This window comes from Vigna unguiculata, chromosome 11 (genome assembly GCF_037176805.1).
Source record: "Vigna unguiculata cultivar grain cowpea cultivar isolate G323 ecotype 2 chromosome 11, ASM3717680v1, whole genome shotgun sequence".
NCBI classification, from domain to species: Eukaryota; Viridiplantae; Streptophyta; class Magnoliopsida; order Fabales; family Fabaceae; genus Vigna; species Vigna unguiculata.
This window is the reverse complement of record NC_140802.1, coordinates 6,729,974-6,874,152: the sequence shown is the minus strand read 5'-3', so window position 1 is coordinate 6,874,152 and position 144,179 is coordinate 6,729,974. Positions and strand designations below refer to the sequence as shown.

At 32.6% G+C, this 144,179-nt stretch overlaps 8 protein-coding genes and 1 pseudogene across 10 annotated transcripts; 3 read left to right on the top strand and 6 right to left on the bottom strand.

Annotated features, from left to right (window-relative positions):
* Positions 1–1,173: 1,173 nt before the first annotated feature.
* On the bottom strand, positions 1,174–2,618 carry LOC146880928 (uncharacterized). The gene is made up of 4 exons (XM_085669178.1): positions 2,073–2,618; positions 1,863–2,025; positions 1,765–1,768; positions 1,174–1,504 (listed from the first exon to the last, which is right to left on the bottom strand). Exons 1-4 carry the CDS (start codon positions 2,616–2,618, stop codon positions 1,174–1,176), a joined length of 1,044 nt encoding a protein of 347 aa, XP_085525304.1.
* A 22,854-nt stretch (positions 2,619–25,472) lies between these two features.
* Positions 25,473–27,284, bottom strand: LOC114168414 (putative BOI-related E3 ubiquitin-protein ligase 3). The gene is made up of 3 exons (XM_028053209.2): positions 26,998–27,284; positions 26,528–26,900; positions 25,473–26,144 (listed from the first exon to the last, which is right to left on the bottom strand). The coding sequence occupies exons 1-3, from the start codon at positions 27,054–27,056 to the stop codon at positions 25,527–25,529; spliced, it is 1,050 nt and encodes a 349-aa protein (XP_027909010.1). The 5' UTR covers positions 27,057–27,284; the 3' UTR covers positions 25,473–25,526.
* An 8,049-nt stretch (positions 27,285–35,333) lies between these two features.
* LOC114168904 (SAUR-like auxin-responsive protein family) lies at positions 35,334–36,312 on the bottom strand. Its single transcript, XM_028053877.2, has one exon. The coding sequence runs from the start codon at positions 35,828–35,830 to the stop codon at positions 35,438–35,440; it is 393 nt and encodes a 130-aa protein (XP_027909678.1). The 5' UTR covers positions 35,831–36,312; the 3' UTR covers positions 35,334–35,437.
* A 24,632-nt stretch (positions 36,313–60,944) lies between these two features.
* LOC114168564 (GTP-binding protein-like protein) lies at positions 60,945–70,491 on the bottom strand. The gene is made up of 11 exons (XM_028053439.2): positions 70,156–70,491; positions 66,749–66,937; positions 66,569–66,622; positions 66,218–66,328; positions 65,909–65,971; positions 65,562–65,816; positions 63,184–63,330; positions 62,967–62,994; positions 62,494–62,564; positions 62,055–62,114; positions 60,945–61,320 (listed from the first exon to the last, which is right to left on the bottom strand). Exons 1-11 carry the CDS (start codon positions 70,366–70,368, stop codon positions 61,252–61,254), a joined length of 1,260 nt encoding a protein of 419 aa, XP_027909240.2. The 5' UTR covers positions 70,369–70,491; the 3' UTR covers positions 60,945–61,251.
* A 12,990-nt stretch (positions 70,492–83,481) lies between these two features.
* LOC114168702 (protein PAT1 homolog) lies at positions 83,482–96,596 on the top strand. Its single transcript, XM_028053610.2, has 5 exons — positions 83,482–83,747; positions 84,375–84,526; positions 85,054–85,110; positions 90,134–90,197; positions 93,784–96,596. Exons 1-5 carry the CDS (start codon positions 83,681–83,683, stop codon positions 96,084–96,086), a joined length of 2,643 nt encoding a protein of 880 aa, XP_027909411.1. The 5' UTR covers positions 83,482–83,680; the 3' UTR covers positions 96,087–96,596.
* A 7,601-nt stretch (positions 96,597–104,197) lies between these two features.
* Positions 104,198–107,742, top strand: LOC146880927 (uncharacterized; annotated as a pseudogene).
* Positions 107,743–107,847: 105 nt separating this feature from the next.
* On the top strand, positions 107,848–109,378 carry LOC146880926 (uncharacterized). The gene is made up of 3 exons (XM_085669176.1): positions 107,848–108,609; positions 108,859–109,227; positions 109,310–109,378. The coding sequence occupies exons 1-3, from the start codon at positions 107,848–107,850 to the stop codon at positions 109,376–109,378; spliced, it is 1,200 nt and encodes a 399-aa protein (XP_085525302.1).
* A 4,131-nt stretch (positions 109,379–113,509) lies between these two features.
* Positions 113,510–121,978, bottom strand: CTC1 (conserved telomere maintenance component 1). Its single transcript, XM_028053645.2, has 16 exons — positions 120,826–121,978; positions 120,343–120,461; positions 119,917–119,991; positions 119,745–119,823; positions 119,584–119,646; positions 119,422–119,499; positions 119,050–119,247; positions 118,772–118,876; positions 118,096–118,374; positions 116,536–117,021; positions 115,792–116,430; positions 115,611–115,702; positions 115,129–115,330; positions 114,929–115,043; positions 114,265–114,530; positions 113,510–113,934 (listed from the first exon to the last, which is right to left on the bottom strand). The coding sequence occupies exons 1-16, from the start codon at positions 121,849–121,851 to the stop codon at positions 113,764–113,766; spliced, it is 3,993 nt and encodes a 1,330-aa protein (XP_027909446.2). The 5' UTR covers positions 121,852–121,978; the 3' UTR covers positions 113,510–113,763.
* Positions 121,979–134,364: 12,386 nt separating this feature from the next.
* LOC114169177 (cysteine-rich receptor-like protein kinase 7) lies at positions 134,365–138,438 on the bottom strand. Of its 3 annotated transcripts, XM_085668650.1 has the most exons (7): positions 138,304–138,438; positions 136,982–138,165; positions 136,673–136,780; positions 136,374–136,573; positions 136,079–136,289; positions 135,614–135,848; positions 135,388–135,528 (listed from the first exon to the last, which is right to left on the bottom strand). In XM_085668650.1, exons 1-6 carry the CDS (start codon positions 138,321–138,323, stop codon positions 135,730–135,732), a joined length of 1,842 nt encoding a protein of 613 aa, XP_085524776.1. In that variant the 5' UTR covers positions 138,324–138,438; the 3' UTR covers positions 135,388–135,528; positions 135,614–135,729. The 3 variants fall into 3 exon arrangements, with proteins under 3 accessions (XP_085524777.1, XP_085524775.1, XP_085524776.1); XM_085668651.1 differs by lacking the exons at positions 136,079–136,289; positions 136,374–136,573; positions 136,673–136,780; positions 136,982–138,165; positions 138,304–138,438 and adding exons at positions 134,365–134,550; positions 135,005–135,302 and having other exon boundaries at positions 135,378–135,528; positions 135,614–135,984; XM_085668649.1 differs by lacking the exons at positions 136,079–136,289; positions 136,374–136,573; positions 136,673–136,780; positions 136,982–138,165; positions 138,304–138,438 and adding an exon at positions 134,988–135,302 and having other exon boundaries at positions 135,378–135,528; positions 135,614–135,717.
* Between the last annotated feature and the right edge of the window lie 5,741 nt (positions 138,439–144,179).

The following is a 144,179-nucleotide window of genomic DNA, read 5'->3' as shown; positions in this document are numbered from 1 at the left end:
ATTACCACGTAGAGGGCCTCGATCCAAAAACATAAACTTTTTGAAAATATGATTTCTTTTTGAAAAAGATTAGACCAATCCCTAGGAGAGGGTCTACATCCAAAGGATTCGACGACCATTACCATGTAGAGGGCCTCAATCCCAAAAACATAAACTTTTTTCAAATATGATTTCTTTTTGAAAAAGATTAGACCAATCCCATGGAGAGGACCTACATTTAAAGGATTCGGTGACCATTACCACGTATAGGGTCTCGATCCAAAAACATAAACTTTTTGCAAATATGATTTCTTTTTGAAAAAAATTATACCATTTCCGAGGAGAGGGTCTACATCCAAAGGATTCAGCGACCATTACCATGTAGAGGGCCCCGATACCAAAACATATACTTTTTGCAAATATGATTTCTTTTTTGAAGAAGATTAGACCATTTCCGAGGAGAGGGTCTATATCCAAAGGAGAACCTGAATATTGATTTGAGCATAAACAAACACAACATGAATGCCATGTGAAAAACTACCCCTATAGGCTCTTAAAGTCTTGATGGTATGATGTGATGAGGGTGCATGAATGCATGCATAAAACTCATATTTTTCCTTCCTTTCCTTTCCTTTTTTTTTTTGGCATTTAGTGAATTCATCATAAATATACCCATTTTACCAATATTTTTATTATTTTTAATTATCAGCTCAATGTGACACTTTTACAACACATTTATTAAATGATATATATTTTTTTATCAAATAAAACGAAATACAAAAACTTGAAAATAATGTCGATATCTTTAGTTGCATCCCCTATTATGGAATCATCATGCATAGAATTTTTTAACCGCATCAAAATTGACTTGCAATGGTAACTCCTCCCCATCCATCCTTATGAGAATTAATGCCCCACCAGAGAATGCTTTCTTCACCACATACGGGCCTTCATAATTTGGAGTCCATTTGCCTCTATGGTCCCTTTGTATAGGTAAGAATTTTTTTTTTCAAAACTAGATCGCCTTCATGCAACTCTCTGGTACGCACCTTTTTGTCAAACGCTTTTTTCATTCTTCTTTGGTATAATTGTCCGTGACACACCGCAATTAACCTTTTTTTCCTCAATGAGGTTAAGCTGGTCAAGTCTGGCTTGAACCCATTATGCTTCTTCTAATTGGGTTTCCATCAATACTCACAAGGATGGGATCTCTACTTCAAAAGGGAATACTACTGCCATTCCATATACCAGAGAGAAGGGTGTTGCCCCAGTTGAAGTACGCACTGACGTACGATATCCATGCAAAGCAAAAGGAAGCATCTCATGCCAATCCTTGTACGTAACCACCATCTTTTGTATAATCTTCTTTATATTTTTATTAGCAGCCTCAACTGCCCCATTCATCTTCGGATGGTAAGGAGAAGAATTATGGTGTTGAATCTTAAATTTTGTACACAATTCCGCCATCATTTGATTATTTAGGTTGGTAGCATTATCAGTGATGATCTTGTTAGGCAAACCATATCTGCAAATTAACTCTCTTTTTATGAAATTCGTCACTACTTTTCTGGTCACGTTGGCATAAGAAGCCGCCTCTACCCATTTGGTGTAGTAATCGATTGCAACTAAAATGAAGCGATGTCCATTTGATGCTTTTGGTTATATGGCTCCAATAACATCTATTCCCCACATTGAAAAAGGCCATGGTGATGTCAAAACATTTAGGGTTGTGGGTGCCATGTTAATATTGTCAGCATATACTTGGCATTTCTCACACTTCCTCACATGCCTGCAACAATCATTTTCCATGGTTAACCAAAAATAACCAGCACTTAAAATCTTTCTGGCCATTGAATGCCCATTCATATGTGTGCCAAAAGTACCTTCATGAACATTTTTCAATATCACTTCGGCTTCTTTTGCATCCACACATCTGAGGAGAACCATATCATGATTTCTTTTGTACAAGACATCCCCATTTAAAATGAAACTAGCAGCCAGTCTTCTTAATGCTCTCTTATCATTCTCGGTTGCCCATTCAGGATACTCTCGAGTTTCAAGATAATGTTTGATATCAAAATACCAAGGTTTACCATCCGACTCCCCTCGATGAAATGATAATACACTGCATCCTCATAACTCTCCATTTTGATCATTGCTAGTTCTTTGTCTGGAACAATCTCAAACATTGATGATAGGGTGGCTAAAGCATCGGCTAATTGGTTATCTTCACGAGGAATGTGCTGGAATGTTATAAAATCAAAATACTCTATCAACCCCTTGATGTAAGCTTGATAAGAGATTAATTTCTGATCTCGGGTCTCCCATTCTCCTTTCAACTGATGGATAACCAAAGCTGAATCACCATACACCTTCAAAACTTTTGCTTTTGATTCAATTGCGGCTCGAATTCCCATGGCACATGCCTCATATTCTGCGATATTATTTGTGCAATTAAAACATAGTCTTGTTGTCATTGGTATGTATTGACTTTCCGGAGAAATAAGCATTACCCTTTTTTCATACCCTAATGCATTAGATGCACCATCAAACAACAATATCCATGCCTTTTCATCCTGGCCTCCCTCATTCTCTTCAAACAAATCCATGATATCTTCATCCAGAAAATCAGGCTGCATTGGTTGATAATCATCAATGGGCTATTGAGCTAGATACTCAGCCAAAACGCTACCCTTGATGGATTTCTGAGTGACATATACAATATCATATTCTGACAAAAGCATCTGCCACCTTGCTATCCTCCCAGAGAGAGCAGGCTTTTCAAAAATGTATTTTATAGGTCCATCTTGGATATCAACCATCTAGTATGACTCAACATGTATGGTCTCAAACGATGGGTTGTCCATGCTAGTGCGCAACAAGTTCGTTCTAGCATAGAATATCTTTTCTCGTAATCTATGAACTTCTTACTCAAATAGTATATTGCATGCTCAATCTTCCCAGTTTTCTCGTGTTGGCCCAACACACAACCCTTGGATTCCTCTAATACAGTTAAGTACAAAATAAGGGGTCTTCCGGATTCCGGTGGTTGCAGTACTAGCGGGTCTTGTAAGTACTGCTTGATCTTACCAAAAGCGGTCTGACAATCCTCGTTCCATTCTAGAGCTTGATTTTTACGCAACAATTTGAAAATCAGTTCACAGGTAGCGGTTAACTGGGAGATAAATCTAGCAATGTAATTCAGCCTGCCCAGGAAACCTCGCACCTCCTTTTTCGTGTTGGGAATTGGCATTTCTATTATTGTGCTCACCTTGTCAGGATCGACCTCTATCCCCTTTTGGCTAACAATGAAATCCAATAACTTTCTCGATTTCACACCGAATGTGCATTTAGCCAAATTTAATCGAAGTTTAAACTTTTGTAACCTTTCAAACAATCTTCTTAAGTTGACGAGGTGTTCTTCTTCAGATTCAGATTTAGCGATCATATCATCCACGTAAACTTCAATCTCTTTGTGCATCATGTCGTGAAAAAGAGCTACCATCGCCCTTTGATAAGTTGCCCCAACATTCTTGAGACCGAAAGGCATCACCTTATAGCAAAAAGTTCCCCACAATGTAATAAAAGTAGTTTTTTCCATATCCTCAGCCGCCATCTTGATCTGATTATAACCCGAGAAACCATCCATAAATGAAAACAATGAGAATATGGCCGTATTGTCCACCAACGTATCGATATGCGGTAATGGAAGATTATCCTTTGGACTAGCCCGGTTCAAGTCTCGGTAGTCAACGCACATTCAAACCTTCCCATCTTTCTTAGGCACAAGTACAATGTTTGCTACTCATTGGGGATATCTCACCACAGCCAAAAAAACCAGCATCAAATTGCGTTTTTACTTCTTTAATTTTCAAGGACATTTTTGGTTTCATTTTCCTCAACTTTTGCAAGATAAACTCCCTCTCAAGCCAGAGTCGTCATCTATCGCAACCGAAAACGTGACGGGACGACGAACCAAAAAATAAATTTGAAAAAAAAACAAAGTTTGGAGTCGCCACCATAGTTATTATAGGAAACTATGGAAAACCATAAAAAAGAGCAAGGTTTGCGAAAAACCAGATTTTGGGTCCAGGAGTCGGTTACGCGTGGGGAAGGTATTAGCACCCCAGAACGTCCGTCCTAAGACGGTACCTTTAATTAAATGTGCAAAAGTATGTGGTTTTTTCAAAATATTTAATTTTCCCCAAAAATATTAATAAAAGAATGTACAAAAAACAACAGAACTATTTTTTTGATTTTTTAGGCCCGACGAGGATTAATCATCGCTCCTACGTATCTCCATGTGAATGGAGAATCAGGGTTACGTAGTTCTTTTTGAAAAATCTATTTGGAAAATTCTTTGAAAATGATTTAATTTGTTTTATAATTTTGAAAATATTTTTATTTAAATTTTAGTATTATTTTAAAATTGGTGTCATGAGACGCGAGCGGCCGAATAGACACTTCAAATAAATTCTTTTTTTTTCTAATCTTTTATTTTTTATTTTTTTAATCATTTATAAATTTTTAATATTTTTTTTAAAGTTATTGTAGAGTAGTTGTGGATGTCATTGTGACATGAGCAACCAAATAGATATAAAAGAGTAAACAAAGTTATATTTTATTTTTAGATCATCTGTATATATCTTTAGAAAAAGCAAAAGTCTAAATTGAATATCATGCAACGCGAGCGATCGGGTAGACAATAAAGAAAGGGGAAAAAATATTTTTTATAATTAAAAAAAAAGAATGAAAATTGAAAAAACTAAATCAAGAGCCGAAAGAATTAAGAGTGACATACCTTAAAAAAATTTCAATATCTCCTCACCTTTTCTCTTTTCTTTTTTGTTTTTGCTTCCTTTTCTTTTCTAATTTGTGTTTGTTTTTCCAATAGAGATAAAGATGAGAGGTGTCTATGTGGGTGGTAATGAGAGGAAGAGAGAGTGTAGAGAATGTTTTCTTCTTTTTCTTCTACCTCCTTCAATATGTTTTTTTTAAGAGAGATAAAAAAGGAGGTGTGTATGTGGGAGTGGTGATGGGAAAGAATTAGAGAAGTGTAGAGAATCTTTTTTTCTTTGGTCATGACACAGTGCATACTTATATTCACACCTTGCAATATCAATGCAATCTCAACCTTAATTGTTATGAACAATATAAGGAATTGGTCACGATAGCAATACATTATAGAAATCAAATCATAGCAAATCAGAGCACAAAATCAATCAAGATCAGTAATATTGATTTAAATCGTTAACAAATCAGAGTACAAAAATAAATCCCAATTAGTAATATTGATTCTAATTATACGAAGAGATATTGCTTTTAATTATTAGAATCAAATCATTAATTTCTCTATCAGACCAAAGACCAAAAGTAGAATATATGTTGAGTTATTGGGCTCATGAAGAGGAGTGTGATAACAAATTAGGTTCTTCCTTCTTCTTTTTTTCTTCTTTTTTTCATCTCTCTTTTTTTCCTTTTTTTTTTCTAAAATTAAAGTTTGAAAATCTTTGAAGAAAATTTATTTCACATTTTTTTTATTTTCCATTAACTAAAAAAATTTATTACTTTTTATTATTTTTTTAAAATAAATTTATTCGTCCGGACGAAATTGGATGTTGACAAACACATTTAAGATTTCCTTAAAAAGGGGACTAATGAAATTATTTAACTCAAAAGTTTATTTGCACAAGATTTTGCTTCGTGAAAGATGTGGATTATTTTAAACTCTTTAGCATCGTAAGTCTTCATGCATTTTTGCCATCTCCCTTGTAGTGTGACCATCGAACAACTTGAGGAGTTGAAAAAATGTTATTTATATAATTTTGTGATAAAATAATTTTAAAAAGTTTCCATATTTGTATGTCTTTCACAAAGTTTTAGTTTTAAAAACTGTTTGTTTATTTTTTTTTAAAATAGCTGAAAATTATATATTGTGATATCCACTTTTATACAATGTCTATTTCTTACCCTCCACGTCATATCTATACTATTATATAAGGTGATTATTTTTTGGTATACACATTTTTTTTTTCACTTTTATCCTTTGAATAACAATTTTTTAAAATTAAAATATCACTTTGCTGATTATACCTTTAGGTGACATTTTTAAAAATTTATTATTTTTATTTCATATTTTTTTTAAATTTAACCGATTTCTAAACTAAAATAATTATCGTGAAAATTATTTATATTTATTTTTATAATTATATTAATAATAATTTTATTATTTTTTATTATCATTAAAAGAAAATATTACTTTAATTTTTAAATATAATTATTATTTTATAAAACATGTCCAACCATAAATCTATGGATCAATCCAACGTAAACCCATTTAGGTCACGAATCAAATAGGTATAGTTAGACATTGTTCAATTTACTTTTTTTTACATGTTAAATAGTAATATGTTATTTTTTTTCTCTCTAAATACCACGTACAAATAATATAAAATGCAACCAATGAGTTCACACCAACTATAATACCAATATCTCTAAACACAAAGATCAAACTTTTAAAGAATGTCTATATATCATCACTTTAATTATACTGTGTTTTTTATGATTAGATTTTAAACGTGATTTGATTATTATCAAATTTTCTTTTAGTAATTTTTTAGATATGTGTCATTTTTTTTTACTTATTATTATATTAAATTATGTATTTATTTTTATTGTATTAGTAACAATAATTAAATGTATAAATTTTTAGATATATTATTTTGATTCTTTCAACGATATTGGTGAAGATCCGTGATATCTATATATCATCACTTTAATGCTATTCCCATAAATGTTTATGATATTTGGCATTCACTTTTTCCTTTTGAGCAAGTTGGCGAAATCCATCTCCATTCAGTGAATTAATTTAAGAATTGAATTTTTGAAAGAAGGGTGGAATAATGATGAGCACCCTAACATTGCACCCAAAAAGGACACCATGATGGATTCATAAAGAAGCAAAGTTGAAAATGGCCAAACCATTCCGCGAGTGAAAGACTTGTGGCAGTAATAATTGTTGTTGACACATTTATCATCGTTTAAAAGTCAAGCATTAAAGTCCATCTTCTCAGTATTTTTCAGGTCCAAAACAAAATTGCATTCATGTATGAAACCTTCAACGACACCATCTCTGACTACCAAAGCCACTCATTTAAAGCACACCTCAAAAGTACTTCCTAGTGCCTCTTCCCATCAAAACCAACACTTCAATAATAAGCACCCTTCATATCTACACTAATGTGCTCCTTAGTGTTTAAGAATCGATCAAGTGAGAAAAAAAAAACCATTTTGACTTGAAAGTTAAATCATAAGAGAGTGGAGAGTGGTGTTTAAAGAAGAAATATCAAGCGGAAAGGGTGTGAGAATATGAGTGTATAACAAGGTTCTTCCACTTTGGAATAACATTTGTAGAACATTGATTGAAAAGCTTGGCGAATCTGATTATTGTCATGAACTTGGGACTCTCTCGCATGTTCTTGTTGGGTGGATTTGTGGTCATTCAAATTCTTCCACTTTGGATTCTGATATATGATACTTCACAGAATAAAGGAATTTCTATATTCCTTCACTCTCTCTCTTTTTTCTTTTTCTTTTTTAATTATAACCTGGTATATATCCATAGATTTTGCATTATTCTCCACCGTTAAAATTGAGTGGAAACAACCCCATTCCACTCATGAATTGACCTTTTAGTTCTGTGGGACACCAAAAGAATTTTTTGAAACTTACTTTGTATAATTTTCAATATTAAAAAAATTAAAAACACCTTTTTGTTGTAACCTTATGAAAAAAGTCATCAAACTGTTTTCAGAAAAACACATCAATTGTTTCATACTGGTAGTATATATATACCATAATCTATTTGAATTCTTGAACTGAGTTTAGATAAATATACATAGTTTGGTTCTGATATGATATGTCTAATTTTGCAGAATTTAGTGTAAATTCATAAAGGCTTTTTTCTCCAGCATCAACAAAAAAGTGGACCTCACCAATTCATCATATATCTAAATCAACTACAGCCTAGACAGCAAATGTACTGGAGAATTATGGTTTGTCTTGGGATCATTTTATTTGATAGTGACATGCAATGAGTATGAAAATGTATATTCTAATCTTCATAATTACTAACTTCCTAAATCAGTTTTGCATAATCAAATACGATACATATATAAATATAAATACGATATATGTATTAAATACGTGTATTAAATACGATACATGATTCGATTATAAGTGTAATAACTAAAAGCTAGCTTCCACTTCACTCTTTGATTCGCCACCAGTAAAGTGTACAAAACCAAAGTTGTTTTCTTCTTTCTACTATGACTTTTTTGATGTGCATATCATCAGTGGCCCCAAATATTAATGTTGTTCAAACAATATGATAAATGTAGTTGGTTTGAACACACTTTTGCCCTTTTGATTATTCCTTCCTCAATCAACAAACTTCATGTAATCAAAGTTTTTGCTTTTACTGGTATACTTATACAGTTTTTCATGACCTAAATTATCTTTATGATTAAATGTTATTGCAAGAAAGTTTATGCATAATAGACCACTTAGACTGTAACAGAAAGTTATGAGATATAGGTTTGATTATTTTCATATATAAACCAGAAATCCCTGTATAAATAATGAAAATGATGTAATAAAAACTCATTTATGTCATCAATGATATAAAGATATTGATGCTAAGTGTTTCTGTTGCCATTGTAGAGACAAAAACAAGCCTCCACTTCAATCTTTTATTACCAGAAAAATAAACAAAGTGGTTCTTTATTTTTCTACCATGCCTTCTATGGTACATATCAGTAACTCCAAAATTAATGTTCAATCAAACTGTTAACTGTAGTTGTTCAGAGCAAACTTGGTTTTGAATAAAACTTATGCATTAAAGTTCACTCACTACGAGTTTCATGTTTGAAAGCAATATATATCCCAAGGACATATACATGTAACTGAAAGAGGGTCATTTAGACGTTACCTCACACTGGTTGTATTGACGTGTGTGTTATGTATTCTTGTATGTTTTTGTGGCACACTTTGTCTGCTTCACATGCACAATGTTTTCAGATCTTTCGTCAAAACTACTATATATCAAACAACGGTGTCTTTTTCAACATCCAATGATTCAATGTTTGCTTCACTCAATTCAACCCCTACCTTAGTATTTTTCTTATACCAGTCCATGTGTTTTCACACATGTAACTGTATTTTAACTCCAACAGTAGCAGGTGATACATGCATCACTTGTGTAACATAACATCATTTTATCAGAAAGAAAAATACACATTATTCATTTCTCTCTCTGACAGATGTTTTAGTTCTTATTTTCTGTTGGTATAGGTGGTGAATCACAATTGAATTTTGAGTTTATGTATGAATGTGAAGGAATTAACTAATTTGGATAGAAAAGAGCAACAATGAATGTGTATACGTAGGTGGCAGCATTAATTGCTGGGATATCACCCACATAACATCAATGAATGATAAGCACATGGAGGAGAGTGTAGAGGTCATTACACTTTCTGCTATGACCAGGTAAGGTGGGGACAAGTCTCAGCTGTGTAGTCACAGTCTAATATTCCGTTACAACCCTTACATCTTTGTTAAATAGAGGCATTGCTTGATCAAAGGGGTCAAGTTGTTGTTGCCATATTCAAGTGGACCTCAGTGTTGTTTAGGCCCAACATTTAATCACACATGCCCTCCTTTTTCAAGGTGGCCCTATATATTTTGTCAGATTTAGGGTCTCTCGTATGGAAGTACATCAACTCACCTTTTAGCTTCCTGCAATATCATTACATGTGTCAAGTGCCATGTGGGTAGTTGCTGCACCAGACCTTAATTATGGCTCCATAAAAGTGCTGGAAATTCAAAACACACACACCTTCACCAAAATGGTAATTCCAATAAAATACATTGGAAGTCCGCATCGACTAAAAATTATTTATAGTATTTATTGTTAGGTTGAGTTAGATTTAAAGTTTATTTTTAATACTGTATATTTCATTGTTGATATACTTGGCCTCATTCAAGAGAGAAAAAAGAAAAGTAAAACAAACCAAACACATATTACCAAGACCAAAATTATGGGTCTAGTTCCATAAAGTTGTTGAGGTAGAATATCGGAACATCAAACATGTTACATGTTACCATTTTAGTCCACATGCACCAAGAACACTGTACCTGGGATTCAAATCTGTCATATGAATATGAATAATGTCTATGATATTTCATATGATGAACATCTTTTGATGTTTCTGCTAAATTATTGATTGGATTCGCCAATAGTGGAATGAAAATTCAGCAGACAAGTGTGAGGTGTGTAAACACTGCAACTAACCATCTTTCAGAATCACTGGGAAGAAAAAAGTAAATATGATACTGCACATGCTCCCGGTTATAGAATAATGTCATGGCCTGTGGCTTTAACTTCTTCCTTATATTTCAAGAAAGAAAAGTGAATAAACAGAAACTTGAAAGTGATTACAGAAAAAACTAGAGAGAAAGCAACAGAGTCATATCATACTCATCCAATTCAAGTTTCTGCCTCAGCAACATAAAACTAGGGTCCACTTCAAGGGTGGGCCAAATGTTCCTCATTTACAACAAGAATTGTGGACACCACACTATCATGCACTCTCACATTGATGATAACACCAAATACATTTTCTTTTTTTCTCTCATACATCTTGTCTTGGAGTGTTAGCTGGAAGATTTCTGTAATGTCAATCTCCTTTCTCTTCAACATGAAACACTACTAGCCATCAGAAAGCGTTGGGAGAAAAAAAAAAATCTGATGGGTCTATTTCATATTCATTAGAAGACATTATTAAACCTAAAAATTTCAAGACAATGAATTTATAGATTTTTTAACTTTATCATTTTTATCCGATATTGAATTATTTCCAACAAAATCTTCATATATCAAACTGATTAAATTTACTAGTGTTCATACTCAAAGTTCTTCATGCACAGAATATTTTCATCTTGAAATCTATGAGGCACAATACAACAAGATTCTTGACAGTATAACAAAACAAGGACTTGAAATCACAGATACAACAAGCCTTTGAGTTGACACACCAATCAAGAAAATTAGCACTCATTTCAATTTAAAATAAGCACTCTTGAGTAAAAATGATAACTTAAAAATGGCTCTTTTTATGACATTGAAGATTGAACTAAGTGATGCTGATAATAATTGTAGTGATTAAGAGAGTAACCATCCACATATAAATTAAAAAAGCATATCTATTAAGAACAAGTGGGTTAAGAGGATAGTTTGTGTAGGAGTGGCTAATGTAGACAACAAGTTACTATTAAAAGACTTTTAGGCAATGTCCCCACTCACAATTAAAAGGGGAGAGAGGCATAATGATTTAAGGCAAGATGTGGAAGTTGGGTTTGCAATCACAATCCCAAAGAATCAATTAATGGGATGGGCAAGACTCTAAGTCATTGACACATGGATATTATGTTAGTGGGAGGGTGATGTTTACACTTGAACACTTCAATCTTGTCAAAAGGGAAGAGAAAAAAGAATAGTTGCAAATGTTCCTACTTTTCATATGTATATAGTATTTTTTTTTTTTTTCTTATTTTCTTGAGTTCCTCTCTCTCCCATGTTTCATCCATAGTGGGGGGTGTTTGTTTGTGCCTTCAAAATTGCAATAAATATTGTCCCTTTCTTTAGCCTTATACCACCACACCCATCAAACCAAATCCCTTCTTATAAAGTAGATTCATGGCAGGTCATTGAAATTCCCCCATAAAGTAAATTTAATTGCGTGAGATATGATTTCAAGGTGAATGGTTTGTGCCCTCTTTCTTTTGGGGGTTTGTGGGTTTCTTGACCCACCATGCCTTTTCCTAAAAAACAAAACATGTCACTCTCCTTATCCTTACACATTCAATCCGGAATCAAACCTTGTGAAAATTGTAAAAGATATATAAACGTTAGCATCTTGCCAATGGGGGTTGCATCATTCCAAAGCAATGCATAATTGTCATAAAGAGGAAAAGAAAAAAATAAAAAAACTTTTAAGAGGAAAATTCACAATATCACGGCAGCTTCAAGCTTTATCACCTTCTTTTTCCCAACATTTCTATGACAAAAAGTCTCCTTCACCACTTCAATTTATGAAAATGAAGAGCGTGAACATGGGTTTGAAACCAGATTAATTAAAGATAACGTAAATTTATAGTATATAAATAAATACAAATTTTACCTTATAAAACAGTTTTATACTGTTAAATTAGATTTAAAATTTAATTTTTATAAGTAAACTTAACTCAAGTTTAAAGTCCTTAATATTAGAAAAACTTAATTTAACTTTATGTTTTTAATATTAATGTAAAATTAAATTAGGTTTAAAGTTGGGATAATTCGAGTTGACATTTGAAGACATTGAAAGGAAGAATTACATGGATGAATTTTTTAACTTATTTTTAGTGTAGCACCTTTGGACTTTGTGATTCACATTTATTTTGGAGAAAAGAGTTAGATATGGCACTTTGGGTGGCAGCATGATGATTATGATGATGTTGTTCATTTGATTTGATTTGAACTTGTATCTAACCCAATGTCTCATCATTTAAATTTTCTCCTCCTCCTCCTCAAGGGACTTGTGATGTGTGGGGTCATGTGAAGGAAGCATGTATTAGGATAGAACAAAAGGAAGCAACAAAATCAATTGTAAGATGATGGAGTAACATGAGTGCCCCTTTCACAAGGTAAGAAAAGTTAGGGTCCCCATCATGGACCCTAATGCCTTCTTTAATTAGACCCATGTTATTTGCTTTGCTTTGTTTGTTCTATATCCCCCCAATACTAGGGGTAGGTCCACCCCAACCTTCAACTGAAATTTTGGAATATGTAAACACCGATATAGACAACTTACGTGACACACATCCCTAACCCCTTTTGCACCAAGTTTAACGCATTTACACATTTTTAGAACCATAAAGATTCAGAAAGCAACAACAAGCATGGGCCAAGGTACATACCCTTAGAACACGAACAAGCCTTTCATTTTCCTATGTCATTAGGTTAAGTGTCATTCTCGTAATAGGTGAGAGGCTATGGCTAGGTGCGTAGTGCGTACGTGACTATGGATTTTTTTAATTTTGAGTTTTAATTTGATGTTCGATTTTCAATGCTATAATTAACCATGTACATAGATAATGATGTTTAATGAACAATTCATTATCCAAATGAATATCATTGGAGAAGGTGGTGGGAGAGAAAAGGTGGGTTACCCCACATGAAAAGGATGTGTGATTCTATGCGAAAAAGAGACCAAATAGGAGTGAAAGTGGGTTAGTTTATTCACACGTCTCTTTCTTAGAAAGGGGACATGGAGCATAGTGGGTTAGTGTTGCTTTGTCTTTCACTTTGTTAATAATGTTTTATATTACATGGGTTTTTGTTCTTGTTCCTCATTTGTTTAATTAAGGTCATTTCCAATGTTTCAACCAAACACACCTTCACGAGATGTGCCATTTGACAAAACTCAAAGTACTTCAAATCACTCTTTCACAATCCCAATTATCTTTTTAATAAATAAATAAAATAAAATAAACCTTTTTTATTTTATTTTATTTTTCAAACTTGTCGCCTTTTCTTTAATCAGAAAAATGATGTCTCTATTGTTACTTTCTTAAATTAATCGTTGCATCATCACAATCTCTTTTTCTTCTATCCGATGAGGATACCCAAAGGGTCCCATTCATCAATTTGGATGCACTATATAAGGGATTGTACTCATTTGGTGTTAACTCAACCATTCTTCTCACTTGAAAGTTACACTTCCATATCATTATATATATAATAGATTCCTATTACTTATTCAACTATTCTCAACCATAGTTGGAGTTAGTATAAGAATTAATAAAGTATATCATTAGGAATGGTGATTTCAATAAAAAATATGTGTTTTAGGTATAGGAGACAAAAATAAATGTTTATATGATCCATTTGGCATAGTCTTGAGATGTCTTGATTTTTTTTTTTTTGACAAATGTTGATCACTCTAAATTTGGTTTCATATAAACCAAATTTAAAAGAGTATCTTAGTAATAAGGAATCATTTCTTATTTAACTAAATTGCACAAATTTTGCACAGATGACAAAATTTGTTTATGAAAAAACAATTTTACTAAAATTATAGATAAAGAATGATTAAAATTATAAATCAAATAAAATGAATTTGGTTAAAAATCATTATAACCAAATTGGGTGATCAATAACATGAGAAGCAACTTATCACCACCTCAAGAAAAAAGAAACAAAAGAGAAAAGAGAAATTGTGACAATCATTTATTACACATGTACCAAACAAGTCCCCCAAATAAAAAGCAATTTTTGAATAATCATCCATAAACACTCAAGTGCTAAGTGACACTTTCTTTTACCTAGAGAGAGACATGAATGATGGGTGGAAGGAAAGAAAAAAAAAAGGTCTATGTGTATTTTTACTCACCTACTATTTCAATGCACTCTTTATAGGTCATTAGAAAACAAACAAAGATTTGACCTAATATTGAGACATCTCTCTCAATTACAAAGTACATGCAACAAGTTAAAATATGCAAAAAAACACAAGTGATTGATTAATTGTTTGAACATTCTTGAACTTTGATTTGTGTGTAAAATTAGGGCATTCAAATTCCACACGGCATGTTGATGGTACTAGAAATAGATTAAAGTGATGGAAGATCATGCATTTGGGTGCATGATGATAATTGAATGAGTCAATATTTTCACCCTTAAGCAATGGTGGAGTTGCGTCCAATCAAATGCTTCCACCATTGCCTATAATTGAAAATGGAAAAGGAATAATTAGTCAATTTCATGGGCAGAGCGTGACCCCTATAGGAAGTAGTGGGTGGTGTGGCACACACAATTTCAAAGAAGAAACAAAATCTGCTTCTTCTTCATCAAACCCTAATAAAACCTAGAAAAATCAATATTACAGATTAATGGCCCTACTCACATTAATTGTGAAGGAAAAATCAATCTATTACCCTACCCATTTTCTATTGTGATAGGATACTCTTCCTATTAATATTAATATAAGTTATTATGACATAAATTACATGTCCTCTTATCTTCTTTATTAAATTGAGAGAGACACGTGTTTTCTAATTTATATGAAGAAAATTCTAATATTCTAATAGTAGTGTAGTTATAGTTTTGAAAATATGTATATAATTTTAATTATAAAAAATGCATTAAATACCTTTATGTACCAAATGTTACAATTTATTTGAAGGAAAAAACTAAAATATATTTTATAGGATAAAAGAAAATCGACTATATTAAGGATGTCAAAATAATTTGTTCAACCAGTAATTGTATTTTTTTTATATCATGTAGGTGTTTACTTGTGTAAATTAAAATTAAGAAAAGAAAAATTTCTAAAAAAGTATGTTGCATTATCTTCTTGAAAGCATAATAAATAAGTTGTTTTCTTACTTTTCCCCACACTCAGATAGAAATAGATTGATTGTGCAAAAATATTCATTCTGACTATATAAAAATGATTTTGATATTCAATATTGGTTAATAAATATGCTAATACAATATTTATACTTATATGTATTATCATGATCAAATTAATGCATATTTATAAAAAAATTGTACAAAAATAATTTAGAAACTGAAAATAAAAAATATTCGTGTTTAAAGTTTAATCAATCTTATAACCAACCAAATTAATTATAGTGTATTTTGAAGCATTGATATGGTGAAGGGTGGAATCAGATTCACGTGATGTGGAGGGCATGCCGGTGATAAAGGGACAGATGGTCCTGATCCTGTGGGCTCCACAGGAGTGTCCAAGATCCTTTCCCACACAAACAAAATCCCTATTATTTTGTGTTGTCCTTTTTTCTAAACTCTGTGTGGGACCCTCTCAAGTGAATCAAATCAATAAACACATGCCTTTCCTTCTTTTTTTTATCTGTCTATAAATTTCTTTTGCCCCATCACACTCTTTTTGCTACATCATTAATTACAAAATCTCATGCTAAATAAATAAATTATTTCTCATATATTCACTTCTCAATTTCACCTAATTTAATTAATAATAAATATATATATATATATATATATATATAATAACTAAATGATTCTATTATTATATACTAATAATGTAAAAGAAAAAATTATTGGTTGTAAAACAAAATATTTTTAGAGATAGAGTTAAATGTATAACCAAATTATAATATATAGATGAATGTAAATTTTATTTGACTAATGTGATTTTGATGTGAGGTTAAATTAGGTTTAAATTTTCTCAACTTAATATGGTAACAGAATCATTAAGAGTTTATCCTAATGGATATTAGTTGGTTTTCAAATTATATTTTTATAGTGGATGTCATCAATATGAGGGAGTGTATTAGTATACTATACCAGTAAGGGATAATCACTTTATTGAGTCAGTTGTATAAAATTGAGTCAGGTTTAATTGAATTAAAGTCATGGTCTATTTAAATCAAGACTAGGTGGACTTGTTGTGTTACTTACTATTAGGTGAAAACTTCACTATGAAGTCAATTTGGTGAGATTGAATTAGACTTAAATTTTACTATCTTAATTAGTATGAATTAAATTATAACTTAGAAGGAGGATGCATTGGTTAAAAAAAAATAGTCTTTTGTGATTTAAAAACTTCTTGAAAACTTTGACACAAAGAATAAAAATAGACAATGATAAAAGCTTCAATGAATCAAAGAAGAATGAAATATTATGATTAAGATGAAAATATAAGAACATACAAACTTTTATATTGGTTGTATTATTAAAACATCTACATCAAAATTAATCAAGATAATCTTAACAATTTTTTTTCCTAAATTCTTGAATTATCTCATTACTATACAAGATGTGTAACTAAAATAAGAATTACATGACACTTCTTAAAACACCCTTCAAGAAAAAATTAATAGGTAGTGAAAACATTCAATTATTTACAAACACACCACACTACCACACTGGTGTATAACAATTTGCTAAAATAAAAAATAAAAATAAAAAACATCAGCCAGAGGGGCAAATAATTTCTAAAAGATTTACAACACACAACTTATAGCGTAATCAAACTCTTTGATTGATCTTGAGCAAATCTTTCTCAACACTTATGTAGTGTTCCTTTGACCAGATTTTACAAATCCACTAATTTACACTGATGAATTGTTGTTGCTTTTCGTGTTCCTTTACAGTAATTTAAAAATATATGCAGAGACGGATTTGCAAGATTGTATAAAATCTTCATCCATGCTAACATTACTATAAATTCTCATATTACATGATATTTTTTTTACAAATTTGTTAAAAATTTTTTGCAAGAAATAACTCTTTTTTGTCATTTTTTTCAAGAATTTTAATTGACAGATAATTCTTTCATGAGTAATTATTTTCTACAAAATTATAAAATTTGCAAATATTTCCTACAAAATTTGTTACGAAAAGTGTTTTATAAAAAATATTTTGCAAAAAAATTGACAGCAATTTATTGCAATTTTTTTTTCACAACAAAAATTTGTAAGTATTTCCTACGAAAAACATTTCAAAACAAAATTGGCAGGAAATATAATCTTTTTAGTAGTGTAAAATGCGAAGATTTACAAAAATAACATATGATTTTACTATTTTAACCATACTAAAATAATTTCTTTTTTTCATAATGTTTCAAATATTAATAATTACAAAATATATTATTCTTAAATTATAATTAAAATATATATTATTAATAATTATATACAATTATTATTATTATTTTGATTATTATTATTAATTTTTTTATCTATTATTATTATTATTTTATTTTATATATATATATATATATATATATATATATATATAATAAAATAATAATAATAATAAATAATATATTATATGTATAATAATTATTAAAATTAATAACATATATTTATAATAATATATATATATAATATAATAATTAATAATATATGTCTAATAAATTATTAATATTATATATATATATATATATATAATAATAATAATAATATTACTTATTAACTAATCTAAAAATTATTTAATATGTTTATATATTAAGGCTATTTTAGTAATTATCAAATTTTATCTATTATAACTTTTTATTTTATCTATCACATCACTCAAATCACTCACTAATTTTTATAAAAATTATCTTCAAACTCACTTACTTTACCTTCTAAATCCACATAAAAAAATTCACATATTCATGCACATAAATTTACACAAATCGATTTTCACACTCTCCCCAAGTCCATCTATCCATAAGAACACAATCTTATGGTGTGTTATTATGTGAGTGATGATTTGAGGGAGAGTGAGAGGATTCATTTGAGTTGATTAAAATGTGAGGTTTATGTTGTTCTTTTTTAAGGATTTGAGGATGATAGTGGAGTGGATTTGAGAATAGTTTTTATAAAAGTTTGTGAAGAAATTGACCGATGTGACTAATAAAAAATTAAATTTAATAGATGAATATGTAAAATAACCTAATTATCCTTGATGTTAAAAAAGTATAATAAAATGATATTTAGATAAGTTGTAATTAGTTTTTGATATATTATTATCATAAATAAAAATGTTAACAATATTTATTAATTTGAAAAGAAATAATATTAAAATATATTTTATTTAAAAAATTTAATATTAATTTACAAAAACACCACAAATGGGAATGGAATAGGTTACTTGAAAATGGAACCGATTAAAACGAAACCATGCATGTGCTTGATAAAGTTGGAATCCAATCCAACAAAAAGGGAACAGATTCCATTAAATACCCACAAAAACATATTCGGTTCCAAAGAAAAGATATGCACAGATCCACTCCGTCAACCCTCCATCGTGCTACTATCGTCGCCACCATCCCTCTTCTCAACAACCAACAGTGGTGGAAAGGTAGCAAGTCCCAATGAATATTCAAAGGAAGAGAAAGAAATAAAAAAGGGATGAGAGTGGTATGGAAGAAACTCACCTGCTAGAGCTGAAATAACGAGGGCATAAGCATAAAATTATCTCAATCACTCTCCAATCTCACCATGCTAGCGGGATGTGATGCAGGGAGGGGTGCCTTAAATTAGTGTCATCCTTCGCTTTCAAATCTACAAAAAAGAACACAAAAACTCTTTAGAATCATCGTTTCCCATCATCTCTAAATAGTAAATACTTTCATAAGAATACGGTCTTGGTGAATAATATTTCAAGAAACTTTCTTTAGAAGACTATTTTTTTTTAAAAAAACCATTTAAAATAAGTTACTTTTAAACGTAATCAATTATTTGTAATATATATATATATATATATATATATATATATATATATATATATATGAAAACTTTTTTTATCAAAATAATTAATTAAATGTGAAACAAAAGAGAAAACATTTTGAACAATATAATTTAATACTGCTTCAAACAATTGAATATTTGTGAGACCAATAAAAAACTAGTTTTGGTTGAAGATAAATTGATTATGAATTTAACATGATTGATTATGTGCTTATGAAAGATAAAAGATAGACAAAACCGATTTAAAGCAATTTTTGTCAAATACTTCCTTATAGATTGAATTTTGATCATATTAACCAATAGACGAGACGAGATAAATGATGTGTAAGAAATACATATATTATCAAAGTACTAGGAAATTTATATATTAATTTATTTAAAAACAAATATTTAAAGGTTAAATTTAAAAAATAAATATGAACATAAAAAAAAGGTTTAAATACCTTTTTGGTCTTCATTTTCGTAGTGTTTGTTGCGGATGGTCCTCATTTTTTACCGAATGTTTAAAATGGTCCTCATTTTTGCAATTTATGTTTTATTTGGTCCTTTTCTGTAACGCTGTTTAAATCATTGACAGAGCATTGTACATGTGGTACAGTTTGTATTAGGGTTTGTTATGTGTACTGTACATATTGCTAATTAACGTTAATTTTTTTAATTTAGGGGAAATTTTGCAATTAGCGAAATCTCTTCATCTTCGTCTTTCTTGAACTCGGATTTGCAGAGGAAGCAACTAATACTTGTCATTCCATCATTGGATTGTCGTTGTAGCTAATATTTTGCATGAGGCATCTGTATGCAAATAAAAGATTCTCTGGCAAAAAATTAAACATACTGTGGAAGGCTGCTAGGAGCACACACCCAGCAGTTTGGGAAAGAGTGATGTTAAGGATTAAAGAGTTAAATATTGATGCTTACAGATACCTTATTGTTATACCTCTGTAATCCAATGATGAAATGACAAGTATTAGCTGCTTCTCTTGCAAATCCGAGCTCAAGAAAGACGAAGACGAAGAAATTTTCCTAATTGCAAAATTTCCCCTAAATTGAAGAATTAACGTTAATTAGTCATATGTACAGTACACATAACACACCCTAATACAAACTGTGCCACCTGTACAATGTTCCGTTAATGATTTAAACGGCATTACAGAAAATGACCAAATAAAACACGAATTGCGAAAATGAGGACCATTTTAAACATTCGATACAAATGAGGACCATTTTAAACATTCTGTCAAAATGAGGAAATATTACAAAATTGAATTCTTAGTAAAATGAAGTTCAACTCATTTCTTTTAGAATTCATTAAATGAATTCAATAATTCATAATAATAATAAAATTCTTATTTAATGAAGAATTCAATCAATTCAATATTTTATTGATTTGTCAAAATAGACTCTCATGATAAAGAAGAACCTCTATACAAAAGCCTTGTCTTTTGGTCAAATAAAAAAAAAGGTTCATGTCTATTTTATTTACAACACACAGTACAACTAGTAATTGATGTGATTTGTACATAAATAAAACATTATGATACTTGAATTTCTATTTGAATTTTCTATTTGCTTTAGTTGAATATCTTCTTTTATTCGATTTTTTGAATTGTTTATTTTACAATAGTCGATGATAGTCACAATAAAATTTTCAACCCATAACAAACACTACGAAAATAAGGACAAAAAAATATTTAAGCCTAAAAAAAAATTTTCATACAGAAGTGTAGATAAAATACGTTATTAAATTATAAACAATCTTTACTTTGAAAGACAAGTCAAGAAAACATCATTTATATTTTGTTCCAAGTAAAAGTGTAACTATTTCTTCCTTATATCAGTTCACGTTATATTACTAAAAATATCAAAATAAATAATTTAAAAGTGATTAAAATAATAAATTAATAATAAATAAAAAAAGTTGATAAAAAAATAGGTCAAAATATTATTATTCTTTTATTATTTAAACATAAATTGATAGCATTAATTACTTTTTGTCAATTTATTAATGTTTTATTAATTTACATTTACATATTATTTCGAAGTAAAAGTAAAAAAAAAAAACAAACTAATTTTCATTTATACAATATTAATTTTTTATTAATTTATAACTTTTTTTAAAATTTTATAATTTTTTTTATCTATTTAAAATTATTTTATACGAGTTACATAAATATAAGTTTATCATTTAAAATATTATAATGATGTTAACATGTTTAAAATAAAATTAATTAACTTAAATGGTGGTATTTTCATTAGGAACTTATTTTACAATAGATAATATTTTAATTGTTTTCTATTTTATCACATTGTTGAATTATTTATAATTCCGTGTATATATTCTCTTTAATTTAAAAAAAAAAATCAAAGGCATATTTTTTCACACTATTTTTTCTAAAAGTAATCCAAACAAAGGTTTAAAAAATAACATTAATTTTCAAAAGGGGGAGAATCTAGACGATAGAAACTCCTATTTAAAAGACTTTAAAAAAAATAAATTGACGAATCCGTCATAATTTTAATTTTATTTATTTATTCAATTTTATAATGGTAATTATCCTCTTCCAACATTATCCTTATCTTTTCTTTACGTGATTATATTCTTTTCATCATTTGGTTTCGAATTATTTACTTGCACCTCTAAAATATTTTTAGAAATAAAAAAAAAATCAAAATACACATATAGTACATATCATTTTAAAATTTTAGAATCAAGAAGAAAATCTTAAAAAAATAGAAAAACATTATAAGTATTAATATAATAATTAAATTGTTATATAAAACTTAAAAGAAAATATATTAAAATTGTTGAATGAGTGTACGTTATTTGTTACATAATTTTGATGAAAATCAACTTTTTGTTTTATAAAGTTAAATTTTATTTTTTAATATGATATCAAAATTTATTTTAAATTAATTTTAAAGATATTTTGTATTTATTAGATGTATCGTGTTACTCTGTTGTATTGTATGTATTTGAGATGGATATCAAACTATATAATATATGGATCTGGACTCATAATGATCTAGATGACTGTGTTACATATATGGCTAAGAATACCTCAGTCCATACTTGTCTTGGATCATCTTGGACAATCATTAATACCTGTAGATATTATTTCGCCCTGTGATAATTAATATCACATTGGCCTTATTGCATTAAGGAGAGATTAAGAGTTAAAGCATATTATTAGCATTATTAACTAGATTAATTATGATAATTATCTATGATTTTTATATCAATCAGGTAAGAGCTCATAAACTTAAAGCATTATTCATAGGTTAGTTAATTATGTATTCATTATTATAATATTGATATTGTTCTCAGATGCACACCCTGGCTTGTGCTCCAAAGTGTTTTTTTTTTTAGGTATACCTCCTATCTAAGGATGGCTCAAGAGGTTGAGACCTAAAACAAATTTAAAAAAAAAAATAGTCTTTTATTTAAAATTTATTTTTTGAATTTGTATTATGTAAAATTATTTATTAAATTGTCATAATTAATTTCATTTAACATTTTTCATTTAATATATAATAAGGTTAATCCATTTAATTTTCTGAAGAGACATTGTTAATCGATCTATATTTTTTAATTCATTTTTTTATCTATTTTTATAAATTTAGTCATAGTTCCTTTTTGTAATGCAATTAAAACCTCAATTCTTCTCTTCTTCTGAATTTTAAATTTTCTAGTTGACATATTTTTATATTTAATGTGAAATAAAAAATTATAATATATATAAAAAAACACTACTAAAATAAGTATATAAAACGAATGAGTTAAAACAATAAAGTCGATTTCTAGTTGTCAAGAGAGTAAGTTAGTAGACTTGTAGTATCTTGGAGTTTTATATCTCTTTCTCCTTTTTCACAAACCTGCAGAGTTTATTTTAAGATTAATCATTAATAAAAATAATTTAAAAAATATTGTTCTTTTTAAACTCGTAAGCCTTCTTTTCCTAAATTTGAATTGTTTTTCTACGAAAAACTCAAATTTGAATTATGCTCCAATTATTCGATTATCTACCAAAAGACTAAATCCTAATCTAATTAATAGCTTTGTAGAAAAATTACAATTCATCGTCAAGTTATACACATAAAAACACTCAAAACTCGTTAATCGAAACATACCAAAAAACAAAACTGGACAAAGAAAAACTCATTTTTAATTCTAATACAAATTCAAAATAGAATAAAAACAATAGCAACACAAATAGAAAGAAAAAATATACTAATCAAAGATGAGGATGGAAAAATTGGTATACACGGACAATACGAGATTCAATAATATGTCAAAATCCTAAAAGAGTTATTCTTAGAAGAGAAGAAAGTAAAAAAGATAAAAGAAGTCACAAAGATATAAAAAGATAAAGGAAGAAAATATAATCCTGATCTATTATAAGAGAATAAAGATAACTAATATTCTCTTTATAGTAAACAAAATTATAATTTACTAAATAAAAGTTTTAACTAATTACTTATCATTTTTAACATCAATAAAAATTAATAGACACTAATAATAATTAAATTAAATTTTATTCTCAAACATAAACTTATAATTAATTTAATAGAATTATATTAATTATACATTTTTTTTCTTAAACATAATTTTATAATTAATTTTAAAAAAACATTAATTATAAAAAAAATGAGATTTTTCTTTAAAGACTTAAAATAAATGTACTACTCGTTTTACTCTTGAATCAGTTTTATCCTACCTAAATTTAGAAACATCATTGAAGAGTGAAAGCAAAAAGAACTTCTTATTGAGTCTTTACAATAAAGTTTAAACTTTAAATCATGTAAAAACATTCGATATTTGAAAATTTTATTATTTATTAAATTTATTATGATGTCTCTGTCGATATATTAATATCAAATATTTGTTGAGAAGTTAAAGAAAATTTATGTCCCACAATTTTTTTACATATATAAAAATAATGAATAATTTATAATTTTCTTTACTTTTAATATATTTTATATATTTAACATCTGTAAACAGTTTATATATTTGTATAAAAGTTTTAACATCCAAAATATTTATTAAAAATATATCATCACGTCAATAGATAATAAAACAAACTTACAACGTAGAAATATAAATTAACGTATAAATATGAAACAAACCTTATGTTATATATTATTGTATAGAATTAAGTTAAACTTAAATTACATCACTTGAAAAAATACATAAAAATAAAAGTGATAAAAGTAGTTCTGAAACACTTAAATGTAAGGCAGTGGTTAGTAGCACACAGTACAATGAAACGTTGCAGTATTTTTTAGTGTTTATTTGATGTTTTGTTGGAGGTGAGGTGGAAACTTAGAAATTCGGAATGAGTCAGAGCAGAGAGACACAGAGAGATGAAAAAAAAAGAAAAGTAATAATAACAACACAGACCACTCAATCTGCCATCACAGCCCTTACCTTATTTTAACTGGGTGCCGTGAAATCCCAACCACCCTATCCTATTTCTACCCACACACAGTAATAATAATAAATTAATTATTTATATAAAAACGATGCACCAGGAAAACGCCGTCGTTTTCTGCACCTATTCCGAATCATGCATTGCTTTCACAATAATTACCCTTCGCAGATTCCCAGACACTCCTGCGTCCTTTTACTTATTTTTTTCTAAAATAAATATTATTTATTTATCTTATTATTTTTTTGCCCAACAACCAGTTCCGGTGTCGTTTTGCGCTTAGGCTTTTGGCCCCAGGTGCGTGGGTCCCCAACACTCTGGTCGCGCATAAGAGAAGAGAGAGAAATTGCTGTTGCAGCCACTCTTCATCCAACAGCGACATTTGCGCGCGTCCTACGTGTCAGATTTTGCCGCACACCTTTCGCTTTCACATACTCGTTGACTCCACGCGCCACTTTCACGCTCACTACCTAGTTTCTCTATTGGGGTACTATCAGTAGCTGTCGGGTAGGTGCGCCCTGGGTCCCGCACTCTTCCTTCGCGTTTTTACTCTTTTACCCTTCTCTCTCATAATCTAAGATATTTCAACTCATAATCTAAATCCTCATTTTTAATCATGACTTTTAAGATTCCATGTCTCTCCACTCCGTGTCGTGTCTTCTCATCCAAATCTCGTGACTCACCACACCCGTTCATTCTCACTCGAAACAAAGCCAAAAAATTTCATAAAATAAAAAATAGATGAAATTCAAAATTAATCTTTTTCTTTTCTGATTCCATTTTGAGAAATTAATGATATAATTATAATGTCATGTTTACATGAACACTGGCATTTTTGAAGGATTTACAAACAGGACAAGAGTCTAAACTAGACCCGCAACCTGTGCAGACACATAGGTGCCTGCACGGTAAGATTAGCACGCACGATTCCTCTTTCTCACACTTTCTGCACAATCTCTTCCCACCGCTTTTTTCATTATCGTTATAATTGTTTTTTTCATTATTATTATTATTATTAACAATAATAATATTTTCTTTTACTTCGCTGCACCCTTCTTTCTCCTTGTCTTGCGCCCCGGTGGCTAACGTACGCCACCCCTCGTCGCTGCTCCCGCAGCAAGACTCCGCATCTTCATCCGCCGTGTGCGGTGGCGCTGCTACCTGCGCTAGGACCTGCTCGAGATTGGTGCGGAGGGCATTGGCGGTGGCCTCGTTGGTCTGAGCCAGGTCGCGCCATAACTGATTCTCGATGCTCAGTGACCTCACTTTCTCTTCCAAAACCCAATTCAATTTTTCTATCTTCAAAATCTCTTCTTCTTTCGCTCTCAGTCTCTTCGCCATTTCCACCTCAATGCTCTCCATCAATCTTCTAGCTTGCCGCTTTCTCTTTTCTTCTAACTCCATCCTAACCTTCTCCATCTGCAGACATTGGAAATCACATCAGTTAATGCAACTCATTCACTAAATCAAATACTCTCACAGTAAAAAAAAAAAACTTCAAAATTACAAGACCCAGAAAAAAAAGTAACCAATATCGAAGATATGCATTATTACAATTAAGAACCATGCTAAGATCATTACTGATGGATTAAAAAAGTAGTGTTTTGCACTGTTAATTTTTGTGAAAAGCATTGAGAGCCTTGTGTTTGGCAAATTCGGAGAAGAAGTTGAGGGGATGAAAATGGCGACTGATTAAACAAAACCCAGATGAAAAAACTCGGGAAAGTAATGACAAAAGGATGATTTGTGTAGGAAAAAAAAAACGAAATTTCGATGAAATCAGAGAAGGGTAAGAGAATTACGTGTTGGGAGACGAGGGCATCGAGGTCGAGTTGTTGACGGTGGATGTGAGAGGAAATGTCTTCGCCAAGGAAGGAGAAAGAATCGGTTTTCTTCTGAGGGTACGAATGGAAAGGGAAATTGTTGTCGTGGATGGAATCTCTGGAGCGTTTTCTGGAAACGGGAACAACGTTGTTGTGGGAGAGAGTGCTGTTGTCGGATTCCAAGACAGCGGGTTTGTGGAGGAGAGAGCTGAAGTGAGGAGGCGGGAAAAAGGTCTCCGACGCGGTGGTGGTGCCGGAGAGAGGCAGCATGGAGTGATTACCCAAACCCAAACCCGTTTGCGTGGCGTACATGTTCATGATGGTGGCATCCATTGGGTTGGTTAGGGTTTCTCTGCAAGTTCATCAGAAGAGAGAAAAAGAAAAACATTAAAACCCAGAATGATAAAACAGAAAAGAAGAAGAAAAAGAGTGAGAAGAGACGTATTCACCTATTGGGTATGAGCTGTTGAGGATGGGAGATGTTAAAGTGAGGAGCTTCAACTGCCATTGATGTGTTTGAGTGGGTGAGAGTTTAGGTTTGAGAATATGCAGATGAGGTGTTTGTTATATGGTTTTGGTGGAGAAAATGGAGGAGAGAAGAATGGGAGATGAACAGATAGATAGAGGTGAGTGAATGGGAAGAATGAATGAATGAAAGGGTGTCAGAGAGAAATGAACAAAAGCATGCAAATAGGGTGGCAGCAAGGCTGGATGGTGGGGTTCATTCAGGATTTGGTCCTGTCCACACTTTATTATATTTTAATTATGCCATTAAATGTTTAACTATTTTAAATTACTACACAAAAAAGGAGAGAAAAAAAAGGTGACAATGGTGGTGGTGTGTTAGTTTGTTTTATTGTAAGATTTTGTCTATTTATGGAGTGCCAAGTTCCTAACCCACCCAGATTTGATCCTCATAATAATGCTATAGTTATAGCATCTTTGAGTGTTTGAATAATATGCTTCTTCTTTTTTCTTTTTTTTAATTTGGCAAGCATTAAATTAGTGTTTGGAGATTCATGCAATTAAAAAAGTGTTAAAATGTTGAAATCACACTTCATGGCTAATTTGAGTAATCCATAACTTTTAACCTTTTTTGTGTGTTGGTTGAGTTTGTGGTATATGTGTTGGAATTGGTTTTAATTGGAATTACTTTGAAACACTCAACGATTGATTTTGTGCCATCTTTTCACATCCAAAATCTTTAAGCCACATAAAAGTGCATTGCTAGAAAACTTGATTTGGCATGAAGAAAAAAAAATAAAGAAGCCAAAATGTTATCAACATTTAAGCTTTAAAATTGTTCAAAAAGGATTATATACTTACTCGTGACGAAACATTAATTTGAGAAACAAATAACTTCTATCTATTTTGATGCGAAATCAAATTAAATTAATCTTGTAATTGAAATTTACCCGCTGAGATATATGTATTGGAATTGAAACAATTTATTTTTTTATTAATGTGACGTTAGTCTTGGTATTAATTAGGTTTAGAGTTTTGGACGAACGCAGTTAAAGCAAAATAATTTATTAAACGCGGTCTAACTTTTAATAAAATTAAATGGTAAGAAAACGATGAATAATATAATTAACAAATACGTTTTCAAACAATAATCCTTTTAGTAAGAATCATTAATGAATAAAACACACGGTTACGGAAAGGAAAATATCGTGGCATGCGAATATAATTAAAAGTGTCTCTTACTGAGACATTTATGGGTGGTATTAATGAATTAATAATTAATAAATTAAAAGTATCTTTTATTAATATATTAAATATTTTGAGTGGATTGAGACGAAAATTTACTAAGTCAATGAAGAATTAATGATTTTAGAAAGTTGTATTTAATTGTTATTTTTGAAAATTGAATAGAATTAATTATTATTTTTTTATGGTTGTACATCGAAATGCTAAATTGGTGACAGAAGAGGAAGTGCCACGTAAGACCTGCCGACTGAGGGTAAAGTTGGCACAATAGAGTCCAAAATTGGATCCAGTTTCCAATTTTTCCACTGACACACTGCAACTCTTCTCTTTCTCACACTGTCACACAATAAATACATACAAACACTTAATTCATAAGGGAAACTTTCCCAATACCTTTATCTTCAAAACAAAATAAAAAAAATGTAATATATATATATATATATATATATATATATATATATATATATATACACACACACACGATTATCTCCTCTTCCTGCACTCTTGATTTTAAAAAATAAAATGTTATTTATCTCTATACTTAAGTAATTTGAATATTTCTTTTAATATTAAATTGGAAAATTATTTTTTAACATGATAATTTTTTTATATTCTGACTTTATTTTTTTATTTTTTTAATATTTTAAATTCACTTAAAAAATATTATCTATGTTATAAAAAAAGTTGTAAAAATATTATTGACATATTAAATTGGACAGAGCAAAAAATAATTACAAAAAAAAAGAATGAAAGTGAAATGGAAAGATTCTCAATGTTTTCACAGGATTATAAGAAGATCGAGTAAATTTGAATGGGAATTTAGTTTTATTTTAATAATATTATATTTATTATTTGTTTTTAATGTAATAAATAAAAAAATATTAATATAAAATAAAGACATATTTAATTATGTCTTTATATATTTTTCCTCAAATTCTGTAAACATTATTTTTGTTTTTTTTATTTTTTTTCTTTCTTTTTGAATATTTTGTTTGCGTTTTTGTGTTTGGCTGAGTATTCTACTTTTTTTTTAATTGAAGTTTGTTAGTATATGCTATTTTTTATTGTTATCTTCTTATAATGAGTTACAAGTTAAGTAAATATATATTTTTATATTTTGTATTTGATAAGTTATTTTTATTTTGAATTCAAATAGAATTGGAGAAATAATATAAAATATAAATGTATTTAAAAAGGGGGAAATATAAGTCTAATATGAAATAATAGTGTGTAATTATTATTTTTATTGTTCTATATATATTTGAATAATAATTTTGAAATCCAAAATGTTGTAATTTTAATACACAAGTAAAATGAGAATATCTTATATTTTTTATCGATAAATATTTTGGATATCTAACTTTTTACTCTATCTCGAATGTAATTTTAATACACAAGTAAAATGTTATTTGAAATCATTAATTATATTTTCGCTCTATTTCGAATATGCGCAAACACAATCTTTAATTTTCCACTGAAATATTTTAATGAAAGAAAATCTCACTTTTCTTTGTATTATATATAGTAAAAAATTTGTATATGTACGTGGTATAATTAGTTTCTTTTATAATTTTTTCCTCATTAAGAACGTACGAATATTTATATTATATGTGTACTATATAAAAAAATTGGAAATACAATATTTTTAATTAATATTTCTTGGTAATAAACTTGAATTAATTAATTTTAAATATTTGCCCTGGTTTTATGAATAACTCTTTTGATTTTTTAACATTGAGCGTTTCTTTATGGTGATTAATTAATGTTTATTTATTGTGTCCTTTAATTATAACATGTTAATTACTTTATTCAGGGTAGATACATTTTTATTAGAACTGAATTATGTATTAATTGTTAATCAAAATTATTTAGTTTCGCAGCAAAATTTCTATTAAACGCAGATATTTATATATCTATTAATTAATATACCTAGACCCATGTATTTTTTTATATGTATATTTATCTTTAAAGGAAGAGAAAGAAGAATAGAAAAGGTTGGTGGGGGCACGTAGGGAACACGTGCGTGACAGAGTTGTGGGAGAAGAGTACAAAGGGTGATGCTGGGTAGGCACGTGCGAGGTGAGGACCTTTGTTTTTTGTGTTTCTTTCTCTCGCTTTTTTATAAAGTGGTTCAGTCATGTTGGTGGCGTGGGAAACGTTGCTTCGCGCCTTGGACTTTTCTTAGACCCACGTTGACTTTAAGTGTTTCGATTTCTCTCCATTCTTTTTCAATAATTACTATTAATTTTAAATTCATTACTAAAAACTTTCAAATGAAAATTTTCTTATAAGTTTATAAAATTTACAAGAAAGGAATTTTTTTTATTTTTTTAAGAATCTAAATTAATAAGTAATTATTCGTGGATAATTATTTTCTATAAAATTATAAAAATAAGTATTTCATACAAAATTTGATGTAAAATGTGTTATATATGAAATATTTTGCAAAAATATTGACAGTAATTTTCTGCAAATTTTTTTATCATAACAAAATTTATAAATATTTTCTAAAAAAAATTTTAAAATATAATTTATTTTAGTAGTAATTATTGGTAGAAATAAAATGTTTGAATGAAAAATAAGATTACCCATAATAGGTGAAAAAATAATAAATGATTATAATTAGTTTTAGAGAAGAAAAAGTACATGATAATTAGTTTCTTTACGTAATCACTGTATATTAAAATAAATAGATAGTGTTAAACATTAATTTGTAAACCACTTAAATGGAATTCTAAGTTTAGTTGGAGTTGAGTTCACAGTACATTAATTATAATATATTTGTCAAATTCGTGTCTTCTTGTTTTTATGAAATTTTTTGAATTGAAATATAATATAAATGAGGGAAATCTTCTTGTTTAACTATGGGAATATTCATGATAAAAAATTTCTTGTCAAAGCAGGTTCCAAATCAGAGTGGTTTCTCCAAATACCTACTTTCCATAGGGTGTTGACCAACGTCAAAATGGTATATTTGTGAAGAAAAATAAAAATAATCCAAAGGAAGGTGCGTATAGTAGTTGGGAGAATGTATTTAGCAATAGAATTCTTGAAATACTACAAAAGGCCCAGTATAGTCTCTTGCTCCCTACATCAAGCAGGCTTTATGAAAATTCCAGCCTTTAGTGTTAAGAGGCCCATATGTCCAAGGCTCACATGGGCAAAAAGTTTAGATTCTCTACCATTTCATTCTATTTTCTTTTTCTGCCAAATTTCTTCTTTCTTTCTTTAGTTTTCAAATATTAAGAAAATTTTTTCAGATTAACATTGAACAAATAATTAACCAAAAATCACTCAGTTTGGAAACCCCTTGTGAGTGGTCGGGTGATAACCCCTTGTGTCCAAACTCTGCACAGTTTGGAAACCTTCACAGGTGCAAGCCACCAAGAGATCTAATGTCACTCACACAATCCGAATATCGAGTCTAGAATTATATAATTGAGCTATGTTTTATGAATGATATTCATGATGTGAACTGCATGATTTCTCTTATTTTAGTTAGCTTATCCTTTCTTGTTTATGTTGTTTCCCTTGCTGTGTGTTTCTTTTGCAATGATCACCTCCTTTTGGGTGTGAGCAGAGAAAAATCTAGATGATGACACTCCTCTCCTGGACAGGAGTTGATCCTTTGCTTGGATGTTAAGTGGTAGTTTTTGGTTAGGCACTATGGAGTTTTGAGATGTATAAATTAACCTTTTCGTGTATAAATTATACTTCCCAAGGAGGGATTTATATGGTTATTTTGGGATGACTGTATTAGCACTCTATAACCGTTTATCCATACTATCTGCTTTGTTTGATCATGATGTTAATGTTTTATTTAGTAGCGTGAAAACTATTAAATGGGATGTTACAAATATAGCAGTCCCTGTCTCAAAAATTGTCTTTAATATAAGATCATAAAATTTATATCTCCTGTATCTCTCAGGATCGAAACCTTGTATACGCAAAATATGATCCTAATATTGATTATAAAAATCAATCATAAACAATATCCCATACTCATAAACATGCTGTAAATAGTAAATGGAAGCGTACGTGAATTAGCCATAATGATGATGTTCCCTTCTTTAGAGCACTACTGATCCAGTGATCTTCCTCCTTAGAGCACCTTTATTTTCCTTTGGTTTTCTCCCTTGATGGGGATAGAGAGAAATGAACAAGAACTTGAAAAGTACGTTATGACTCTGTGTGCTCTCAGAAGGGGACCACAACCATTTATAAACTGTTAATTACTTAAGTTTTAGTATTTCTAATTTGGCCCCTCATCAAATTAGAAATTACTTTATGGTCTCTACACAATATTTATTTTCATGACATATGCCTTTAGCCAAATCTTTAATTTAGTCAGATCATTTTATTATTTGACTTAATAAATAATGGTTCTAACACATTTAATTATGTGTTATATATATGGATGATCCAAAATTACTAATTGCTCCTATGTTGCTTCACTATTTTGAATCCTAAATGACACACCTTGTGATGGCTTCTTAATTTCATTGATAGGTATTACTTGTTTTCTTCCACTTCTTCTGAATGATTAAATTTGATTAGAAAATAGCATGTTCAAAAAAATATATATATAATTAAAAAAAAATTCTTTAAAATTACCTTTTCTATCAATTTAAAAATTAAATCTTAAGAGATTCAATCTTATATTAAAAAAATAATGTGTTTTGAATTGATTTTCTGTTATAATATCTTTGTCATGTTATAATTGGAAATCTTTTTGATAAATTTTGATACATCCCATATTAGATTGGTTAATATTTACAGAGAAACAATCTAAGTGAATTACTTAATTTGTAGATATGTTATTTATCAGTGTGAAGTTTAATTTTTCCTCTATCCAATTTAATATAAATCGATTTTATGTTAGCAGAAATTTATTTTATTTAAAAAAATATTAATAGATAATACATCATATATAGCACAACTGATAAAAAGTATAAAAATAATTAAAAAGATATCAACTAGATATCTTATTTACAAATTGTTATTTAATTAGTATTAATATGTATTTTTAACGTAGGTTATTGAAATAAATTCCTATAATTTATTTATTTATAATAAAGTAATTACTAAAGTTATTTTCAATCAAATATAATTCTATAAATAAGTATGAATGTCATAATTTCAACATATGGAAATAAGAATCTAATGTATGTATGTAATTTTGAATTAGATTGATTTTCAAAATCTAATTTAAAGTTTCATCCAAGCAAAGAAAATATTTTGATTTTGGATTGAATTAAATTAAATTAAATCTACAATACCATATGTTATTAATATGATGATTTTTTTTTACGATTATTTTAATAATTTGAAATTTGATTCCGAAATTCATTATAAAAATGATAGATCGATAAAGAAAAAAAAACTAAACAAACTATAATTTTTTTTATATTGAATAAATTTTCTTTGTTTAAATTCGTCGTAGGAAGGTTAAACTAACTCTCTACATAATTAGATTAGACCGGAGAGAATAACTCATTCTAACGTCTTAAATATGAATGCAAAATAATGATTTATTAGTTCTAAAACTTGTCCCGAACACTAGTAATTAGGTGAGAAATACATTTTAACCGTCTCATCATATGCTTTTTACCACTTTTAAACTAAATATACAATCTCAACATCAAACATCAATGTATCTAAGGTTTAAATATTAATTTGATTTTTATTTTTGTCAAACTTATTCAATATATTTTTTTTAATTTTCATTAATTTTGGTCAATTTAAATTTTTTTAACTACATTTAAATTTCTAACAAATTGTGATAGTGTATATCATATGTCATGTCAGTTCGTACTTTTTAAATTTTTATATAAAGACTATACTTAAATTTTTATTAAAATTTACATATTTATTAAATATTTTTTTTCATTATTTTAAAATTAACTCTAACTATATTATTATGATATAATTATTATTATATTTTATTTTTGTGCATCTAAAAAATTTAATAGGCTTTTTCTAGAGTCGGAGCTCTACACTGGATTCTTAAATGCGGCAACTACACCCCTAAAAAAATTAACCACATTTCTTGTTATCCAGTTTGTTACTACGAAGACGGTAAAATGGGAAAAAGGAAAATTTTGGAGGTGCAGAAAGAAAAACGTGGGTGCAGGAAGAAGCGTCCCATCCTTTTTTTAATGGATTACTAGCATACCGGACCAAGAATCAATCAAGTTAACCACCCCCAATGAAAAAACAGACAAGAAAATAGACTAATTTCTTTAACTAATATTGAATATAATATATTATAATATATTAAAATATTAATAAATATAGATCTTACTATTGATTGATAGTTATAAAGAATAGTCATTTACATTTGCAAAGGATAAGAACATCATGCCACAGGCTCTTATTAATATCAAAACCTCATTCTCCTTTTATCTTCAAAAGGACAATCAAAATTGTTCCTTTTATTTTATTTTATTTTTTTAATCAAAATTTGAGTTGATTACCGTTCCAGTTTTTGACTCTCATTTTTTCCTGATGTAGTTCGGTGAGAGTCATTGATTTTTTTTTAAAAAAAAAATTGATACATTAATCAATGAAGTGACTTACACTAAGTTAGATAAGGAAATTAAGGATAAGAGTAAAAAATTGGGAGTCATAATATTATTATTCTTCTAAAATTTCATTAAACAGAGATAACATTACATAGTTCAACAATTACATTTCATTTTTTTTTTCAGTTTATATAAAGTTATTAAGGAGAATAAGTATTAAACACTTAAAAAAAATTACTGTTTATTACCTCTATCAACTTTTTATAAAACTCAATTCACAAATCTAACCTTTGATTTATATAACATCACCATGATCACCAAACACCTCATGTATGTGTGTATCTATGAAAAAAAGAAATCCTCATTGTGCTCATGACTTCTACCTATCTCTTTGAACCCTCAGAACTTTCAACACAGAAACAAAACACACAAACATATATATACATATGGAAGATATATGTGTATGTATATATGCATATATATGTATGATATATGACTCTTGACAAATCTGAAGAGTTAGAACATAAACGAAGTATGCAATTGCAGAAGCATTAAAGAAAAAGAAGACTGAACCATTACTTTTTGCAAAATGCAGGTATAACCCAATATACTTAATTACATTAGGCCTTTGCAATCTGCCACATTGAAAAAGCTATCAAAACACATAGAGTTCAGCCAATTCCTCCAAAGACTCAGAACTAAACTTAGGATCTGCATTTTCTAGCATCCACAAAAGATGATCAAAGAGAACCACCTCACAGTTCACCACCAAAACACTACTCTCATCATCATCACTACTACCCTTTGGCTTTGACTTGTTGATGAGTTCATTCAGAAGAGGATGGTTCAGATACTTTTTGCTGATCACATACCGTTTTCTTGTGCTACCAACAAACACTGTCTCACAATGTTCATCTTCTTGCATGCCATGGCCACCCCATATGTCTTCTTTTGTGGATTTGGACCTCAGGCTACTGTATGATGAAGATCTCCCTAGCTGCCTTGACAAACTCTTGCATTTTCTGAGTAAAAGATTGATCTTTTTCATGCTTTTCTTTCTTCTTCTTCTGGTGTGTGTGTGTGTGTTTATTTCATATTTAAATGAGGGAGAGGGTTGATGAAGAGAAAGAGGGACAAAGAGACTTAAAATACACTCACAAAAAGTGTGTGAGGTACTTTTACTGAGAGAAGTGGGTGCAAAGTCATTGTTTTCCGGTGCTCAATTGTGGGGTCAATTTGCAACCAAACATTTTTTTTAGTGACACAAACAAGTCATCTTTTGATGAAATTTTAGGTTAATAGTTTTAACCTGCAATGCAACCACATCAGACAAACAGACACAACTCAAGCTCTGGTCACTCATCACTGATCATGCCACCCATTGTTTTTCTAAACCCATCTGCTTCTGATCAAGGACTTCAACCCCACTGCTAGTGCCCATGTCACCCCAAAGGGAACAGTTTCAATTAAACAAACAAAAAAGACTCATAGAATGGAACATTTTGTTAACTTGTTCATATTTTTCTCATAAAAAAAATGTGATTTTGGCAGATACAGGCTTTGACACATTTTAATAGTACTCATAGACATAACTGTTGATTTCTGCTTTAAATGAAAATAACTTTGGATACTTCACACTCTCTTGAAAAAACTCAGTGTACTGATGTGTCAAGGTGCAAATTTTGTAAAAGATTCACAAATGAGTATCAGGTTTTCACTTTTCCTAACAAAATTGAGTACCAAACTTATTACTGCACCATATATAAGCAGAATTGGAAAGCCTTGAAAGAATCTGAGTTATAATTTTCAGGTGAAATTTTAAGAAACGAGAAATTCATCGAGATAATATCATAAAACCGACTTAGAGGTTTGAATTGATCTCTGATTAACATGAGATTTCCGACATAAAACCAAAGTCTTTAGTAAGAATTTTTACAGAACTGGTTCGGTTGGACTGTTCAAAGAACCTAGTCTCTTGTGTGGTACAAGGAACATGGTCATTCCATGAGCTCTTTATCATCTTTGCTACTCTACAAACCAATAAGATTCGTGCATGACAAGGATACTCCAAGATAACATTTAAGATAAGAAGAGTCAGTATTCTGACATGTATTTAAAATGTGGTATTTCACAAAGATGTTTTTGTTTCTTTGTTCTAAATATCTGTACGGTTTCATCAAATATAGAAAAATGGGAGCCATGAGGTTAATGTCCCACAGGAATGGACCCTTGACTAGGCTCTCTGTCTTGTGTGGCAGATGCTTAAGGTTGTCCATGCAACTATTTCTCCCAAAGCATCTCACTTTCTTCTTTTCTGACTTTAGGGTCTTCTTTGTTTCTGGTTTCAATTAGAACACTGTAATTGTTCCAACCAAAGATGGTAGGAGTAAAACAATGGGTTGCAGTAGTTGAATAATTATTGCAGTTTGTATCAATCACTGTTCAAGTTGCAGGCACAACTCATCCAAAGCTTACACTAACACTAAATTTTGTCCAGTTCTAAAACCCATATCCAAATGCTTGTTTGTCTTTTAACTTTATTTATACTTTTCAATATTTGAAGCTTAAAGATAGGGTTAATTACTTAATTCTAGTGATCCATGTATGAGATCTCAAATGTTTGTTCTATGCTGTGAAGTATCATTTTAATCGATGAAAGCTCAACTTCTTGAAAAGTATTTCTCTTCATTTAACTATTTGAGATAACATACATCCATCTTTACCTTAGGCTAAATTCAGTGAAAGTCTTCAAGATTTAAATTCTAATAAGTAATTAGTTGACTATTTAAGTTGTGTTGAAAATCTTATTTCAACTAAATATTAAATGAATTTATTGTAGTTATATGGATCCAAATTTTGTCTTATAAATCGATTTTATAAAATTGAGTTGAATTTAAAGTCAACTTCTTCAAATGTTATATCAGAACCATTTAGGTTTATAAAACTCCTTCGACTCCGATGCTGGATATCTTCAAGAAAATAGATAGGCTAAAAATCCTACGTCTACTATATATAAAACTAAGTTTAATATATAAGTAAAGACAAACTTCACTTTATTGAAACTGTTTTGTATGGTTGAATTATATTTAAAGTTATCATTTGGACAAATTGTCTATATAATTATTCATTTCCTTTTTTATTTTTAAAAAGTTGTAAGAATTCCTAAGTGATATCTTCTTACATAATGCACACAAAGCTTAAAAATTTAGATATTGATTAAGGAGATGTAAAGAATGGGTTGTTTAATTTAGAATTGGCAGAATAGGTGGAAATTGCATAATGAATTAGGTGGATAAAGGTATTGTTGCCAGGTAAGTGTCACATAACAGAACAAGTTTATGAATAGAATTTATGATAGGAAGCATTTTGGAAAAGAGTCAAAGAAGAAATGAGATAAGTGGGACAGCTTTGGTGCAATCCATGGCTTTCCACATTTGGTATCTTGTTGATATTGAGCCAGCTAAGCTAAGGATTGACACAACACAAATACACCAAAAAATTTATCATTATCAAATATCTTCAACAATAGAAAATCAATCTCTCAAGGAACTTCAAATCAAACACCAATAATTTGTGTTTTAATTCATGTTTTCATTTCTTTTTTTAGATTTCCAAGTCATTATTGATTAAAACTTCCAAGGTACTAATAATCCTTATGCAAGTTGCACACAATTTTTTCAATTATTGATGTTGCTTGCTTTGTCCCAATTTTTAGTATACTTTTTCTTTGTTTTTAATTATTTTTTTTTATGTAAAGTTGTGTTAGACCCATCTAATCTATGTCCAGTCAAGTGGAATTCTTTAAAATGTGTATTTCTTTTTTTTTTCTTTTTAGATTCTCAACTTCATATTAAGGATCACAAAAACTCAAGTAGGTACAAGCAGCAATCATCTCATATTTATCTTGTCAAGAAAAATATGTCTTATTATTATTATATCCTATGAATTATTTTATACTTTGGATATTTTAAATTATTCTTTAAAATACAAATGTAAATGATTTTTGTTCATCTTAAAATATAATCCCAATAAAATTACATCATAAAATATTAGTGTAAATAAATTTGTCCTTTTGTAGAAAATGAATTCAAATAAGTTGTACAACAAAGTATGAAGTTAATATTTTGATTCAATAAATCCAAATAAAAATATAAATCTATAAAGTAAATTCTAAACAATTTTTCAGTTATAATATTGTTTCTTTTTCTCATAAATAACTTTATTATGCTAGTTTGATTTAAAAAATCCAAATATTCCATTGTTAAAATTAAAATTAATAAAAAATAAGATTTTAGTAGTTGATATAAAATATAAATTATAAATAAATTTATATAGATATTTAATTTTAATGGGTGAGTCTTTGTGAGTATGGATAAACACAATACTCTTGTATCTACCTTACTAAAAACAAAAACTCATATTATCATATAGAAATTTGCTATTAATGGATATCCATTAAAAATCCCTACTTTAATATTTCATATTTATTGTGAAGTTTATGTGTAAATATCAACAAGAATGATTTTTTTTTTCTGGTGATCTCTACTTAATATCTTGTATAAAGAAAATCAAACTAATGTTTTTAAGAATAATTTATTTCCTTGAGATTTTATATGGTCCAAAGAACTATGCTTTTTGATAGTTAGATGTGGCATTTTGACTATAATGTTTGGTCAAAAAAGAGAGAAAGAAAGCTGTAAATTTGTAGCAATCTTTTTGTAGCAAGAAAATGCACTGAAATGTTCTCTATGATTGCACCATGAAAATGATATCTCATCTTAAGTTTGATGCACAAAAACTATCACATAACCTTCCAAAATGACAACAAGATGATACATTAATTTCCTTTCAAACAAGTTATTTTTCACCCTTTTAGTCCAACCACTTAATTTGTTAGTAATCTAACACAAACTTGTTCTATTCAAGTCAATGAATAATACAAAATTTTTAGCTTAAAACCTTCCTTCAAACTAGTGCCTTATGTTGCACACCAATCACTATAATTGATGAAGTTTATGCTTTAAAGTTTCAACAAAAAATGAACATGTGTGCCACACTCAACTCCATTTCAGAAAATAAAAGCTTAATTAGAAATGTTTTGGTACACTCATTATTATGACCCTCATTTGTGCCAAACAATTTCAAATTTTTTGTTAGCATAAGAAACAACATGGAGAAGTAGGGTCAATTAGTATTAATACTTTACCTAATCATGATCTTTAGATAATGATTAAGAAGTTAATAATTAAAAATTTTAAAAGTTACTTGCTGGTAATTATATATTTTTTAATAATTTTTTCCTTGTAACTCCTTACTCATGGTTTTTGTGTTAATATTTTATTATGTTATAAATTTGAGTTTGGAGTTTTGAAATTTTGATAAACAAAATTTTTAATTATTTTTTGGAAAATCATTTTTCGTTCTCAAGTGTAATGTATGTATTTTATCAAATTAAATCAAGATTTTTCTCTCTTGATTGATTATTCGTAAAAGGATCCTTTTGTTTAATACTTAAATTTTTTTAAGATAACATATAATAAGATATTAATAATTGTTGTTACTAAAATTATTATTTCACTAACTGCATAATTTGAAAAAAAAATTAAATCCTTACACACATGACTTCATTTAGTTTAAATTTTAAAAACTCATTTAGTTTTAAATCCTTTAAATTGTTTTAGAAGATTTTTTTTAAATCGTCATCTTTAATTATACATTACAAGAAAATCTTTTATTAATAATTAATTTTAATTACAAAAAATAATTAGTAACAATTAAGTATCAATTTATATACTAAAGATTTGGTAACTAAAATAGTTTCAAAAGATTATAATTAGTTTTTAAATTGATAACTAAAATAGTTTCTACTATGAATTAGTCTTTAAATTGGTCACTGACATTAGCTACTTAGATTTAAATTATGAATTAGTCTTTAAATTAGTCTCTAAATATGAAATTGCTTTCTAAATAGGTCTCTAAAAATATTTTTTTTATCAAAAAATTTGTTACTATTTGATAGTTTTTTTGTAGTGACAGTGAATTTTAACAATTATATTTTATATTTATATTAACAATTAATTATCAAAAACTATCATATTATATATATATATATAAAATATAATATAATATAATGGATCTTTGATTTTAATTGGAAATTAAATTAAAAAAAATTAATAAAATATGTTATATTAAAGTTAGTGCAGTCCTATATTTAACATTTATATTTTTTTAGGTTATGTTTTAACTTATTATTGATTTAATCAACACCAATATAACTTATTTATAATATTTATTAAAGTTAATATTGATTTAGAATACTTAATTTTATTTAATTCTAGGTATAATTACTAATTTGGTTTCCTAATTTTTTGGTTTAGTTCAATTTGGTTTCCATATTTTTGGTTGATTCAATTTAGTACTCCAATTATTTAAAAGGGTTGAATTTGGTCATCTCCGTTAAGTTGAAGTTAACACATTGTCCGTACAGGACACGTGTCAAGCCGTCAAATTTTATAAATTTTTTTTATTTTTAATTTTTTCTAAAAATTTATAATACATGCCACAACAGTAACCTGACACGTGGTAGATTATACATTTTTAGAAAAAAAATATATAAAAAATTATAAAAGTTCATGGCTTGACGCGTGTTCTGTATGGACACGGTGTTAACTCCAACTTAACGGAGAGGACCAAATTGAATCCTTTTAAATAATTCGGGTACTAAATTGAACCAACAAAAATTATGGACACCAAATTGAACTAAACCAGAAAATTAGGGACCAAATCAATAATTATACCTTAATTCTAATATTTATATTTAATTAAGTTAGAAGTGATTAGTATCTTAATTTATTTTTAACATTTTGTTATGTTAGGATTGATTTAGTAAACACAGTAAAGCCCACTTTTGTTTTAAAATTTTTTCAGGGCCTAGTTTAGTTGGAGGGTCCAAAGTCAGCTCACATGTTTTCTTAGGACCCCTTCCAGACTATTCACTAACTCCCATTCTGTCTCCTCACCTAACAACAACTCACTCACCTTTTCTCACCTTTTCTGAAACAGAAGTTATGTTAGGCTTAAGCTACATCCTCCTCCGAGCTTACTAAACGTTCCTCATCCGCGTAAGTAGAACTCAAACCCAAGTCTTTTTCTATTTCTTTTTCTGTTCTGAAGCTTTGGTTCCACGTTAATCTCAATTATGGTCTCAGTTTCGTCTCCCTTGTTTTATTTGCCAGCTTTGTAAGCTGGAATCGTGCTGTGGTGCTCTTCTTTTTAGGCATGTCCTTGTTGGGTTAGCATCTGTAGAGGTAAGGGAAGCTAGGATTTTACCGTTTTTGAAATATCTTGCCCTTTTTTGGTTCTATTTGCTATTTAAAATGCTTGGATGATGCTTGTATGTTATGAGAATGAACTGTCTGTGGTTTGATTTTAGATTCTGGCTGTGCATGCGTGAGCAGGTGAGAAACTTGCTATTCTCGCTCAAGCAAGCATCTCTCGCGTAAGTGAGAGTAGTAGAAACTCACATTTGCCTCTACTCGAGTTGCCGTTCAAGCGAGGCGAGGAGCTTCAATTTTGAGTGAAGAGCAATCTCGCTTAGGCGAGAAGGTCCCGCTTAAGCGAGAACTCGTAGAAAACTCATAGTGCCACAGGCGAGAATGCCTAGCTTAAGCGAGAGAACCTTTGTCACTTAAGCGAAGGCTTCTAGCTTGAGCAAGACTGGTGTAGGGATGATTTTTATTACTTGCTCTCTGCTATGATTAGTTGTTTTACTCCTTAAAGGTATGATAAATGATATTTTGCACGTATGGTGTGATATTTGGAATTGTATTTCATATGTTGGGCATGAGATGATTATGTTTTGAGATAATATGTGTACTATATGAGCTTAACGTAATTTTATGAGTCTCATAGAGAGACTTTGTGGTGGTGTTATTGTAGTGTATGTAATTAGATAAGGGTTCAAGTAAGATTACATCCTGACATCTAAAGAATCAGTCAAACTCACATAAAGTAGACTGATTCAAGTAGTGAGAGTAGTAGGAGGTCTTAGTCTTTGGCAGGATAATGGTCTTAGATGATCATGGACTAACCTTGTGCGTGGTAGGGTGAAACTCATTGGCAATGGCTCTACAGAGGAGTAGAGGCCACCACAAGTGCAAGCAACCAGTGAATCCGATTTCGTTACATGTATCTGAATAATTGAGTTAGAGGGTCTTTTATTGTTTGCTATCACATGCTTGGTGTGTTTACGAATTTGCCTGTATAGAATTTGTTTATAATTTGTGTGCTTATTTATATGTTAAAATCACTTTTCTCTAGCTTACTCTTTCTCTTTGTGTCTATTTTCTTATTGGTTTTTGTAACATTTCTAAGGAATATTACTAATATTTGATAAATAATTTCTGAAATAAAATAAATACCATATTTACAAATAAACCACTTCCCAAAAACGCGGGAAATTCAAATCTTTTATACAAGGCAATAAATACCGGAGTCCATAATTATAAAACTGATATAAAATTAAAATGGCTCCCGAAAGGTTACATAATTATCTCAAAACTAAAATAGTAAACATATATGCAAAAACCCCATGCTATCCCTCGCTCCGATTCTAAGCATCTCCTGGCCCACCTGTCAAATCATCTGCTCCTGGATAACAAGTTATCTGATATCGCCACACACACACAGAAAGGGTGAGCTATACACAGTATATAAACAAATACATGAAATAAATATGCCACCCATCCCCAAAATACCGTAAATAATAATATTTCATGCTTTTCAAATAATCCAACCATGACCTCATAGTCCTTCATGAGTCATATCCATGAACTAGGTCTTGGGACTTCACTATGCTCCCACGAAACTAACTCATTCGTGGTCCAACCCTATGAGCCTATCCTGCTCATAGTCCTACCCTACAGACTCCTCATCTGTAGTAAACATCCAAGTTTTCTCAACTTGGACCCTGACACGCACGCAATCACCATACTATGGACTCCTCGCCCAATAGTAGCCGACAGGAACATAACAGTTCCTTGCCCATCGTGCGCCCGACACATGTAATCACCATACTAAGGACTCCTCGCCTATTAGTAGCCGACGGGAACTCAACCAGTTCCATGCCCATCATGTGTCCAACCACCAAGCACATCCCATACCCCTATTGGACTTAGTCCTTCAAGCCCAAACACCATGCCACATGCATATACATCCTATACTTAGGATAAAATAGCCAAATCACACTCACAAGCACACACAAACATGGAATTTCGCATAAACTCGCTTAAGCTAGGGACTCTCGCCCAAGCTAAGCACTCAGCCTCGCTTAGGCTAATTTACCTCGCCTGAGCGAGCTTAAAACAACAACCTCATCATGTTATCTCGCTTAGGCGAGATTCTCTCGCCTAGGCGAGACCATCTCTCGCCCAAACACCCAATTCAGTCTCGCCTGAGTAACAATGCAAGCAACACATCCAACTTGATCGTGACATCTCGCCTGAGCGAGACCCTGGTTCGCTCAAACCCACCAAACTCCTTGCCTGGACGAGGTTTCGTGCTCAAAACAATCCAGGTTTCCTCGCGACCTCGCTTAGGCGAGTGTCTCTCGCTTGAGTGAGAGACTAAGTCACTCAACCCCACCCAAGGTCGCCTGAGCGAGCAGCGCGAACCAAATCAGACGTGAGGTTCTGCAACTCTCGCTTAGACGAGATAGACTCGCTTGGGCGAGACTTGCAGAGTTCCCTCACTGTCACACACGCAATTTACCCAAAACAGTGTCAAACCAAACCCAAAATATACCAAATAACATTCAATCATTGCCCAACATAAAACAATGGCTAACAAACATCAAACATATTATTCCATCCATTCCTATTACCCAACTCGAGAGTGAATCCCTTTCTACCCTATTCCATACCAAAACCCTCATTCAGTCATATTCCATTACCACAAAAACTTATTGCACATTATCAATTTCCACCATTCCCAATCACAGGTCTATAATATGCAATTCATACCATATAAAATCATTATGAGAACAAACAAACCTAAAACTACAGTCATAATTCGTATACCAAATAGACAGCTCCCCTAACATGAATGTTTGATTGAAATTGGGAAGAAAAGTGGGATTCCTTGGTTTGCCACAGACTCTCTCTCAATTCAGCCCCTTACACACCCAAAACCTCACCTCACAACCTCAATTTCGTGCTCCTCTCTATAGGTGAACTAACCAAACTGCAGAAACCCTATTCCCCCCTAAATTCTTCCTTTTATAAGTGCCTTAAGGTGGTTTAATGCAAAAAAAAAAAAAAACGAGATTGACGTTAGCGTGGGCTTAATGGCTATTCAAGTCCCTTAGTTGGATGATTTTTCAGCACCTAATGGTTACCCTTCTGCTAGGTTTTCTTCGCCTCTTCACATTCAAACCACAACTAATAGTTAGCAAAAATAAAGCTTACTCTATGCCTATCAAGGTTTGAACCCGAGACCTTCCACTTATAAGGTCAAAGCACAACCACTATGCCAATTCACATTTAGTGATAACAATTATAATATTATGATTATACTATCACTCACCATTCACAATTACATTACCAAAACAAAATAATAATAAACCATACAACACATAATTGGCATACATAGGACTCAAATCCAAGTCCTCTCACATAATCAAAGTACTCTCAACCACTTGAGCTAGTACTTTTCCACATCACATCAAACAATAATTAATGCCATAAAGGCTCTTTCTCCTCGCATTTATTAATTTATTAATTATTTAATTAATTAATATCACGAGCCTTACAGTTTTTCCCTATGCAATGATCAACAAATTTTGGTGTAAGTAGATATGAAAGCTCTTAGTGATACCTGGAGATGTTGTTGTCTAGTTAGGCACGTTGGATCATGCTCTTTGAACATCAGTTGATGAACTGTTGCTTTGAAAGTCATTGCTTTGTGAGCAACCCCTTTGGACAATTGTTTCATGTTTAAGTTCTGATTATGACATCGTTTTTTGTGCCTTAATTTTTCTTTTCCAGTATTGGTGTACCCTTTTATACTTTATGTTGTGTGCTCTATTTTATTATAACATGTTATGTTTTATTGACTAGAATTTATCTATTAAATGGGATGTAACAAACACTGGTATATTTTTTTAATATTTTTTTTAGTTGAAGTTGGTTAAGTCAACATCAATCTTCCAATGATGTATCTTTGCAATTTATAATAAGAATTATAGATAAATCTTCAAAGATTCAAACTTAATCATGATAAAATATGTTGATTCATGTGAGGATAATTTGTACACAACTTAAATTTTTCCTTTTCCACTTTTTTTACATAAATGTCCTCACATTTAACTTTTCTATTCACCTCTATATCTCATAAGACACAATTTTCTCTCCCAAGAGAAATAAGTCCTTCTCCCATCAAGAGTTGTTCTTGATGATACGATCCTATCCAGGAAAGAGTATGATCGTTTCTGAATTTGATTCCTCAAGAGGCACGACACGAATAAATCAGAGAAGAACGCGGAATAAGACAAAGATGGAGGACGCCACAATCTAGCAGATTGATAAGTCAAGTGAAGATTTGCCACAAAGATGTTAATCTTTGATAAGAACCTGAGGCCTAAGCCAAGAACAAAGAGAACCCTCTCTTTAATGAAAATCAAATTCAATATATGACTAAACGAAAATCAAGAAATGTGAAACATTTTGAAATTAAAATAGTGTAGTGATGTGTATTTTTATATTACCTTTGCTTTAAAGAAAGCACCAAACAATATGTTACTGGTCTTGATATCACGGTGTACATAATGAGTTTTTGTGTGCTCGTGTGTGTATTTAAGGCCCCTAGGAGCATCAAGGGCAATCTGCACCCTCATGATCCAAGAAAGTGGGGAATGACCTGTAAGCAACACAAAAGAGTGAAAATAAACCATAAAAACTATCACATTTTAATAGTAGTATTCAGTAAACCATAGTTTCCTCCTATCAAAATTTGTTTATAGTATGTTCTAGTATCATAAAAAACTAACATGCCAAGCTGGTCCAAATACTTGTCCTTAATACGATAGCTTTAGAAAATAAACCTGTAGGAATCTCTTTGTGTATTGACAAAGCAAGGGGAGTTACACTAACCAGAAACTGTAGACAAATGCATCAGAAACTAGATGATGGCCATTATTCTAGCAAGCTCATTTAATCCAAAGATAACCTTAGCCCTGAAATATAACTATCACTGATGTTAAACTTGTCAAAAACACAATTGCCAAATCAAAAAGATAAGTCTTCTTAGCCCCGACAACACTCATGGTTGATGACTAAATAAAATAATGAACTTCCACAACTACAACAGTTAAGGTAGGAATCCAACCAAATTTAACAATGCCAATTCTATCAAACAAAGAATATTCAATTCCAGTATGAACACAGGGAAAAGCTGGAAAGGTAAGAGCAAACTAAATATGCATTCATAGACTATAACATTCAAATTGCATGCATTTGAGTTCAATAATTATTTGCAAACACAATTAAGCAACAAAGAAAAATGAACAAACAGAAAAGGAATTGGGGAGGTGTTGGATAAGAACAAGAATATGGTACCATAAAGGAGAGTAGACAAGCTCAGAGGCACCACATTATCGTGCTTAATCTTCCCCAAAACTTCTTTTAGCCTTTTCACCACCACCATTGTCCCTTCCTTAGCACTGCATTATATGAAGTTCCCACGTTGCCCTTCCCCAACACCTCTGCCAAAGCCCTCAACAAATCCTCCAAATTGAAACTATATATCCCCCATCAAAGAACACCGGCTTGTTCATCTTCGCCTCTACTGAACCCCCGGTGGTGTCCTCTTCCGAGACAAAGTCCCCACCTCCACCGACATGGCACGTGCCGCCGTAACAAGCTTCAGCGATTTGGTTGGTTGTCGTCATCGGCGCTAAAGGCACAACAATAACGTCGCGATGATAACTGACTTGACAACGATTGCGACAGTGGCGCCAATGAAGAGATTCTTAGACTTCGTATGCGTCATGGTCGAGGTTGAATTGGAGGAGGGAGACGGGGCTGGAGTTGGGAAGAAAGGGTTATAGGCCTTCAACGGTAGGCCATAAAGATATATGTTTCCTCTGAATGAGGAGTCAGGGGAAGTGAAAACCGTCTCCAGAATGGAACCGTTGAGGCGATTGAAGGAAACATTGAAGCTAACGAGTTTGGCAGTGATGTTAGGTTTGACGAATTGGCAGGAACCTCGCCGTGAGAGCGTTGAAGCATAGACTTAGGATTCAAAGCTTAGGGAAGCTTGTGAATTGCTTTGTGCGGAGTTGAAAGGTTTGTTGAGGTTTTGGGTTTAGCCATTAGGTGTTTGAGAGAAGAGAAATGTATGTTCGGGAGAGGCGAAAACCTATACCTAAAATCTTTTTGCGTACGAGTATATTATTTTTACATACGAATGTTTCTTTCATAGGTAATTTTTTTAAAATAATTTTTATATAATTTTTTATTGTATTTATTTTCTACGGCCATTTTTGTAGAAAATTATTTGTATAAAATAATTTTGTCAAAGTTTATCATATTTATCTACGAAAATTTTATAGATAATGTTTTTTTCCTTCTACTTACGAATATTTATGTTACCTACGAAAAAATTTTGTAGATAAAAAAAAATATCTACGAAAAAAAATTCATAGAGTAATTTATCGTAGATAATAGACAATTTTCTTATAGTGTGTCTACATCAGTTTTTAGTACCTTTATTTATAGGCACATAAGTTTAAGCAAACCTGTAAACCCTACAAAAAGGCCCAAACCCAAAACATAAAAGCATAAACTAATTATAAAAGAAAGCTCAAAGCCCAAAAATATTAAACATCACTAATTTCTAAAAGAAAACCCAAAAGTTCATCTTCAAGTTCTTCTTTTATGGAATCTTGGGATAGTCCTCTATCACTTGACCTACAATTCAACATAGTAAGTCATTCACACATGTGAAAGTTTGCATCTATGAATAGAACAAAAACAAAGGAACTTTAACAACACAAAAATGAACATGGAAATAACAAAGCAAAGAGAAAAAATGAGAAGACTCAGAAGAAGGAGAATGACGAGAAACTTATAGAAGAGAATGAAGATTATATATTTCTAAACAATGTTCCAAGTGAAGAATCATCATTTGACTCTTAAGAATCAAAATAAGATTAAAAAAACTTCCTTCACACTCATAATGTCCAAAATTCTCTCTCAAAATTCAATATATCAAAAGTTCTTTTACAAATAGGAGATTAAGTTATTTATAACCTTTGTGTTATGAAATTATAAAAGTTGTGAGAGGGGATTAAGGGTTTGTATAACTATTTTGTGTTGGTATCGTGCAACGAAATGTTTAGGCGTTTGGACAAAAACCAAGAGGGAGGGTGGATTGGGTTCTTAATAAAAATTGTGCTTTTAAAATTTTTCCTTTTAATATCAAAGATCAATTAAAATTCTTTTCTTTATTTTAATAAACACAATAAAATAAAGAGAGTAGAGAAGAGAAAATTGCACAAAGAATTTATACTGGTTCAGATCAAAAGACCCTACATCCAATTGTTAATCTCTAAAAAGCGAGATTAACTCAATCACTAAAATAAACCAAACTTACAATCAATGATAAGAAATATTAGGTTTAGAAAACACCTCTCTTGAAGCCACAAGAGATGAAGACACCTCCCTTGAAATCCACAAGGGATGAAAACACCTTCCTTGAATCACACAAGGAATGAACACCTCCTTTGAATCACACAAAGGATGACTGGCTTCTCCTAGCAACAACAGCAACACTCAATCACTCAAGATCCCACTTGATGAAAGTTATCGCTCTACCCACACTAGGTTTTTCAAAGCCTTCCCATAGAGAGTGCTCAAGTACTTCAGACTTCTCTAACTTCTGTATTTGATAATGAAAGTCCGTCACTCTATTTATAGAAGCCTATTTAGAAATTAGGTTAAGAATATGAAAAGTTAAGTCACAACTGCTGTAGATAATCGATTATCATAAGTGATAATCGATTATCACAGAAACTTTTACAAAAATATTTTTCTCGCTGTGATAATCTATTATCAGCCAGGATAATCTATTATCAGTAGGTGATAATCGATTATCAGTAATCGATTATCAATAGGGATAATCGATTATCATAGAGACTTTTCCCAAAAATCAGTTTTAATTAAGATAATCGATTATCACTAAGAATAATCGATTATTCCAGTCAGTTTTGTAAATAAATAAAATTCTCTTGGTGCTCTACTACTTAGGTTTTGCCTTTTGACTCTTAACATGCTAATTTAACTATTTTAAATAACATACACAGATTACAAGACCTAAACAACTAAACCCTTAAGTCTTCAATGCATCTCTTTAATCAAAGCATTCTTTTAAGTCTTCAACATTTTTCCATGCATCATCATCAAGTCTTCCATACTTCTTCATAAGTCATCATCATCATCAAAACTCCTTATTGGAGGAAGATGTCCATCTTCTTCTTTTTGTCAACGTTTTGCACTTGTCATGTATAAACTTCTTGACTTTTCTATTTTGGCCAAAATTCACATTAGGCTTGTGAAGAATGATTAGGTAAAATCACGATCAAAGGTTTCTAGATCATTTAATCAATGCTAATATGTACATGATGGTCTTGGTAATCATGTTTGTATCGTTGTTGATTTTAACGATATATACTTGCATTAACCTTTTATTTGTACTTGTATGAGTTAGTCACCAAAACTAACCATTGGTTCTAATACCATTCATGAGTCTATATCGAGGGGAGATCTAAGCCTAACCCACAAAGATTGACACCACTTCTAATTTAAAACCTTAATGTAATGGGTTTATGGGTCTTCTATTTTATATTTTGCTCAATTTTTTTCATTTTTATTCAATATGAGACTTAAACTCACTAGGATTCCTAACAATTTGTCCCTTAAAGGTGAATCTCTTCCTTATTGGTACACTCCCCTCAAGCGTAACTATTCCAAACCACTGGTCACCAAGACTAATCCGACTCTGATACCATTGATGAGTCTATCGAAAAAGAAGATTCATCGGAGAGACAAACAACACTAATGATACATGAGCTCAACCAGATATGGATTGACACACCACTTCCAATCCAAAACCTTAAAGACAATAAATTTATTAGTTTTCCTTCTTATAAGGTGTTCAACTTTCTTATATTTATTTAATGTGAAACTTAGAATCTCTAACCCTTAAAAACTAAAAGGTAGAAATTACTTATGTAGAAATTACTTATGAATTTTTTTATGGGCACTTTATGACCTCTTTTGTTTTCTTCAAATCTTTCGTTCAAATCAGCAACCTTTTTTTAAAAAGGAAAAAAAAAGTGTTCAGATATCAATATTTTTAATATTTTCCAGAGATAAACAAATTGAGAAAAAACGGAACTTTTTGTAATCAGTAAAAAGGAGTTAATAATAGGTTTGAACGGCTTTAAATTGATTATTTATTCTATCATTTTCGTGGTTTATTTGATTTAGAAATATTTGTACAGCTATATATAAAGTTATATATTATTTAATAACTTTTTTGTGTTCTATTTTATCGCAATAATTTTACTTTTTAATAACAAATAATTTCTTTATTTAATAAAATAAGTGATTGAATATATATATATATATATATATATATATATATATATATATTAAATTGTGTCATTTTAATATCATTGTCAAAATTATATAATTAATAAACATGTGAATCGCTCGTGTATCTTTTCTAATATTAAATGAAAAGAAGAAAGAGGACAAAAGCTAAATTATAAAATAATAATTTAACATAGGTAAAGACGTATTTTTAATTTATAAGTGTAGAAATTGTTTTGTAAAATTATTAGATTTGAAAAATCCTTTCAATGAATACTTTTAATTTATATAGGACTATATCATATTTAGGATAAGCTACACATTTTTAGAAACAACAAATGGTCTTAAAGAAAGCCTATTTAGTTAAAAGGGTTATCCTTAAATATTTATAAGATTAACAAGTCAAAATTTTAGGGTAAATATAAATAATATTTTTTATATTATTATCATTATATTTATTTTTAAAATATATTTAAATTATATGTTTACTTATCTTTCTTTAATTATTAAACATATTCGCTTATAAATGAAAGCTCGAAGTTTCGAAGTTATAAAATTATTGAAAGATTAATTTATATTTGTTTAAAAACTTACTATAAAATAAGTTTTATAAATAGATATTATGACATCATCTTAAACTTAAAGACTTTAAAATTATGAGTTTATAAGTTTTTTTTTATATATTATTCTACTTTCTCATATTTTAAAAAAAATATAAAATAATCAATACATATATTAACATGAACTTTTTTTATTCTGATAATATCATAATTAGTTAAGTAATCTTTTAAATGTATGATAAAACCAATTGATCAAACCTTCTAAACTTTGCCTACTTCCACTCCTCTTCTTAATAACTATAGAAAAAGAAGAAAAAGGAACACTTTTAGCCACCATTAATAGCAGATACCTAAATTATGTCACCACTTTTCTTAATCTTAGAAAAAGCCGTAAGTGTTCATGTAAAGTTGTTATAATGATAAACAATTATCCTTATTAATGTTGACATAAAACATGGAAACATAATCTGATGTTTAAGCATGAGAACACACAGAAATAGCTTTGATTTTACGTACGCATGGCTTTCTCTTTGATGGCATACAATGATACTAAGAATAGATTATAAGCTACTACACATATAATACACAATTTGTTTATGTTTACACGAAGGGAACAAAATCAACGTTGTTATACCAAGTTGGATTGGATTTCTCTTTTACTTTATCATCACTTTCAACTTTATGATATATGTTGAGAATATTTGTTTAATTTAAATCACTTTTTAAAAATGTTTTTATTTTTCAAAAATATTTTTATTTAAAGATAAAAATATATTTATTTATTATTTAAATTTAGGAAATTAAAATGGAGATATTGAAAATATTTTATATTCCATCACATTTTGCTTTATACGTAGAGTGTACATCAATGAAATATAATGACAACTTCATCGTTACAACATTTATAATCTCTTATATTTCTCATATTTTCAAAAATCTTGAAAATTCCAATAATAGTATTAAGAATCATTGTTCTTATTAGACCTATGAAATGGAAGGAGAATGAAATTTCCCATAAATCATTGTGCTATTCTTTAATGGTTGTACATGTCATACCGATCGGATTCACTAGATCTATATCGCCCAATGTTATGCCTTATGGTCGTCCAATTGTGAAGAATAATAATATGGTGATCAATTATGGGATTATTGTGATAACCAAGATTAAAAGGTAATTGGAATGTAATTAGGTCACCATTAAGGTAAAAGGCCAATTAAGAGGTCTATAAATATAGTGTGTAGGTAAGACATTTACTACTTTTGAAAATCTACCGTATTTATTGAGTTTTGTCTTAACAGAACACTAACTTGAGTGTTGGAGTGCCTTTAACAGGTGACTAACCGGACAAGGTAAACTGAGTGGTGAAGGAGGTAAGTGAAGAAACATAAGCAAAGAGAAGACATGAATTAGTAAACATAGAAAGGATAGTTTGTGCTTATTTGGCCCGCATACAAGAACAGTGGTGGTGAAAGTTATTATATAAGGGTGATACTATAACAAACTTATCTAGTGGGCTACATTTATGGGAAGTTATGGAGAATGATGACATTATTGATCTGTTGCTTGAAAATTCCCCATGGCCAAAATCAAAATGAAAAAAAAAGAAAGAAAGAAAAATAGATAGAGAAGGAAAAGGCAAATCATGTTTGTTTGTATGTGTTTTACAAATGATCCTCACCAAGATCATGACACTAAAGTCACCCAGAGAAATTTGATATTATTTGAAAGATGAATATGAAGGAAATTCAAGCCATGAAAATACTAAATTTGGTAAGGGAGTTTGAGCCGCAAAGAATGAAACATTCTAAAACAATTAAATAATACTCAAACAAATTGTCAGGTATTGTTAACAAGAAAAAAATATTGAGTAAGTGATACGATCCTATCCAGGAAAGAATACGATCGTTTCTGAATTTGAATCCTCAAGAGACGCAACAAAAATAAATCAAAGAAGAACACACAATAAGACATGGATGAATAACGCCACAATCTAGCAAATTGATAAGTCAAGTAAAGATTCGTCACAAAGATGTAAATCTTTGATAAGAATCAAAGTTATAATCCAAGAACCAAGAGAATCCTCTGTTAAATAATGCAAATGCATATAATATGACTCAAAAGTGTTTACATTACTTTTTTTTACCTCTATTTATAGGCACATAAGTTTAAGAAAACCTAGAAACTCTAAAAGAAAGCCTAAGTCCAAAAACATAAAAACATAAACTAATTTCTAGAAGAAAGCTCAAAACCCAAAAACATAGAAATATAATTAATTTTTCTAATAACTATTATTCAAATATGCTAATGATCTTCATGTTCTTTAAGTTTCCTCCTTCATGGAATATTATAAGCTTCTTTAAGTTTTGATCTTTGACCTTGTCATAGATACTTGAATTGCAAATGTTCTTCCTCAAGTTTTTCTTATATATGTTTAGGAGATCGTCCTCTATCAGTAAGGAGTTTCCAAATTCTAAATTCATTGAGAAAATTCTAGTATAAGTCTTTGAGAGTACAAAGCGTCTATTATTTTGTTGGAAAACATAAAAGATTTGCTTACACTTACTCTAAAAAGAGTGATATATGTCTTGCAACCACAAGAGCATGAAAATTAATGAGAGAAGATCATGCTGACACTTTACTTCATACATCGTGCTTTCAAAGTCAATAACTACAAAAGGCGCAAATGCAACCAAACCAACAATGCACAAATGTTTCCATCTTATCCCTATTATAAGAAAAATAACCACTAACACATCAAGTATTTGTGGGGTCAGACGTAAAGTGCCACAAATGTGGTCAATTGAGACATGTAGAAAAGAATCTTAGATCTCAACATTCCCAATAAGATGTCATTATTGTAGAGGATGAATTAGATGATGAACTATTTCTTGTAACATAATGTGTTACAGCCAATAAATCTACAAAAGGTTTGTTTATATATAGTGGTTGTACAAATAACATAACTCATGATCGATTATTTTTCAAATACTTCAATGAATTCAATATTTCTTAAGTAAAAACTAAGAATGGAAAACAACTTGTTGTGAAAGGTATAAAAACAGTTGTAATTACAATTCATTCAAGTGTCAAATTAATTTTTTATGTCTTATATGTTCCTGAAATTAATTAAAATTTGTTAAGTGTTTCTTCAATTTTTAGAGAAAAGTTATAAGGTGTCCTTTGAAAACAAACTTTGTGTGATTAAAGATTCAAATAACCTATAAATATTCAAAGTTCACATGAATGACAAAAGCTTCGCTTTGGATTTTGATGATAGAGGAATTGGTTACAAATGAAGAAAATATAAAAGAAAGATCAAGATCAAAAGAAGATGGATGGATATCTCTTAAAGAAGTTTGATGTTCAAGAGGAAAAAATAGATAAAGAATCATATTCTAACATTCATCAAAAGTCAAATATTACTTTTATGAATCATGCAATTGACAAAGAAGATGATGTTAATAGATAAAGAAGGTCAAAGGAATAAGGATATGATTTCATGGAAAAAAGAGAAAGACAATAATAACAACAACTAAGAAGAGAGAAGAAAATCAAGCATCAAAAAGAACAAAATAAAATTTGAAATTTGAAATTCAAATAAACAAATATTAAGACGATGAATAATGTTGAAAATGTTTGCTTAATATTTTTTTATTTAAACTAATTTTTAAAAAATCTTTCAATTTTTAAGAAATATGATAAAAGTATATTGTATCTATTATTTATATTTATAAAATTAAGTATTTAATAATTTTGTCTCATTTTCTCTCCATATAGAATACATCAATGAAATAACGTGGCAAACTCATCCATATAAAGAACAATAATGATAAAATTATATATAGTTTGGACAATAAAAAAAACATTAGAATAAAATTTTATTTTATGCATAATGAAAAATAATGATAAAATTAGAACATTTTATTTGAACAATAATACTAAAGCTAAAGTAGAGACAAAACTAGAAAACTTAAATTATGCACATAAAATTAATACTAAAAATATATTTTACGTGTATATATAAAAGTAACTTAAAATTGTAAAATAATTAATTCCTAATCTTATATATAAGATTGATTATTGAATCAAATATTTATTGCTAAATTAAAAATTGTAACTTGGATTTAAGATAAAACCTCTTTTTTTCTTAAAGGATAAAAGTACAAACATCACAATTATCACAATTATGTAACTTAGATTTAAGATAAGTCTCTTTTTACTGATAAAAGTACAAACATCGCAATTTCATTATAATTTAATCTTTTACTTTTTTCTTTCCTAAGTCCACAACATTTCAGAACTATTCATGAGATTTTAGTTCAAGAAAAGTCAAAAGAAAATAAAATGAGAAATGAAAAGACAAAAGAAATAAGTAAATAATAATAAATAAACCTTACAAGCTTTTTAACATTTTCCCAAAAGAACAAATCATTTCTATCTTCTTTTCCATCTCATTTCTTCTTTACCAAACAAAGATTTAGGAGAAAAAGGAAAGTTATTTGAATTGAAGGTGTTAGTGTCATATCATGTTAAATTGTTGAGTGCATATATTCTCAAACTTCTTTCACAAATTAATGTCTCTATAACTTCTAACAATATATGTGATGTGAAAGTTATTTTACTCTTTTTATTTGCTTGTTATGTATGTTTATCTTTGGATTGACAGTATGATGACCACCAGTGGATCGCAATATGTCGAGGTGTCAAAATTTTGGTTGAATTACTCTTTGATCCATTTTTTCGTTTAAAAATATCATGTTGGTCCTCTAATGTTTTTTAGTTTCAATTTAGTCTCGATTTTATAAAAATTAATGCAATTTTATCTTTTTTCGTTAAATTTTTTAAAGCAGAACAAGAATTTTTTATCAAAATTGATACTACGATTATGTCAATTACACCAACAAAGCAAACCATTCACAACTTCAATTTTGATGAAAAATTCTTGATTTGATTCAATAAATTTAATGAAAAAAAGGACAAAATTACATTTTTTTTAAATTCGGACCAAATTGAGATGAAAAAAACTTAATATTTTTGAACGAAAATAAGAACCAAAAGAGTAATCCTAAAATTTTTATATAAACTAGTCAAAACATTGTATTTACTTTTTTTATGATAATAAAAAATAATAAAATTACTATTATTGTTATTATTATAATTATAAAATTAGATATAAATAATTTTTATAATTTTAGGATAATTAATTTTCATTTATAATGGTTCAATTTTAAAAAATAAAAAATATTAAATTAAGCAAAAAACCATTTAAAAAATAATATTAATAAAATAATCCTTTTTATTTAAAAATTGTTTAAAAGATTAAATTGAAAAATAAATGTGAAAAAAAAATCTTATATATAAATATAAATATGTAAAAATTTATTAAAATATTAAATTTAAAAAAAATTATTTAAAATCATATATTAAATATATAAATGTAAAAAAAAAATGGAGGGCCATGGGCCCTTGGTCCAAACGATGTTCCACCACCGATGATGATACCGGATGATAATTTAAATTTCAACATGACAAAATAAATGTACAATAATAATAATACAAGCACGTTTATAGTGTTTTATTATGTTATATTTTTTAATGAATTAAATTTAATACTTATATTAATTTTATTTTATATATTTTTAAATTAAAAAATATGTACTATTATCATTTATAATTATCAGTAATGATAAAAAAATTATTTTAGTTTATAAAAATAATAATTTCAAGGACAAAATTAAAATAAAAACTGTATACAAAAGAAGAAGAATTTTCTTTATCTAATAATATAAATAATGATATAGATATATAATAGCAACATTACATGTCCTTACGTATTTTTTTACGATAATAAAAAATGAAAAATTCAATTAAAAAAGAAATTACAATAATTACTATAATAAATTAAATAGTACTAAAATTTATGTTCAAATTTTTAAAAAGTAACAAAAACAATATTTTTTTTAATATCATAATTACATAATACGTGAAATTAATATTTATTTATCATTGTTTTGAAAATAATAATATAAATTGTGTTTATAAAAGTAAAATAGATGACATAATATGTACACTCTAAAATGATTAAAAAAAAACTTCTATATATAAAACACATGGCCTATTTTACTATGTGAAATTTTTAAGGTTAAAAGGTTGTCTCCATTTTAGTTTTATTTATATCTATATATAGAGATATCTTCATATTTTTATTCCTATATTTTTTTAATAAATAACATTCTTTTAAAATTAAAATAAATTTTTTATTATTTTGACCTCTTAAATAATCACTTTGTTAAATATAACTGTTTCATTTATTTAATTTTTTAAAATTAATTAATTTTAAACTAAAACAAGTATCTTTAATAAAAATAAGTTATCTACAAAATAAGTAAAATATAATAAAATTTAAAAAATTATTCATGATTATTATTAAAAATAAAAAATTGAAACATACATACGTGTATAGCACATTTTTTTCACTCTTTAAAAATAAAATAATGTCAATTATCACTATGGGGAATGATATGTAACAACAATCACTTCTTCAAAATGTTTTAAAGAAATAACTTTTGGTACTCATCTTTTGTAATCATTTATATTGTGTTCTTTTGAGATCAATTATTGTTGAAAGGTGATGAAAAATAATGATTGTAGGAATTTTATTATGTTTGTTTTCGAGAAATGCAAAGAAATAAAAAGCGCTGATTTGCAAGATATTTGACCATTTTGCATCCCGCTACTTAGTAGAGATTTGAGGGTGACCTTTGACATTTTACCAATATGTCCCTCGTTATTATATTACAAAACACAATACTTCCACTCCTCTCATGGCTCAAGGTATGTATGTTCGTAGTGAGACCATGTTGTTCTTATTCTTTGATGTGCCCCACCACTCTACTTTCCTTTGATGTTTGATGTTCCATAACACTTCTTTAGTTTTCCATCATTTCCCTAGCTTTCCACCATTGTTAATGGTCATTCACAAAGATAACAGTAGTGACAAAGTGGAATTGCAAGTGTGCTATTGAAAAAGTAATGGAATCGGATATATTGTAGTTGGATCTGATTCCAACTTCAAAAGCTTTATCTCATTTACCCGGTTTCAATATTCTTGTATCCAATTCCAAAATCTTGACATTAATATTGAAAATTAAAATATTTAATTTTTCAAATCAAATATATTATAATATTTATTTTTAAAATTAGTAAATATTATTAATAATTTTATTCGTCATAAAAAAATTTAAAAATAAATTACAATTTATCTAATTATTATTTTTAATTATTTTTAATACCAAGGACAATTTGAAATTTTAACTTTTTCATCAATTACAATTTATTTTTTATCAATCACATAAGCCAAATCTTTCACAAACTTTCACAAAATTTACTTTCAAATTCATTCCACTGTCACCTCCAAATTCCTAAAAGAAAAACAGCATAAACTTCATTCTTAAATTCACTCAAATCAATCATCTTCCTTTTCCTCTCCCTCTCCCTCTCCCTCGGAATATTCTTCTAAAAAAACACACCCTTAATGATTGATAATGTATTTCTCTTTACTTCATTATACCATGTAGAGAGAATATTTCTTTTCTACTACACATCATAATTTTGATTTATCTGCTTCTTAGTGTTACCTCTCTACTGAATATTCTGATTTTGATGTTTTAAAATATATTAAAAAAATCTTAATATACCAGTATCATTGTATTTTGAAAACTTATTAAAGGAACAATACAAAAAATTCAACTGAGAATCTGACTCTATTGATATTATGACTGTTCTTTGCAAGATGAATACTGGTTTGTCATGAACATCGATTTTGCTTCAAAGCAAATGAAAATCTTCTCCACTTGTACATCATGCTTCATTTACCTTCATTTTTTTCTTTCTTTGCTTAACTAAAAAATACTTATGACTTAGAAGCTAAGCTGAAATAGATTTTAAATTATATATTACATGCCTAAGCAAGATTAGCTGGTGGATGGGTCATGTCCACTCATTAGTAACAATCACTGATTATGATCCTGCTCATATATAATTGTTTCCTTACCTCACAACAATATACTTATCAATGTTTAAACTTTGATGTCCATGGTTACATTTGATTATTCTAGGGTTTTTTTCAAGCATACCAGGGATTGTTTATTAAGAAAAAATTGAAACACATTTGGTGATGCTAACCATTATTACTAACCGCACCCCCATACTAAGAAAAACAATGTGCCTTCACTGTCACACCTTTGTTTTCCACTATAGAGGAAGAAGAAGAAGAGAGCTCATTCTATGAAAAGTTTGTTCTGGAATACATTTCATATATTTCAAAAAGCTTATTCTGAAAAGCTCGTTTCAGAAAGCTCCTTCCAAAAACCTTATTCTGGATGATATTATATATGTTCCACAAATTATGTTCCAAAATGCTTATGCTAAAATACATTTACATTTTAATATGGTCCATAAATCCTATTTTAATAATCTTATTTTGAAAATTTTATTCCAGAAATTTTGAAAAACTTATTCTGAATTCCAGAACAAGTAATCCAGAAATCACTTTTACAAATAATAAAATAATTATTTTGAAAATTATGGAGGTAAAATTGGAAATTATGGAGTGCATGGAAAAAAAAAAGTTCAATGAACCCTTAAAAAAAGTCACTTGACCCAATTTGATTCCTAAAGAAAAAAATCTTATAAACACGATAAATCTTTTATAAACTCTAAACTCTAAACCTTAAATCATATTTCTTTTAGCATTAGACTCTAACATTTGTGTTCCTCTTTCTTTTATCTTGCCTCCAGGGGACATTTTTCTTTATCATATTCCAGCACTTTCTTTTAGTAACTTTCTTCAACCTGTGAAATCTGCATAATTCACTAATACCCACTCTAGTATAACTTATGCTTTACTTAATAAAGCCGAATGCTATAATTTAAAACAAAACAAAAAAATGCTTGTAAAGGGAGAGAGACTTTTAACCCTTATTATTATATTATAAATATTCAAGAACATTTATTGTATCACGCTATGAAAAAATTAAATTTTTTTCAGTACAAGAAAACAATATCTCTTAAAATTATAACCAGAAATTGGCTGCCAAAAAACCTGACTTCTAGCCATCAATTTTGCCAAAATTTATCAATTGACACTATAAACAAACAATGGTTATCTATGATCACCAATTGGCTGAAAATCAAAATTCTGACCTTGGTCAAAAATACATCTCAACTTTTCCACTGTCTGGTACAGTAGTAAATTCTGCTAAACATTGAACCGAAACAACATGACATCTCCTTCTTGTACAACATAGTCTTTTCCTTCAGATCTCAACTGCAAACAACATAATAGAGGGAACTAATTTCATGAACTACTTGAGAAGCAATAGACAACCTCTCATTTCAGCTTATACAGATTATTTAAGAATACATGCTCTTCCTTCCTTAGCCTAATATCATTCCACCATTGACAAGTAAACTTAGATGTATTCACAATGTATAAAATAAATCTTAGAACAGTAGTTCCAACCTCATAGGTACAAAGATGTATTCATAATGTATGAAATTAATCTGCTACGTTTTACAGTTTCCCTATAATAATAATGGCCCTCACAATAGAATTCTAAGAAACATGTCTCTTAATAATTGAAATAACTAGTTAAGTCTTAAGGATACAAACTTTACAAAAAATTGTTGAGTCTTATAATATTTATAACATCAGTTGTTTTCTTTTAATTTCTTTTTACTCTATCATGACAATGGCGTATAGAAAGTGTTTAATTAAGAATAGGTGTTGGTTCAATCTTTTTGTCCATACTCAAACCACGACCAGGAAGTGTCCAAGATGTGTCTCAATTGAAAAATAAGTAAATTAGTTGTGACATGTTGAGCAGTGTCAGACTCAGACATGTGTTGAAGGTGCTTCCAACGAGTGCCATGTCAAAAACATGTTGCACTTCTTGACACTATTCAACAGAGGTGCTTATTGGTTTACAAATGATAAAATCATATATAGGAATATAAAATAAAACATGGTTTACAGGGAGTAAAATGATATAAGCAACTTACGACTCCTTTCTCTCGTGCTGCAGCAAGTGAACCAGCAGCAACAAAATCACCATAAGACACCTAATTTAAAACATCATCTTAAATCAAGATCAATGAATACATTAAGCAGACTTCAGCATGTTTGAAATAAACATAATAGTATAACTAATAAAACTATATAAAATTTTAGGGTCTCACTTGATTCAGTTGCCCAAATTGAGTCAGAACTAGCTTTCATTTTTGTCTATACTGGAGTGTTATGACATATTTTTCACATATTATAACATAAACTTTGGAGAAAAAAACCATCAATTCTTGTATCAAAGTTTCTCAGATATGGCCCCCACATTATCCGGAAAATAGAATAACAATCATCACCTGTTTCTTTCTGCATTTAATTTTTACAATATTTTCATATGCTAAAATATATTACAAAGAGTTCAAAGTTATAGATGCTTACTGTCTCTGCTCGAATGAAACCTTTCTCAAAGTCAGAGTGAATAACTCCAGCAGCTTGGGGTGCAGTCATTCCTGGTACAACAAGAGCCTTAATATTAGTGGAGTAATCCAACCTAAATACAATTCTTATAATATTATTATTTCAATTGGTTAATCGGTCAGTTACTTATTCCAAAGAAAAATGGACAATCAATCTTAAAAACAAATATTATTGGTTCAACTTGGTTAATCGATCAGTTAGTCATTCCATAGAAAAAATGGGCAATCAATCTTTTAAAAGAAAGGTGTAAGTATTCATTTATCACAGGCATTTATCAGCAGTTAAAGAGAAAAAAAAAACACTATTTAAAAGCCTGTTTAAATTATATATGACCAAATTACTTGAGCAGGGAGTTCAGAAAAAGGATAAAATAAAGTCAAATCAATGTTATAGTATTGTGCAATGTAAAAGTCTCATCCAGGGAAAAATCCAACCTGCAAGTATTGTCCACGCTTTTGTCTCCTGTGAACCCGGTAGAAAACAAAAATCAGTTTTGAACATGAAATAATTAATAATTATTATAGTAATTATTAATTACTAGAAGAATAAAGCACTTCAAATATTTGAATGATGTTACCTTGCCACGACATACATGTTTAACAGGATATTTTAAAAAGTATTCTCTCTAAAACATTTCCGGTTTTTCCTTACCTTTTCACCAGAAGTAAAGTAAGTTCTCAGACCCAAAAGGTCATAAGTTGCCCTGATTAAGTTTCCAAGACCACTTTCACTAACACCAAGAGATTGCAAATATTCTTGTCGTTCTTCAATTGGTAGCTCAGTAAGCTCTGCCTCAACCTGCAAGGATTCCCCATCCTTAATAGCTGTGGTGACTTGAACAAAAATATGAAAAATTGTTCTCTTAATATTCAGACATTATGATATACAGACAAGTAACAGTTTTAGAACAAGTTCATACCACACAACTTCCTGTGAACACTTTATGACTTCATAAAGCTTCATTCATGACAGGGTACAGTTGTGAACATTACATGGTATAAGAATCAAATGAAGAAATGAATCACCAGGGACCAAAATTGAAATTTTCTACTTTTCTAAGGACCAAATACATATTTAACCCTTTGTTTTTGCTACATCTAATGGTTGGCATATCACTTTCTTAACCATTTCAATGTCACATCATCCCTCAACAGTTAGTAATTAATTGAGAGTTGATTTGAACAGACAGGGACAAACAGTGGCCAGTTGAATGGAGCATGGGCTGCCCACACCAACAAAATTTTGGCAAAAGAGGCACGTGGAAGGGCAATTGGCAGCAATTTTCCAGAAACTGGTCAAAGAGAGGGTGGTGGTCCCAATGGTCAGAGATTGAGTGGTTGCATGAAGCAGATGGTAGTTTAAAGCAAGCATATTGATGAGGACAGCAAGGGGCCACAACAAAGGCGACCAAGGTTTACCAATTGGGTGCACTATGAAGGTGCTTTACTACACTTAGGGATGTCAACGGGGCGGGTAGGGTACGGGTAGTAGTTCTCCCGTACCCTACCCGCTGAATAAATATTCGCCCCATACCCGTACCCATATCCGTCGGATATCCGTTATCGGGTAGCCGTCTATTTTTTTCATATCCGCGGGTATCCACGGGTACCCGCGGATATTTACAAAAATATTTTAAAAAATAATTATTTAACCATAATTATTGTTTGGATCAACAAGTTCCCTTTCTCCGATTGATTCTTAAAAAACAAACAAATAAAAAATCACTACCAATTTATATTGTAGTTTATTTTTGAATAAAATATTAAAGAAATTACTAACTTCATCAATGTCCACCTCTTGCAACATTGTATAAAGTTTCATGTTGTCCAATTTTAATCTAGAAGAGTCTTAAAACATAAGGAGTTCATAAAAAATTTCTAACAATCACTTAATTAAGATATCTAAGTAAAAATGTTAATTTCATTACCTTCCATATTGGTCCATAACCAGTCTTAGAAACACATCAATGCCTCCACAGTATATGGAAGTAATTTACTCATTTGTGGGGTAAGAATTTGACCACCATTATTGAATGAAGACTCATAATGTTTTTACTAATATACATATATGTATATATATAATTTTTCTGAATTAAAGTTTTTACTAATATAATGAAGACTCATAATGTTTTGACTCATTTGTGGGGTAATAATTTTTCTGAATTAAAGTTTAGCGGGTACGGGTATCCACGGGTACGGACCCGCCCCGTTAACATGCGGGTATCAAAAATACCCATACCCACGGGTAGCGGGTATCCATTTTTAATATCCATTTCCTATCCGTTGCGGGTTTTATCCGCGTATACCCGCGGGTACGGATTTTTTTGACATCCCTAACTACACTGAAGGCAAGCTAATGTCACCAACATGAAGGCTGCTTAGGATCCGTGGAACAGGATCAAAAAACCAATACCAACTTGAAAGAAGTGAACTTGAATATTATTTCTCTGGTAATTTCTCTATAGGAAGATTACAAATAAATATATGGGCTGGCTAATTAATTCTAAGCTAGTAATTAAAAGAAAGAATGTGTTGTCCTAATTATAGAAAGGATTTATTCTTTAATTTTGAGTTGTTTCCTCATACTTAGGATCTTTATTATTATAGGAAAATCTAATTAGAATCAAATTTAGTAGAATATGATTTATAGGCATATCATATCATGTATTTATTGTCATTAGCTCGTATAAAATTGACTCTGTTTGTAGTCCATACACATTTTTCAGTATCTCCATCTTTTTTTTCTCTTTCAACATTAACAATGGCAAGTATGAGTTTAATGGTCACCACTTACAGTGGGTGTAGATGCCACTCCCCCCCTCCACCTCCACAGATACCATGTGAAACTAAAAGGGAAAGGAGAAACCATTGAAGAGGGGAAGTGTGACCTGCCAATACTTCTGACACTTTTATCAAAGCAAGAAAACTTGTTCAAGAAGCTTAAATAAATTGTACAAACATTTAAAAAAAAAAGAATAACATCACTATTGATCTAACAGTGTAATGAACTCAAAAAGCCTTCTAAAATACCTGTGCAGAAATTGTTACAATTCTGGACTGCAACTCAGATGCAACATTTGTAACATCCTTGACAAAATTATTGTCCGCAGGATCTGCAAGATCAGTTTCCGCAACATTTGCCACATATATAATAGGTTTCATGGTGAGTAAGCAGAGATGTTTTACAGCATCCCTTTCAAAATCTGTTAAGGTCACAGATCGTGCAGGCTTTCCATCCATAAGCGCCTGTTGAATCTCTTCCAATGCAGACTTTTCTGCCTCTTCCTAGAATCAAAATTTTCAAAACCAAGTTGAAGGATGTATTTGAACTAATAAACACAAGTTTATGACATGTGGTACCAGTTAAAGACTATAACCTTGAGTTTAGATTGTGAATCCTTTGCCTTGCCCTTCTTTAGCTTATCAATTCTTTTCTCAATCTGCATTGCTTAAAAAAGGAATATCTTAGCTTATCAGTGAAGTTTGTCATATAATTCCATAGCAAGTGTTTGTGCGTGCACAGATAGAGTTCAAAAACCCAGAAGCACGAGGAAGAAAAATAATATAATATCCCAAACAAATTAATAGATCATGACAAATATTATAATAAGCCAAATGTGCTACCAACACATTTAGAATGATAAATAAGCAGTAAAATGGTGTATAGTGATAGTTAGTAAGCTGACCTGGTCCAAATCTGAGAAAACGAGCTCCAAATTGATAACATCAATATCAGACTTGGGGTCAACCTTCCCATTCACATGAACAATATCGTTGTCTTCAAAACATCGTACAACCTGATTTGATTATTGAAAACCAATAGATCCACAGAAATTTGAAATCAGTAAAGGGAATAAAAACAACCCTGTATTTTGTACCACATACAAACGATTCCAAACTCCAATTTAAGATTCACACTATGAACATAGCTACTAAATTGGTTCATAAAAGAAGAGAACAACGGCAGAGAACAAAAAGATTAGATAGATGTAATCATCTAAGATCATGATAACAAAGAAATGACGATAGATACACACCTGAAGTATAGAATCCACCTCACGAATATGTGACAAAAACTTGTTACCCAACCCCTGCAACAGTTGAAAAGAGAATAGAGATCAATGCAATGCAAATGCAAACTTACTACCGCCTAAAAATAAGATAAAAAACAAGTGTTTGTTGAGACCAAAAACAGAGAGAAGAGAAATTAAAAAAACCTCGCCTTGACTTGCACCCTTGACAAGCCCAGCAATATCCACAAATTCTATTGATGCTGGAACAGATCGCTGAGATTTGCTGAGATCAGAGAGTACATGGAGACGAGAATCGGGAACAGCAACAATCCCTACATTTGGCTCAATTGTACAAAATGGAAAATTAGCAGCTTGGGCCTTTCCATTTTCCACCTAGACATACAAAACCGTTATATAATTAATATCTGATACATTATGATAAATTTGGGAACTAGGACTACGAACGAAACAACAATAAAACAATCAGCACAAACATTGAACAGAAATTAAACAAACTAGATAAAATAATCTTCACAATATTTTGCTAGTTAGTTGATTACAAAGAGGCATAAGTAGTTAATGCAAACTTAATTATAATATAAATTATATAATAGTGACATTTGCATTTTTGAAAAGTAGCCCTTCACAAGTTTATATTTGTCCATAGCTATTTCATAGATAAAACTTAAGACTGATTCAAGGGTTGACTATCCACTTACCAGGAATAACAAATCCAAGCCATTATTTCAAAACATGTAAATTTCAAAATCTCATAACATGTATTCTACTGTTTGGTATGATTAAATTATTTTTTGGAATACAAGTGACCCAACCACAAGAAAGCCTAATCTGAAGTATATAAGTAAGACTCATGAAACAGCACACTTAGATTTAACCTCAGTGTCGACTTTTCAAATTTCTATGGGATCTATTAATCAATTCCACAAAAACCCCTGATAGTGAACTGTACATTTTGTGTGCTCTTCTAAAGGATTCTTTGACATTTATAGATTACTTTGGTACTCTACAAATAAGTGGACAATTAGAAAGAAGTTTAAACAAATATACACATCTATTTCCCTTCGTAATAGCTACATTTAAGCACATCCTCACTATTTAATATTCATGAGCAGAGAATTCATGTCAAAATGTATACCAAGTATATAGAGTCTATTTTTCCATAGAAAGTATGAATCTCTAGCCATAAATCAAGCCAAGTGGCCATTTGTGATCCTTGTAGCCAACCTCATCGGGATAAGGCTTTTGTTTTTGTTGTTGTAAAGTACAAATTTCAAAATATCAAGGGAAGCTTGGAATTCTTACACATTGAGAACTTCTTATCCACTTTAGTCAAACATTCTTGCATTCTTACACAAAATAGTTCTTCTACTTTCACGGCTAAAACAGCAATGCAATATCAGATGCTTACTTTGTTCATTACTAAGAATAATAATCTTCATGTCCTCCCCCCTCCCCTGCTACCAAAAACTGATAATTGAAAACTTATTGAACTCAGTTCTATATATGTTTCTTAGAAAAGTTTGTAAGTTATGAACTATGTTTTAACAAATGATAAAATCAAAACTTGACCATTGAATGATCCCTGATAACCAAATTTAATGCTTCCCATCTTGTCTTTACCAGTGTAGTAAGTATCGTACGATTCACGATACGAAACGATTCAGGTCCCTAGCAATACGAATCGTGAGTTGTATCGTTTTTACTCCTGTATCGTACGATACAAGTCCGAATCGTGCGAATCATGATTCGATTCACGATATGAATTTACCCTAATTTTTCCTTTTACAGATTTACCCCAAATTGAAACCCTAATTGTTTCCCCTTTATTTTTTCACACATTGAATCTTATTAATGTTACTTATTAACGTTAATGTGCTCGAAAACACGTGCTTGAAATCATGTGCTGCTTCTCGCCTCTCATCATCACATCATCTCTTTTCACTACGGTAGTCACGCAGTGGTGCGGTGGTCGTCGCGCAATGGTGTAGTGTTGGTTCATGTCATCTCGTGCATGCCTCCTTTCATTTGTTCAGTGGGTTTTGAGCTCTGCATTTGTAGTACAGTGGTCACGTGATTGGAGAAGATGAGGATTAACTATGAATGATTAGAATAGAATGTTTTTTTGAGGTTGTTTAGGATACAAGGAGCAACAACACTTATTTTTTTGGATGACTATAATGCATAATTTGTTTAGTAGCATATAACTATAGTTAAAGAAATCTTAAGCAGCAACCACATCGTTTCTGAAGGCCGTGTTGCTGAAATATTGAAACTACGTGCTAGATACACATAGATACAACCACTCTATTTGACTATGAGATTGTTTTGTTATTAATTGTCTCTTTGCACGTTTATATATATTATATATTTAAGTATAAACTGCATTTTCTTAATGTTTATAAAATGTTTATGAATTGTACGATTCACGATACGATTCGATTCACGATTCAAAATTTAAACTCTCCAATACACGATACGATTCACGATTCAACTACCATGAGTCTTTACTAATATGGCAAAATCCCACTTCCAAAACATCAATATTTTATTTGAATAATGTTCTCTTTTTAACTATATCTCTTTTGGTTTTCATCTAGACAATGGAGGAGATATTTGTATAGATGTACAGACCAACAAGAAAGAAGCTGCCTTCAATTTATTTTGGGACTTAAGCAACTACAAGAATAATGTTTTCACTGAAGAAGAAGAATATATTACATAGGAACGAGAACTAGAATATATGAACAGAAATTTAACACACGCCAGATACATAATTGCATTTGGAATATACAACGGGTATCACTCTCTCTCCCTAAACACATTCATTCAAACCCAAGAAACAAATAAGCCCAAAATTGATAGTAAATTTGAATCAGGGCACATGTACGAGGTTCAAAAACGACGAATCAACAACAAGCTTTCCCTCTATAAATCACATCAAACAAGGACAGCTCACATCATTAGAGAAAACCATCCATCAAAAGAAAAAAAAAAAAAAAAACCTGCTACTCAAATAGAGCCATTCAAATTTCCAAAGATGTTCGCTGAAACAACTCAACTGGCATACCCAAAATACATACCCATCAAAGAGTCTATGACCAATGCCTAAACCGCCAAAATACCCACAAACTGCGGGAATGAAAAACAATGATAAGAAAGACCCTTCATTTTCCAACAGCAATTGAGTCTAGTGGAAGGAACTAGCCCCTTAGAATGTGATTAAAAAATGTTCAAATTTCCAAAACATGTGTCCTGCAGTACATAGGAATACCCCCATAAACTCAACTAAGCATACTCAAATAAATACCCATCAACGTTAAAAATTGTACTTAAGCCTAATCAAAGAACATTTACACCCCCCAAAAAAAAATACAAGGATGAAAAAACAAAGAGCATAAAGACCCTTCATTTGTCAACTACAATTTGGTCCAGCAGAAGGGGCTAGTCAGTGTGGCAAACCAAGGTTCAAAATCCAGCTTAAAAAAGTATCCACATTTAGTGCTCCACAATGCTTCAGGATCACAGGATACATATGAGGGGGGGAAATCATTTCAAGGAATACCCAGAGAGAGATAGAGAGAGTGGCTTACAACGGCATTGAAGAGAGTGGATTTGCCAACGTTGGGAAGGCCAACGATACCAGCCTTGAGGCTCATGCTTATCTTGGATGAAGAGAACCTTCGCTGAATGTCATAGAAGCGAGTGCGTGTGGTGGAAAGAGTGTGATTTGTGAAGAGGGTCGACTTCAATGGATGAACTAAACTGGGAACCAAGTGAAGATGGTTGCAAGCTGCTCTAGCCATTTACTTGCACGACGAACACACACACACACGCAGAGAAGATAGAACACAGTGAGTTTCTGTTATCTGTTCTTTTGCGGCATTTGTATTATAAAACTCCTTTGAACGTTTTTTTCCAATTGGGTGGTTCTATGCCCCCCGTTTCTGATTAGGTTTTTTCTGCCGAGTTCTAAAGCCTTGTTTAGGCTAAAGTTTTTTACTATTATTTATGTTGTATTCTTGAAATTTTGAAGAAATCTTGTTTTGATGTATATAATAAATTTTAAAGAAAAAACAATTTTGTACAAAATGTTTTTTCTTTAAATTTACTTTGTATACACTGAAATGATTTTCTAAAGATCATTTACCTCCTAAATTTAGAATTTAAGAACTATTCACTTGCACTAAAAAAAAGTAGAAAATTTTAAATTTAAAGTATTAAATTTGTTTTCTAATGTTGAAATATCAATATCATGTTGATATTAGTTTTGAAATTTATCTCCTATTACAAGACTAGGATGGCAACGGGCGAGGCAGAGACGGGTTTCGCTATCTTATACCTATCTTGGTAGAAAAAATTCATCATCATCCCCATACCCAAATCCAATGGGTATTAAACGTTTGTCTCATCCACATCCCCATCGGTACCAGGTATAATCTCGTACCCATACATGTATCCGTTTTCTTATACTTCAATATTCATTTTAATTAATTTTTTATAAAATAATAAAAAATTACGTAAAAGAAACATAATATTATCAAATATTCAATATTAAGAAGATGATTGTTTCTTCAATATCAAGTACTTTAAAATAAATTATAATTGTTTACATTTTAGATTAGAATACCAAATAATATTCTATGAGAACTAAAACATTTATTAAATTTGCAAACATTAATGAAACTTAGTTGATAAAATTTAAAAATTTAAAAAAAAATATAAAAGGAAAACAAATATTCAAATTAAAATATATTTTAAATGTTTGTTTACTTCAATTTTTTAAATTCTAATAAATCTTTTTTTATACACTAATAAAAGTTGTAATACACCACTTGATCAAAATGACGCAAAGAATAAGTAATAAACATAATAATAAAATTTTGACATATATCTTGTATCTTTTGAACTTCAATACATGTTGGATGGTGATAAAAAATATGTATGGCAATTACATTAAATTTTTATTGTAGTAAATAAAAGTTATTTATACAATTATAGTGAAAAAATTACAGTATGATTGATAATGAGTTAGAAATAGTATTCTACATGATGAAAATAAACAACAAATAAAAATATAAAAAAATTTAAAAAGTGTGTCTTAAAAACAATTTGAGAGACTATTGAAATAAATCGCACAAAGAAAAATAAATGTATAATTAAGGGTATGATAAGATGAAAAATACCTAGAGATTTAAGAAAATTTTTCAAATATGAACATATATACTCAATGGTTGAGAAATAACGAAAATTGTTTAGCGAAACAAAATAGTTCTTCAAATAAAACAAAAATAAATAATAACAAGTAAATAATATTTTTTTTATATTTCTAGTAAATAAAAGATTTATGCTATTAAACAATTAAATTGAGAGTATTAAACATTCTCATGTTAAATGAAAATATACAATAAATAAAAATATTAAAAAATAATAGAAATATTCAATGTGAGACATAATTTTTTTTTCAATTGACATACATCATTTTAACATAATTGCATAAAAGTTATGATAAGATGAAAAATATATTGGAGATGTGAATGAATTTCATGACAAACCAAATAATTGGAAGAAATAAAAAATAAAAAGTATATATATATGGTTACTTAATTAATTAATATTTTAATAATTTAAATAGGGAAGGAGATGTGGCGGGGACGAGTATTATGGCGGGGATATAAGCATCCTCATACCCATCCCCATACCCAATTGAAAAAGTCGGGATTCCCCACACCCAGTCAATACGGGGATTCCCCGTCAAAATGGGGACGGGTTCAGACAATACCCACGGAAACAGGTTTATTTGTCATCTATATACAAGATATAATAACAAATTTGAGTCTAGTAATATGATTAACTTAAAAAAAGAGTTAATATCTCAAATCTAAATTATTGCATTCAAACTCTTATTGATTTTGATGGAAATTAAGTTATTAGTGTTTATACAATATAAATTATTATCAAATCTTAAAATCTAAGGATGATAGTAGAAGATTGATTATGTTAAATCTTCATTAATTTTGAGATGGTTATCTTAAGAATATGATGTCCTTAGTTGTAACATCCACTAATCTACACTATTATATAAACTAGTAAATAAAAATTATATATATATATATATATGAAGAAAAAAAAAACAATTATTTACAAAATCATAATCTATAATACTTTATTTTGCAATACTTTTATTATATAACTCTTCCAATAAAGCCCTTGGTACCTCTCTGATAAGTGCCAAAATTCAGTAATGATTCATAACAAAATCTGGCACTTATGCTTTTAATTTGTGTTCATTTCATATTGATTCTCCCTAAATCTAAGTTTCAATCACATGCTTCTAAGTTTTGATTTAAAGAAATCATTTGATCCTATTTTGTGTGTTTTTCAGGAAAGATTAAAGAGAACTCAAGAAGAGTGAAGGAGAAAGCAAGAAATAGAGAAGAAAAGGAGGAAAATCTGCAACAGGTCGCTCAGAGCTAAGGTGCTTCGCTCAAGCTAGGACAGGCTCGTCCAAAGTTAAATTTTTCTCGCCTAAGCGAGACACTTGCTGCCTTTCTCACTCAAGCGAGATTGATCTCACTTAAGCGAGATTTCGTGAAGAAGCCATGAGCAGTTTTTCAATTCTCGCCCAAGCAAGAACATGGTCGCCCAAGCGAGACCTTTCTTCAACCTGAAGAATTCTATCTCGCCTAAGCGAGAATGAGTGGCCCAAGCGAGACCCTTCCTTCATGCTGAAGTACTCTATCTCGCCCAAGCGAGATTCAGTAGCCCAAGCGAGAGTTTGGGCTGTATATATACTTTGGAGGTTCAAAACTGCAGGGCAGCTAAAGATTTTGGAAGAGGAGTGCATCCGTGCTGCAGAGCTGCTACCAGGAGCATAACACAGATCATATTTCTTCTTCTTCTTCTTTAGTTCTTAGGATTTGATAGCTACCATGAGTGGCTAATATTCTCCCTTGGGATTGAATTTAATCTACTCAAACTTGGATGTAATCTAGTGATATTTATATATAGCACTTCTGTTTTTATTCAATATTGGTATTATTGTTCTGCTCTTAATGCTTACTTCTATCTGATCAATAGATGTTTTGATTTTAATTTTTAGATCTGCCTGGAAAGTATTTCTGAAAATCTGATTTGAACAATGATACTTGATATACTGTGATGCTAGGAATAGATCTCAATATATCAATTGCTTTTAACACTCGATCCTAATGCTGGATAGTTTGTTGAATATGTGAGGAATCAATATTCAGGGAACTAATCTTATGAATTTTATACGCGAGGAATCAGTATAAATGATTTTTGAGTGTGCATCAATATTGGTATTTTCAGATGTTATGTATTATATTCATCCAAATTACAGACAAGGGAGATAAATGAAATTCAATCCCAGTTTCTTTTATTGATCTTTTAACTAATTTTCTGTTTTACTGTATTTTATTTATGCAATTTAGTTTAATTGCCGATGATCCATCGAATTAAAATTTCTGTATATATATGCTGATTGAGATAATTATTAATTTTCACTGAATCTGTTCCTCGTGGGTTCAACACTCCTACTTTAAATCATTATACTACAGTTGACTTTTGGTACGCTTGCCAAGAGACCAACACTCTCCTCACAATTGTGCATCCAGGATGCATATATGTTAACATCTACTCCTATATAAAATGATGATCATAGTGGACACACAAGTAAACACACGGGTGAGCTAACATAAAACATCAAACATTATACTCACAATTTTAAATTAGTAATAATATATAACAACTAATCCAAACATACACATAGTGTCTTACAACACCATTCAAACCATCAGTTGTAGCACACAACCATACCTAGTACATATTGTCTCATACAACAACTAAAAACATGTTATCACGAAAAACAAATGCAACCACCAGTCATCATACAAAATACATTGTTAAGTGGTGTTTGACATCCTCAACCTAGTGCTCAATTGTACCAAGATAGCAGCACAGAAAATACAAGTAGAAAGGTCATTGGTCAAGAGCCGCCTAACCCACCTAATCTGGCACCCAACGATGCCCATATAGGGGTATGGTGCCCAACAACCAATAATCCCTGCCCCACTATTCTAAAACAGTGAACACATTATTTCAGTAGCATCCAATGAGACCAAATTTGCACCCAACAAAATCAAACTTGATAGCCCATTGTAATTGTGGCACTCAACAACTCACAAGTTGTGCCTAGTAGAAACGTGCAAAACAAAAACGAATGTATAGAATACAATTTATACAAAAAAGAAAACAAGTTAAACCACTCCTCTTTAAACATGTTCTATAAATGAGGTAATATGATCCTTAAACATTCATCAATAGTGCCAAAACCAATTTTATGCATCGTCATGAGATTAACACTCTAAATTGTACCATTTAATCCAAAACACTTCAAAATATTCATCATTTTCATCAATTCATATTGATACCAATTATCCAAATTATGATCAGATTAGAAAAACCTATAACACTACAACTAATTTCACATACAATAAAACACACTAATTCCAAGTTTGATTGTACCATAAAACTCCAAATAATTGAGACCAAAAAACAAAAATCAACTAACATTATTATAATAATTTTGGTTGGAGCACCTATGTACTCAAACCATATTTTCACAATTAATTAACTTCCTCGCAAACTATTAAATTCGCACATACTCCCCTTACCTCCAATCCAATCAAAATCACAAAAACTCTATATTCTCAACCAAACATGTTTTTGACATCCAACAATGATAGTACAGATAATAATAAAAAAAATAGACTCAATTAGTTGCCCTTACTCTTTTCCCATGATCACGAATTTTCTTTTTCCTTTCCTTGATTCAAGAAATCGCATCCTTATCACCCTTTGAATGTTTGTATTGCAACAAAGTAGCTTAGACTCTAAACCATATTTTCAAACAAACTCCAAAAAATTGATAAGAATTAAGGAAAACTCTCACCGATTTCACCAAAGTTTCTACTCCCCTTAAGAATACTACATTGCTCTTTAATCAATGGCCTTCGGGAATACTACCCACATAATCTCAACACATCTCTATATGCAATTATTTTCCCTTCGCCATTCTATATTGTTCTCCACAATATAGAATATATGAATAACTTTATCCTAAAAAAATGTACTCACTCAATAGTGCCTATTGTTGAGGTTCATCCTCTTAATGTCCCGTAATAGCCATTAATTCCCAATTGAATTCCAAAAAAACAAAATTAAATTAATTATTTATAACCTCTTACTAACAAACTTTAACTAATTGAACTAGAACATTTGATCATAAAAACCAACTTTACTTATATTAATAAGAACTTTATTGTATTTATTTAGTCTACTAATTAATAAATATATTTTTCTTGAGTCTTACATGTGATCTTCTTTCTACATTAGAAGTGTGAGCCATGCGAGTCAGTGTGTATATTACCAACTTCACATGAAACAAGAAAAGGAGGGATGTCATCTATGATAATGATGAAATAAAAAATCAGTGATAAAAATTAAAAAGGTAACATCCCATATTTCCTTTGAATTTTATTTATTAATGTTTTGGTCAACTTTGTTTACTTTTTTCAATTTTAAGCAAAATTGAAAGTCTCGTGTTATTTATCATTTTCTATTGTTAATTATGCTAAATATTGAAAATTGGGAAATCAAGAAAAGAAATTATGTATACTAGCGTAAACATAGACGTTGTCATACTTGTGTGTATACAATTTTTAAATATGCTTAATATTATATTAGTAGGTGTTGATGTTGTAATGTTATTAAATTAATTTACAAAATAAATTTATATTTATTAAAGATAAAGTAAAAGGAATGAAAAATTTAATAGGTAAAAAATTAGAGAATATAAATTGTTTTATAGAAAACATGTAAAAGTAATCATTAATTTTTAAAAATTTAACAAATAATTATAAAATGTGGATAAAATTGAAATTATGAAATGTGGATAAAAAAAAAGGGAATCCTCTTTATATATAGTTATAAATACATGCTCTACAATTTGAAGATAGAAAATAAATCACTTTGAATGAAGAAGGACAACCTATTTAGCCAAATGAAAAAAGTTGTTTCTAATTTAGTAGCTTTTGGGGAACAATGGGAAGAAGCTCATGTTTTTTTTTTAATTTTAAATTACACTAACAAGAAGTATTTGAACAAAAACCCATCATGAGTTATGTTAATGTACTAACTTATTCAAAGGTTTTCTTTTTGCACCCAACATTTTTCTTCTGCACCCCAAAATTTCACCATGATACCCATTATAACCCTAGATAATATATATATATATATATATATATATATATAAAAAATTAAATTAATTAGGTAATTAGTAATTATTGCTTACATTTTTTTTGTTGTCGTTGTTATATTTACTTCTACCAGCACCGCCAAGTCATTTTCATGAAATAGACTTCAACGGCATTTTTGTCTTATTGAGTGTTCTTCTTCTTCTTTCAATGATGTTTTTCTCCTTCAACGAATTTCATATTTAATCTTCATTTTTGTTAAAGAATAAAGGTATGTATTTACTTCGTTTTTCTTCATTTACATTGTTGTTTTCGGGTTTTTCAACAAGAATCGGCCAAATTATGTAACTATTTTTCATTTTTCATCCATGTACCAAATTTCAAAATCCAATTTGAAGAAATGGAAATCTGATTTAAAATACTAGAATTTGAAATTTAGTTTAAGAGTGTCCATAATTTTGAAATCTGGTTTAGAAGTGTCCCGAATTTCGAAATTTTGTTTTCTACTCTCCTAGATCTTGAAATTCGGTTATGTAATCTCCCAGTTTTCGAAATTCGGTTTGTAATCCCCCAAAATTTGAAATATGGTTAAAGACTCTCCCGAATTTCGATGTAGAAATGAAATTTTGGTTTAGGAGTGTCTTGGATTTCAATATTCGATTTAGGAGTGTTATGGATTTCAAAATCACGTTTTCTATTCTTCTAAATTTTAAAATTCGGTTATGTAAGCTCTTGGATTTCAAAATCTAGTTTTGTAATCTCCTGAATTCTGAAATACAGTTTAGGAGTCTCTTAGATTTTGTAATCCGTTTGTAGAAATGGAAATTTGGTTTACAGTAAATACCAGATTTCAAAATCTAGTTTAGGATTATCTTGAATTTCGAAATGTGGTTTTGTAATCTCCCAAATTTCGAAATTTAGTTAAAGAGTCTCCCAGATTTCAAAATCCATTTGTTTTTAATTTGATATGTTCTGATTTTGCTATTTTTTTAATTTTACTTATTTCTTGTGTTTTGTTTTATGGATTTGTTGTTAATCTTCATTTTAGTTATTATTATTCAACAAGTTAGGTATTGTATGCTCATGTCAATAGGTGGTTAGAGTGCTGATATATAAGATGAAATATTGTCCTTTATGTTTTATGAAATCACAACTAAATGAGAATTTCATCTCAAATTTCTCTTCTTTTGTAAATGAAATGTACGAGGGAGATTATATTGATAACTTCATAATTGATGAGATCTTTCCTACATGTGATGAGTTAATTCAATGTGTTATAGGGATTTCTTTTTATCATGGTTTTGTTGTTGTGATTATAAAATATGATAAAGCTAATGGTCATCCTAGGGAAAAGACATATGTATTGTTAGAATGTGGAAAAGGTGGAAAGTACATAAAATACAAATCTAATGCTCAACCTAATATATCTGACATAAGAAAATGTGATTGTTCTTTTAAATTGAGAGGCAAACTAATTGGTAATGGAGAGTGGTGAATCTCGAAAGTAATGTGTGGATATCATAATCATGATTTGTAAAGACTTTAGTTGGTCACCTTATGCTGATATGTTAAAACCTAATGAACATTCATTGCTTGTTGATATGACTAAGAGTTAAGTGAAGCCTATAAACGTTCTCCTTACTCTCAAATAAAATAATGAGTATAATGTGACAACAATCAAACAATTATATAATGGAAGATACACTTGATCATTAAGAGGTTTCAAAACTGAATTACAACAACTAATGATATTGTTAGAACGTGATAAATACTTCCATTAGAGTAGATGTGTAGACGAATTTGCGGTGCTAAGTGACCTCTTTTGTACACATCATGATGCAACAAAATTATTTAATGCATTTAACATTGTTTTCTTAATAGATAACACATACAAAACCAACAAATATAGGTTGTCATTAGTTGAGATTATTGATGTGACTTTCTCGATTGCCTTTGCATTATAATCAAGTGAACGACAAAATAATTTCACTTAGGCTCTTGAAAGGTTAAGAGGATTATTTCTGACATTTGAGAGTGGTTCTAAATTCATTGTTAATGATAAATACATAGCTTTGATGAATGTCATTAGCATTGTGTTTCCTTAATGTTATCATCTCCTATGTCATTTCCACGTTCGAGAAAATGTGCAAGCCAAGTGCAAAATGTTAGTCAATTTTGTTGAGGCATGGGATGTTATCATGGAAGCATGGGAAAATGTCATGGATTGTGAACATGAGTCAACCTTTAGTCATTGTGTGATCACCTTCATCATGTTTGTAATTCATGGCCTTTATAGATAATTTCTTATAAGAAATACTTTATGAAGGCGTGGACAAACAAAGTAACACATTTAGGAAACACAACATCAAATAAGTATGTTTGCATTTGTTCTTATTTAGTTGTTTTTGTTAGATGTTTTACATTACTCTTGATTTTATTTGTATTAGGGTTGAGTATACTCATTAGATTATAAAAAAAGGTATTGGGAAGTAGTAAGGAGACATGTTAGGATGCAATTCATAACGACATGATCCTACAACATAATGAAATGAAGACATCATTTTGAAAAAAAAGTCTAAATTTGAGAAGTGGAACTTTTAAGCATACTAGGTGTAAAAGATTGGTGTGATTTATATCAAAACATGCTTTGACACTCATTGTTGAGGAGTTCGATCGTATTAGGCATATTGTAATTGATATTGAAAATTGTGATTGCATTTTGAGACGAACATATGGTCTATCATGTGCTTGTGAATTACAAAGATATGACCTTGGGTTATTCCTCTACCTAAAATTCATATCATGTGGAGTATATTGAGCTTTTCGAATATTTCATCAATTGAATCGTAGGCAGATTTATGCATTCAAAAGGAATTTGATCTAATGTTGAATCGTTTCAAAGAAGTGAACCTTGCAGGAAAGGTGACGATCAAACATGTTACTTGAAATTGCTTGTCCTGTTATGACATCAATGGTTATTCTATTGTATAAATTTAAAAGGAAGGGTGCATAAAAGAATAAAGTTTATCGGTCTCAAAGGTCTAAAAAGCGTGAACCTTCATATTTCGAGCATGTAAACGCCTTACATTCTAAATATGATACTTCTTCAGCAAAGAAAGACAAGCAATCTAAAGAAAAGGTGAATGCTAGATTTGGATGTATGCAACAAAGGCGAATATCTATGTTAGATCAATCTCATATGACTTGTCACCCTTAAATTGTCGATGTTGTTGATGTTGTTGTCGATGATCATTATGGGTATATAGACATTGTTACTTTGTTGGGGATGGGTGAAGATTTTTGTCCTCTAATCCGACATGATTTGTTTAAATAGAAGAATTAAAGAAGTCTTTACTAGTCGATTCACAGTCAAGGGTACTTTTTGCTATGTTTTATACTTCACTTATTATGTCTTACTTTTTTCTTCCATAAATATTTGTTTCGTTAATTACATACTAATATGGAGAAGTGAATGATTATACGAGATATGGGCTATGGTATTGCTAATTGATATAATGTCATCATAGTCTATTTGTCATCGGTTCAAAATATTACGATTTTCCCATTACGTACTACACTCTGATATAAGAGAATATCGATTAATCAGTATAGAACATGTTCATGGTTCTCATTTTATGCAGGTAAAGTGATTATTATTTTCTATCAGTAATCAATATAGTATTTTCATTTATTAATTTTATTTTTACAAGTTCGCCTACAAGAAAGTTGTCTTATACCAATGGTGGACATCATATCGTCTACCCATTGTTACCCCGAGGCTCGGCATGGTCATATGTTAGTAAGATGCAAACATTTGCAGAATTGATGGGCGTAAGGGTTCGTTTAGACAAAATTGTCCCACTATAAGCAAATGTAGTAGTGCTAACACATCATCTTGTGTAACAGTCATCTCACCAACATAAAAATGAAAAATCTTTGTCTCTTAATGCCAACATCCTTGTGTTATTCATGAACGTCAAGACCAACTAATGTTGTAGCTTCTTCAGCTTCACCATGAAGACCTCTTATACAAACAGATGTCGTAAGTCTCATTCTAGATTCACGTTGTGCAGAACTCTTATACAAACAGATTCCAACAAAAATTAAAAATAACACACCAAATAACTAAAAAAACAAAACCATAACACACCAAATAACTAAACTTAAAAAGAAAATAAAAGAAAAACAAACAAACAAAATAACTACAATTAAAAATAACAAAAGTAGAACACATCAAATTAAAAAAAAAAACCAAACCAAATTTTGATATCTAGGAGACTTCTTAACCGGATTTTGAAATCCAGTAGTTTCCTAAATCGTATTTCGAAATCTAGAACTTTCCTAAATCATATTTCAAAATCTGATACTTTCCTAAACCGGATTTTGAAATCTGACACTTTCCTAAACTGAATTTTGAAATCCAATACTTTTACAAATCAAATTTCAAATTTTGGTACTTTCTCAAAATCGAATCTCAAACTTCGGTGCTTTTCTAAACCCGAATTCAAAGTCCGGTATTTTCTAAACCTTATTTCGAAATCTAGTATTTAAGATAATACAAATTTCAAAATTTGATGCTTTCCCTCAATAAATCTCACCCTGCTACAAATTTGTAACCTATCAACCAAAATTAACTATCTAAATGTCATATTTGAAATTCTATTCACCCCCTGATTATTCCCAAATTAATAAGCAATAAAAAAGTAAAACAAAAAAGTGAAACTTACTTTAGGTGAGTGTTGCACGAAGAAAAATGTGCGTCATAGAGGAGATATAAGAAGGGATGATTGTGCTTGCGGGGTGCAAGGTCAAAGGAAGGAGGAAAAACAATCATGGGGTGGGGAGACACTGAATGCAAGGGTTGAGTGTGCGATGCTTGGGTAAATGTGAGGGGTTAGGGTTGTTAAGGGAATAAATAAGGAGAGAAATGGTAATTATGTTTTTACTAGTCAAAGTTAAAGGAGGTCATTTATGGTATTTATAAAATTTTAGGAGTGTAGGAAGAAAAATGTATGGTGTAGGAAAAAGCTCTCACTTATATCCATTTGAATATGATATTTTTCTTATTTCTATTTTTTTCTTCTAATTTTATTTTATATTTTATTCAGCAAAAGTACACCATTATGGTTAAAAAGACAAAAATATGTGTTTGCTACCATTAATGGTGCTTTAAAGTGATATAAATGTTTTATTAAAAGTAAACATTTAAGTAAGTATGAAACCTAGAGTGAGTGGTTGAAAAATATTCACAAAGGACACCACAAACACATTTTAGGGAGTTAATGAAATATTAAAGACTTGAAGCCATTCAAGTTATTATTGTGTATTATATTAGTTGATTAATGGGTTAAAATAACTTTTTATGCATGACTTCGTATAGGACACTAGTAAAAATATTGCTCACAATTCAAGTTAGAAGAAATGTAGACATCAAGTTGTGTCACTCTATCACAACATTTATCAAAATTGAACTGAAGTCGTGTCATCTTGGTATGACTTTAGATTAAAATGCATTGAATTTAAGTCGTATCACCTTTACACATCTTCAGTTTAAAAATGTTTTGCACTAAAGTCGTGTCATTTTGATATGATCTTTTCACAATGAAATCGTGCCAAGTTAACATGACTTACCCTTACTTCTAGTCGATGTGAGACTTTCAACACACCTCCACGTTAAAGTATATACATCTCGAGTGAGACTTGTCATTAATGGGTGGAACAATAGACCTAAACAACAAATATCATTATGATAGATTTTAACCCATGACTCTGATATCAAGCTAAAAAATGAATTTTAAGACTAATTCAATCCCACAAAATTTACTTATAAGATGAGATTTGCACCTATTTATATACTCTAAATTGACCTTATCTTTTAATCAATGTGAGACTTGTAACATAAAAATTGTTAGGTAACCATTTTTTTTTTACATATTTCACTATTCATTTTGATCTTATTATTATTATTATTATAAATTACTTATTGTTTTATGAATTTAATAATATTTTTATTTATTTTAATAATAATTAGCCTAATACATGTGTTTTATCGGTAACAATAATAAATCTATATTATTATCTATATCTATTCTTATATTATTATCTATATCTATTTATACTTGTATACTAAAAGATTCATCTTTTTGATATTTACATTTTTTTTTCAATTTTATTCTTGGAGTGACATTTTTTTTAAAATTTAACTAAATAAAAAGTATGTACAAATAAATCAAAACTATATATAAAATTGTAAAAATTATTTATATTTACTTTTATAATTATAATTTTACTATTATTGTTATAAAAAAAGTGAACACTAAAACTCGTGTTTCATTCGTATAAAGAAAAATAACAAAGGTATAATTATCACAAAATATAAAACATAAAAAATAAGAAAATAGTTACAAATTAAAGAAAATGTCAATTTTATTTAATTAAATTATTAAGAAATGTATGGTTAATTTTAAAACTATATTGTTAAACTTAATTTCAAATAATTGCAATTTCACCTATTTTTGAAATCATATAACTAATAAATATAAAAACAATAAAAAAAATCTTATGTTTTGGTATCTTCCCCGGAAAACTACCGAAACAAAATCTCACCAAAAATGTTCCCTCAGTTAAATTAAAAAAAAATTAGGTACGCTATCTCAACTATAACACACCCTCTCTCTCCCTCTTCTCTCTCTGTGGTAGGGTTCTTCTTCACTTCCCTTTCTCAACCCAAAACCATTCTTCAATCTCTGCCATGACCTAATTCACATAACTCTCCGCACACATCACTTCGCGAAGCGCGTTCAACTTCGCCTCTTCACCGTTCGCGTTTCTCTCTTCCTTCATGGATGGCTTTGGTGCCGCTGCTCCCAGCACCGATGATCACAAATCATTAGGACAAACTTCCAAAAGTTCGTTTCTTTTCATTATTTTGTTATCTTCTGTTATGTTTTTACTTCCCCTGCGTTTTTATTTGTTTTCATTACGCGCTTGCTGTAATCGCTTCTTTCGAGTTTTGTGTTCTTTGATTCTGCTTCTGCATGTAGATCTGGTTCTACTTAGGAGTTTGATCGCGAAATAAAACGGGGATTAAACTATCTGCTCTGAGTTTCTATTTCTTTTTTTTAATATGTTTAGCTCACTGCAGCACAATGAGTTCTTGTAAGGTCTGAACTAAAATTTAGATTTTGCTAATTTTGAAAAGTTTATCCTGCTGATTTTAGAGTCCGAATTCTTATTCTTTTCTGGATATCTTTGGTTATGCTGTTGTTGGTTCCTTTAGTAGGTGAGTGTAGTGTATATCAGTAATGTATAACTCTGCCAATAAGATTGCAAATATGCTATTTCATTCAATGTTCTATTTGAGAGCCTTGTTTTTGTATGCTCATTGAAGATCTTGTGACCTTTCATCATCGATTTTTTGTTTTATATGGTGTTTAGTTTGTGTTTCGTATTGATGGGATTTTAGATGTGCAAACTGTGTTTTGTATGTTACAACTGTTGAAATCTCTTTGATTTGGTTTTCTTCTTTTATGCAGATGGTGAAGTATTTGATGCATCACAATATGCATTCTTTGGGAAAAATGCTGTTGAGGGAATTGAGTTGGGGGGTTTAGAAGAGGAAGATGAATATAAGGCCATGCTTGCTGTGGAATTCAACGAGGAAGATTTATTTCTCAATAAAGAAGAGGTATTATTCAGTCTAATTTTGTTTCTTTTTCTAAAATTTAAAGTTGGTGGCAACAATATGTGTAGCTTTTTACAAAGTTAACTTATCTGAGTGAGACTTGCACTTAAGTGAAAACAAATATCACACTGCGTCATTTGAATTGCCAAAACTGATATTGATACCTAAATATTGAGTGCTTTCTCTAAAAAATGATGATATCTTAAATAGTTACCACAAACTAATTTCATTTGCATGATCACCCCAAACATAAACTTTTTGAGTAGTTGATGTAGTCAAATGAGATGGTTGTGAATCGATATTGCATGAAAGCACTTTAATTTATAGTTGCTGTCATTCATGGCCATTTTTAAATTTATGTTGTGTTGCCTTGGAATTTTTAGTTGTGGTCTACTTAATCTTTTGCTAAAACATTATATTTGACTTTTATCTAGTTAATCTCAATTCTTAGTCAATGTGGGCATAACAAATTAATTTTGCAGACAAGATGCTAGAATTTTGTCCAGCTAACTTACATTTCCACATTGCAGGCAGAGGATATAAGATCACTTTCTGATATTGATGATCTTACTACAACTTTTTTAAAGGTAAGGTTCTGAAACTGTGATATATCATGCTTTCTCTGGATGCTGGGGAGTATTCAATAAAACTCTACATATAGGTAGAAGTATTTTTATTATTTTATAGTAAAAAATAGGTGAGATAACGTTGAAAATCAGAATATAATTTCTGCATTTATTGCATTAATAATAGTTTGTCGGTGTATAATATTTGATTTAGAGAAAACGGAATATTTTCTATTTAGGTATAGTTAATTCCACAAGTCTATACAAACTTACATCTGCTGTGTTTTCAGCCACAGTTTCAGTCCAGTTTTTCTGTTTTCTGTCATAACGTGGTATCCAGAGTCCCTAGCAAAGGCATTCCAAGAAATGTGCCTCTGTTTTCATCCTTAATTGTTACCCTTCTTTTGATGACTTGGTTTCGCTCCTTTGGAGATTTTTTTTTTTGACACAGCCATGGATTGATGTGACCAGTTTGACATTGGCCATCAACGACCCAATCAATTGTCAACGTACTCAGATAAGGCCACTGCATCTTCATCGGAGGTCTGATACGGGATTTGTTATGTGCCCATGTGTAGTGTCTTTTTTGATTGCGAAAGTGGTGTAGGATTGCCCCACTTTAGCAAACATAACCCATTAACCCTCACCCCAACTCAATTTGACATTGTTTTACAGATAGTGTTATCGATATTGGATAGTGCAAAATATTGGAGACCCCAAAAATCCTTTATAAAGTTATAATGGAAATCATATCGAGTTATAGCAGAAACATTTGGTCAAAAGAAATATGATATATGCATTATAGAAAAATACATAAATACAATTGTTATGTAAAGTAATGATATTATATCTAGAAATTCAATTGTGGAAGTGAAGAAGAAAAGAAAAGAAATTAAGAACGTAGGTGACACTTGGCAAAAAATAAAAGCAGACATGCAATTTGCTAATGACGACTGACGGCAGTGGGCATGGGATGAAGGAGAAGTCACAGGTGTTATTCGAATATTAGGTTAAGTATAAAGATTTTATTGGGCCATAAATAGCCCAATTTTTATCTAAGTTATTTGGGCTTTAAACCCAATAGAACACACTAAAGAGATCAAATCTCTTGTGCCTAAACTAGGGTGTTTTCACAAGCGTTGCTGCCTCAGCTGAAGAGTCTTCTTTTCCATGTTGCTGCTGCTTCCATAGGGTTTCCTTTGCCTTTTCCATCATAGTTGTTCTGCATTCACTGCTCGTTATCCAAAATGTGTTTGCCATGGGCTGCCATGAAAAACCCGCATTGCCACTGTCATGTTGTGGCGTCAAGTAAAGTACACACAATATCTTCCATGGGCTGCCATGAAAAACCCGCATTATCACTGATTTTCAATAACACTTTTGACAGACAGTAAAGTACACACAATATCTTCCATGTGTTGTTTTTCTGTTCCAATGTTTTCCCGTCCCGCTTACCATGGCTTTTAGTGGTTCTTACACTCCCTTTTTCTAATTTCCCATTTCCATTTGAGAAACCAACTGTTCAAACTACCACCTTGGGCTTCTAACATCACCCTATAGATTGTTTGGCTCGTGTATCAACATAATCTTTAGTAGTTATTGCTTGTGCCAATGAGAGAAGATTGACGCTCAATTGTGCAATGTGATCAACCTACCCTCCTTACTATCAAATTGATCTTTTCCCTCATGTGTCACTCGTAAATTTGTTTGGACCAAGGTCCAAGCTCTTGACACTTAATGCTTGTATGGAATTTGTCAATACTTGATGACCTTGACCATATATCTGCATACGTTGGGCAAGTTTGTATTGTGATATGTGATTATAATGAACTCTTACCTTTCGCATCTATACCTGCTAGAGCTAAGAAAGAGTTGGAGAACCATAGTGCATTCTTTAAGGTTTCTTTGTATTTTTTTATTTTATTTTTATTTTTTGATCAACACTTTAAGGTTTCTTTATGATCTACCATCAATGCATTTTGCTAATCATGACTCGAATCTTTAGTCACCCATGCCCCCTATGATGACATTGGGCTCTTCATTTCTTCAAAGTCCATCAAAGGTTACTACTATAGAGATCCTTAGTCCTATGTGGAGGATACATTTGCCCTTACCTTTTGAATTACTAATTTTGGACACCTTTAGGATGGGACGTCTCAATCCAAGAGTTGTCCATCACATGAAAAATCTCATGGCTTAAATGTGGGACTGGGGATGAAAAGAAACTAGTCTAGAGGCCTTGATTAATATCTCCATAGAACTATTTTTTTAGTTTTTTCAACCTCCCAAATAGGTTCCTTGGAATTCTTCCTTCAAATCAATTAAAATAGGTCCCCTACTCTCTTCCTCCAAATCTTACAACTTAGTCTTCTTAAAGTTTACCAAGTGAAATGCTCTTCCACTTCTCCCCATAGGTAAAACCAATTCATCATTGGTAAATTTAGCTAACACGATCTTACATTACTTTGCACCTAAAATAAAGGTGTACACTTGTAATCTATCCTTTGGAATCAAATCTATTAAAGGCATGTATTCAATCTTTTTTATAGTAATTTGATACTACTAGTCCATAAAACAATGATTGCGAGAATTATATCTATTTGCAATCGTCCCTTCATGATGATTTGTATATAAACAAGTCAAAAACACGAGAAAGGAGGGTTGAATTATGTTTTAGGACTTTTTAAATTTTTGCCAGGTCAAAAACATTATAAAGGAGGGTTGAATTATGTTTTAGGACTTTTTAAAATTTTTGCAAGTTAACATAATTATATGTCATTAGACAATAGTTTGACTTGACTGATGGATTGTCCAAAATTGCTTTTCAAATTTTCAAAAGTGTCCTTTTAAGATTAGTTACTGTTCATTAACATGTAATCTAAATAGTTAAGGGATAAGAATTTATAATGTGTTTTTATACTAATTCGTATGTTAATAAAGATTATGTTCATTTCTCAATCAATTGATTTTCACTAGTAGTTGCTTGATGGAAATGGTATTATTTGGTCCTCAACCATGCTTAGCTAAAGCTGAGTATTATTTCGAACTATTTGGAACGTCACCACTAGTGTTGTCAAACTTGAGGATCAGAAAGACAATAAAAGATCATAACTCGAGGATCGTAACCCGACTTGTAAGAGTCACAATTATAAAAAAAAAATCCATAAACAAGTGTATTATTAAAAATAATAAAAATAACTCAATAATAATAACTATAATTATTATAATAACTATACTGTTAATAATAATAATAAGTATAACTATTATTATAATAATAGTAAGTTTAAGTAGTAAAATATAGTGCATTAGTCGTGTATAAAAAGAACCAATGAGTGTGGATGTCAGCACAACAACCACTCGAGTTGCTTGCAAAACAACTGAGGCAACTACATCACTAAAAGGAACCCTTAAATAAACGGAGGTGGGAGAGCAAAATAAAAAGAGAGAACTAAAGGCTAAGCATCACAAACTGCATGACGTGCGAGGGCGAGGGTGATGAGCACTAGTGACTCCAAGAGCGGCGAGGTCGGTGACTCTGGGAGCGGTGAGGCTAATGACTCTGAGATTGGCTAGCATCGATGACCCAAAGAGTAGCGGCGCCAAAGAATGTAACCCTAGGCAAGAGCATTGGCCTTCTCATGGGTTGGGTCGATCAATCATAGGACTAGAAGGATCGACATGGCCTACAATCCTCGGTTCAACGAGTATCCTTGCATACTCACTCCGATCTGCACTACTTACAATCTGCCCTTCGTGTCAACTCGCTTGGTGCTCCAAACTTGCAACATTGTGCGAGTTTATGATCTTGCGATTTTATCAATATTGTCACCACCCTTTGCTAAACATAAGATATTATTTGGAATGCAACTACTCCTAGCTAAGATTGAATATTCTTTGGAATACCACTATTCCTTACTAAGACCGATTATTCTTTGTAACACGACACAACTGGCTAATACTTTCTTTTTGACTGTGAGTACACATTGAGGTTTCAAGACACATTAAATGTTCTTGACTGAACATTGACGTGACTTACTTTGCAACCCTGATATCTTTCCTATTCCAGAGATGTTGTTTGCATGAAGCAACTTTCAACATGTTCTTCAATATATCTTTAATGTTGACAAGGTGTTGCATGAGTTTAATGTATCTCCCAAGTCTGATGTCATCCACTTTAATGTATTTCTTAGAAAGTGAACTTTAAACCTAACTAGTTATCAAAACTCGGTTATGGTAGCACCATGGTGGAAACTGGTGGTGGCTTTGTAGCCTATCGCCATAACAAGGTGGTGGCAAAGCAGGTTTCTCATGGCGGTCGCTTTTTCCGTTGGCCGGTACAAAATGAATATGGCAGAAAAGGTGGGGTAGTGGTGTGGAGAAGAAATAGGGGCATCAAAGTGCGGAGAAGACACCTTACTCTAAAGGGGTAGCACACAGAGAAGAAACTCTACTTGTAAGGCTCAACACTAATGCTATCTTTTCTGTCTTCCGTTGGGTTTAAGCTCCAGTTGATACTTTGTTAAAAATAGGGCCAACCCCAATAAAACTTAATTTAACCTAATACCCTAATAGCCCTTGGCTCCATTCTTCTTTAGTGTCAATGTAGTTTGCACATATGTTGCTGCCTATCCTAGCTCGTTGCTGCTCATCGTTAGTAGTTGTTGTCGGTCACACCGACATAATATCATTACTTTTGCATTACAATTATATTTTTGTATTTTTCTTAAAAAATGCATATATTATATTTCTTTTGACCACAATTTTTCCACCATAACCTGTCATGGTTTTAGTTATAACTTTATAAAAGATTTGGGGTTTTCGATATTTTCCGTTATTTGATATTGATAACATTGAACCTAACCAAACATCACAAAGTCAACTTGTAAGGTTATAATCTATTCCCTGTCCTACATGGTTTCAATTAGTGGTTGATTTTATATTTCAGTTTTATTGTTTTGAAAATAAACCCATTCTCCTTTGGTGATCATATATTCTATTCAACAAAATTAGATATTAAGTTTTTATTTATTTATTTTTATTTCAGTTGAACAAGGTTGTTAGTGGACCAAGAAGCCCGGGAATTATTGGTGAACGGGGATCAAGAGAAAGTGAGTAAGCAATTGCAATAAATTTGGCTAATTGTTGTTACTTCTCAACACTTATCATTTTCTTTAAATTTTATAGTTTTTAACACTTGAGGTTCTTAGTATTGCATTTCAATAGTTTAAATTGTGATGGCAAACGATAATCTTGTGGTGTCAAAGGAAGAAAATGTTTGTTACTTTCTAAAATTATTTTCTTGTTAATATGACGATAAGTGGCCTTAACAAAGTAAAGTAGAAATTTTTTATTGGAAAGCAAAGTATTCATTATATATTAAAACACAAAATCCTATCTCATTTAATACATTTTTTAAGTAATTAGAAGCTTTTAATGTATTTATTATATTAAAACGCAAAATCCTATCACTTCTAATACATTTCCGGGGACCCTTTTTAGTTAGGCCTTTTATTATAATTTCTTTGAAGTTTGTCTTAGATTTACTTGATGTCAATATACTGTACAGAACAAAATTGGAAGAAAGAAATGAGACAGCATCACATTAAGAGACTATTTAGAAGTATGAATATAATTTAGTTGAAAGAAAAAAAAAATTGTATATTAATTATGTTTACAATCAATAATCTCCCTTCTCAAGCGTAAAGATTAAAAAAGGGAAATAAAAGGAAAGAACAAAAAGTCCATGATATCCTAAAAATAAGTATCCAATGATATCTTAAAGATATATCACACGTCTGAACAATTCCCTTCAAAATGGTGAATGAATACCATTCATTACCAAGGAATCTAGCACTAGGAAAGCCCCTTAAGGAAGACATCATTTACTTGGTGCCTTGTAAATTTAGGTATATTTACCTTCACGGTAATCACCCGGCACATTTACCTTCAGTTTAATGACTCCCACCTTTGATATTATTTTCCAATGAACTGATCTTCAACTTATATTTCATTGTAACTTTCATCAGCTTCTTTCTTTGAACTCTAAGACAGACTCAAATTCTAGAATGCATTCCCACTGAAATTGAGAGCTGACAGTTAAGTATTGCATTTTGTGAAAGGTGAAAATTGACACAAAGACCCAATGGCTTTGAGGGTGATAGCTCTTGTACCCATTTTTATTTGAGAGATAGCCAATTAAGACACACTTGACAGCTCTTGGATCTAACATAACCATAGTAAGGGTGCAGAGGGAAAGCATGGCAAACATGTTCAGCTAGACCTTTTTTTGCATGCGAAACAACATCGTGCTTTGTAAGGTATGTCCATGTCACATGTACAGTCATTAATAAAACTTACAAGCCATATAACCTTAGAAGCGGATTCTGTAACAAGTTCCAATAGAAACGGATTCTGTAACAAGTCCCAGTAGTCCTAATATAACTTGACAAACATCATACTTAGAAAGATTCAGCAAATTATTATGCAAACAAATGTGGAAATAGAGATGTAAGTTAATTAAATGGAGGATGTAAACACTTGTGATGAAGGTATATCGAGAAAGTTGGCCATGTTTCTGAGGTGGCCAGATGACTGGAATGCATCTCCTTTATTCTGGTGCTGTCATCAAATGTATTTTGTTTCAGGAAGTATATCACATCTTGCCTTTATTAGCATTTAGATTAGTCCTCCTTGAGAGAAGGTAGATACAATGAGGCTGAAAAAGTTTCTGACTAGTTCAAGGCTTGAGTAAGCTTATTTCTAGAAATCAAATTATTAGCCAATTTAATACTTAAAGGATGTTGCAAAGGGAGAATGAAGATTGGAGTTGGTGTTGTTGGTTTGATGAATTGGGACATGTTCTCCATTAGGACTATGAATGGTTTGCAAGGTACTTTGGAGTGGGATGGGAAGTAAGCAGGAAAAGTAGTAATGATCTGTTGTCCCAAATTCAATAATCCTAATACTTTTGGGAAATAGAAATGGAGATGTTAAGGAACTCATACCCTTCACTTCACAGTGAAGGAACATGATCGATGGAGGCTTGTGGAGTTGAGAAGGGTTTGGAGATGGTCAATTTCTTTCTAACAAAAGGCTTTAATTTTTTGTTTTGACACAAGGTGGTCTCGAAATAATGTATGTGTGAATGGTGATGACGAACAATGCATGCTGGTGCCAGGCAGTTTTAAAATAATAGGCTAAAGATGTTGCATATGACCAGTAGTTCTCAGTTCTCCTCACAAAATAACAGTAAAAGTTACAGAAAAGGCAGTCATACTCTGACTTTTCGGATTTGCTGCTACTCAAGGTAGTCAAAATTGAGATTATGTGGTTGGGATTATGAAGGACTCACAGCATTGTAAATTGTGGGATCATAAAACAGGTCACTTCTTAACATAAATCACTAAAATAAATCAGTGACAACTATGAATGAAGGAGAAAAATGTGAAACCATGAGTGGTACACGTCTCCACAGCTTCACTTCTGGCATGATTGAGCAATTGGAACAACCACAACTGATTAGGTTTTCCTTTAGGGAAGGAAGTTGCTTGGTGGACAGGAAGGTCGGAAAAATGTAACATTAACTAGGTAGTTAGTTATGTGAAACCAATTGTGCATGAAAGAGAACAGTTTATTGGGCTTGGGTTTTAGCCAAAAAACCCATTAACTCAAGAATAGTTTTGTGTGACATAGAACCCGAAATCCCAAAATGTGACAAAACAAAACCATGATTCCATTCCACTGTTTCCATGATCTTCAATGACAATACCTACACTCTTTACAGCTTTGTCAATGAGAACCTTGTTAACATGCATTTACATTTAGAGATATTAAGCTGTGTACATGCATTGATTTATATGCAAATCTGTTGGCTTCTGCTGCAAGCTATTAATGTGATGATCTTTTAAGTGGGGGAAGTTCCACCCGTTATAGAAGGGGCCTGTAAATGTTAAGTCAGTAACATATTGCTTGAGAATTAATTGTGCTATTCTTGGTTCTTTAGAAGTAATCACACTAATAGATACAAAGTTGTGCAATATGTATTTATCTATGAAGCTCGGACACGTCTCTTAAATTGTGTGTCCTTTTGTCTAACAAGTATTGAATACCGGCACACGTACAACACATCGGTGAAGTGTCTAATTCAAAAGACATTTTTTTGTCTCCAACATAATTTTGACTCAACAACTTTATATTAATAAGGACAAATACAATGATTTTCTAAAAACTCAAAATTATTGTATAAGTTCCTATTATGATTATAGAAATAAGTAACAAATCCTACACAATCATTATGTATGATTTTGAATACATGAATCTTGATTGTCAATTTAAATAACTCATAATGATCTGATGTATAAATCCGTGTCCCTGTGTAGTGTCTGTGTTAGTATCTATGCTACATATGTAGTTATTGAGGAGATTCCTCTGGTTTTGTGATAATGCAGGAGGTCTCTAGTGTGTGTGTGTAAAATTCTTTTGCATTTTAACAATGGTGTAAAAAACTCAAAGCAAAGCATCAATAAGGTTCTTGAGAATGTATTTGGTTCTAGCTTAACAATTTTTTCACTTCCATTAGATGATGCAGATTTACTATCTTGAGTGAAATATTTTTGGTTTATGAAGGATCTATCCTCCATTTCTTATCATGCATTTTTTCATTGACTGAAATATTTATTTTCCTATATTTGACAGATTCCTCTGCTTCTGAATGGTCACAAAGGGATGACGTTCCCTACTGGTTTGATCAGCAAAGCTATGACAGTGAAGGGCAAGGATCTCAGGATGGCAATAGATGGTCATCACACCCCCATTCTTCTCTAACTCAGCTACATGACTCAAGACCCTTGTACAGAACATCTTCATATCCTGAGCAGCAGCGACAGCTGCAACACCAACTCCAACATTGCTCTAGTGAACCCGTACCTAACTGGTTTGATCAGGCTTTTTATGATAGTGAAAATACTGAGGATGGAAAGCGGTGGTCATCACAACCACATTCCTCTACTGCCCAATTACAAGAATCAAAGACCTTGTATAGAACATCTTCTTATCCTGACAAGCGACCAGAGCTTACTCGGTTTTCTAGTGAACCTATTTTGGCACCAAAATCCTCATTTACATCGTATCCTCCACCTGGTGGTAGGTCCCAACATTCTTCCCCAAATCACAGTACAGGTCACTTGAACATTCCTTTTCATACTGGTGGAGCTCAGGTGGCTTTACCGTCACAAAATCGTTCACATTATTTCAATTCTGCGCTACAGTTGAGTGGACCAAAACATGAATCACATTTTAGTGGAAATGTGCGCCCATTTACTACTAGCTCACCTCTAAATTATCGAATGCAGAATCCCTGGGTCAACCAATCTGGGTTGTATTCTGGAGATCATCCAAACCTCCTCAGTAATATGTTGCAGCAACAATTACAGCATCAGAGTGGATCATTATCACCTCATTTATTGACCCAATTGCAGCAGCATAGACATCTTCATCCCATTCACAAACCAGGACGCTACATGTCAGGTTTCCAATCCCATTTATTGAACCCTCAGCTTTCTTCTGGATCATCCATGGTTAGCAAATATGATCATATGCTTGGTCTTGCCGATACCAGAGAACACAGGCCAAAATCAACTCATAAGGGTAAACAGAGTCATCGTTTTTTGCTACAAGGTTCCGATGCTAGTAGCCAGAAGAATGAAAGTGGTTCACTACAGTTTAGGTCAAAATATATGACTAGTGATGAAATTGAGAGTATTCTTAGAATGCAGCAAGCTGTGACTCATTGCAACGACCCCTATCATGATGACTATTATCACCAAGCTTGTCTTGCTAAAAAAGATGGGGCTAAGTTGAAACATTCATTTAGCCCAACACAACTAAAAGATGTTCCCGCACGAATCCGTGCCAATCTGGACACCCCTGGTTCTTTTCAGGTGGATACTTTAGGGAGGTTTTCATTCCTTGCTATTCGTAGACCTCATGCTCTTCTTGAAGTTGATCCATCAAATTCTTCCACTAGTGGTAGTTCTGAGCGAAATATTTCAGAGAAGCCCCTTGAACAGGAGCCTCTGTTTGCAGCCAGAGTCGCAATTGAAGATGGTCTTTATCTTCTTCTTGATGTAGAGGATATTGATCGTTTTCTAAAGTGTAATCAACTACAAGATGGTGGGACTCAATTAAGACGAAGACGGAAGATCCTTATGGAAGGACTAGCATCATCTATCCAACTCGTTGATCCACTGGGAAAGAATGGAAGCAAAGTTGGGCTTGGTGCTAAGGATGATGTTGTTTTCTTACGGTTAGTGTCTATACCCAAAGGGCGTAAACTTGTGTCTAAGTATCTTCAGCTACTTGGTTCTGGTAGTGAGCTTATGCGGATAGTCAGCATGACCATCTTTCGTCATTTGAGATTTTTATTTGGTAGTCTACCATCCGAACCTGAAGCTGCCTTGACTACAAGTAACCTTGCTAAGGTTGTTTGTAAGTGTGTTCAGGGAATGGATCTTGGTGCCCTAGGTGCTTGTCTTGCAGCTGTAGTTTGTTCCACAGAGCAACCTCCTCTACGCCCCCTTGGAAGCCCAGCTGGAGACGGTGCCTCCCTTATTTTAGTATCTGTTCTTGAGAGGGCCACTGAACTTCTTACTGATCCCCATGGTGCTGGCAGTTATATAGCTAATCGTTCATTTTGGCAGGCCTCATTTGATGAATTTTTTGGCCTTCTCACAATGTATTGCATGAATAAGTACCAGAGTATCATGCAATCACTGCTTGTACAAGGGACGCCTAATGTGTCGGGAATTGGATCTGATGCTGCTAAAGCAATTAGTAGGGAAATGCCTGTTGAACTCTTGCGTGTAAGTCTTCCTCACACCAATGATAACCAGAGGAAATTATTACTAGATTTTGCTCAGCGCTCTGTGCCTGTGGTTGGATTTAACAATTATACTGGGAGCAGTGGGGGTCATGTGAACTCAGAGACTGTGCTTAGTTGATAGTTGATAGTTGTGCTGATCTCATCAACTGTACAACCTTGCGTCTGTACTTGTTGAGTATATATGGAGCAATCTGAAGTGGAAGTTGCTTCTGTGGCAAATTCTCTGCCCCTTCTGTATATTTATCATAATGCCATAACAATATGGTTGCATTGTGATATATCTGCAATCAGGCTCTCCGTGTATCATGATATATTCAGCTTGATCTGTTCCCTCTTGTCTTTTCTTTTTCTCATGACAGGGGAGCTTACTTTGTTACTGTGTGGCTGGTATAAACTCTTAGTGGTTAGCCTGTACAGGTTTAGGCACATTTGATTCCCATGTTCCCTTTCTATTATATATACAAGGCGTGGGGTGGGGTGTATTCAAATTTACTTCTGATAAATAGGTTACCATTCTGCTGGAAATGGCTCTGGGTGCCATGAACTTTACTGGGAAAACATGTTTAAAAGTTGCTGGTGTACTGAAGAACATAGGAACTAATGTGGAATAAATTATGTTGATGCATAATTTTATCTCATCATTTCCTAAATTAACTTGCTGATATGTTTTCTTATAGCTTCCCTCATTTATATATGATTTACCAGAGCCATTGAATTTCCGATTTTCTTGATTTTGGTTCAAGTTTCTTTGGAAATTTGGAGGTTCGTTATATGCTCCTGCTTCTTTCTTTACGTGTTGCTAAGCTAATTTTGAGGAAAGTGTGACTTTATTTCTGCTGATTCCGATTTATAACAAGAAAGGTAAACCTTTCAATTCAGCGAACTCCGGTGAATATTTTAGGTTTTTGTATGGTAGCTGGACGCTCTCTCGTGAAAGACGAAGAGGGCTTTTGTTTTCCGGTACCATTATATTCTCAGAAACAATTTTTCTATAGATCTGTTTGATAATTTCTTTAAAGAGAGTATTTTGTTTTAAAATTAAAGAAAAATAAAGATAGAAAGAAAGAAAGGAAGTAGTGCAAATAGGTAGTCATCATACTTAATACTTTCTATTCTCATGCGAATATTAGACACCACCTAATTCCTTCTCATGGGAATAGAAATATTTTAAATTGTAAATTGGTCATTTTTTCTGAAAATATACATATTGAAAAATATTTTTTCATACTTACACAATGGAAGTAAACATATTCACTCTCATTTTTATGTCTCTGGGAATAGAAATGATGGCATGAAATAAATACTCTAAAATAATTTAAGATTCGATATTGGGTCAAGGATGCATCTATAGTGTGAAGTCATGAAACTAGAAGTAGAGGATGGTGCTTGTGACACCCACGATTTCTTCTTATATTTCTATTTATCTTAAAATGACCCATCTACTTTCTTTATTCATTATATTATACTTTTGAAAAAATAATGGTTGCCCTTTTGGATGTGTAATATGTATCTATAATAAATTAGTTATGAATTGCATGACTTGGAAGAAACATTTTCATTAGAAGCGTTCTATAATAAAATTCTAATTTTTGAAGTTATTTGTGAGAAATCGCCTCTCAAGTTAAAAACTACCATCTAACTGTGTTATCAAACAATATATGCGAAAATCTTTAAAAAAAATTTAAAATACAATTCAACCTCTCTTTCATATGTTTTGACCAATTTTTTACAAAATGTCTTTTAATACTACATCAATCTACATAATGGATTTTTTCATCTTTTTTTTACTACTGAGTTACATGTTTTTTTATTTTCGATTGATCCAACTTCAACATTTGAAGACTTTATCAGCACACCAATCAACTAGTAACATTTCTTTAGTGACACCCGTTGGTAATTTATTTACTTGTCTTTCTTCATCCCTGACTCTGATGCAATTAATCACATGTCTCGTAATCATTCTCTTTTCTTTTTCTTAACTAAAACTACAAATTTACCTTTTACAATTGCAGGCAATGGCTAAAAAATACAAGTTTATGGCATTGGTATTATTTAACCCCTTCCATTTCTTGTTTTTGACTTTGTTCTTTATTTCTCTGATTCCCCTTTTGATTTACTGCATCTTTTTCAATTGGCTAAATCCCATGATATTATTCTCATATTCACTAAAAATAATATTATATTGTAGGATCCGATGTTGGGTCACACGATTGACATTGGATGTGAATCATATGTTTACTATTTTTATCCATCATCATCAATATGTGCATCAACGATCTCTTCAATGATGATGCATGCAAAATTACAATATCTTGAGTTAACAATTGTAGAAGATGGTGTCAAGTTTGAAATATTTGTGTACTCTGGATTTGTGAGTCTTAATAAACAAACTTTGTCTCCTTTTCATTGGGGTCCTTCCCATATTTTGTTACTCCTTTAGATTTTAAATATTTTGCTTGATTGATAATTATTCAAGATGTACTTGAATTTAGTTGATGAAGAGTGTATTATAACTGTAACGTCCCATTTAAATACATAATCTAATAAAATAAATGTCGCATACTTAATAATATCCAAAGAGCACGAAATTTGGGGTGTGAGAGTTTTACAGTTATCCAATCATACCAACACTGAAAACAGAGGCATTACATGGTTTGGAACAAAATATAAAAGTTTAACAGTGGGCCAAAAGACTTGCCCATGAGTAGGGGATTACAAAATAATTAAAACTCTTCAAACATGGCCTCAATAGTGACTCAAATACCAATCCATGACCATCAAGCTGCAACATCTTCATAGTCACTGCGCTCAACAGGGGTTCCCATGTTTGCTCACATCAATAAATTGATGATCATCGCAAAAGGAGAAAACCACACACGAGACAAACACAAGCAAGAAGAAAGGGTAAGCTAGAGTAAAAAGATTTTATCATACATCCAAGCAGGCAATTTAAAAGTCAAGAATACATATCAATCATCCAAACATGTGATAGCAGACAAATGCAAGATCTAAGACTCAGTTATCCGGATACATATAATTAGTTAGATTCACTGGATGCTTGCACTTGTGGTGGTCTCTACTGCTTTGCAGAGCCATTGCCAATGGATTTCACCCTACCACGCCCAAGGTAACCTTCAAACATCTAAGGCCATTATCTTGCCAGCCAAAGACTAGGGTTTCCTGCTACTCTCACCACTCGAGTCAGTACGCTCTACTTAAGACTAATTGACTTTCTAGAGCTTCAGGATGCAATCCTTACTTGAATCCTTACTTAATTATATATTGAGGCACCACCACAAAATCTTACTAAGAAGTTCGTGGAATTCCATCCATTACCTGAGGTACCACCATGAGCTCTCATCAAGAGGGTCATGGAATTACGTCCTACCCATACCACAGCCATGTCTCACCAACTTCATGCATATCAATCTCATGCCCATTTATAACCAATCATCCAATCATAACCGCTTTTTATATTCCTAATATTTTTAAGGAAACTAAAACACAATTTAGTATATCCATACATGTTTGCTTCAGTGATAATGCTTGTGAATGGTTGTTTAACAAATTTTAGCAATTCATGAAATTCAATGGTATCTTTTATTAAACTTTGCATCCTCGTGATCCTAAAAAAATGGAATGGTTGAAAGCAAAAACAAACATCTTATTGAAACTACTTGGGCACTTTTTCATAGTCATCTACCTTACCAATTATTGGGAATATTGTCCTTGCAATATGTTAACTCATAGTTGTAGTCATTTGTCCTTAGTGATCAGTTACCTCACCCTGTACTTTTTCGTCATCGCCTCTTATATAGTTTTTTAGTTTTCTTACACCTTGTTAAAATAATTTTTCTCTTCAATCATTCAAATGTCTTTTCAATAGATATATTCACTCTAAAAAAAGGTATCATTGTTTCTCTCTTGATCTTAGTTTTTTTTTCTTGTCTTTCCTAATGTCTTTCTCTTTGTGTCTTTCCATATTATATTCTTTCTAACAAAGACTTATGTAGTCACACCTTATGATATTAGTGACACGTGTTTTTGGTTTCACATGCTTTATACATACCTTACACATGGTTGAGATAAGTTTTCCCTTTAATCATTCAAATGTTTCTTCATTGGATATCAACATTATAAAAAGGGTATCAAGGTTTCTCTTCTGATCTTAATAGGTACTTTATGTCTCTTTCTTTGAGTTTGTTCCTTGATATGCTCCAATTTGAGGAAAAGTGAAAAATAGAATAGGTCTTAAATAGTGTTATTGGAAAGTTATTACATGTTGTAGTTATGAGTTTGTTAAAGCAAAAATGCAACACCTTGATATTTTAATTGAATGCTTTAAAGACAACAGAGTATAAGGTTTGAAGAACATGAAGAACTTTCGTTTGACATATACTAGTGCATGTGCTTCATCTGGTAAACGATAGAGTACATGCCAAGATTCACTTCGTGTGATACACAAATGAAGATCAATTACACGATAAGCACGGATAAAAAATTTTAAGTTGAAATGAATAAGGAGAATACTCTAAAAGGTTAGGTTTGTGCTATAGAGAATGTTTTTATCATCTATTGATGAGAGATTTGCACCTAATTCCAAAGCCTCATTTAAATATCTCTTTGGAATTCGAGCTAAAGCTAAAATATTCGTCAACTTCATTTGACACAGACGTCCCCACCCTGACCAAGCTAATTTGCCTAGTATAATATGCAGTTTTATCACTCAAATAAGTAAAAAGATATGCAATGTAGAGAGATAACTATTGTCAGCTATTAGAGAAGTTACATAAAGAAGAGAAGAGAAATTAATGTTGCATGGGATGAATTTAATGCTTCTTTACATCAAAGCTTTTGTCTCATCCTCATCCTTATTAGATTACAGATATAGTTGTACTCGCTCCCTTACCATTTTTAAGTATTAATTAAATTTCATACACAAATGAAATGAAAGATATTATTAATCTTTCAATGTCAAAAAGGTGCACAACATAAGGGAATATGCAATTGAGTACATGGAGTTAAAACATTTTCTTGTGAAAGAAGTGTACAATAAACAAAAATATTAAAGAGTAAAAATAATCAAATGTGTCTTAAAAAAATTATTTGATTTAAAGAAATTGGTGATTGTTCAAAAATAGTATTTAACAATAATATTAAGTTAAATGCACATATTGTATATTAACAACATTGACAAAACAATAGAGCTTATAAATAGATGTATAATAATTCTCAAATAGTTTCTTCAAGTATTTCAAAATGACAATAAAATGTTACAAACAATTTCCTCATTTATTCATGAACTTTGTTGTTGCAAAACAAATATACTATCATAAAAGGTGAAAAAAACCTTACTAAAAAAAATTTCCTCATTCAAAACTTATAAATTTTAAATAAATTAGAATAATAGTTATAAATTTAAATCACACATAGTCATCTTCCAAACTTACTAATTATTATCATCAATATTAAATTCATAGTATTCTCTTAATCAAAGCAACATTTACATACAAACCCATGACCACCAGAGGACTGATGTATTGACTAACACTCTAAGATTTTGCATCGGTCAGTGCTCAATCACTTTTATTCCCAAGAGTTATAGTTATACCATGTTTGGGCCTTCTCCTGATTCATAAAACATGATAGGGTGAATTCTACGTCTAACAAGTTTGACTATTATCGACATTATAGACAAGAACCTCTCTCGATGCTCATAACTAGTCCTCTACATCTATTTGATTCCATGTACTAGTAGAGTCGGGATAATCTCAGTTAAATCTCTATCATCAATACATCTCATACCAACCTTTATGATAGCATCTCCCATTGGAAATAACTACCTTATCATCCTCTTCTTATACCAAAATATCGCATTTTCACAACTACTTAACAAGATATCACACTTGAGCACACAAACATTAAGAAAAATCAAGCATTTTTCATAACATGAAATGGTGTCCTACAGTAGGGGAGGGCGCCCAATGCATTGAACTCAGGGGCTCACTGTAATGTGTGGACCAAAGACGTTCAAGCAACATCCAACATAGCATACCCCTAGAGCTCACTAGGAAGTGATCGCACAACGTGACACCTAATGACTTGTTGTTTGGAGCTCTCTGACTTTAAATCTTGAAACCCACATCGAGCGCTTTTATACTACCACCCAACGTCACACCAAAATTTGTGCCAGAATTGGATTTTTGCAGTTTGTGCAATTGGCTCCTGATGGTATTTGTTATGTTTAGGGACGTCACACTGGTATCTGTGGGTATCTACAGATAAAACTCGTAACAGGTAGGAAATAGATATTGAAAATGGATATCCGCGGATAACGGGTACGAGTATTTTTTATACTCGCATGTTAACGGGGTGGGTACAGGTATCATAGTATCCGTACTCGTGGATACCCGTACCCACTATACTCTAATTTAAATTAAAAAAATTATTAAAACATTATCACACATTGATTTTAAATGAGTTATTTTTTATCAATTGGTTTTAAAAAATCTTCATTTATTTGTAAATTGTCATTCAACACTATTTAAATAGAATATTTGCACTTTGTTTGAAATTTATAAATGTTATGCATTGTATTTTTACTTGATTTATGATTAAAACGTGTTGTTAAATATTTTTTTTTTATAAATACCCGCGGGTATTTGGTATCTATGAATATTTGTGGATATTAAAAAAATATGTTGGTATCCGCATAACAGATACCCGAACAGATATGGATACGGGACGAATATTTATCCAGCAGGTAGAATACGGGAGAGCTACTACTCGTATCCTACTCGCTCGGTTGACATCCCTGGTTATGTTCTATTCTATTTGAAAACTACTAATTTTAGTGCAAAACACAGGTATATTATACCATCAGGAGCTACTTTTCCAAACTTCAACAATCTCATTCCAACCACTCAATTTCAACATGTATCTAATAAATCACATTTGGGTTTCATTAGTCTAGATTTCACCATTTAATAAATCCATCAACATCAAGTTCAACAATGCACTATCCAAATTCATTTCCATATTTAACTTGCAGATGTAATTTATTTACTGTAACAACAAATCATACAAAGGAAATCAACTCTAACTTCCCTTAACTCGATTGAAGCTTTCAACACAACTCTAGCCTTATTTTCTACGTTCCTCCAAACCCTAAAGACACAGAGATTATTGGTTTGGTGATCCAAACACACCCTTGGAATCTCAGAAGGTCTAAGGAATCTAGGGAGCCCGTTACAATCACATGCAACACCCCTAGGGTCACATGCATGCCAACCCAAAAATTTCTCTAGAAGAAAGTAAAATTAAACTTACTCTGTGATTGGAAACGATAAGTTCAAATTGAAAATCCCGTTGCAATGAGCTCCAAGGCGTTTTTGGATCTTTACTGTACATATTGGGAAAAGGTGCATGTGAAGCCACTAAGAGGACCAAAGGGCCGAAGATATTCCAGCCCAGTAATCGTGGTACATGCCAATGCGCAATCCAAATATATTCCATCTGAGCCTGAAGGGCCGAAGATACTCCAGCCCGATAATCCTGATATGCACAAATCCAAATATACTCCATCCAAATTTCGTGATACAGACTTATCAGGGCAGATAAATAATATGAGGACAAGAGAGGAGGTCATGATAGCAAACTAAGAAATGAGTCTCGATGTCCTTAACACAAGGGCATAGGATACCTCGGCAGAGTAAGTTGTCATATGTACTAAGTGCGTGCAGAAAGGAACATTAGCGGTAAGATAGGAATTAGACTAATTAAGCACGGCTAATGAGACATAATATAAATTAAGCATTGTCTGTCCTAGGCCCATAAGGTTTGGCCCATTAAAGTAGTATAAAAGGCACTGTTCACGAGGTAAAACACCATGCTATTTTTTACTATTGTAGTCATTTATTACTCTGACACTGACTTGAGCGTCGGAGTGACTTCGCAGGCCCCCCGCCAGTAGAATCCTTCATCGGAAGAAGACACTCAAGTACCTGGGAGAAGACACTCAGGCAACTGGGAGAAGACACTCAGGCACGTGGGAGAAGACATTCAGGTTCCCAGACTTAGAACAGAAGTGAAGAGGGTGGACGTGTGCATTACTAGATTCATTGGTCCCTATACAACTTTGTGTTTACAAGTACATTAGTATTTGGTAGGAACATTTGGCGCCCACCGTGGGGACGAGGCAAGTTGATGCACATGGTGTCCACGAGAAACATGACAAGCAACGGACAGGAGGCGCAAGTAGTAGAAAGCAGTCAGATGGTAATCATGCGAGCCATACAACAAGAGTTGGCAGAGCTTCGAGCTGAAAATGCTAGTATCAAACGGAAACTGGAAGGCAACAATGAAGAGGGTGAAAGGGAGCAACCGCGTCCCAGTAAAACCCAAGTTACCTCTCAACCCCAACGCGCTGAGACCGTCGAGGAGAGCACACAAAACCCCCAAACTAGGGGAACCGCCAACACTCTCGCGGTGCAGAAAAAAGCGCGTAAGCACCCCTTTGTTGACGGAATAATGGAGACCCCCCTACCTAGGGGATGGAAAACTTTGGTCATCGATAGGTACGATGGCACAACAGACCCTGATGAGCATATACATGTATACCTCACACAAGTTGGCTTATACTCTACCGAAGATGTCATTCTGTGTAAGGTGTTCCCCACCTCTCTTAAAGGAGCATCCCTTAGTTGGTTCACTCGCCTAGCGCCCTTCTCCATTGATTGTTTCAACGTTTTAACTGCTCAGTTCGAAACTCAATTCGCCACATCACGCCCGCATAACCTCACATCTCTAGCCCTCATAAATATGCGCCAAGAAAGAGGAGAGCCCCTCAGGGCATTCGTAGAACGCTTCGGGAAAACTGCTCTCAGCATAGATAATTTAAGACCAGAGGTGGCCCTCCACTAGATGATCAATGGGCTAAGAAGCGGACCCTTCGCCGATAGCTTGTGCAAAAGGCCAGCAACCAGTATGGCAGAGCTAAGGCAAAGGGCAGCTAAATATATACGGATGGAAGAGCTGAAGGACTTCAAGAACAAAGTTACCGCCGAGGACAACACCTCTAGCAGAAAATTTGACGTAGGAATGCGTAAGGCCCCACAAAGACCACCGACCCATTCTCGAACCCAGCGATTCACCAAGTATACTCCCCTGAATGCCTTGAGGTCAAGAGTACTAGAAGAGGCCTTGCACACTGACCTCTTGACTACTCCTAGAAGAGCAAGCACACCTCCAAATGCAGATACCACACGGCAATGCAGATACCATGGAAATTTTGACCACTCAACAGAGGAATGCACAGCTCTGAAGGATAAGATTGAGGAACTCATTCAAGCTGGACATCTCCAGCGCTTTGTAGCTCGAGGCAACGGTGACAGAGCAGGAGATACAAGGAGATATGATACTCACCATAAAGAGACCCTTAACCATAGAGAGTCTGACTCTCATCACAGCTATCGAACATCAAACCGGCATGGTCGTGAAGAAAGAAGGAATCAGCAGCAAGGCCCCAAGCCTCCCTTAAGAGGAACCATTAACACGATCTCCGGCGGATTTGCTGGAGGGGGATTTACCGCAACAGCTCGTAAGAAACATCTAAGAGTAGTGCAATCAGTCAATGCAGTGTCGGCACCCATCAGAAGAAACATGCCTCCTATCACCTTCACTAGCGATGACTTCAAAGCTATCGATCCTAAGCAGGATGACCCCATGGTAATCACTGTGGAAATTGAAAATTTTGCGGTTAAAAAGGTCCTAATTGACCAAGGGAGTTCGGTAGATATATTGTACTGGGAAACTTTCAAGAAACTGCAAATCCCTAAGCAGCAAATGTCTCCGTTTGTAGATGAAATCGTTGGTTTTTCCGGTGAAAGGGTCCAAACGCGAGGATACATAGACCTATATACTACATTCGGTGAGGGCAAGGTCACCAAAACAATATCTATAAGATACTTGGTCCTGGATGCAAATACCTCTTACAATGTACTCCTCGGAAGACCCTCTTTGAATGTACTGGGAGCCATCGTCTCCACCTCGCATCTAGCTATGAAATTCCCATCTCTTACTGGTGACATAATAACAATTCATGTGGATCAAAGGACAGCGCGCGAGTGCTACAAAGTTAGTTTAAGGATGCCAAACCCGCGTAAGTTACAATCGTCAAACAATATAGAGAAAATCACCCATGTGGATGGAACATCCATTCAAGAGTTAGATCCGCGAATGGAAGATGAGGAGCGGGTTAAGCCGCTAGGGGGAACTGAGGTACTACCCCTTGATAATGGAAGGTCCTTACAGATAGGAGCTACATTATGCGAATCAGAAAAATCAATGTTAGCAGCAATACTAGTACATAACAAGATATCATTTGCATGGACCACTGCCGACCTGCCAGGAATAGACCCGGACATGGCATGCCATAGACTCTCCACGTTCAAGGAGGCAAAGCGGTGGCATAAAGAAAAAGAAAGTTGGGAGAAGAAAAGAGAAAGGCTGCAAGGGAGGAGTCATCTAAGCTGCTATAGGCTGGGTTCATTCAGGAGGCACGATACACCACGTGGCTAGCAAATGTAGTCATTGTTAAAAAGCCCAACGGGAAATGGCGGATGTGCACAAATTATACAGACTTGAACAAGGCATGCACAAAAGACGCGTACCCGCTACCTAATATTGATCGGTTAGTAGATGGTGTCGTTGGCCACCACGTCCTAAGTTTCTTAGATGCCTTCTCAGGATATCACCAAATCCCAATGGACCCAAGGGACAAGTTAAAGACAACCTTCATCACAGAGGAGGCAAACTATTACTATGAGGTCATGCCATTTGGCCTGAAAAACGCAGGAGCCACATACCAAAGGTTCATGGATCAAATTTTCAAAGGAATGATAGGCAGAAATCTTGAAGTATATGTTGATGACTTAGTAGTAAAATCCAATTCCATTGAGCAGCATGTTAAAGATCTCGCAGAGGTGTTCACCACGTTAAACAAGTCAAGTATGCGACTCAACCCAGAAAAATGTGTATTTGGGGTTGATGGAGGAAGATTTCTCGGATTCATGTTGACAAACAGGGGAATCGAGGCCAACCCCGAGAAATGTGAAGAAATATCGAGTATGAGAAGCCCCAAAAACTTGAAGGAGGTGCAACGATTGATGGGAAGACTAACAGCCCTGAGTCGATTCATGCCAAAGCTTGCGGAGAAGGCCAAACCCATCCTAAAATTGCTGAAGAAAGCCACTCGGTTCCACTGGGACGAAGCATGCGAGCTAAGCTTTGAAAGCATCAAACAATTCTTGACTTCACCCCCCATTCTGCAACGCCCAGACATTTCACTCCCATTGGTAGTGTATTTAGTTGCGACAGAAGATGCAGTAAGTGCTGCAATAGTTCAGGAGAAGAAGCGAGAGCAGCAGCCGATAAATTTTGTAAGTCGAACCTTGCAGGATGCAGAAACAAGATACCAAACGGTAGAAAAAATGGCATTATCCCTACTCATGACAGCCCGCCGCTTAAGACCATACTTCCAGAACCATCGTGTCATCGTGAGGACGGACCATCCTGTACACAAGATTTTGAGGAAGCCAGACCTTGCAGGGAGAATGGCCGCGTGGGCAATAGAACTCTCAGAATACGAGATTCATTACGAACCCAGGTGCCCTATAAAAGCACAGTCACTTGCAGACTTTGCAGCAGAATTACAAGATGTCAACACTCAAAATGTCTGGTGGACATTGCACGTCGATGGATCCTCTAATATATGAGGAGGGGGAGCAGGAATTGTACTGGAAGGGCCAAACGACATAGTCCTGGAACAATCTCTACGATTCAAATTTAGAGTTTCTAATAACCAGGCGGAATACGAAGCAATGGTGGCAGGATTGACACTTGCCAAGGAAATGGGGGTAGCTAGAATTGTATGCCGCACCGATTCAAAACTCACAGTGGGACACTTAACTGGGGAGTTCCAAGTCAAGGATCCCCTCTTACTTCAATACTATCACATAGTTAGAAACATGTTGCAAGGGTTCGAGGAGCACAAGGTTGAGCACGTCCCTGGAGCATGCAATGTCAGGGCAGATATCCTGTCAAAATTGGCTAGCACCAAAAGCAGAGGAATATACAAGTCGATCCTCCAGAAAGAGATAATAGCTCCCTCCACCAACATACCTGAATGTCACGAGGTCGAAATATCTTCGGATTGGAGAACACCCATTGTTCACTTCCTGAAAATTGGAAACAAATCAGAGCCCATAGAGAAAGATTGGGAAAGAAAAATAGCAAGATACACCTTGGTGGGTGATGAATTATTCAGGAGAGGATTCACCTCTCCCTTACTGAAATGTATCGACATGGAGCAGGCCGAGTATGTTATGCGTGAGTTACACCAAGGCATATGTGGATACCACTCTGGAGCAAGAACGATGTCGGCAAGGATATTAAGGGCAGGATACTATTGGCCCATAATGGTAGCAGATGTTTCCAAGTTTGTCAAGCGATGTATACCCTGTCAAAAACACGGGAACATATCCCATGTCAAGCAGGAAGAATTACACAACATATCCTCACCTTGGCCGTTCGCCAAGTGGGGAATGGATATCGTCGGCCCATTCACGCCTGGAAAGGGGCAAGTAAAGTTCTTGCTAGTAGCTGTCGATTACTTTACTAAATGGGTGGAGGCAGAGCCGCTGGCAACAATCACAGCACAATAGGTGCAAAAATTTGTATGGAAAAGCATTGTCTGTCGCTTTGGAATCTCACATACCATAATTACAGATAATGGCAAGCAATTCACAGATACCGGACTCAAAGAATTCTACCAAGGACTGCACATCAAACACGTAACAAGTTCAGTAGAGCATTCGCAGGGGAATGGCTAGGCAGAAGCAGCTAATAAGGTCATTCTACAAGAATTAAAGAAAAGGCTAGACCAGGCCAAGGGACTTTGGCCTGAACAGTTGTTAGAAGTATTATGGGCGTACCGTTGCGCGCCCCAATCCGCAACAAAGGAAACTCCTTATAGCCTTACTTATGGGACAGATGCAATGATTCCAGTTGAAATAGGAGAACCCTCCCTGCGTCAACAGAAATATGCAGAAACGACCAACTCTCAATGCTTGGCAAACAATCTAGACCTTCTGACAGAACATCGGGATCTAGCCAAGATTCAAGAAGCCGCGGCCAAACTAAGAATGTCAAGAAGATATAACTCCAAGGTCAAGCCCAGAAAATTTCATCCAGGAGATCTGGTATGGCGAATGAATAACAATGCAAGGAAGGTCGAGGGAAAGTTTTCCGCTAATTGGTAAGGTCCATTCCGTGTCCTCACAGACGAAGGCAAAGGAGCATACAGGCTGCAATAATTATCAGGAACACCAGTCCTTAGGACTTGGAATGTAACACATTTAAAATTTTACTACAGCTAATCTTGTCACTTGGGGTACTCTTTCCTACTCCGGTCTTTTTCCCTAAGGAGGGTTTTGGCCGGACAGGTTTTAATGAGGCCCAATATCAATGAAACAGATGAACACACATCTATGTCTAGTCCTGTCACAAGGTTCCTAGAAAAGCAAAGTCCCTGTTGACATTACTTGTCAGCCAAGGTCGACGACCTGTCCTCACCAGGACATCCAACATTCATTATAAGTCCCTGTTAGCATCACTTGTTAACTAAGGTTGACACCATATAAGTCCCTGTTGGCAACTGCAAACCAACTAAGGTCGACTACTTAAAATCAATCTTCCAACGCATCCAACAACAAATCGATATCACTACGCACGCAACAAACGCTAAAACAGCTACAACATACAAACACAATAAGGGAGCGCACACCATAAAATCGTTTAAACCCACAGAAAAGGGTAATGTCAACATTTGCATAATATAAGTAAAACCGCACCTAAAACAAAAATCATATGATGTCAATATTACAATCACAAAACATCGCAAAAGACCTGCATAAGCAGTCTTACTACACAAAAAATTTACACGCCCAAGATATAGCTATCATTGCTCATCGCGAGTACCAGCATCAGTATCATCCTTTCCCCCCTCCACAGCCTCAGCAGAAGGAGTAGATGGGATGTCTTCGGACTGATCAGGGATGGAAGGAATGTCCTTGATGCGCACTAAAGACTTCTGATATACATCTTTCCCCACATCAAAGTGACCATCGTCTAGTGGAATCTCAAAAAGCAGAGCGGCTTGGCGCAAGGCTTTCCTGAAGCCAAGTTCATGCTCCTCAACTACGCTCTCCCGCAACTCCCATACTTCCTTGTCCAAGTCGGCATTCGCGGTCTTCATTTCGGTAAGAGCACGTTTCAGCACAGACACCTCCTCGGCAGTCTTCTTCACTTTCTCTTCAGCCTCCAAACAATGATTGCGCCAAGATTTTCTATCACTGATGGCCTGCTGCAGTTGCTTTTGACAGTCACCCAATTCCCCTGAGAGTTTCTCTTTCTCAAAGTTGGCAGCTCGCAGTTGCTTCTTCAGCAAAGCTACCTCGGCCTCAAGATCTTCCGTCTCACCGACTTTGATCAGTTCATGGCCGATGTGTCTTCCAATCACCAAAGCTCGAGATTGATATTCTGCAAAAGCCTTTATTAAGGTCGGCACGAGAGTCTCCGTAATCAGGTTAGCCTCCTCTTGGGATATGGTAATGCTCATTCCATCATAAATTTGCATCTCAGACCCCATCAAGCGTTGGTAAGAGGTATCTTCGGACACGCGGCTACGCTTGGGAGAGGAAAGGCGTGAACCCCCATCTTTGGGAGTAGTCTTCTTTCTTTTCTTCTCCGCTGCTGGAGGAGGCCGAGGACTACTAGTACTCGCCACAATTTTAGATTGAATCGCAGCACTCGTTCCTGGCGTCGGATCCCCGCCTTTCTTGCGTTCATTCAGCTTTTCACGAAGCAAATGAAAACGGCTCTTCTGCCCCGCACCAACACCCTCATGAGATGCCATTAGCGCTGATACAAACAAACACAAAGTAAGAAAGGTTAACATATAGCATACCACAAGCAAAATTTGCACATACCCAACATATCCCCACGGGGACGAGGAGAGTTCAATATAGCCACAATACGCTTCGTAGGAAGTCGTCGAGGAAGAGAGTCAAGCAAGTTAAGAACTTCGCAGTCCTCGGTTGACATCATAGTCCGGGGCCACGCATCATAGTGTAATGGATTACGCGTCCAGTAAAATGGGAACTTAGGGGTATCGCCATCAAAGAAATAAGAACAGCCAGCGAGATTGACTACGACCCTCGGCTGACCAAACAAAGACAACCACTTCACAGGTTCCTTAGGCCGAGTACTATAATGATACAGGAAGATAGCTGGAGATGGTTTTAACCCCAAGATTCGACATAGAAACCTAAAAGCTTGTAAAGCAGCCCATGCATTAGGGTGCAACTGTGAGGGGGCCACATTTAAGGTTCGCAAGACCCCAACAGTGAATTCATCGAATGGTAATCGCACGTGTAAATTAGTAAACAACACAGAGTACATGTAAAAGAACTCATCAGAGTAACCTTCCCGCCCATGACAAGCATTGTCTACGCGGCCAACTCGGTCTAAGGATACAACCTCGTCAGGACTATCCTCATCTAATATCGCATATGACTCGGCAAATCTGCGAATGGAGGAAGACCACTTATACTTCGAAAAATACTCACGCACAACACTGTCAACCCACTCATAGCCGGAGCGAAGGGGAACGTCTGATAAGCTCTCCTCGTCAGACGATGTGCTATCGCTAGAGGGGTGGGCCGAGGATGGACCTACTCGACCTGCGTGAACCCTAGAGGCTGATTTATCAAACAATGAAGACAAGGACATACCTGCCAAGAGTCGCAAAACCAGCGAGACGTCTCAGGAGAGAAAAGGGAATTAAGGAGGGCCCCAAAAAGTAATTACCCTATTTATAGTGAGATCAGGGGAACAGTGGAAAGCGTATCACCCGTTGGATTGAAGTGATCTAACGGTCATCATGTAGTGTCTGTCACAATTCCCTAGGCGCAGTCACATCAATCCCAGGCCCAAGCCCACTCAATTGGCGCAAAACCTTTCCACTCCCCAATACGCGATGATGTCGGAAACCACATATCTTGGCACGCGCAAAACTTCTCGAAATAAAGGTAATGGGGGAAACCGAAGTCACCTCTGCACAGATTTTGCCAGTATTAAGAGTTATCAACTACGTAAGTCTCAACTCTTGGGGGACTAGTGTATATATTGGGAAAAGGTGCATGTGGAGCCACTAAGAGGACCAAAGGGCCGAAGATATTCCAGCCCAGTAATCGTGGTACATGCCAATGCGCAATCCAAATATATTCCATCTTAGCCTGAAGGGCCGAAGATACTCCAGCCCGATAATCCTGATATGCACAAATCTGAATATACTCCATCCAAATTTCGTGATACAGACTTATCAGGGCAGATAAATAATCTGAGGACAAGAGAGGAGGTCATGATAGCAAACTAAGAAATGAGTCTCAATGTCCTTAACACAAGGGCAGAGGATACCTCGGCAGAGTAAGTTGTCATATGTACTAAGCGCGTGCAGAAAGGAACATTAGCGGTAAGATAGGAATTAGACTAATTAAGCACGACTAATGAGACATAATACAAATTAAGCACTGTCAGTCCTAGGCCCATAAGGTTTGGCCCATTAAAGTAGTATAAAAGGCACTGTTCACGAGGTAAAACACCATGCTAATTTTTACTATTGTAGTCATTTATTACTCTGACACTGACTTGAGCGTCGGAGTGACTTCGCAGGCCCCCTGCCAGTAGAATCCTTCATCGGAAGAAGACACTCAAGTACCTGGGAGAAGACACTCAGGCAACTGGGAGAAGACACTCAGGCACGTGGGAGAAGACATTCAGGTTCCCAGACTTAGAACAGAAGTGAAGAGGGTGGACGTGTGCATTACTAGATTCATTGGTCCCTATACAACTTTGTGTTTACCAGTACATTAGTATTTGGTAGGAACATTTATAAAGAGAATAAGTTGGATTAGAGTTTTAGATAGATTGTAGTGAATTCTTTAGTGACTGAAATCTAGAGAGTTAAAGGTTCTCTTTGTTTTGACTCAATTCTAATAGTCTTGTACTTATACATTACTCCCTCTTAAGAATAACGAAAATAATATTATAACACCAAAATTTGATTCTTTTTTACGCCATTGACGTGCCATTTTCAAAATCAAATTTTTTTTTTAACTGCTGACTAGTCCATTTTTATCCACTATCACAGCAAAAAACTACAATGCTTAAATCCAAGGCATCTCTTCGTTCGAGCTTTCAAATTGTTTATTTGGGTGGATTTCAAATTAAAGGAGAAAAAACCAAAGTGACTCCTTTTCCACCACGATCCTCCTTCAGTGACGATACTCTGTCAGCCACAATACCTCAGTATTCGTTTGAACTGAAGGAAGCAGAGAGAAAACCAAGATGAGGATCTGTCGTTTTCAGTCGTCCTTGTTTTGTAAACGAAACAAACCTTTGTGTTCTTCTATCATACCAAAATTAGGACAAACTATCTTTCTTGTCATTTGAAATAGTATTCAAATACTTTTCTCCATATATAAAATTGAAACTATACTTTTCACAAGTTTTTCAAAAAATGCTTGGTACAACTTCTACTCTCTTTTCACATAAGAGAAGCCCAAAAGAGGTTGGCCGAACACAACCTAATTACAACACCTATTTGAGCATGCTACTTCCGTTAAATCTTACATAGAAATTGCCGTATACTTATTCACAAAATACATTCATACGCATTAATTTTTCAAAAGTTCCTGAATCATATTTCTTGCCTCAGCCCGAGTGCGTGGGTAAGAGACTTCTTCGGCCCACATATTCCGCATGTCATGCACATTCAGCATTTCTTTAAGGTATTCTTCTCCCAACTGTCTTGTTTCCCCGGCATCCATCCCACTAGCAACAACATTCTGCTCATGTCAGGTTAAAAGCCTTAATTAGACAAATATGTAAGAGCCAAAGAAACTGAAATGATGAGAGGCCAGATGCAAAATATATTAACTTATAAACGAGGGGAGCAAGCAGTGAGTAACAAATCACAGAAAGTCACGCAAGTATCACATCACCAAACTTAATATTACTTATTCACAAATGAGGTTTTTCTTTCATTTTGCCTGTGAAGAATGTAGTTTTGATAAAATCAACACGATATACCAGTCTCAATATTACTCTACTCCAAAATCTTCATGATAATAAACTAATCATGTCTGACTACTTCCAACCACTATATGCTAACTCACCCATATTCCTCCGATGGATGCATTGAATATAATGAGCCTGAGGATGTTTTCGTCGGAACTGCAAAGAGCATTCCCAGAAGCAACTGTAAAAATATGATCTTGGCAAGAAGAATCAACATATAATCCATGGTTTTTCACTGTAATTTTTTTGTGCTTTTTCAAAATTCTCCCTAGATGATGGGATGTGGTGAGTTCTTCACGTAGTCTCAACAAAGTTGCAGCCCTTTCAGCACTAGCCCAGCAACAACATGATGATGATCCATCTTCTGCAAGAATAAAATACCATACAAAAATGGTCATGGGTGTTTCCTACAAAATTTGTTACAACCCAACATATAAATACAACTTATATAAGAATGCTGCCAAGTGAATACCAATAGATATGGGCATAACGCAATAATTAAACAAGGAGTCCATGTCAGAAATGATAGAAGAGCACAAACTAAATAGAAGATATAGGAAACAGAAACTCAGCTAAGCCACAAAAATGGACAAATTATGTGGAATTATTTATAAAATATTTAAAAGATGTTTATAATGTATAGAACACCAAGTAAAACAACTGTCAGTTAAACCACATTCGACCAACAATACATGCACATGCAAGACAAAGAAAGTGGTTATAGCTGACTTTTCTTGAATAACACTTACACATATAACTTACCCAACAAAAAACAAGCAAGTGGAATGTCCAAAAGAGTCCCCTGAGCATTAACTTTTGTTTCTGCAATAAAATTTGTGGTCTTTCTCTCTATAACTAAAACAAGGACCGCAACCACCTGTTCGCAAATGACAGCATAAAAAACAATGTTCTATTAGAATTAGAGCACAAATATTTGATGGATAAATGTAAAATCAATTTACCCTGCATCGAAGCACTATTTTCTTGTGGGTCAAGTCCTGAGGCAATTGGGAGATCAAACAAGAGATATAATCTGGAGATGCATGGTCAGCATCTTTAGTAGAGCTTAAAAAAGAGGGCCTGTCACCGCATTGTTTATCACATACTTTTATGGATTTTATTACAATAAACGACACAGGCACCAACATAAATTTACTTTGTGCCCTGCAGAGCAGAAGATAAGGAATCAATCATGTTGAAAATTAAAGACATTTCACATAATAAATGGGAGAATATTCCTTCATATAAGTGCATATGGAAAAATGGAAGAGTAAAATTATGTATACATAATAGATAGGCATACAAGAATACATGCAACACACTCGTCAATGGATTTTGATTTTACAGAGCAGTTCACCACTGTCAATATTACAATTTTCTTTAACAGTGCAGTGAAACAAAAACTGGTTTCCAATTATTTCTTTTCGGATAATCCAACGCATACCTTGCATAGAGAATTCGATGAAATACTGCAGTTACACCAGGTCCAAATCCAGTGGGGAAAGTATGTTTATTTACAGAACCAAAAATATTCACCTAATAAGAAATAAATTAACAAGATTATGTTGCAAAATAAGCACAGAAAATATGAAGATTAATATAGAGTAAGATGGGATTCCAGTTACAATATGGTGATGCACTAAAACGTGAATGCAGAAATTGCTTCTTGTCCTAACGAGGCCTTTCAACTGAAGAGAATCAACGTTTGCACCATTTGAGCATGAACTGAAGAAACCAGAGTCAGTTTTATGAATTTCGATCACATTTCCCTCAAGAGACATCAAATTGCCCTCAGGGAACAGGCTGTTTGATCTCTGAGTTCCAAAACAAGATTTAGGTCTATCCTCTGAAGTCCCAGTACCTAAAGAAAGGTTAGCACTATCTTCTGATATTACAGACTGCAAGCTTCGACTATCTTCCAATTCCATAACATTATCCTCAAAGACATCTGCAAGACTGATGGGGAGATATAAGCAAACATCTGAACTGACACCGGAAGGTTCACCACTGGACCTCGGCAGAAGTTTTTGATGATTAGGTGAAACTCCATCAACCGAAGGAGATAAAGAATCTTTTGCAGATGTATATACTGATAGATGATGAGAAAGGTTCTCATCATAAATAAATGAAAGGCTCCAAATACGTTTTCTGGAATCAACAAGTAATTTAGCAGTGTCACTCCTACCAAAGTCAGCATCTTTTGTATTTCGATAGCAATCCTTTGTCTTATGATATATGATGTAATAATGACCAATCTGCAACAACTGAAATGCAGTAGATAGTAAATTAATACTTGGGTTTGCACTACTATATAAAATCAGTTAATACCTACTATCCTTGGTAGGCAGGCCAAGGACAATAAGATATACCTGGTACTTTAAAAATCTATCTGATGAGAACTCTAGCAAAATTTTCCTTGAAGAAGGTTTTGAATTAAAACTTGTATCTTTCATAGGTAATGTAGAGCGCAAGATAGCTGGGAAAATCTCATTCTCAATTTGGAGGCTTTTAAAAGTAACCAGACAAGATAAATCATGAGAAGATTTCATGTTGACACATTTTCTGTTCTCTTCTGGTTTCCTGGAAGAATTAGAACAAGCACTCAGCTCATATTTGGAAGTGTGAAATTCTTCCTTTGAGGAACTTACTGATTCCTTAGTAAGTTTCTGCCTCTTATTAGAAAATTTATATTCATTATTACCACTCAGACAAGATTTCGAAAGTTCCTCTATCTTGTCCCAAGAATCATTGCATGGATGAGCAATTCCACTCTTCCCATCAAACAATAAAATGAATGGAAAAAGCACGGCTTCAACAAAAGTACTTGACTTGCCACATCCTGCTTTATTAGAGTACTGCAATAATTGAAATAGGGGCCTTAGCAGAGTAGAATTGCCGAAAAAGAATGCGGATATATTACAACCATGGAACACTTTAGGGTGCATAATGCTACACATGTAAAGATTAAAAACAAAAAAGCACCTCCTTTATCATATCAAAATACTTCAGCAAGTCTTTTACATGGATCTGCAAGCAACTAAACAGCATTGTACTCATCTTACATTGATTTTCAGAGTACATTATTGCATTAAGATATTCTGTATATTGTCATTAAATATAAAAATCCACTCTCAAGCATGCGTGATAGCTTAACCTTTTAATCCTCAATAATTGAAATGACATCAAAACAGAGGTCAGGACTTCAAATCTGGCAGTTTCTATTTCCTATGTGCTACTTAAATTATAAACTAAGCACAGGGTTTTAGCCAGCATGTCTTTATGATCATGTTTGATGCTTCAAGTCAAAACTAAAAGATTTTCCCTCGCGGGATCAAGCTAGAGACAAAAAGACATCTCCAGTACCCACCTAATAGCTAGGGTTAGGAATTTGTAGTCTTTGACAAATTTAGGATTCTATCTCCCTATGAAAATCAGAATTCAGAAAACTCACGTCTGTGCTCTTAAGTATTAATGGGCAAATTTGACATTTACTGGATCAAGGAAACTATAATATTGGAAAATTCTTCATTCATTGTCTCACAAAGCATAAATCTTCAGTTTTCTACAGATTGGATTCTTAATAAGATTTTAAAGAATCTCAACTGACCATAAGGCATTTAATTATGTAATATGGATTTTGAAATTATCATAACAAAGAAAGATTAGTTGTAAACAAATAAACAAAAAGACGTAACATATAACAGGCCACCAGGCTGTCATATAATAATATTAAACTTGCAGAGAAACTAAACTTCCAGAAATAAAATCTGAAAGGGTTAAACACATTAGTCTAAGCTGATATTCACAATCTTCTCATCTTTAACTCTACACTTCCTTTTTTACCATGAAACTGTTCTTATGAAGACTTGATAGCAGTTTATAATGAAATTAATGACTATAATTTCTGACTAAATATAACACAAGCAAACCTTTTCTTGAAGAGGAAATTTGTGAGATACTCTAAGCAAATAGTAGGATCCAGGCTCTAGTGTCTCACTTTCATTCTTACTATTTATGCATGAGTAAAGGGGAATGTTTCTGCATTTAACATTCTTCCAATGACAGCAAACAAAAAATGGAGTGCTTAATTCTCTTTCTGCTTTGGAGCAATTAAAGATTGTTCTACATGATAATGATTCACTCCCAAGCCTTTCGATCAGATCCATAGGTTCGTCTATGTTGTCCATAAAAACCTCATAGTCCGTCACCTGAAATCCAAAATGACTGTTTTTAGTTTAAACACATAATTCTGTGGACGGCCTAATTACCTAATCCTATGTGATTAAGTTAGGAACTTTTAAACACTATTTTCAAACTGTCAAGAAAAATAATTAATAAAGCTAACTCAACCTCACAAAATCAACTTGTAAAAGAAATTAGATACTTGGCTACAAGTCTCCACTAAATTATGAAATCAGTTGAACCCTCATTTGAGTCTACCAAAGCAACCCACTTTCCAGTACAGCAGAACCTCTTCCCTAAGAAATTTATAAGGGTTAGAAATGTTAAGTCTGCAAAGGGCAGTGTTTAATTTAGTCCTTCAAAAATATATTCTCATTTTAGTCCCTCTTTAAGAAAATATGGATCACATATGGGACAACAAACCTCAAATATTTCGTTAGGATTCCAAGTTAAGGGAAGGTCTGGTATAACAATATCAACACCACCAGTTGCATCAACCAGCTGCAGTCTTCTGGTCGATGGATCAACCTGAATAGGCAAAGCAGAAAGCCAAAAGCATGATAACCAAATTATTAGTAATCAACATCCTCCAAGATCAAAGAAAATCATGCCACGTTAAAAAGAATAAAAAGAAATAACAACCATTGACAATTGTGGTTTATTCACAAACATGGAAATGAAAGATAAATTGAACCACTAACCTTAAGGTATCCAAGCAAAACAACACCTACATCTTCACTTTGAATGATCCTCCTAAATGATCTATCATTATATCTTGCTTCACGTGATAAAATACTGAACTGGTTGCCAATAGGCAATAATTTACAGTGATTTTCTGGCTTCATAATTCTTAGCAAGGTGTGCATACAGCGACAAATGAAGATAGAGATCGGTATTACCTGTAATAAATGAAGTAATTATCCTTCAATGTTTAATAACAAATTCCTTCTATGAAAACATAACGAAATTCTTTTTTCGGATGAAGTAAAGCCTGTATGCTATATATAGACCATGTTAGATCCAAACTTTACAAAGTATCAGAAGAAAAATAAATTTAAACACAAATAACATACCAATTTCAGAAAACTGCAATTTAGTACTCTAGCACAACCATTCAAATCATGAGTGCACAGCCACACAGGAGCACCTTGCTACCAAAGGAAAACAGTATTACCAAACTGAGGCTTAAAATTGGTACCAACGAAATATTCCCAGCTGTCAATTTGTTGACGAACCTGAGTTTGAAATATTGACGAAGGGAAAAGTGAACTAGCATACATCTGAACTAGCCCTTCTTTCTGTTAAAACCTTGCATAATTAAATTTATTAGAAATGGAACAGATCAAAGAGCTTCAGCCAACCTAAGAACACCTTAAACTCAAAGGAAGAAGATTACATGTTTTGATCCCAAAATCTCCTTGTCAGATAAGATACCAGCAAACTTTTTCCGGAAGCTTGAGACAAGAAGTAATACCCTGCCACGAAAAAGGAATGACATATATTCCAGCAATTTTTAAAACTCAAAGTTCCAAACAATTGCAGTAAAAGTAAATCGAACTATTTAATACCAGAGTCTTGCAGAAAACGGTAACGACTGAATGAACTTCCCTAGCATACCGGAAGAAGGAAAAACTACATTACACCTGCAATACTGAACTGAATCATAACTTTTCTGCAAAGAATATGAATAGGCAAATAGACTTAACAAATAGGTCAGAAACATTTAAGGAACAATTGGTGCATAAATTGTTAAGGAAATCAATTGCTTTTCTTGGCTGCTTTATTGAGAGAGCTTTTGAAAAATATGCAGCTAATATTGTCTTATGCAAAACTTACAACAGTTCAGAACATGACCATGCATATTTCAGTATCTCAGTCACATGCAGTTGCTTGCATTAGCCCAAGCTCAACGTCTACAGACTGTCGTAATCTAAGCATTTATGCAATGCCAATTTGAACAGAACACAAGCAAACACAGTTATAGCAATACATACACAGTTTGGCACGGGGAGAAGGATTGCACAATAATGCTGGTCTTGATGCATGCCCCAAGAATAATTATCTTTGTCCATGAAAAGTGCGGATTCACAATATGCACATTTCTTACAGATAACTGCAAACGGTCATGATTTTTGGTGTCAAAACTTAAAACTCAAAATGGGTTGCAAATTATATAGTTCACGAGTTCAATTTGCAAGCACTCCTACGTAAAAAACTTTTACACACACATCTAACATTAATTCAACCTATTGCCACAACATACTAATGAACTAAGTGATAAATGAGCACATCCTATTGGATGTCTGGGAAAAGAAATGTGTTCTTCAACATGGTGCTACATTACAACCCAATAAATACCTCAGGAGGTGAAATTTATCCTGACAGTGGAAAAAAGAACTGTGTTCTTCAATATGGTGCTACATTCACAATCCAAAAGATATCTCAGGTCAAGAAAACGGCAAATTTGCTTCACTTACAACGGAGCCAACTCTCAGACCATGCATCGAGGTATGCAGTTGATCAGTTAAAAGAAGCCACACATCATGGTCCAACTCCAGAACCATCCCTTGCATGTACGCACCTTTAATTACACCAGTATAAGAACCACATTCACCCTTTCCCTTGATCTCACTCAGGCTTGGCATGCATTTCTCCAAACAAGACCCAACATGCAGAACCGACTCATCTTCAGTCACATACATCACTTGAGACTCCTCCTTCGTCAGGTAAACTAGCTTTTTCTTCAAACCAGACACCACAACGCGTTCGTCAATCAGCTTGGTGATTGCAGGGTGCCAGGAGGAAGAAGCACTGCCACAAAAATACACAATCTCCATTTTGGTAAAAGAATGTCCCTTCCTACTCTCACTCAATTTGCCAATTAAAACATCCCCCTTGGAACAACAAAACCTACACTCACAACACACCAATTGCACTGAAAACCCTGGCAGGTTCACCATAGAGCCTGAATTCAAGTCAGAGGTACTAGCCGCCATGGTGCACGGCACGACAAAGAGGGGACCAACGGACTCCACCACACCGTGGACGCTTCTCCTTCTGCCACCGGATAGTCGGACACAATTCGGCGCCAGCGGAAGCGAGTCCACAGCGTTGGACCCGTGGTTGGGGTCGGAGAAGCGCCAACTGATAATCTCTAATAGGCCGTGGGCGACATCACAGACGTGGCGCTTGAAGGGGATGAAATTCCAGGCGGTGACGCGTATTTCCCTGTTCAGAGCGGCAGGGCGGAAGTGGAGGAGGTCGCAGCAGACGGTAGCGGAGGCGTCGGAGAAGCGGAGGCAGGAGCAGGTAGGGGAGAGGGCGGGGAGGGTTAGGGTTCCGACGAGGACGGTTGAGCGGGGAAGAGCTGTAAGGACAGGGCAGGTGGTGCAGCGGTGCGGCGGGGGCGTGGAAGAGAAGATGGAATGGGCGGTGGCAGTAAGAGGGCGAGGAGACTGAAGGAGTTCCGCTAGAGTCGTCACCGTATCGTTTGCGTCGTCCATTGCGGCCAAAGATAGATGGATGAATGGATGAATGAAACCGGTGGCGCGCCTAGTGGTGGTGGCTTTCAACTCCGGCGGGAACCATTGTTTTCGAATTAGAGGAAACCTAAAAGTCTTACGAAAAGTGTTTTTGGGAGGGAAATTTTGTAGAGCGGTGACAAAGGATTTTTGTATTTTTCAAAATAAAATAGGATTAAATATATTTTTAATTTTTTTATTTTAATTAAAATAAAATTATTTAATTTTTAAAATTTTAGTCCTTTTTTATATTTTGTCTAATTTAATATATTAATTTCAAAAATGTGAGTAAATTTAGGTATTCTAACTACATTTTATTAAGTTTATAAACTAATATTGTACATTTTATTAAGTTTATAAACTAATATTAAAGTAAATATTTATTAATAAGTGTAAATAATTTAAATATTATACTGAAATATATTTAAAATATTAAATAAATTTAGCAAAATTGTTTAAATTCACAAATTTTTAAAATTGTATTAACTTTAATAGAATGAATTCGAATTTTCATTCAAAACACCGAGGACCAAAACACGTTTAATTAAATATTTTATTACTTTTTGTTAAAATAAATATTAATAATAGACCATTTCTTATTTTGTCAAACACTTAGCATATAGTATAAAAAAGTAAAATTATATTTTATGATTATTTTATATCTTAATTTTTACAATTGTGCTACATATCTAACAAGTGTATATAAGGAAATATAAGTACATATTTATATATTTTTGCTTTCCAACAGAGTAACACCCTCTTCTCTTTCAAGCAATTCTCTAAATATTCCATTGTCATCAATATATTACAAATAAGTATTGTTTACTTTAACTTTTAACTTACAAGAGTATTTTATCACTACCTCTCTTACTTACAAACAACTTAAAAGAGTATTATCTCAAAATCTCCACTGGTTTGTTGTGTCAAAATCTATATTGCATTTTGTAAAAAAAGTTGTATCTTGAGTTGAGTGTTTCATCTTTTGTGAATGAAGCTTATTATATGATATGTCGTCTTAAGTTGAATGAAGAGTAATCATTTGAATTTTAATGATTTGATGACGGCATGTTTATTCAGTGATTTGTTTGTAACAACTTAGGTGAAAGTATCAATTCATCAAAATTTACTATCAAATGTAATGATTGAAAAAAATGTCAACTTATCAAGATTGTTATAGATAATGAATACCAGACTTAAATGATCCAATATTCCTTACAAAATAAACCTATTGTTAGTAAATAATTTATTAAAATGAGTGTAAAAGTTGGATCCTAAAAAATAACACAACTAGGATGGCTTAACATGTATAACACTGTTAAATAAAGAAACTTGTAAAATTCTTCAAATAGATAGTAAAATATGTAAACCTTTTACATATATTAGGATATTTGAATTATTATTTTCAACAATTTTATTTACATAAAATATAAAAATACAATATATATATATATATATATATATATATATATATAAAATGTCTTGTACATTATATATATTAGCGTACACACAGGCGTTATCGCGCCTGTGTATACGCATTTTTTAAATTATGAATAATAGTATCTTAGTAGATAATAATAATGTAATGTTAATAATGTAACTGTTGATGAATAAAAAAAATAAGATAAACAATTTTATAGAAAATAGGTAAAAATAACCATTAATTTTAAAAAATAATAAATAATCATATTATAAAGGGTAGAATTGGTATTATGAAATGTGGACACAAAAGAGAGAATCCTCTTTATTATTGTTATAGATTATTGTTATAGATAATAACGTGAGTAGCTGGTATGTTCATTAATTTGAGAAAAAGAGTGGGAGACAATGAATTTAAGTGTATTAGACGATGAAGATTGTGTTATTTACTTGAAGGAATGTAGGGATGAAAGTGAGTAGACTTAAAAATAAAATTTGTAAAAGTTTGTAAGTAATTTAATAGATGTAATAGATTAAAAATTAAGTTTAATAAAAAGAAAAATAATATTACCAAATTATCCTTGATTTTAAAAGTAATTTAAAATTATAATTAGATGAGTTAGATTTATTTTAGAAAAAAATATTGAAATGAATAAATTAAAATATATTTTAATAAAAAAATTAAAATTAATAATTCCTTTTTTAACTTTCTTTTATAACAATTTTGAAATTTTCAGTATTAATTATTTATGTAACATAATTTTAAAGTAATATTTTTACATTATTATCATAATTAAATAAAAAAATAAACTGAAGAATAAATGTAATTTGTCTTATATCTTCTTAAATCATGGCATTGGGGAGAGGAATGGAAAATAGAGGAATCTCCCTCTTCCTTCATCTTCCTCTTCCTCAAATATGTTGAAGTGAACAACTACATCACCTACAAATCATTCCTCTCACTTATCATTTTCCTCTGAATAATAAATATGGCCAAGTGAACACAACATTATAAACTAAGATGGTAGAAACATTTTGGTTCTATTCAATCTTTCTACATTTGTTGACTATCTCTCTTAAAAATAATTTCTCCTCCTTTTCTTTACCATGGAGTAAACTTGGAGTTCAAGCTCTTGGTCTCACTAGCAATCATTCAATAGGACCTATGGAGCCACGACTCCCCAAATTTTTTTAATTTTATTTTTATATATCTTTTAATATATTTTAAAATTATATTTATGTATTATTATTTTATTTATATTAAACTTAAAAAAATTTATTATAATTTTATGTATATATATATATATATATATTATTGTTTAAAAAATAAAACACAAATCAATTTGATGGACGTTGATTAACAAAAGGGAATAAGGTTTTGTCTTTGGTCATAATAAGGTTATTTCTCAGTAAGTCATCAAGAAAGTAATAAAGTATGAAAGTAGAGTAAAGAGATAAATTGAGACTGGAGATTGCACAACAGAGAGATTGAAGATTAGTATTCTATTCTATTATGATTTATATATCTTAGATTTATGATTCTCCTATCACGATATTTCTCCCAAATTCTTCATTTTCCCATATTAGTATGAACCCTAATTATGGTTTTAGGGATTTTTATATGAGATCGACATGAACCCTAATTAAATCTTTATCCAAATTAGTATAACCCTAAAATTTAAGAATTTTGTGTTTTCTGCTACATATGGTAAAACTTTGTAAAATTTAATAATGTATTTGTTGGCAAAAGGCAAAATACAAGTCAAATGCTGAAGCAAGATTTTGATGATGATAAAAGAAGCCTAAAAGCCATCTGGAAGTCAATATGAAGAACATGTGTTTTTACGTTTAAAGTTATCTTGTAAATTGTACTTAGAATAGTTAGAATCGACATGCAAATATAAAAAAAACTAGGATTTCTCGAAAAATCAATGTGATAATCGATTATCACTTAGGATAATCAATTATCCTGAGTTGAGTCAAATTTTTCAAAAAAGCACTGGAATAATCGATTATCACCTCTAATAATCAATTATCTGCTCAAAATATTGTTTTCAGAAAATACATTGGAATAATCGATCGATTATCCTTGTTAGTTTGAGCGCGACTGTTCAATTTTTGACCTAATTTTTGGAACCCTTATTTAAGGAACATCAGAATTACTTTGAACTTACTTTTTTTAGAAGCTAGAGTGCTAGTGTTGTGACTGCAAAGAGAATTCTCTGAGTGTTCTCAAAAGAAGCTTTGAAAAACCTAGTAAGGGTAGAGCGATAACTTTTCCCGGGAGGTTTTCTAGGAGATTAAGTGCTGCTGCTGTTGCTAGGAAAGCTAAGGTCAAGGTTCTTTGTGTGATTCAGAGAAAGGTGTTCATCTCTTGTATGTTCAAGATAGGTGTTTTCTTTCCTTAATCTTTTATTATCTGATTGTAATCTAATATTTGTTACTGTTTTAGTTAATCTCTTTATTTGAAGAGATTAACAACTAGACGTGTGATCTTTTGATTTGAACCAGTATAAATACTTGTGTTCAATCTTCTTCTCTATCTCTATATTGAATCTACTATTGAATATAAAGGAACTAATATCAAATTAATCGGTAAAATTTTCGAAAAATTTTAAAGTGTTAATTTTATTACTTAAAAACCAATTCACCCCCTCTTGATTTTTGTCCAAACGCTAAACATTTCGTTGCACGATACCAACAGTTTCTTGGACTGCATTACAAATTCTGCTCCACATAATGTAGAGGGAATTGTGAGTTTTTTTATTTCATTAAAAAAAATATATATATATAAAAAAATAATTTGATACCTCTAAATTTTTTGTCCAAGTTTCGCCATTGCTTGGCCTTATAGACCAAAAAAATCCTTCATTTATTTTTTAAGGTTATAACCAATTATTTGTTAACCAATCTAAGTTCATTTATTAGCCAATTTAATCCAATTTATTAACCAACATCCATAAAAAAATGTTGGTGTTAAAATGTGATCCAAGTTCATATTATAATTTGAATAAGTGCAAGGTGTTTTTGTTAATGTTAACTAAGAAAGTTTTAATAAGTTTCTCAATGAACATTAACATAACTAATAAGTTGTCTAGATGTTCAAAAGATCTCAGAAGATTGAAGAGAAATGAGCATAATACAATAAATCAAGAGAGTCTTTTTAAATAAGTTAAGAGAGACCTCCTAATAATAATACAAAGATGATGGACTACCTAGTAAAATGACAAATTATCTTCTAGCAACCCTAATTATGAGGGAGAGGGAGAGAAATAATATTTTCCAATCATTTGCAAAATCTTCATAAGGGTGCATTTTCTCACTTCCATGTGTATTACATATTGTAAATTAGTATTTTGTTTAGCTTTATGTTACTACTACAATTATTTGTTATGTGTTGTTTTTTATAAACAGATTATGTAGTTATTATGTTATTAGTAGTTTGTTTCCTTCTTTTAGCTCTATATAGCTAAAGCCTTGTGTCAACTCAGATATGTCTAGTACAAACAAATGAAGAGGGGGGGAGGGGTGAATTGGGTTTTCAAGATTTTACTTTTTAAAAATGTTCTTGAAGTGTTTTTCCATCTTTATGATTGGCTTAATCAATTTATCAATGCTACATTAATGGATTAATTCAAACATGTAGCAATAACAGAAAAGATGAAAGAAATAAGAGAAAACAACATTTTTATACCGATTCAATTCAAGATGAATCTACATCCAATCTTATTTTAAGAAACCAAAGCTTATAAGGATTCCATTAAATCAACAGAGTTCTAAAAATTACAAGATCACCTATATAATTCTACATCCTAATGACCCAATAACTTGATTCACTAATCAAGAACTCCCCCTAAATGCAATGTTACACACAATTACAGATAGACATTCACCTACACAGTGAATAACAATGAAAAGAACAATAATTCAAAAGAAAGGAACAAGTACACCTAGTTTTGTGCAGATATGACAATTGGTCCCTAATGCCAAGTTTGATCTCCCAAGATTAACTCCATCCTTAATCTTTTTGACACCAAGTAGAATAATCTCTTCAAGAACTCGAGAATTGTCAATTCTCAATCTCTCAAATCAGGTTTTGTATGTTATGTCTCGTATAGTAAAAATGAATTTGAGATTTGATTAAAAAGGGAATTCTGTTGATTAGATTAATGTATTAAGAGTTTTACCTAATCAATTATCGTGATTGAATTTTGATTGCAGTGGTTGCAATGCACTTCGATAATCCATTAGATAAGTTGTTAATCCATTAGGGAGTTCTATAACACTTAGGTTTTTACAAGTTAGAATTGGATTTGTTGATCTAGGAAGTTATAGGCTTGGCTTACATTTATTCTAAGCATGCATTATTCATTCAAATGAAAGATCTAACTTATTACTAGAGGCAATGTCTAATCACATTGCTTGACTTGGACATCATCAAAACTTTAATTGAGTGAGTAAGCTCCCCTTTTCAACCCCTTGTATCATATCCCAGTTGAGTTATCAGTTATAGTCAATTGAAATTGTAGAGCATTGATATGCATTCAAACACTACTAATGTGTGTATAAGTTCCCACTCAAAGATCTTTCAAGATGCTCTGCTTTTTCACTTCTAATGGATCTTCTTAGCGAAACTAAATGTGTGGTGAGTACACTTCCTTGGACGAGATTTTTCCATAACCTTTCATTCTACTAGAAGGTGACAACCTCAAAAAGGGAAGACGTTAATAGCAAATATACAAAAACACAAGACACAAACATGAATTTTAAATAAATTAAGTAAAATAAAGAAGGTGAATAAACTTTCCTCTTAACATGTTTATTTTCCCTAAACATTTTTCTTTATCTTTGATAGGATTTAGGGGTTCATAAGAAAACAAGATAAAAAGACAATACTACAAAAATATGTCTTTAAGGACGATTCTTGATGAATTTTAAAGAGAGTTTTAAGTTTGTCGTTGATCGATCCATTATAAAAGCATAGATTTTTGAAAATGTTAAAATCATCATCATATCACACAACACATATAATTGTTGACATATATCGATCTACAACGATGATTGTTATGATGAACCATCATCGTAGTGTTAAGGTTTATAAGGAGGGGGTATCACTGGGGAGATACAACACACCAATGAGACATGAGCCCAACCACATAAGGCATTGGCACCACTCTCAACCCAAAACCTTAAGACGATGGGTTTATGGGTCTTTATTCTTATATAGTGCTCTATTTTCTCATTTATAGCCAATGTGGGACTTAGAATCACACTTGGAATCCTAACAATCTCCCCCTCAACGGTGAGTCCCTTCAACCACATTGGTACATCCCCCTCCAGCGAAAGCATTCCCAACCACGACCATACTGCACTCGTCTGAGTCGGTTTCAACCACCGGCTCTGATACCACTTGTTAGGGTTTATAAGGAGGGGGTATCACTGGGGAGATACAACACACAAATGAGACTTGAACCCAACCACATAAGGCATTGACACCACTCTCAACCCAAAACCTTAAGGTGATGGGTTTATGGGTCTTTATTCTTATATAGTGCTCTATTTTCTCATTTCTAGCCAATGTGGGACTTAGACTCACACTTGAAGTCCCACATCGATGGGAACTTACTTTGGGTCTTACTTTTAATGTTATAAAAGGAGTCCCGTGTTTCCTTAGGAAATCATCCCCAAGTCTCTCCCTTCTTATTCCTTTTACTTTATTTGCTTGAGAGAAGAATTAAGAGAGAATATTAGTTTCTCCTCTAAGAGAGAAGGTTAGTTTCTCCTTTAAAGTTCTCCTTGTATTAGTTTTTCCTATTTCCAAGAGAGGGGTTGTCATTGTTTTCTCCTTGGGATTAGAGAGAATGGTATGTAATTTTCCTTTCCTTGAATAAATTATATTTGTTGCCTATTATCTATTTTTGTTCCTTTATTTTCATCTTTTATTTTAGTTGTGAGTACTTGTGCTAGTACTTTGATACCCAACAGTGGTATCAGAGCTGTTGGTTCGTATGATTATATTCCGCTGCTATTGTCATTAGAATAGTGCTGTGATAGTGGATAAAGTGTGGTAGTGTGAAAGTGCATGTCTAGGAAAATTCTGGCTAGGAATGACTTGGTACTTAAGCGTGTCCATTAGTGACCCACCTCTCTTTCTTGGGAATTACCTGGTGCACTGGTTCACGGTCTAACGCATTGTTCCAGTAGACAGTACTATTCATAGTGAGAAGTGCATAAGTCGGTTTTAAAGCCATGGCAACAAGATACGAGATAAAGAGGTTCAATGGGAAAATTTTCTCATTGTGGAAACTGAAGATGAAGGCAATTTTGAGAAAGGACAACTGTCTAGAAGCAATTGAAGAAAAACCAGAGGGCATTACAGATAAAAAGTGGAAGGAAATAGATAATAATGCTATAGCAAATTTGCACTTAGCATTGGCATATGCGGTTTTATCCAGCATTGCGGAGAAGACTACAACGAAGGAGATTTGAGATACTCTCACAAGCCTGTACGAGGTTAAGTCACTTCACACAAGAATATTCTTGAAGAGAAAACTCTATACTCTTCGAATGAGTGAGTCCACATCGATGACAAACCACATCAACAATCTAAATACATTGTTTGCCCAACTTTCAGCGGCAGATTTCAACATAATTGAAAATGAACGTGCAGAGCTTCTACCTCAGAGTTTACCTTATTCGTATGATCAGCTTGTCATCAACATTACAAATTACAACGTTATTGACCTCCTACGCTTTGAGGATGTTGCCGAAGCTCTTCTTGAAGAAGAATCTAGGCGAAAGAACAAAGAGAATATGGTGGAAAGTGCAAGGCAAATAGAAGCTTTGGTGATGACGAGAGGTAGATCAACAAAATGTGGATCTAGTGGGAGTCAGTCTCATGATAGATGTCAAAGTAATAAGCATCTCAAATGCTACCATTGTGGCAAAAGAGGGCATGTGAAGAAAGATTGTTGGCATTTGAAGAATGGAGGAAAGAACTATGAGGCATCAACCTCACAAGGTTGTATGGCAAATACCTCGGAGGACGAAGATATTTTGTGAAGAAGAGGAGAGATCTGCTAAGTTATGAAAGCGTAGAAGATCATGGCAGATGTGTATGTGCTTTTGGGAGATACGTTGTAGGATGCTAATGCAATGGTTGCATCGACAAGTCAAGAAGAAGCGGTGTTGACGTGACATCGTAAACTTGGGTATAAGTCAGAGCGAAGTTTGCAAATCCAGGCAGAACATAATCTCTTACTCGGGCTCAAGAAGGTTGTTTTACCTCTACGCGAGCACTATGTGGTAAGCCAACAAACATAGTCATAGATTGCATATTGCTAGTTTGACTACCAGGAAAAAGGAAAACACAAGAAGACTTGATTTATTCTAATGTAAGGGAATCACCAGAGTTATCACTAGGAGAATCAAAGATTACTCCAGGAGATTGTGGGTGTACTACATCAAGAGGAAGTCAAATGTGTTGTTACCAGTTCAAGGAATCCAAAGCACGAGTAGAGCTTGGAACTGGGAAAATTAAGTGCTTGGGCTATGCTAACAATGTGAAGGGGTACCACCTGTGGGTACCACCTGTGGGTCCCACTACCCACAAGGTTATTGTTAAGCAGAAATGAAATGATGCTCCAACCAGAAAGCCTTAAAGAACAATAAAACTTGGTTTGCATGGTTGAACAAATCTCAGTACGGTTTAAAGAGAGCTCAGGTGTTCATACTAGAGATTTGATTCCTTCATAAGCCTCGGTTACAACAGACTGGGTGTTTAGACCATTGATGTTGTATGTGGATGACATGTTAGAGGTAGGCCCCAACAAAGTTCAAATCCAGGAATTGAAGGCGTAATTGGCTAGGGAGTATGAGAAGAAGGACTTGGAACCAGCAAACAAGGATTTCAGGGATGCAAATTCACCGAGACAAAAAAAGATAGGAATGTTTGGCTTTCTCAGAAGAAATACTTACTGATAATCTTGCGGCGCTTCAACATGCAAGATTGCAAGCCAATTTCAACCCCACTTTATATCAATTGTTCCTCACGTATGAGTCCTAGCAGTGAAGCGGAGAGGATGGAGAAATCTCGAGTACCGAGTGCATCAGTGGTGGATAACCTTATGTATGTTATGATGTGTACAAGACCAGACATTGCATAAGTAGTGGGAGTGGTTAGTAGGTTCATGGCAGGTTTGGTGGAGAGCAGTGAAGTATTAACAAGAGGTCCTTAGGAAGAACCTCAAGTGTTGCATTGTGTTTCAGAGGATCAAAATTATGTGTCAATGAAGTCTACGTGGATTCGATCCTACTGAAGTCTATAAGAAGAACAAACAACATGAAGGTAGAGAATAAAGCATGGTGTGAAGATTTGATTAATTTCATCAAAATCTTCAAGTGGGAGATTGTGAGAAATGAAGTCCCACATTGATGGGAACTTACTTTGGGACTTACTTTTAATGTTATAAAAGGAGTCTCGTGTTTCCTTAGGAAATCATCTCCAAGTCTCTCCCTTTTTAATCCTTTTACTTTATTTGCTTGAGAGAAGAATTAAGAGAGAATATTAGTTTCTCCTCTAAGAGAGAAGGTTAGTTTCTCCTTTAAGGTTCTCCTTGTATTAGTTTTTCCTATTTCCAAGAGAGGGGTTGTCATTGTTTTCTCCTTGGGATTAGAAAGAATGGTATATAATTTTCCTTTCCTTGAATAAATTATATTCATTGCCTATTATCTATTTTTGTTCCTTGTCCCTGCTCCAGCTCTCAATTTCATCTTTTTATGTGAAGAGGCTGCGACTAGGGCTAATGTAGAGGACGCAAGCAAAGAGACCACCAACAATGGCGGCAAGACCAGTTGACGACAGTGCCGGAGCAGCGACAAGAGATAAATGCAAAGAAGAAGAGAGAATGAAAACGACCGCAATTTTGACCATAAAACGGGGAAAACGGTGACAGTTCTATGAAAAACCATCATCGTTTTTTCATTTTTGGACTTTTGATGATGGTTATGTGGAGAATCGTTGTTGTTTCTTGCTTTTGACATGATCGTGATCCAACAGATTTGAAAAGTTTGATTTATTTACAAAATTTTCACCTTGTTACGTCCCCTATTGGTTGGCGAGAATAAATGCTTCCCCATCCCATGATTCCAATGTGAAGTGTATGTAGTTAAGAGGTTCTTATGACAACATTATCATAGCTGTATCAACTCCTGCTAAAGTTGTTTGGCCCTTGGGGTGAAGTTTTTGAAGTGCAAAGTTGTCTGTGTCCTTCAAGGTGGCGATCTTGAGGTGCCCTGAGTCCATTGGTTTCCCATGTTGAGATTCTATTTTTAACACTCCAGAGATGTTTGGTGATAGAATCTGCAGAATGGTGCTCAACAGGTTGGTTTCTATCACTGCTCCAAGTTGCAATATCCTTATTTGTAGTGCATAACACCAAATGTTCTCACACCAGAAATCGATGCACCCAAATTCAGGTAATATTTTTCGTTTTCAGAAGACTGTTGCTGTTTCTGCCTAAACATGTGAACCATTCTAGGGCAGGACCTTTGAGGGTGGTGGGGAAAGCTTTGCAAAAGACTGCGTCTTGGGACGTGTACAAGGCGACATGGGTGATGGAGACTTTAAGGTGCTCGTCAGGGTCGGTTTCGCCAGTATAGCGATCCAGGGTGAAGGGTTCCCACTAGGCTGGGAGAGGGGTGTTGGCGATAAAGTCCGTGAATGGGTGGCGGCGTCTGGGCTGGTGAGGAGGGGGCATGTGAGGTGGAACAGGGTGGTTGATCATAGCGGGAAAGGTGGAGGTGATGTTGTGAGGGGAAATGTGGGTTGTGGGAAGATATTGTGGGTTATAGGGAGGAATATGTGTGGTGTGGAGGGCGGTGGGTATGTTGTAGGGGATCTGGGTGGTAGGAAGGGTGGCAGCGGGTGTTGGGGGTGCGGTAAGCCCCGGTTGACCAGATGGAAAGTGATGGGGATGGGTAGAGGTAACGGGTGTCTGCTGGGTGGTGGTGAAGGTGTGGGGGGTGGGATTGTATTCACTTTCTTCCTCTGTAGGCTGGAAAGCCGGAGACTTCACAGCTTTAGAGGTTTCTTTGGCTTTTCCCTTCAGGTTGGGATCAGCCTCGATCCTTCGCCTGAGGCGGGAGTTCTCTTGTCTCAACGCCTCCATTTCTTCAGCACTGCGCTTCTTCAGGTCTGCGAGTTCCTGTTGCATCTTTGCTTGGCCGTCTAGGATGGCGGCCAAATCAGGGGTGATGCTAGGAGGTCCAGAGGGACCAGCATCCTCTTGCTTGTTCGCTCCAGCTCTGCTGCGGGTGAAAACCATCTTCAGAGAAAAACGGGTACTAAAGGTGTTCGTCTCGTGCCTCACGGTGGGCGCCAATTGTTCCTGTAGAGGACAAATAAGATAAGTTAGGCACGAGTATCACCTTACTATGTAGTCCGCTATCTCTTCAGTTGGCCTCTTCCCAGTCGATACATGTCAGCTTGAACCCAGGAGGGGTTACCTGCAGAAGAGTCTCCGAAGCTCAAGTAAGTCAAAGCTCTCAGAGAGTCAAATCAGTGATTAATGAATGCGTACCTTTAATTGCTGGGGTCCACGTATATTTATAGAGCATTAATGATGTTTGACCATCTCATGGGCTGGGCCTTGACTTGGGCTCTAGCTTGGGCTGTGAGTGGGCCTGGGCCCTAACCCAGGCCCTTAAGGTTTATTGAACGCGGGGGCTTCTATCATACTAAGTTCATTGGAGTGGTCGACCTAGGCTCTAATCTTACCGGATATGCTGGAGTAGTCGGTCTAGGCCGGCTACTTGTCTTGATGGCTTATGTTGTTGATATGAGATGCAGGTTGTTCCTTTAGATGTTTAGTTTAGGTTAAAACCGGTACAAGTTTAGGCTAACTCGGCCAAGGCTGGAAACTTGGCTGCCTTAATATACACATTGTTTACTTATTTGGTCGAGTTTGGCTAGGTGTGGTACAATCATGATTTAAACTGTTATTCTGCTTTAACATGAATATAAGTACTACACTACAACAAGATATGATGCTTCAAATATGGAAAGAGTAATCAGCAGGAGGGAGGGTCACACAAGGGACGAGAGAGTGTGGTTCTTCTAGTACACACTAGAAAAATAAATGTAAAATAAAGTTAAACTAAGCTCTGGAATTAAAACCAAACTCACAAAAACAAAGCCATCCTAAATCATATTTGAAGCTTCAACTTCAGCTTTGGAATTCTGCATGTAAGATGCGTGGTCTCTGTCTGCACGTGTCAAGAAAAAGGGAAATGATCAGTGTGCTTCATTACATTGTAATGAAAACTTCATAACATCCCCTCCTCTCTTATCTCTTAGTTTTTTACTTTTTACTATTTTTTGAGACCTTGCTTTTGTTATCTCAATCACATTTTAGCAAAAAAATTAACAATTCGATTACAATATGGCCCTAAGTGAAGTTGCTAAATAATCTATACCGTTTATGAATGCAGTTTTTGTTACTTAAAAATTAAGAATATCAACTGGGTTTTAGTGCAATTAGTAGAAACATGAAGTTCCAGCATAAGATCTCATTTGTAAAGGAATCACACATATTGTAAAATCACAAATTAGAAGTGTTTTGTGGAGAAACTTAAAAATTTCACTTTGAGCATTTTATTTATTTTTCAACTTTTTAGTAAATTATTCACCTTGATTCTATTTCTTAGGAATCAGTCATACCTATTGTAGAAGCTGTAATTTCTACTGCAGAATCAGTATAAGTCCCCTTTGAAGATAAATTATTATGAAGAATCTTTCTTCCAACGTAGAATACTGGTTTTTGAGGTAAGGAAACTATTGCACTTTTGTTTGTCAACATTGATACAATATCAGACATGTTGGGTCGATCATCTGCATAATGTTCTACACACAACAGACCAATATGAATGCATCTTTGTACTTCATCAGGATCAATCCACTCCTTTATTGATGGATCCACTAACTCTAAACTTGCACCATCTTTCCATAACTCCCATGTCTGTCAATATTTTACTCAAATTAGACACAGGAAACAATAAGAAAATAATAACTCAATATGACTTATTTTACATACATGTCCTATTAGATTTAATGGGCGATCAACATCATAGCAACCAAAGTTTCTTCTTCCACTGACAATTTCAAGTAACAACACTCCAAAACTATATACATCAGACTTTATAGAGAAAGATCCTTCCATCATATATTCTGGAGGCATGTAACCACTGCAAGAAAAACTAATTTGTAACATGTTGAAATGATTTTTATATATTCATAGAAAATGGAACCAAGAGAATTTATCAAGCTCACTGAGTTCCAACGATTCTGTTGGTATTTGAGGCTGATTCTTGTTGTGTGAATATTCTCGCCATCCCAAAATCTGAAATTTTTGGATTCATATTTTCATCTAAAAGAATGTTGCTAGCTTAATGTCTCTGGATGACTTTGAGTCTTGAGTACTTATGAAGATAAAGTAATCCTTGAGAAATTCCTTCTATTATTTTGAAGCGCTTCTTCCAATCTAGTAATTTTCCTCTTCTACAATCTTCCAATCGTCAATATATAAATATTAATGAGTTAGTATGTGTACCAAACAAAAATTACTATTTTAGTGTGAGTATTGAGTGCCCTCAACCATCACTGAAAAACGGTAGTTAAGAAAACTAAAAGTTTCCCTCTATGTGTATTCTAATTGATACGTAACAATGAAAACAATTTTTTGTTTCTCTCCTTCGAAAGAACACATAATATACTGGACTCTTGTATATTCCTCACCGAATAGATAGAAATCCAAACTTTGATTTGGCATATACTCGTAGATTAGAATCCTCTCTTCTTCATGAATGCAACAACCAAGTAGTTGTACAAGATTCATATGCTGAAGTTCACATATTAGTGTTAGTTCATTCTTAAACTCCACAATTCCTTGTCCAGAAGTTTTTGAAAGTCTTTTTACGGCAATCTCTTGCCCTGTTGGAAGAATTCCCTGAAATGACCGTGAAATAACAAATATTCAGTACTCTAATTGACACAAACTTGTTAATGCATAACCTCACTGGTTTCAAGTGACCTTATAAAGAGGTCCAAAGCCTCCTTGTCCTAACTTATTCTCCGATGAAAATCCATTTGTTGCTTCCATAACTGATGTATAATTAAACACTGTTAGGCCATGTCCCTTTTTTAAATCATCTTCAAAATCTTCCATTGCAGATGATCGACTACAAGTTGCCAGATGTACCATCTTCATCACTATACTTTGACTTTTCTTCGCTGTTTGATGAATGTGAGAAAGATTAAAATATAGATAAATTATGAAAAGATTGTGTTTAGTGATGTACTACACTGATTTTGTGGTAGGTAACTAACTACCTTGAAACACATATTTTCGCTTCTTTAAGACTAGGCAAATAGTGAATAAGCAAATTGCAAGTAGAGCGGTTGCTGCTACTGCACCTGTCCATCTCCACTCTTTTGTACCTGCATAGATTGTTTGCATATGTAACAATTAATATGATGTTATTATAATATAACTTTTCAACAAACAAAGTAATAACTTCTTTTTGCTAGGGGGCAGACAATCTTGACTGTGTGTGACTAAGTTATAAAAAACCTGATTGAATTAAAAATTATCCAAGGCGTATAAACTAAAGAAACCAATCTAATAATTAAGAAGCTTACCCTTATGATGAGTTAACATGTTCACCAGCAAGTAAAAGGTTTCACTACTACTGTCAGAAGTATAATTGTCCGCTGAATTCCAATGAAAGAATATACATCCAGTTCCATTTGGATATAATTCCTTGAATCCACTGCAAGCACAACTGCTCCAGCAACTGGCCTCACAATCACTGTGACCGTAACTTGTATTTCTTTCAACGCTTACATTCTTATAACTGGGGGAACCAATATTTTTCTGAAACACATCACCAGGATTACTACACTTGGGTATATCCTGCCATCTTTGGCACCCTCCATCAGTGTAGTTATATCCATAACACAAATCAGCCCTTGCAACGTTTCCTTTATCATCATATAGCTGCCCAATTTCTGATAACGAGCACATTAGATCAGGCTCTTCATTTGAAGCTGTGAAAGAAAATGAGTTTTCATCCCCATTAGACACAATGGTATATTTCAACCTGCTTTGTGCATCCTCTGAAATGTACTCAAATCTATTGTTCATTAGTTTCCCACTTCGCCAACAAACCTTTCCCCGTCTCTTTATGATCAATTCTTGTTCCACAGGCTCCCATTCAAGGCTAAAGGCACCGGGATTGGCAAGTGTTTCTGTGAACCATGAAACCAGTAACCAATGATGGCCTGTTTTGTGATTAACACCTAACTTCTGGGTGGGGAGCAAAGTTTCAGTGGGATAATCAAAAGTCTGCCACAAGAGAGTTTTAGTCCCATTGGGGTGAAGTTGTTGAAGCACAAAGTTGCCTGTGTCCAACAAGGTGGCCTTAGTGTTGTTGATAGGTTGAGGTGGAGAATACAAGATTATTGGGTTCCCTCGTTGAGATTCAATTTTCAGTACCCCTGAGCGGTTAAGTGACAGAACTGCAGAATCCTTGTGAACATGTTGGTTTCCATCACTCACCCAAACTTGAACATTCTTATTTACATTGAATACAAACAAGTAACAGTTGTCATCTCCAGTTGGCGAACCAAAACCTAGAGAATATTTTCCCTTTTTCGAACGTAGTATTGCTGTATCTGTGTTATTCAGTGTATCACCAGGCTTTAAACTGTCATTTGCTGCTTCAACATGAATACAAGTACTCCACCACAGCCACAAGCACACGAAAGCAAGCACCTTCAGTAGCTTATGCCTGATAGGATGCTTCAAATATGGAAGGACTAAGCTGCATGATGGTTTGGACAAGTGATGAGCTGAGAGTTATTGTTTCTGATACTATAGAAAAAGAGATGCATAACATCATAAACTAAGTTCTGAAATTAAAACCATAGACGCATTGAATCTGTTAGAAGCATATACTCACAAAACGTGAAGGAGTGTCATTCCAAATCTTAGTTTAAGCTTCACCCCTTAAGACTCCAACTTTGGCTTTGGAATTCTGCAGCAAAAATGAATGGCCTGTCAGCACAAGTTATGAGAGAAGAAAAAAACAGTATACTTAATTGCAATTATTGAAGTAATGAAAGCCGATAAAGATATCATGGACTACTGATCTTACAAAAAGAACAAAATAAGTAGCTTAGGGAATTCATGCTCTTTGAATACTCAAATAATATTATTTAGTGTATATTTTAATTCCCTAAAAGTTTATATGATGACACTTAAAAAATTATTTTATTGTTAGCATATTTTCTGTTAAAAAAGTGCGTCCTTGCATATAAATCTTGAATGAAAAATATCAATCTCTCTCTATATATATGTATAATATTTTGGATTCATTATGCTGTCAACTTTATTTATACCATTTATTAGTGATCCATAAGCAATTTTTTTTTCTATTGTTGAACCATTTTTAATTGTATTAAAGGGATGAAAATTGTGGTGGTGATTTTTTCTATTGGTATTTTGCAAAATTACGATGTTTTAAGAAATGGTTGAAATGTTGATTATCTTTTGACTGCAATTTAATTGTATTTAAATTATAAAATATGTGAATTTTCTAAGATGAGATGGTGTAAAATAGGTTATGTAATTTGATTATCAAATAATGAAAATTGTAGTTGATACATCCATTCACATCCTTTGTTGGTTGTTCAGACCAAAATAAGAATGAATGTGAAAGAGAGATTTTGTTTATAGCAAGTGTCTATTGAGAATGAATGGATTACTTATGTTAAAGAAAAAATGGAACTTACAAAAACCATGCAAAATTGAATCTACTAAAGCACATTAGGATAAAATGGGATGTGAAGATTCATGCACCCTATGTCACATTAATATTTTTAGTTTTATCTTTCATAGACGTTATGATGGAAAAGAATAAAATGAATTGTTGTGAAAATAGCTCAAACAAAATTATCGGATTGTTCACTAACATAAACGAATAAGAAATCAAAACATAGAAACATACAAGAACAACTAGATGGTTAACAAAGAAGAGTGGAGGAGAAAACACTTAAAAGAAATTAATGTATTTCAATTAAAATGTTAACCAACTTCAATTTGCATTCACACTCATAAATTCGATATTAACAAATATTACGACTCGAAATTTATTCAGTGAACTCTTAACTCTCGTTAGTTAAAACTGTTGATATAGTGTTCTATTTATATGAAAATAGTTGTTATAACTTACTGTCATCAATTATGTTTAAATTAGTGGAGAAGTCATATAAACAGTGAGAACTCTCTAATGAGAAACTATTAAAGTTACAATCTAATGTACGTCAAATGCTCTAAAGACAAACACACTTAAGAAGAGAGAGACCAACTCATCAAGTCAGACAATCATATGTTCTTGAATTAATGGTTTCCTGCATCAAACAATCTTGGAGTGTTAATAAGATTTTACTAAATCAATTTTCGTATAAATTGTTTCATAATTTTTAAAGGACTAAAATGAACAATAAAAAAAGAAGTTAATTTGACGATGGGGAAGGGATCTTCGTTGACAAATCTTTGTGGAAAGCTCCTTTATCTTCCATACTTTGCCTAACTAAGATGTCATAATACATGATGATTCATAACATGAATTTTATAAAAAGATTTTAAAATGCAAAGACAAAAATAGTAATTATATAATTCTAGTAATAATAAAAAAAATACTTAAATAAAAAAATATTTAAATGTTTAATAAAATAAATATTTTTAATAGAAATTCAATTAAACAAGGTCCGATTAGATATGGAAATCTTCTCAATTGGATCAAGGAACATAGCTCAGAATAATATGGCAAATTATATATATATATATATATATATATATATATATATATATATATTTATTTATTTATTTATTTATTTGTGTTACATATACAACCAGTAATTCGCTAAGGAGACGTAATTTTTTGACTCAGAAAGCGAAAGAAATAAAAGTTTTGTCGGCCATTGGTTTAAGAAAGATTCAATTATTTGTATTCCATAGCTTCGTGGTAATGCGCTAGCCTTTTCGAATGGGTTAATAATGCCATTGATTGAAGTCTGAGTATTTATGAATTTGTCTTCCAATTTTAACTTTTTAAAAAATGTAAGTGTTAGAAAAAACGCATCATCAAATTCATAATATTACTGTTTTTATCTCCAAAAATCACCATATTAACGGATAAACAAGATAAAAACAAGGAACATAAAAATATAATGTTGAAATCCTAAAATCGGAGAAAAATCACAGCCACCAGAGAATAATACTATGTGAAAATTTATACAACACATAGACTTTGACTAGGGTAAGGAACATCATGAACTTAGAGCGATTATATAGTCACTAGGTTATCCTGGGCGATGTGAAACTTTTCAAGATATGTTATTTTCATCGGCCCAACAACTCAACTTATCGTCATTATAATAGTGAGTAATGTACTTTTCACTACTTTGAATAAAGAGAACTGATCTTAGATGGTGTTAGGAAAAGGAACTATGAACCTTTGAAAAGAAAAAAAAGTTACCTATTATTACTTTGCCCAAAACAATGTCTGTTTAGCATCTTTTGCATGTTTTACATAGAAAACCAGACTCCTTCAAATTAATATATTCATTAAAAAATAGACCAAAAGCATATATGAGTTCATCCATAAAATATCCCTTCGGCTCCCTTTAATCATTACTTTATGAAAAATTTATTCCTTGTAACATTAATAGTAGTCAATTGAGGATCGCAAACTATAAGAACACAAAAGATTTGGTTCATTCAAAATGATCTAAGTGACGGTTGCACTAGATGATTTTTTGATTGATGAATTAGGTTTACAATTACATGAGTATTTATAAAAATAGATCAAGTAAATGGGTAAGGTCCAATAAACCTTTCAGACTCTTCATACTCAACAATCTTCCACTTGGAGGCTGATCACATTAGCTGCACTCCAAAGTTAATCTAGTAAACCTCAACACTATAACACCTCCAAACTAGTGCGATGTCTTTTCAACAATTAACCATGCATGCCAGTTGAAGCTATGCAAAGATTCAACATCTTAGTAGTAACCACCATAGTTAAAATATTTGTAGGATTCTCTAACCCAGGGATCTTCTCTAAGAACAAAGTACCATCACTAATTAACCCTTTAATAAAGTGGTATCTCAACTGGATGTGCTTTGTCTTTGCATGAAACACAAGATTTTTAGCAAGATGAATGACACTTTGACTATCACAACAGAGAGCATTGTTACACTACTTCATGCCCAACACCTTAAGAAAATTCTTCAACCAAATTATTTCTTTCCATGCTTCCGAAATAACACTGTACGCTGCTTCTATGGTTGAAAATGCAACATTTTTTGAAGTTGAGACATCTAACTAACTAGTGTGCCACTTACTGTGAAAACAAATCCTATAGTACTCTTCCTTGTGTCTGAACAACGTCCCTATCTACAACAAAATATATCCTTCCAAAATAACATCTTCCTTACTGAAACACAATGCAGTTTTAGAAGTACCTTTCAAGTAGCGTAGCAACCACTTAACAACTTCTCAATGTTTCCATCCTAGATTAGGCATGAATCTTCTAACAACTCCCACTACACGAGCAATGTCGATCTAATGCATACCATTGCATACATTAAGCTACCAATTATAGATGCCTAAGGGATCTTAACCATTTCTACCTTGTCTTCATATGCTTTAGGTGACTGCTCTTTGATGAGATTAAAGTGAACTCCCACAGGTGTACTTACGATCTTGACATCTGGCATATTGAATTTCTCTAGCACTTTCCCAATATACTTCTCTTGAGATAATATTAGAGAACAATCAAATTTGTTCTTATTAATGTTCATGCCTAAAATCTGCTTTGCAACACCCAAATCGTTCATTTCAAACTCTTCAGACAATTGTGCCTTTAATGTATTAATTTAATCCATATTAGAGCCTACAACTAACATGTCATCAACATACAATAATAATATAATATAGGATGAACCAAAATCTTTCATATAGCAACACTGATCCATGACACACTTCAAGTACCATTATATTGGTGCTTGCTTCAACCCATACAAACTCTTGGTCAAATTGCAAACCAAGTTCTTTTTCCCTGCCACTTGAAAACCCTCTGGTTGTACCATATGAATGTTCTCATCAAGGTCACCATGTAAGAACGCTATCTTAACATCTAACTATTCTAAATGTAGATCCTCTATAAGTACAATGCTCAACACAAGTCTAATGGTAGTCATTTTAACTATAGGAGAGAAAATTTCATTATAGTCAATACCTCTTTTATGTTGAAATCCTTTCACCACTAATCTTGCTTTGTATCTCTTACAACCATCATGTTCTTTCTTGACCCTAAACACCCACTTGTTCTACAATGCCCTCTTTCTTGTAGATAGGTTAGTCAAACACCAAGTTTTATTCTTCTTAAGTGAATACGTCTCCTCTTGCATGGGGCTAACTCCAACTAAGTTGAGTCATCCATCTACAAATTTGTTGTAGTGTATCTCATAGAAAAACATATAGGAGAATTTATATCTTACCCATTGTGTCTAAGGAGCTGCATTTATAGTCGGAGATGTTGACAACCCATTAAATAGAGATATTATCCTTGAGAGATAGTGTGGTAAACTCCAAAGAATAAATGAACTATATGCAGGTTATTTAGGCTTACAATATCCACTTCTCTTTTTGTACGGTGAGGATGGATATAGACATAATGTACAACACAAAGATAAACAACTTTCACAACAAAGAAAGAGAAATAGGGTAACAATAAGAGAGTTTATTTGTTTCAGATTGCAAACTATAAGTGGTGAAGCAAAAACATTATTGAGCTCACAAAGGCTTTTTCAAGAATTTATTGTTGATGGGTGTAACATGATGGAGTCAAAAAGATTGTGCTATATGAAGACTCACCAAAAGCAATTGAGAGTTGAAAAATATTCTACTTTGAACTCTTTTCACGGTCAAAATCAATCTCAACCATCAAATATTGGAAAACGAGTCATCTTACCTTCTACTTTTGATGGAAGTAGAAGATATATAGATCAATTGTATTTTGATGGCATGGCAATGTGTAGTTATGTGGGATTTCCGAACTTATTTTTTACTTTTACATGTAATCCACAATGGCCAGAAATACAAATGGTTTTAAGACCAATGAATCTAAATACCCAAGTTAGGCTTGATGAACTACTAACTAACTTTAAGTTGAATGAAATTTTTGGAAAAGTGCTTGTATGTAAGTTAATTTTCCCTCATTATTAAATTTCCTATTGTAACTAGCTTCATTGAAACTTCATTATTTGAACTTAAATGCCTTAACCAATTAACATTCATTCTTTACAGATATATACATTATTGAATTCCAGAAAAGGGTTTTGCCTAATGCTCACATACTTTTATTCTTACATCCTTCTAGCAAGTATCCTAGCCTTGAAGATATCGATAAAATCATCTCAACAGAGATACTAGACCAGCAAAAGGATCAATTATTATATAAATGTGTTAAGAATCATATGATGCATGGGCCATGTGGATTAACTAATAGGGCTTCACCATGAATGAAAAATGGTTGATGTTCTAATTTTTTTTCCAAAAACATTTCAAGTAACAAATTCTTGATCAAGATGGATATCCTTTGTATAGGAGAAGAAATGATGAAAATATCATAGAGAAAAATGGTACATTTCTTGATAACCTTTTTGTTGTCCCTTATAATGCAAAGTTATTACTAAAGTATAGAGTACATATTAATGTTGAATGGTGCAACCAAAACACGTCAATAAAATACTTATTTAAGTATATTA

What these genes read in the sequence shown, in the direction of transcription:
- LOC146880928 (XM_085669178.1), bottom strand. Translation starts at nt 2,618, where the DNA reads ATGCAGCCTGATTTTCTGGATGAAGATATCATGGATTTGTTTGAAGAG. An exon ending in TCATCGAGGGGAGTCGGATG is followed by an intron (nt 2,026 to 2,072) that starts GTAAACCTTGGT and finishes GAAACTCGAGAG; the next exon opens with TATCCTGAATGGGCAACCGA.
- LOC114168414 (XM_028053209.2), bottom strand. Translation starts at nt 27,056, where the DNA reads ATGGCAGTTGAAGCTCCTCACTTTAACATCTCCCATCCTCAACAGCTC. An exon ending in CAACAGCTCATACCCAATAG is followed by an intron (nt 26,901 to 26,997) that starts GTGAATACGTCT and finishes ATGAACTTGCAG; the next exon opens with AGAAACCCTAACCAACCCAA. An exon ending in ATGCCCTCGTCTCCCAACAC is followed by an intron (nt 26,145 to 26,527) that starts GTAATTCTCTTA and finishes CAATGTCTGCAG; the next exon opens with ATGGAGAAGGTTAGGATGGA.
- LOC114168904 (XM_028053877.2), bottom strand. Translation starts at nt 35,830, where the DNA reads ATGAAAAAGATCAATCTTTTACTCAGAAAATGCAAGAGTTTGTCAAGG.
- LOC114168564 (XM_028053439.2), bottom strand. Translation starts at nt 70,368, where the DNA reads ATGGCTAGAGCAGCTTGCAACCATCTTCACTTGGTTCCCAGTTTAGTT. An exon ending in ATTCACAATCTAAACTCAAG is followed by an intron (nt 65,817 to 65,908) that starts GTTATAGTCTTT and finishes TTTTGATTCTAG; the next exon opens with GAAGAGGCAGAAAAGTCTGC. An exon ending in TTGTAACAATTTCTGCACAG is followed by an intron (nt 63,331 to 65,561) that starts GTATTTTAGAAG and finishes GAATCCTTGCAG; the next exon opens with GTTGAGGCAGAGCTTACTGA.
- LOC114168702 (XM_028053610.2), top strand. Translation starts at nt 83,681, where the DNA reads ATGGATGGCTTTGGTGCCGCTGCTCCCAGCACCGATGATCACAAATCA. An exon ending in ATTAGGACAAACTTCCAAAA is followed by an intron (nt 83,748 to 84,374) that starts GTTCGTTTCTTT and finishes TCTTTTATGCAG; the next exon opens with ATGGTGAAGTATTTGATGCA. An exon ending in TATTTCTCAATAAAGAAGAG is followed by an intron (nt 84,527 to 85,053) that starts GTATTATTCAGT and finishes TCCACATTGCAG; the next exon opens with GCAGAGGATATAAGATCACT.
- LOC146880926 (XM_085669176.1), top strand. Translation starts at nt 107,848, where the DNA reads ATGGTGGCAGGATTGACACTTGCCAAGGAAATGGGGGTAGCTAGAATT. An exon ending in TCACGCCTGGAAAGGGGCAA is followed by an intron (nt 108,610 to 108,858) that starts GTAAAGTTCTTG and finishes GGGAATGGCTAG; the next exon opens with GCAGAAGCAGCTAATAAGGT. An exon ending in AATTTCATCCAGGAGATCTG is followed by an intron (nt 109,228 to 109,309) that starts GTATGGCGAATG and finishes GTGTCCTCACAG; the next exon opens with ACGAAGGCAAAGGAGCATAC.
- CTC1 (XM_028053645.2), bottom strand. Translation starts at nt 121,851, where the DNA reads ATGGACGACGCAAACGATACGGTGACGACTCTAGCGGAACTCCTTCAG. An exon ending in ATCCTAACGAAATATTTGAG is followed by an intron (nt 118,375 to 118,771) that starts GTTTGTTGTCCC and finishes TTTGGATTTCAG; the next exon opens with GTGACGGACTATGAGGTTTT. An exon ending in AAATAGTGCTTCGATGCAGG is followed by an intron (nt 115,044 to 115,128) that starts GTAAATTGATTT and finishes ATTTGCGAACAG; the next exon opens with GTGGTTGCGGTCCTTGTTTT.
- LOC114169177 (XM_085668650.1), bottom strand. Translation starts at nt 138,323, where the DNA reads ATGACACTCCTTCACGTTTT. An exon ending in CATGTTAACTCATCATAAGG is followed by an intron (nt 136,781 to 136,981) that starts GTAAGCTTCTTA and finishes CAATCTATGCAG; the next exon opens with GTACAAAAGAGTGGAGATGG. An exon ending in TTTGGATTTCTATCTATTCG is followed by an intron (nt 135,849 to 136,078) that starts GTGAGGAATATA and finishes GACGATTGGAAG; the next exon opens with ATTGTAGAAGAGGAAAATTA.